The sequence below is a fragment of the Oncorhynchus kisutch genome, linkage group LG16 (genome assembly GCF_002021735.2).
Source record: "Oncorhynchus kisutch isolate 150728-3 linkage group LG16, Okis_V2, whole genome shotgun sequence".
Lineage (NCBI taxonomy): Eukaryota > Metazoa > Chordata > Actinopteri > Salmoniformes > Salmonidae > Oncorhynchus > Oncorhynchus kisutch.
Window position 1 is genome coordinate 16901097 of NC_034189.2, and position 144179 is coordinate 17045275.

At 45.3% G+C, this 144179-nt stretch overlaps 5 protein-coding genes across 10 annotated transcripts in view; 2 read left to right on the forward strand and 3 right to left on the reverse strand.

Moving 5' to 3' along the window:
* The window catches only part of si:dkeyp-67a8.4 (uncharacterized PE-PGRS family protein PE_PGRS54), a 15356-nt gene extending 14643 nt beyond the window's left edge, over nucleotides 1-713 (forward strand). The window contains exon 2 of the mRNA XM_031791882.1: nucleotides 1-713. This exon is cut by the window's left edge and continues 2881 nt beyond it. The gene's annotated coding sequence lies outside the window, so the exon portion shown is untranslated.
* A 4422-nt stretch (nucleotides 714-5135) lies between these two features.
* LOC109876720 (alpha-actinin-3) lies at nucleotides 5136-75136 on the reverse strand. Its single transcript, XM_031791883.1, has 22 exons — nucleotides 75002-75136; nucleotides 44555-44669; nucleotides 42289-42408; nucleotides 42005-42091; nucleotides 40616-40703; nucleotides 40282-40360; nucleotides 17834-17915; nucleotides 17080-17165; nucleotides 16736-16828; nucleotides 16259-16489; nucleotides 15569-15716; nucleotides 15217-15367; nucleotides 14472-14580; nucleotides 12971-13111; nucleotides 12284-12466; nucleotides 11473-11607; nucleotides 10650-10829; nucleotides 9852-9998; nucleotides 9479-9544; nucleotides 7787-7945; nucleotides 7573-7649; nucleotides 5136-6974 (listed from the first exon to the last, which is right to left on the reverse strand). Exons 1-22 carry the CDS (start codon nucleotides 75134-75136, stop codon nucleotides 6893-6895), a joined length of 2694 nt encoding a protein of 897 aa, XP_031647743.1. The 3' UTR covers nucleotides 5136-6892.
* Nucleotides 75137-77416: 2280 nt separating this feature from the next.
* Nucleotides 77417-97488, reverse strand: rbm14b (RNA binding motif protein 14b). 6 transcript variants are annotated; one of them, XR_004203364.1, is made up of 9 exons: nucleotides 97280-97487; nucleotides 88448-88598; nucleotides 87889-88093; nucleotides 86490-86617; nucleotides 84947-85932; nucleotides 84387-84449; nucleotides 83774-83845; nucleotides 81010-83536; nucleotides 77417-80196 (listed from the first exon to the last, which is right to left on the reverse strand). XR_004203364.1 is itself a non-coding variant. In XM_031791884.1 (9 exons), the coding sequence occupies exons 2-9, from the start codon at nucleotides 88589-88591 to the stop codon at nucleotides 80157-80159; spliced, it is 1905 nt and encodes a 634-aa protein (XP_031647744.1). In that variant the 5' UTR covers nucleotides 88592-88598; nucleotides 97280-97487; the 3' UTR covers nucleotides 77418-80156. The 6 variants fall into 6 exon arrangements, 5 of the variants coding, with proteins under 5 accessions (XP_020359670.1, XP_020359671.1, XP_031647745.1 ...); XM_031791884.1 differs by having other exon boundaries at nucleotides 77418-80196; nucleotides 83270-83536; XM_020504081.2 differs by having other exon boundaries at nucleotides 77417-83536; nucleotides 97280-97488.
* A 5-nt stretch (nucleotides 97489-97493) lies between these two features.
* On the reverse strand, nucleotides 97494-105546 carry ccs (copper chaperone for superoxide dismutase). The gene is made up of 8 exons (XM_020504084.2): nucleotides 105399-105546; nucleotides 101251-101323; nucleotides 100631-100768; nucleotides 100075-100249; nucleotides 99715-99775; nucleotides 99246-99323; nucleotides 98956-99059; nucleotides 97494-98803 (listed from the first exon to the last, which is right to left on the reverse strand). Exons 1-8 carry the CDS (start codon nucleotides 105522-105524, stop codon nucleotides 98644-98646), a joined length of 915 nt encoding a protein of 304 aa, XP_020359673.1. The 5' UTR covers nucleotides 105525-105546; the 3' UTR covers nucleotides 97494-98643.
* A 12058-nt stretch (nucleotides 105547-117604) lies between these two features.
* LOC109906216 (galactose-3-O-sulfotransferase 3-like) overlaps nucleotides 117605-144179 on the forward strand; it is a 50970-nt gene continuing 24395 nt past the window's right edge. Inside the window, exon 1 of the mRNA XM_031791886.1 lies at nucleotides 117605-117980. The gene's annotated coding sequence lies outside the window, so the exon portion shown is untranslated. The remainder of the gene's footprint in view (nucleotides 117981-144179) is intronic.

A 144179-nucleotide genomic window follows, 5' to 3' on the forward strand; every position in this document is an offset into this window, starting at 1 on the left:
GTTTAGGCAAGAAATGTGATTGGTTGAGTTCAAACAAGCAATTCCAATCATCCTGCTATAAGAGCAGATCTGCCTCAAGGGCAGAAAATGAATGTGATTGTTTAAGTTTAGGCACAAGGAACCCACGTGTTACCCCCATCACCCACCACCAACCCATCACCCACCACCACCCTCCCCCACCCCCATCACCCACCACCAACCCATTTCCCACCACCAACCTTGCCTGGTGCAGTCGTGTAAAGTACCTAAGTAAAACATACTCTAAAGTACTACTCTGATGGAAATGATAATGTTTGTGATTTTCTAATAACCAATTTCTGTGTTATATTTGTGCTTTTTCTATAAACCCATTTCTGTGTTCATGCAAGTGACTGATTGAACGAATCCTCACTATCAGTATCTGCAATTTGGCAGTACGCCCAGAAACTTGTTTAGAGAAATGGATGTATCAGTTTCAAGGCCTCGGCTCAGAGAGAAGAAGCCTCGTGAGGTATTGGTCTGTCACATGCATGACCCAGTATTTGTCGTCACATGAATGAAGCAAACATTCATTCTAAATGGTGAATAAACTAAATCATGCCAATAGAACGTGCCAGTATCTAAGGGAAGTAACGGGACTGCCCCGTTTGAGCTCACTTCAGACCAGTACTTTACGCATCTTAGTTTGACTGTGACCTCTCCAGCTTGCTAACCATAAACAATGTTTCATTTCAGAATGACTTTGAGTGTCCCTGTGTAAGATCTTCCACAGCACAACTGAAGTAGTTTGGGGGGTGGGGGGGGGGTATCTGTACTCTACATTACTATTTATATTTTGGACAACTTTTACTTTTTACTTCACTACATTCCTAAAGAAAAGTATGTACTTTTTACTCCATACATTTTCGCTGACACCCAAAAACACTTTTGAATGCCTATCAGGATAGGAAAGGTAGCAAATATTTTATTTCAATGTTTTACAGAATTACAATAGCAAATGTTTGATTGCTATTTTCAAATGATTAAAATATTTAATTTCAATGTAAATGATGTAATGAGTAGAATGAAAAATAACACACAGAAAATGGCACCCAAAATTACTACATGTATTTTGGAGTTGTAGAGAGATGACCAGATTTTGGCAATCTATACATACTGCTGCACACAAAATAATAGCTGTACAGTTTCATATGAACCTGTGTCTCTATCTTCTTAATGCCCAGCAGGACTTTGTTATTTATCCAGACAGAGAAAATGTGTTTATGACTATCACATACTTTGCTAAGAAATGTATTCTCCTACTGTGGGCATCTAATTCTTCTCCTACATTTAAAATGTGGATTGACCAGATTGTTGACTTTCTCCCTCTTGAAAAGCCTACTTATGACCTCCACAAGAGACAGCCCAGGTTTGATAGACTCTGGTTTCCACTACTCAACTATATTTCAAATTGGACACAGTGAATGGGCTGATTAGGGAAATGAGTGTATATACATGTTGTGTAAGGTGCTGTAAAAAATGATGCTTTGCTCATTATCTCAGCTAAAGCTGGAAATACACTACCGGTCAAAGGTTTCAGAACACCTTCTCATTCAAGGGTTTTTCTTTATTTGTACTATTTTCTACATTGTAGAATAATAGTGAAGACATCAAAACTATGAAATAACATATGGAATCATGTAGTAACCAAAAAATATATATTTAATATTTAACACTTTGCCTTGATGACAGCTTTGCACACTCTTGGAATTCTCTCAACCAGCTTCACCTGGAATGCTTTCCCAACCGTCTTGAAGGAGTTCCCACATATGCTGAGCACTTGGTGGCGGCTTTTCCTTCTCTCTGTGGTCCGACTCATCCCGAACCATTTCAATTTGGTTGAGGTCGGAGGATTGTGGAGGCCAGGTCATCTGATGCATCACTCTCCTTCTTGTTCAAAAAATAATAATTCACATCAATCTACACACAAAGCGAAAACTGTTTTTTTAGAAATGTTTTCATATTTATTGAAAATAAAAAACAAATACCTTATTTACTTAAGTATTCAGACCCTTTGCTATGAGACTCGAAATTGAGCTCAGATCCATCCTGTTTTCATTGATCATCCTTGAGAAGTTTCTACAACTACAAAGGAATTGTCCGTAAAGTTCCGAGGCAGGATTGTGTCAAGGCACAGGGGAAGGGTACTAAACCATTTCTGCAGCATCGAAGGTCCTCAAGAGTACAGTGGACTCCATCATATTTTAATGGAAGAAGTTTGGCACCATCAAGACTTTTCCTTTAGCTGGCCGCCCGGACAAACTGAACAATTAGGGGAGAAGGGGCTTGGTCAGGGAGGTGACCAATAACCTGATGGTCACTCTGACAGAGCTCCAGAGTTCCTCTGCGGAGATGGGACAACCTTCCAGAAGGACAACCATCTCTGCAGTACTCCACCAATCATGCCAGATGGAAACCTCTCCTCAGTAAAAAGCACATGACAGCCTGCTTGGATTTGGCAAAAGGCTGCTAAAGGACTCTCAGACCATGAGAAACAAGGTTCTCTGGTCTGATGAAACCAAGATTGAACCCTGAATGTCAAGTGTCACGTCTGGAGGAAACCTGGCACCATCCCTACGGTGAAGCATGGCGGTGGCAGCATCATGCTATGGGGATGTTTTTCAGCGGCAGGGACTGGGAGACTAGTCAAGATTGAGGGAAAGATGAATGGAGCAAAGTACAGAGAGAGATCCTTGATGAAAACCTGCTCCAGAGCGCTCTGGACCTCAGACTGGAGCCAAGGTTCACCTTCCAACAGAACAATGACAAAAAGAACACAACCAAGACAACGCAGGAGTGGCTTCGGGACAAGTCTCTGAATGTCCTTGAGTGGCGTAGCCAGAGCCCGGACTTGAACCCGATCGAACATCTCTGGAGAGACCTGAAAATAGCTGTGCAGCAACGGTCCCCACCCAAACTGACAGAGCTTGAGATGATCTGCAGAGAAGAATGGGAGAAACTCCCCAAATACAGGTGTGCCAATCTTTTTTGCAACAAGGCACTAAAGTAATAATGCAAAAAGAATGTGCCAAAGCAATTCACTTTTGTCCTGAATACAAAGTGTTATGTTGGGGGCAAATCCAGTACTGAGTACCACTGTCCATATTTGCAAGCATTGTGTTAGCTGCATTATGTTGTGGGTATGCTTGTAATCATTCAGCACTGGGAAGTTTTTCAGGATAAAAATAAACAGAGTAGAGCTAAGCACAGGCAAGAAAGAGGAAAACCTGGTTCTGTCTGCTTTCCAACAGACACTTGGAGACAAATTCCCCTTTTAGCAGGACAGTAACCTAAAACATGTTGCCAAATATATACTGGAGTTGCTTTCCAAGACGACATTGAATGTTTCCTAGTGGCCTAGTTACAGTTTTGACTTAAATCAGCTTCATAATCTATGGCAAGACATAATAATGGCTGTCTATCAATGATCAACAACCAACTTGACAGAGCTTGAAAAATGTAAAAATAATAATAATGCAAAAAGGCAGCTGAAAGAATCACGGCTGTAATCACGCTTAGAGACTTACCCTGAAAGAATCACGACTGTAATCACGCTTAGAGACTTACCCTGAAAGAATCACGACTGTAATCACGCTTAGAGACTTACCCTGAAAGAATCACGACTGTAATCACGCTTAGAGACTTACCCTGAAAGAATCACGGCTGTAATCACGCTTAGAGACTTACCCTGAAAGAATCACGGCTGTAATCACGCTTAGAGACTTACCCTGAAAGAATCACGACTGTAATCACGCTTAGAGACTTACCCTGAAAGAATCACGGCTGTAATCACGCTTAGAGACTTACCCTGAAAGAATCACGGCTGTAATCACGCTTAGAGACTTACCCTGAAAGAATCACGGCTGTAATCACGCTTAGAGACTTACCCTGAAAGAATCACGACTGTAATCACGCTTAGAGACTTACCCTGAAAGAATCACGGCTGTAATCACTCTGAGAGACTTACCCTGAAAGAATCACGACTGTAATCACGCTTAGAGACTTACCCTGAAAGAATCACGGCTGTAATCACGCTTAGAGACTTACCCTGAAAGAATCACGACTGTAATCACGCTTAGAGACTTACCCTGAAAGAATCACGACTGTAACCACGCTTAGAGACTTACCCTGAAAGAATCACGACTGTAATCACGCTTAGAGACTTACCCTGAAAGAATCACGACTGTAACCACGCTTAGAGACTTACCCTGAAAGAATCACGGCTGTAATCACGCTTAGAGACTTACCCTGAAAGAATCACGGCTGTAATCACGCTTAGAGACTTACCCTGAAAGAATCACGGCTGTAATCACGCTTAGAGACTTACCCTGAAAGAATCACGGCTGTAATCACGCTTAGAGACTTACCCTGAAAGAATCACGGCTGTAACCACGCTTAGAGACTTACCCTGAAAGAATCACGGCTGTAATCACGCTTAGAGACTTACCCTGAAAGAATCACGGCTGTAATCACGCTTAGAGACTTACCCTGAAAGAATCACGGCTGTAATCACGCTTAGAGACTTACCCTGAAAGAATCACGGCTGTAATCACGCTTAGAGACTTACCCTGAAAGAATCACGGCTGTAATCACTCTGAGAGACTTACCCTGAAAGAATCACAGCTGTAATCACTCTTAGAGACTTACCCTGAAAGAATCACAGCTGTAATCACTCTTAGAGACTTACCCTGAAAGAATCACAGCTGTAATCACTCTTAGAGACTTTCTAACATGTATTGACTCAGGAGGTTGAACACTTACCTAATCAAGATATATTATTGACTTGTTTTACAAATGTTACATTTTTTTCTCCCACTTTGACAATACAGAGAATTATGTGTAGGTCATTAACAAAAATATGACAATTATATCAATTTGAATACTTTCTGAAAGCACTATAAATCTTACTAATCTTACAGTCACATTACAGTGTTTACATTCATATAATTATTACAGTTCTTGTATTTATTTTTAATGAATTATTTACTAATTATTTAATGTCCAGAAACTATCCTGGAAATTGGTTGTACTTGTGAACAGTTGCAACTGGTCTAACGTCAACAGTATGGCCACTCCTTTTATGGTGAACAATGGGAAATAAAAACACAACACAAAACTTCACATAGTAATATAGTTTCCCTTTTTCAAATTTATTCCAAGGTGTGTGTCTTTAACTTTGAAATGGATGGTGTGGAAGCAAGCTCTTGGACTGGGTGGTAGAACAGAATAAAGTGAGGAGGAGAGGAGGGGCATAATAGAGAAGACAGATGAGGAAAATAAAGAATTCATACACATGGGAGTTACAGATGCTGTCTCTGTCCCAAATGACACCCTCTTCCCTCCGTAGTAAATTTGGTTACTTTGGATCAGGTCAAAAGTAGTGCACTACATAGGGAATAGGGTGCCATTTTGGACGAAGTCTGGGGCCTAACTATGGTTCACCATATCTCTTTACCTGATGTCCTGTCTCCCGCCCTCTCTCTCTCTTGCGCTCTGTCTCGTTCTCGCTCTCTCTCATTCTCGCTCTCTCTCTCTATTCAACACCTCTCCGTCTTTCTCTCCTCTCAAAACACACAGCAAACAGACAACCGCAATCCGAAGGGAGTGATGATAGAGGGTGACAGAGGAGAGAGGTGACGTCCTGTCCTTCAAACAAAATGAGCTTTCCTGTCTGCAGGGTGACGGGTGACCAGTGGTTGACTAACTCTTATCCACAATGCATTACTCAGGTTGCTCTCTCTTGTTGGGCCTATTGGGGGGGTGGGGGGGTTCATCAGATCTACTGCATTAATTTAGGGTGCGTCCAAAATAATCCCTAAAATCACAGGCTAAATTTGACAACTAATGTTAACATAACATTAATGGTTGACAACAGGTACTACGGTCTGTCTTTGTCTGTCTGAGTTGAAGGTGAGCTTGAGACTGCATGGCTTTCTTACACATAATATAACTCAACATGTATATCTTGGATAGTTGGGATTCCTACTTAATGACAACGTTATGAAAACGTTGGCACAACGTTACAAGTTTCTATGGAAAGGGAGGGGCATGTCTTCTGGGATAAGGGGTGCTATAAAGAAGTTGGGGTGTAAGGGGGGATTCAACCAATCAGATTGGACAGCATTTCCACTACAGTATAAACACAATATGCATCTGCAACAATACATAACCAACCAATCTTCTTCCACATTTTTGTAAGCCATTTTACCAAAACATATTTTAATATTCTGAGAGGAGGACAGGTGTAAATTCTTAGAAAAAAAGGTGATATCTGGAACCTAAAAGGGTTATTCAGCTGTCCCTATAGGAGAGCCCTTTGAAGAACCCTTTTTAGTTCCAGGTAGAACCCTTTTGGAACCCTTTTTCCTAAGAGTGTAGGGCCAGGGGCTGTGCTCCAATACTCTGCTACTGTTCAACCATTTTAGTATTTTTCTTTATTTCTGTTCTTTCTTTGTGATCTCTCTGTCCTGCTGATCATATTAAAGATTCATGTGAAGCAGATTATCGTGTGACTGCAGGTTGTTCTGGCTCATCAGGCACTTGGTGCAGTACAGATGACAGTATGAATGAGAGAGGGATGACAGTTAAACAGTAAGATATCCAGACAGACCTAAACAGGACATGGTGAGTCTCTGAGTTTTGATTTGAGTAAAGCCTCCCACCGTCTCTTCCTCTCTGGGAAGTGTGGACAACATGGAGGAAGGTTTAAAATGAGGGAAACTTCAGATGACTGAGAGGAGGAGGATAGAGGGAGGACAAGTAAGGGGAAAGAGGAGGAGAGGAAAAGGGAGAGGAGGGAAACAAGTCGCTCTCTCCATACAGGAGAGGGGGAAGATAAAGGGAGGAGAAAAGGAAGAGGAGGAGGAGAGGGGGTTTACAAGTCGCTCTCTCCGTAGAGAGCGCTGGAGAAGGAGATGTAGTCGAGGGCTCCGGCTGGGCCGTCAGCTCCAATGTACCTGGTAATAGATATACATTACATTACTAGAGAGGTCTAATGTACCTGGTTATAGAGATACATTATATTCCTAGAGAGATCTAATGTACCTGGTCATAGAGATACATTATATTTCTAGAGGTCTAATGTACCTGGTTAAAGAGATACATTATATTACTAGAGAGGTCTAATGTACCTGGTCATAGAGATACATTATATTACTAGAGAGGTCTAATGTACCTGGTCATAGAGATACATTATATTACTAGAGAGGTCTAATGTACCTGGTCATAGAGATACATTATATTACTAGAGAGGTCTAATGTACCTGGTCATAGAGATACATTATATTACTAGAGAGGTCTAATGTACCTGGTCATAGAGATACATTATATTACTAGAGAGGTCTAATGTACCTGGTCATAGAGATACATTATATTACTAGAGAGGTCTAATGTACCTGGTCATAGAGATACATTATATTACTAGAGAGGTCTAATGTACCTGGTCATAGAGATACATTATATTACTAGAGTGGCCTACGTCATAGCTGATTATGTTTTACGTTATGTTGCTAGGATGCCAATGTCCATTCTAGTGTTGTATGTAATTCTGTGTACCTGGTCATGCGGCTGATGCAGTACTCTGCCTGCTCTGGGGGCAGCTCCCTGCGTAGCTCATCAACCGTGATGTAGGACTGGAAGAGAAGAGGCATATATTTATTTCATTTATTCCATTTGTATGTATTTATTTCATTTTACCAGGTTGTCCCACAGAAGTGCAAAGACCTCTTTCTCAAGGGAGACCTGGCCACATTACAATGTTCTAGGTCACCTTGTCTGAGGCCAGGATCTTGAAAGAGGCCATGACCTGATCGGCTGTGTCTGTCTCGGCTGTCTCGCGGGTCATGAAGTCGATAAAGGCCTGGAAGGTGACCACTCCAGTGTTGTTGGAATCCACCAGCGTCATGATGCGGGCAAACTCCACCTCACCCTATTGGACAGGACAACACATTAGAGTAAATTAGAACACCTCACCCAATTGGACAACACCTTAGAGTAGAGTAGAAAACGTTATTATCATTAAAGCTGCATTATGTGACTTCTTGAGCGACCTGACCAAATTCACATAGAAATGTGAGTTATAGATCTCATTCTCATTGAATGCAAGTCTAAGAAGTGGCAGGTCTGTTCTATGTGCACCTTTTCTATGCTTCACGTTCTTAAGTTTAGTTTTTGCAACTTTTACTTTCGGTTTGGTACACCAGTTTCAAACAGCTGCAAATACAATAGTGTACGTTATTGAGAACATATTTCACAGCAGTTTATATGGTACAATGATTCTCTACACCTGCTTGTTTTGTCACATAAACTGAAATTAGGTGTTAGGAATTAGAATGGCGGAGCGATTTCTGCATATTGCACCTTTAAATAGTTATTAATTAAAGCATTACAAATATACAAAGGTCAATCAATATACAGCAAACACCACCTCACCCTACTGGTCTACTATCTCACCCTACTGGTCAACTATCTCACCCTACTGGTCTACTATCTCACCCTACTGGTCAACTATCTCACCCTACTGGTCTACTATCTCACCCTACTGGTCTACTATCTCACCCTACTGGTCTACTATCTCACCCTACTGGTCTACTATCTCACCCTACTGGTCTACTATCTCACCCTACTGGTCTACTATCTCACCCTACTGGTCTACTATCTCACCCTACTGGTCAACTATCTCACCCTACTGGTCTACTATCTCACCCTACTGGTCAACTATCTCACCCTACTGGTCTACTATCTCACCCTACTGGTCAACTATCTCACCCTACTGGTCTACTATCTCACCCTACTGGTCAACTATCTCACCCTACTGGTCTACTATCTCACCCTACTGGTCTACTATCTCACCCTACTGGTCTACTATCTCACCCTACTGGTCTACTATCTCACCCTACTGGTCTACTATCTCACCCTACTGGTCTACTATCTCACCCTACTGGTCTACTATCTCACCCTACTGGTCTACTATCTCACCCTACTGGTCTACTATCTCACCCTACTGGTCTACTATCTCACCCTACAGGTCTACTATCTCACCCTACTGGTCTACTATCTCACCCTACTGGTCTACTATCTCACCCTACTGGTCTACTATCTCACCCTACTGGTCAACAAGTTAGAATACATTACATCTTCATATCATGGTTGAGGAGAACATGTTTTGGAACATGTCTTGAATGGAAACTAATGTCATTTTATACTATAGCTGTATATAACCAGATAGACGAAGTCATTTCATAAAAAGGGAGCACAGGTGGCTGGTGGCATCTAAATTGGGGAGGACAGGCTCATAATAATGGCTGGAGCAGAATAAATGGAATGGTATAAAACATATCAAACATACCATTCCATTGACTCCGTTCCAGCCATTATTATGAGCTGTCCTCCCCTCACCAGCCTCCTGTGAAAGGGACCGTTGTATGTGAGGCTACTTCCTGTTGGTAGCTAGGCTACTCACCAGATCGTAACCCATGGAGATGAGACAGGCACGGAAGTCGTCTGGGTCCATCATGCCGTTTCTCTTCTGAGAGAGACAGAACCCAACCATCAGTGTTTATGATTGGACACGATGACCAACGTAATGATCCATTATGTGAACGCTACACGCTAGTGACACAGTAACACTCTGTGAGGAGGAGCCACAATGATGGCAAGAAGCCACTGAATATTCCAACATTCACACTTCAAACAACCACATTTCACAGACATTGCAAGTAAAAACCTCTTAAAATGGCCGCGGTCTGCAAAATCAGAGCCAGGACGAGAGAAAAGACACATGTGAGGTCGAGAAAAGCAAGTCCAAGAACATAAAACTGTTTTAGTTTCATTACCCTGTCGAAGTGGTTGAAGGAGGCACGGAACTCGTTGAGCTGCTCCTGGCTGATGCCCTTGGCGTCGCGGGTCAAGATCTGGTTCTCCACCTCGTTGATGGTGCGGGCGATGGTGGTCAGGAGCTGCTCCCAGCCCACACGGATATGCTGCCGAGGTGAGGGGGGTGAGGGAGGAAGAGAGGGAGAGAAGAAGATGAAGGGAGATGAAGGGGTTGGATAGTTGGTAAGCATCATAGGTCTACCAAGTTGGGGGTTAGTATGTGAGTGTCTGGGATGGTTGTAACATCTAGACTAAAGTAGCACAGGTGTCTATATTCATATGCATAGGGACCTTCTCCAGAGTAGTTTATATTGTGTCAAATATTTATGTTACTTGGGTTAGGTTCCTTTACATCAGGGCTCTCCAACCCTGTTCCTGGAAAGCTGCTGTCCAGTAGGTTTTCACTTCAACCTTAATCTAGTGCATCTGATTTGAATAATTAGCTACTTGATACACTGAATCAAGTTATAACTGGGTTTGGAGCGGAAACCTAAAGGCCGGGAGCTCTCCAGGAATAATTCAGGAAGTATACAATACTTGATACGACTTCCATGATGTATTTGGTTGTGTTGTGTAGTTGTGTGTTGTGTAGTTGGTTGTGTTGTGTAGTTGTCTAGTTGTGTGATGTGTAGTTGTGTGTTGTGTAGTTGGTTGTGTTGTGTAGTTGTCTAGTTGTGTGTTGTGTAGTTGTGTGTTGTATAGTTGGTTGTGTTGTGTAGTTGTCTAGTTGTGTGTTGTGTAGTTATGTGTTCTGGTACCTCCATGGTGTAGTTGGTGTGCTTGTTATCGAAGATGAGGGACTCCTGGCTGAGCTGGTGGTCTCCCTCCAGCTTGTCAATGTTACACTTGTAGTTGATAATGTTTTGTTCATACTGCTTCAGGCTGTTCATCTGTTCCTCTAGAGACCCAGCAATGTCCACAGACACATGACCAATCTCCTGTAGAGGGAGAGGGGAAGGAGGAGAGGAGAGAGGGGAAGGAGGAGAGGAGAGAGGGGAAGGAGGAGAGGGGAGAGGGGAAGGAGGAGAGGAGAGAGGGGAAGGAGGAGAGGGGAGAGGGGAAGGAGGAGAGGAGAGAGGGGAAGGAGGAGAGGGGAGAGGGGAAGGAGGAGAGGGGAGAGGGGAAGGAGGAGAGGAGAGAGGGGAAGGAGCAGAGGAGAGAGGGGAAGGAGGAGAGGGGAGAGGGGAAGGAGGAGAGGGGAGAGAGGAAGGAGGAGAGGAGAGAGGGGAAGGAGGAGAGGGGAGAGGGGAAGGAGGAGAGGGGAAGGAGGAGAGGAGAGAGGGGAAGGAGGAGAGGGGAGAGGGGAAGGAGGAGAGGGGAGAGGGGAAGGAGGAGAGGAGAGAGGGGAGGGGAGGGGGATGAGGGAAGGAAGAGAAGAGAAAGGGGATGAGGTAGAGGGGGAAAGAAAGGAGAGAGTAACATGATGAGTGTTGAAGGTTTTGTGGTTGAGGTTTACAGTATGCAATAATACAACACAACTTTATTCACTTCTTTAGTGAAATTAGCTCAGTGTCCATTAATGGCACATTTTGGAGGTGAACCCCTGCGTGTTTGGGGTTCGGGTTCTAGCTGTACTTGTACCTCCATCTTAGTCTGGATCCAGGGTCCGATAATGTTGGCCTGGGCAGCGAACTGGCGCCTCAGCCTCTCGTTGGCCTGCTGTCTGGCTACCTCCTCCTGCAGCATCTGGTCCCTGAGAGGAACAAGGTGCTTCACCTATGGAGGGAGACAGGGACATTGGTCATCAAAACACTGGTAGAAATGAAATCGTGTTACTCTGTTACTCTAGAGACTAACCCTTTGCCATGAAGCAACTTATATCTTCAATCTGGAGTGCACAGACCTAGCTAGGGAAAAATACATAATTCTCTTTTGGCTTCTCAGTGTGTTTTAGTCACAGCCTTAGTGTAGGGGTTCACTCCTGACAGATTAATACTACTACTACTACTACTACTACTACCACTACTACTATTGTTACTACTACAACAATACCACTACTACTACTACTACTATTGCTACTACTACAACAATAACACTACTACTACTACTACTTCTACTACTATACTACCACTATTACTACCACCACCACCACCACCACCACCACTACTACTACTACTACTACTACTACTACTACTACTACTACTACTACTACTACTACTACTACTATATAATACCACTACTACTACTACTTCTGCTACTACTACTACTAATACCCCTACTGCTATTACTACTACTACAACAGTAACACTACTATGACTACTACTACTACTACTATTATTAATACCACCACCACCAGCACTACTACTACTGCTACTATTATACTACTACAATAGCACTACTACTACTATACTACTACAATAGTACTACTATACTACAGTAGTGTTGTACTCACGGTCTCCCACTTGTTGGTGATATCCTGGGGTGAGAGGTTGGTGTAGGGGTTGACTCCTGACAGCTTGATGCCGTAGGTCTGAGCGATCTTTACGATCTCACTCTGGATGCCCATGGTGGCCATGCGCTCCTTATCAGCCTCTGGCAGGGTGGCCTTGAACTGGTCATGGGCTGTGATCAGAGACTGGAGAGGAGAGGGGGATGAGAGGAAGAGAGGAGGAGAAAAGGAGTGAGAATGGAGGGATACAGTGGGAAGTAGTGATAGAGAGAGAGAGGAGAGTCCATCACACCGTTAATGTTACAGTACGTATTGTAGGCACACACACACGCACACGCAGACACACACACAGACACACACACACACACGCAGACACACACACAGACACACACACAGACACACACACACACACACGCAGACACACACACAGACACAGACACACGCAGACACACACACAGACACAGACACACACACACGCAGACACACACACAGACACAGACACACACATGCAGACACACACACACACACACACACACACACACACACGCAGACACACACACAGACACAGACACACACACACACACACGCAGACACACACACAGACACACACACACGCAGACACACACACAGACACACACACACGCAGACACAGACACAGACACACACACACACACACACACACACACATACATGGATCTCCTCGGTGCTGTGGACGATGAACATGTCCTGCAGATCCTCCATGGCTCCATCCATCCAGTTGTTAAAGGGCGCCGCCCTCTTGGCGAACTCCAGGTACAGCTGGTCGATGGTCTCCCACAGTTTCTCCACACGCTGAGAAACACATAATATTACTCCTACTATAACTCCAGGTTTCTCCACATGCTGGGAAACACACATAATATTACTACTACTCCTACTATAACTCCAGGTTTCTCCACGCGCTGGGAAACACACATAATGTTACTACTACTACTACTTTAAGTCCAGGTTTCTCCACGCGCTGGGAAACACACATAATATTACTACTACTACTACTACTTTAAGTCCAGGTTTCTCCACGCGCTGGGAAACACACATAATATTACTACTACTCCTACTATAACTCCAGGTTTCTCCACGCGCTGGGAAACACACATAATATTACTACTACTACTATTACTTTAAGTCCAGGTTTCTCCACGCGCTGGGAAACACACATAATGTTACTACTACTACTACTTTAAGTCCAGGTTTCTCCACGCGCTGGGAAAGACCAGGACAAGATTTAACATCAGTACACAGTATGAAGCCATCACTACTACTACAACTGCTGCTACTACTCGTAACTTGACTAAGTAGTCCCAGTAATACATGTAATAGCTTGACATGACCCCCACTAGTTGTTACCACTAGTTGTTACCACTAGTTGTTACCACTAGTTGTTATCACTAGTTGTTACCACTAGTTGTTATCACTAGTTGTTATCACTAGTTGCTCTCACTAGTTTTTACCACTAGTTGCTCTCACTAGTTGTTACCACTAGTTGTTATCACTAGTTGTTACCACTAGTTGTTATCACTAGTTGTTACCACTAGTTGTTACCACTAGTTGTTATCACTAGTTGTTATCACTAGTTGTTACCACTAGTTGTTATCACTAGTTGTTATCACTAGTTGTTACCACTAGTTGTTACCACTAGTTGTTATCAGAAGGGCCACATGGTCAGAAAAACTCTTGGCTCATGGTGGCTCAATTGGTTGAGGGTTCAATTCCTGCTGGGATCACATTCTCCAACTAAAAGTGTATGTACCTTCTGTTTGGTAAGTTGCTTTTGATAAGAGTGTCTGCTAAGTGGCATAATCAATATGACTATAGTGTGTAGTGCAGAGAACATCCTGTAGCCTCTTCTGGGTGAGGGTACCCAGGTTGTCCCACTGTGTGTGTGTGTGGGGTGTGTGAGTGAATGTGTGTGTGTGTGTGTGTGTGTACCTCCATAGAGTCTCTTCTCTTCTGGGTGAGGGTACCCAGGTTGTCCCACTGTGTGTGTGTGTGTGGGGTGTGTGAGTGAATGTGTGTGTGTGTGTGTGTGTGTGTGTGTGTGTGTGTGTGTGTGTGTGTGTGTGTGTGTGGGGGGGGGGGGGGGTGTGTAAGTGAATGAGTGTGTGTGTGTGTGTGTGTGTGTGTGTGTGTGTGTGTGTGTGTGTGTGTGTACCTCCAGAGAGTCTCTTCTCTTCTGGGTGAGGGTACCCAAGTTGTCCCACTGGTCACAGATGCCCTGGCAGCGAGTGTTCACTGAGGACGCATCATGGTAGTCCAGCTCACTGGGAGAGGAACACACTGATCACTGATCACATCATGGTAGTCCAGCTCACTGGGAGAGGAACACACTGATCACTATCACATCATGGTAGTCCAGCTCACTGGGAGAGGAACACACTGATCACTATCACATCATGGTAGTTCATCTCACTGGGAGAGGAACACACTGATCACTATCACATCATGGTAGTCCAGCTCACTGGGAGAGGAACATTGTGATCACTATCACATCATGGTAGTCCAGCTCAATGGGTGAGGAACACTCTGATCACTATCACATCATGGTAGTCCAGCTCACTGGGAGAGGAACATTCTGATCACTATCACATCATGGTAGTCCAGCTCACTGGGAGAGGAACACTCTGATCACTATCACATCATGGTAGTCCAGCTCACTGGGAGAGGAACACTCTGATCACTATCACATCATGGTAGTCCAGCTCACTGGGAGAGGAACACACTGATCACTATCACATCATGGTAGTCCAGCTCACTGGGAGAGGAACATTCTGATCACTATCACATCTTCTATTACACACTTCTATCCCTTTTTCTTTAACTTTACTACGTTTATCACTTCTTCCTCCTCCGTTCTTCCACACCTCCCTCACATCATCCCTCCCTCCTCCCCTCCTTACTTGAGCTCCTGTGCGATAGCAGCGATCTGCTCCACTCTGTCCTGGTGGGCGGCCAGGTCAGACTCAAAGGCCTCGTGTTTCCTCATCAGAGCCCTGATCTCCATCAGAGAGGCCGACTCATAGTCCTTCATGGACAGCAGCTCCTCTTTACCTGGACACACACATGGACACGGACGTACACACACACACACACACACACACACACACACACAGTTTATACTCCATCACAGAGGCCGACGCAGTTGTTCTCCCCTTCTCTCTTTCTCTCTCTATTTCCCCATATAGCTCCCTCCCTCTCTCCATCTCTCTACCCCTCCTCTCCCTCTCTCTCTCTCCCTCTCTCTGTTATTACCTGAGGTCCAGGACTGGTGCAGGGAACACTTCTGTTTGAACTTCTCAGCCAGGTGGTCCAGTCTCTCCAGACGTCTGATCTCAGTAAGAAGCCACTCCTCATATCCCTTCTCCACCTGCTCCAGACCCTTCCAGGCATTGGCTATGTCCTGGGGGAGGAGAGGAGAGGAGAGGAGAGGAGAGGAGAGGAGAGGAGAGGAGAGGAGAGGAGAGGAGAGGAGAGGAGAGGAGAGGAGAGGAGAGGAGAGGAGAGGAGAGGAGAGGAGAGGAGAGGAGAGGAGAGGAGAGGAGAGGTAGAACATGGGTGGTTAGTTGGCTGATAAGGCGTCATAACTAATGTCCACTTTGTATTGATATTGTATTTATATTCAAGTTTAAGTTTTTTCCGATATCCACATGTGAGTCAAATACATACAAATAAATACATACATAACAAAACATTTAAGTTCAAATCAATGCAATTCATGTCAATATGTACATTTACGGGACTTGTTTTGTTGATGGATTTGCATAGGTAGGGCATGGTCAAATCCTTATCTCTCTTAGTCCTGGCCTGTGGAATGAAGAGCGGCTCTACCATACGTGGTTGACCACCACTGTAGATTAGCTGTGGTGTTCTGAGTAACCTGGGCTGAATGTGACGGTGCCAGGGCTACAGTGCCACGTGGACGTGATGTGTGCCGTCACCTACCGAGACCATCTTTCCCTCGGAGGGCATGAAGGCGGGCCGGTTGCTCAGCCTCAGCTTGGTCTGCAGGGTGTTGAAGTTGATCTCCAGCTGACACTTCTCCTGGACGCGGGGCGGCTTGTGGACGCGGCGGTAGTCCCTGAAGTCCTCCAGCTTCTGCTGCATGGCTCTCATGTGATGCTCCGCCGTGCGGTTCTCCAGCCACGGGATGGTTTTGCGGATCCACTCCAGCAGCTAGGGAGAGGTCAGAGGTCAAAGAAGAGTTGGTCAGTTGGTTGGTTGAGTATTTACTTCAGATCACCTAGTTCATACAGGTTGTGCAGCTCATATATAACACTTTTAACACAACATATATTTTGGATGTGTTTTTCTGCAGTGTGAACTAGGCCTTTGAGAGGTTACATCTCATACTGTTTATCATAAGAAGGTGCATAGCGATGCCTCTCTGGATGGGCTTTGGAAAGTAACATTAACTCTCACCTCACTGGCCAGCTTCTCATACTCCTCCATGAGTTTCTCATTCTCCTGGTTCACAGCCAGCACTTTACAGATCCTGTTAGCTGCTGTCTCAGCCTGAGACAGAGAGAGATAGAGATAGAGAGAGATATAGAGAGAGGGAGAGGGAGAGAGAGAGAGAGAGAGAGAGAGAGAGAGAGAGAGAGAGAGAGAGAGAGAGAGAGAGAGAGAGAGAGAGTAATGGGGGTGGGAGACCGTGACAAGTTTAGCCAGTCAGTAGTGGATCTTAGATCTTGCTGAATAAAATGTAGATGCTGTTACTTGTTTCTCCTATGGGACCAGCAGAGACAGTGGAAGGTGTGAGTTACCTGCTCAGCACCAGCGAAGGCGTGGTAGAAGCAGGACACGTAGGTCATGATGGCCTTCTCATCAGGCTTGGGGGTGTTCACAATGTCTGAGGGGTGACAGACAGGAAGAGCTCAGAGACATGAAATTAACTAAGACAATGCAACTCCAGCGAAATCACTGGGGAGCAGAGGAGGCTGGTGAAGGGAGGACAGCTCATAATAATGGCTGGAATGGACTTAATGGAATGGTTTCAAATCAAATCAAATTTTATTTTTCACATGCGCCGAATACCGTGAAATGCTTACTTACAAACCCTTAACCAACAATGCAGTTCAAGAAATAGAGTTAAAATATTTACTAAATTAACTAAAGTAAAACATGTAATAAAATGTAACACAATGAAATAACAATACCGAGGCTATATACAGGGGGTACCGGTACCGAGTCAATGTGCGGGGGTACAGGTTAGTCGAGGTAATTTGTACATGTAGGTAGGGGTAAAGTGACTATGCATAGATAATAAACAGAGAGTAGCAACAGTGTAAAAACTGGGATGTCAATGTAAATACTCTGGGTGACATGGAAACCAGGTGTTTGATGTGTTTGAGACCATTCCATTAATTCCGTTCCAGCCATTACTGTGAGCCTGTCCTCCCCAGTTAAAGTGCCACTAGCCACCACTGCTGCAGAGAGTCGGCAGAGACGAATGCTAGGGTTGAACATTTCCTGAAACATTCCCAAAATTCCCTGGTTTGACAGAAAAAATGTACTCACCCTCAGCATCAAGCATCTTGGGGATGTCCAGGTACTTCTCAGCCACCTCGAAGGCAGTGTTGAGGTTACCAATGGGGTCATCCTGTTAGGGACAGACACACAGACAGAGAGAGAGGTTTACACATAGAGAGAAAGATATAGGTCAGGGGTTGTTGGTTTAATTCCCACTGGGGCCACCCATACAAAACATATGGACATGCATGAAAGCGCCCGCTAAATGGCATATATTATATATATATATGACTTATAGATCATAAGAGTTCTACAGAAAACAAGATAAAGGGTAATAGATGTATAGAGAAATGATAGAAAATAGTAAGAGGCTATGACTGGTGTTAACCCTAGTGGACTCTAAGAGGAGAAGGGACTGGTGTTGACCCTAGTGGACTCTAAGAGGAGAAGGGACTGGTGTTGACCCTAGTGGACTCTAAGAGGAGAAGAGACTGGTGTTGACCCTAGTGGACTCTAAGAGGAGAAGGGACTGGTGTTGACCCTAGTGGACTCTAAGAGGGAAGGGACTGGTGTTAACCCTAGTGGACTCTAAGAGGAGAAGGGACTGGTGTTGACCCTAGTGGACTCTAAGAGGGAAGGGACTGGTGTTGACCCTAGTGGACTCTAAGAGGAGAAGGGACTGGTGTTAACCCTTGTGGACTCTAAGAGGAGAAGGGACTGGTGTTGACCCTAGTGGACTCTAAGAGGAGAAGGGACTGGTGTTGACCCTAGTGGACTCTAAGAGGAGAAGGGACTGGTGTTGACCCTAGTGGACTCTAAGAGGAAAAGGGACTGGTGTTGACCCTAGTGGACTCTAAGAGGAGAAGGGACTGGTGTTGACCCTAGTGGACTCTAAGAGGGAAGGGACTGGTGTTGACTCTAGTGGACTCTAAGAGGGGACGGGACTGGTTTTGACCCTAGTGGACTCTAATAGGGACTGGTGTTGACCCTAGTGGACTCGAAGAGGGGAAGGGACTGGTGTTGACCCTAGTGGACTCTAATAGGGACTGGTGTTGACCCTAGTGGACTCTAAGAGGGGAAGGGACTGGTGTTGACCCTAGTGGACTCTAAGAGGGACTGGTGTTGACCCTAGTGGACTCTAAGAGGGAAGGGACTGGTGTTGACCCTAGTGGACTCTAAGAGGGACTGATGTTGACCCTAGTGGACTCTAAGAGGGAAGGGACTGGTGTTGACCCTAGTGGACTCTAAGAGGGAATGGACTGGTGTTGACCCTAGTGGACTCTAAGAGGGAAGGGACTGGTGTTGACCCTAGTGGACTCTAATAGGGACTGGTTTTGACCCTAGTGGACTCTAATAGGGACTGGTGTTGACCCTAGTGGACTCTAAGAGAGGAAGGGACTGGTGTTGACCCTAGTGGACTCTAAGAGGGGAAGGGACTGGTGTTGAACCTAGTGGACTCTAAGAGGAGAAGGGACTGGTGTTGACCCTAGTGGACTCTAAGAGGGAAGGGACTGGTGTTGACTCTAGTGGACTCTAAGAGGGGACGGGACTGGTTTTGACCCTAGTGGACTCTAATAGGGACTGGTGTTGACCCTAGTGGACTCGAAGAGGGGAAGGGACTGGTGTTGACCCTAGTGGACTCTAATAGGGACTGGTGTTGACCCTAGTGGACTCTAAGAGGGGAAGGGACTGGTGTTGACCCTAGTGGACTCTAAGAGGGACTGGTGTTGACCCTAGTGGACTCTAAGAGGGAAGGGACTGGTGTTAACCCTAGTGGACTCTAAGAGGAGAAGGGACTGGTGTTGACCCTAGTGGACTCTAAGAGGGAAGGGACTGGTGTTGACCCTAGTGGACTCTAAGAGGAGAAGGGACTGGTGTTAACCCTTGTGGACTCTAAGAGGAGAAGGGACTGGTGTTGACCCTAGTGGACTCTAAGAGGAGAAGGGACTGGTGTTGACCCTAGTGGACTCTAAGAGGAGAAGGGACTGGTGTTGACCCTAGTGGACTCTAAGAGGAAAAGGGACTGGTGTTGACCCTAGTGGACTCTAAGAGGAGAAGGGACTGGTGTTGACCCTAGTGGACTCTAAGAGGGAAGGGACTGGTGTTGACTCTAGTGGACTCTAAGAGGGACTGGTGTTGACCCTAGTGGACTCTAAGAGGGAAGGGACTGGTGTTGACCCTAGTGGACTCTAAGAGGGACTGATGTTGACCCTAGTGGACTCTAAGAGGGAAGGGACTGGTGTTGACCCTAGTGGACTCTAAGAGGGAATGGACTGGTGTTGACCCTAGTGGACTCTAAGAGGGGAAGGGACTGGTGTTGAACCTAGTGGACTCTAATAGGGACTGGTGTTGACCCTAGTGGACTCTAAGAGGGAAGGGACTGGTGTTGACCTGAGTGGACTCTAAGAGGAGAAGGGACTGGTGTTGACCCTAGTGGACTCTAAGAGGGAAGGGACTGGTGTTGACCCTAGTGGACTCTAAGAGGGAAGGGACTGGTGTTGACCCTAGTGGACTCTAATAGGGACTGGTTTTGACCCTAGTGGACTCTAATAGGGACTGGTGTTGACCCTAGTGGACTCTAAGAGGGGAAGGGACTGGTGTTGACCCTAGTGGACTCTAAGAGGGGAAGGGACTGGTGTTGAACCTAGTGGACTCTAATAGGGACTGGTGTTGACCCTAGTGGACTCTAAGAGGGAAGGGACTGGTGTTGAACCTAGTGGACTCTAAGAGGGAAGGGACTGGTGTTGACCTGAGTGGACTCTAAGAGGAGAAGGGACTGGTGTTGACCCTAGTGGACTCTAAGAGGGAAGGGACTGGTGTTGACTCTAGTGGACTCTAAGAGGGAAGGGACTGGTGTTGACCCTAGTGGACTCTAAGAGGAGAAGGGACTGGTGTTGACCCTAGTGGACTCTAATAGGGACTGGTTTTGACCCTAGTGGACTCTAATAGGGACTGATGGTGACCCTAGTGGACTCTAAGAGGGAATGGACTGGTGTTGACCCTAGTGGACTCTAATAGGGACTGGTTTTGACCCTAGTGGACTCTAATAGGGACTGATGTTGACCCTAGTGGACTCTAAGAAGGGGAGGGACTGGTGTTGACCCTAGTGGACTCTAAGAGGGAATGGACTGGTGTTGACCCTGGTGGACTCTAAGAGGGAAGGGACTGGTGTTGACCCTAGTGGACTCTAAGAGGGAAGGGACTGGTGTTGAACCTAGTGGACTCTAAGAGGGAAGGGACTGGTGTTGACCTGAGTGGACTCTAAGAGGAGAAGGGACTGGTGTTGACCCTAGTGGACTCTAAGAGGGAAGGGACTGGTGTTGACCCTAGTGGACTCTAAGAGGGAAGGGACTGGTGTTGACTCTAGTGGACTCTAAGAGGGAAGGGACTGGTGTTGACCCTAGTGGACTCTAAGAGGAGAAGGGACTGGTGTTGACCCTAGTGGACTCTAATAGGGACTGGTTTTGACCCTAGTGGACTCTAATAGGGACTGATGTTGACCCTAGTGGACTCTAAGAGGGGAAGGGACTGGTGTTGACCCTAGTGGACTCTAAGAGGGACTGGTGTTGACCCTAGTGGACTCTAAGAGGGAAGGGACTGGTGTTGACCCTAGTGGACTCTAAGAGGGACTGATGTTGACCCTAGTGGACTCTAAGAGGGAAGGGACTGGTGTTGACCCTAGTGGACTCTAAGAGGGAATGGACTGGTGTTGACCCTAGTGGACTCTAAGAGGGAAGGGACTGGTGTTGACCCTAGTGGACTCTAATAGGGACTGGTTTTGACCCTAGTGGACTCTAATAGGGACTGGTGTTGACCCTAGTGGACTCTAAGAGAGGAAGGGACTGGTGTTGACCCTAGTGGACTCTAAGAGGGGAAGGGACTGGTGTTGAACCTAGTGGACTCTAATAGGGACTGGTGTTGACCCTAGTGGACTCTAAGAGGGAAGGGACTGGTGTTGAACCTAGTGGACTCTAAGAGGGAAGGGACTGGTGTTGACCTGAGTGGACTCTAAGAGGAGAAGGGACTGGTGTTGACCCTAGTGGACTCTAAGAGGGAAGGGACTGGTGTTGACTCTAGTGGACTCTAAGAGGGAAGGGACTGGTGTTGACCCTAGTGGACTCTAAGAGGAGAAGGGACTGGTGTTGACCCTAGTGGACTCTAATAGGGACTGGTTTTGACCCTAGTGGACTCTAATAGGGACTGATGGTGACCCTAGTGGACTCTAAGAGGGAATGGACTGGTGTTGACCCTAGTGGACTCTAAGAGGGAAGGGACTGGTGTTGACCCTAGTGGACTCTAATAGGGACTGGTTTTGACCCTAGTGGACTCTAAGAGGGAAGGGACTGGTGTTGACCCTAGTGGACTCTAAGAGGGAAGGGACTGGTGTTGAACCTAGTGGACTCTAAGAGGGAAGGGACTGGTGTTGACCTGAGTGGACTCTAAGAGGAGAAGGGACTGGTGTTGACCCTAGTGGACTCTAAGAGGGAAGGGACTGGTGTTGACCCTAGTGGACTCTAAGAGGGAAGGGACTGGTGTTGACTCTAGTGGACTCTAAGAGGGAAGGGACTGGTGTTGACCCTAGTGGACTCTAAGAGGGAAGGGACTGGTGTTGAACCTAGTGGACTCTAAGAGGGAAGGGACTGGTGTTGACCTGAGTGGACTCTAAGAGGAGAAGGGACTGGTGTTGACCCTAGTGGACTCTAAGAGGGAAGGGACTGGTGTTGACCCTAGTGGACTCTAAGAGGGAAGGGACTGGTGTTGACTCTAGTGGACTCTAAGAGGGAAGGGACTGGTGTTGACCCTAGTGGACTCTAAGAGGAGAAGGGACTGGTGTTGACCCTAGTGGACTCTAATAGGGACTGGTTTTGACCCTAGTGGACTCTAATAGGGACTGATGTTGACCCTAGTGGACTCTAAGAGGGGAAGGGACTGGTGTTGACCCTAGTGGACTCTAAGAGGGACTGGTGTTGACCCTAGTGGACTCTAAGAGGGAAGGGACTGGTGTTGACCCTAGTGGACTCTAAGAGGGACTGATGTTGACCCTAGTGGACTCTAAGAGGGAAGGGACTGGTGTTGACCCTAGTGGACTCTAAGAGGGAATGGACTGGTGTTGACCCTAGTGGACTCTAAGAGGGAAGGGACTGGTGTTGACCCTAGTGGACTCTAATAGGGACTGGTTTTGACCCTAGTGGACTCTAATAGGGACTGGTGTTGACCCTAGTGGACTCTAAGAGAGGAAGGGACTGGTGTTGACCCTAGTGGACTCTAAGAGGGGAAGGGACTGGTGTTGAACCTAGTGGACTCTAATAGGGACTGGTGTTGACCCTAGTGGACTCTAAGAGGGAAGGGACTGGTGTTGAACCTAGTGGACTCTAAGAGGGAAGGGACTGGTGTTGACCTGAGTGGACTCTAAGAGGAGAAGGGACTGGTGTTGACCCTAGTGGACTCTAAGAGGGAAGGGACTGGTGTTGACTCTAGTGGACTCTAAGAGGGAAGGGACTGGTGTTGACCCTAGTGGACTCTAAGAGGAGAAGGGACTGGTGTTGACCCTAGTGGACTTTAATAGGGACTGGTTTTGACCCTAGTGGACTCTAATAGGGACTGATGGTGACCCTAGTGGACTCTAAGAGGGAATGGACTGGTGTTGACCCTAGTGGACTCTAAGAGGGAAGGGACTGGTGTTGACCCTAGTGGACTCTAATAGGGACTGGTTTTGACCCTAGTGGACTCTAATAGGGACTGATGTTGACCCTAGTGGACTCTAAGAAGGGGAGGGACTGGTGTTGACCCTAGTGGACTCTAAGAGGGAATGGACTGGTGTTGACCCTAGTGGACTCTAAGAGGGAAGGGACTGGTGTTGACCCTAGTGGACTCTAAGAGGGAAGGGACTGGTGTTGAACCTAGTGGACTCTAAGAGGGAAGGGACTGGTGTTGACCTGAGTGGACTCTAAGAGGAGAAGGGACTGGTGTTGACCCTAGTGGACTCTAAGAGGGAAGGGACTGGTGTTGACCCTAGTGGACTCTAAGAGGGAAGGGACTGGTGTTGACTCTAGTGGACTCTAAGAGGGAAGGGACTGGTGTTGACCCTAGTGGACTCTAAGAGGAGAAGGGACTGGTGTTGACCCTAGTGGACTCTAATAGGGACTGGTTTTGACCCTAGTGGACTCTAATAGGGACTGATGTTGACCCTAGTGGACTCTAAGAGGGAATGGACTGGTGTTGACCCTAGTGGACTCTAAGAGGGAAGTGACTGGTGTTGACCCTAGTGGACTCTAATAGGGACTGATGTTGACCCTAGTGGACTCTAAGAGGGAATGGACTGGTGTTGACCCTAGTGGACTCTAAGAGGGAAGGGACTGGTGTTGACCCTAGTGGACTCTAATAGGGACTGGTTTTGACCCTAGTGGACTCTAATAGGGACTGATGTTGACCCTAGTGGACTCTAAGAAGGGGAGGGACTGGTGTTGACCCTAGTGGACTCTAAGAGGGAATGGACTGGTGTTGACCCTAGTGGACTCTAAGAGTGAAGGGACTGGTGTTGATCCTAGTGGACTCTAAGAGGGAAGGGACTGGTGTTGAACCTAGTGGACTCTAAGAGGGAAGGGACTGGTGTTGACCTGAGTGGACTCTAAGAGGAGAAGGGACTGGTGTTGACCCTAGTGGACTCTAAGAGGGAAGGGACTGGTGTTGACCCTAGTGGACTCTAAGAGGGAAGGGACTGGTGTTGACCCTAGTGGACTCTAAGAGGAGAAGGGACTGGTGTTGACCCTAGTGGACTCTAATAGGGACTGGTTTTGACCCTAGTGGACTCTAAGAGGGGACGGGACTGGTTTTGACCCTAGTGGACTCTAATAGGGACTGGTGTTGACCCTAGTGGACTCTAAGAGGGGAAGGGACTGGTGTTGACCCTAGTGGACTCTAAGAGGGACTGGTGTTGACCCTAGTGGACTCTAAGAGGGAAGGGACTGGTGTTGACCCTAGTGGACTCTAAGAGGGACTGATGTTGACCCTAGTGGACTCTAAGAGGGAAGGGACTGGTGTTGACCCTAGTGGACTCTAAGAGGGAATGGACTGGTGTTGACCCTAGTGGACTCTAAGAGGGAAGGGACTGGTGTTGACCCTAGTGGACTCTAATAGGGACTGGATTTGACCCTAGTGGACTCTAATAGGGACTGGTGTTGACCCTAGTGGACTCTAAGAGGGGAAGGGACTGGTGTTGACCCTAGTGGACTCTAAGAGGGGAAGGGACTGGTGTTGAACCTAGTGGACTCTAATAGGGACTGGTGTTGACCCTAGTGGACTGTAAGAGGGAAGGGACTGGTGTTGAACCTAGTGGACTCTAAGAGGGAAGGGACTGGTGTTGACCTGAGTGGACTCTAAGAGGAGAAGGGACTGGTGTTGACCCTAGTGGACTCTAAGAGGGAAGGGACTGGTGTTGACCCTAGTGGACTCTAAGAGGGAAGGGACTGGTGTTGACTCTAGTGGACTCTAAGAGGGAAGGGACTGGTGTTGACCCTAGTGGACTCTAAGAGGAGAAGGGACTGGTGTTGACCCTAGTGGACTCTAATAGGGACTGGTTTTGACCCTAGTGGACTCTAATAGGGACTGATGTTGACCCTAGTGGACTCTAAGAGGGAATGGACTGGTGTTGACCCTAGTGGACTCTAAGAGGGAAGGGACTGGTGTTGACCCTAGTGGACTCTAATAGGGACTGGTTTTGACCCTAGTGGACTCTAATAGGGACTGATGTTGACCCTAGTGGACTCTAAGAAGGGGAGGGACTGGTGTTGACCCTAGTGGACTCTAAGAGGGAATGGACTGGTGTTGACCCTAGTGGACTCTAAGAGGGAAGGGACTGGTGTTGACCCTAGTGGACTCTAAGAGGGAAGGGACTGGTGTTGAACCTAGTGGACTCTAAGAGGGAAGGGACTGGTGTTGACTCTAGTGGACTCTAAGAGGGAAGGGACTGGTGTTGACCCTAGTGGACTCTAAGAGGAGAAGGGACTGGTGTTGACCCTAGTGGACTCTAATAGGGACTGGTTTTGACCCTAGTGGACTCTAATAGGGACTGATGTTGACCCTAGTGGACTCTAAGAGGGAAGGGACTGGTGTTGACCCTAGTGGACTCTAATAGGGACTGGTTTTGACCCTAGTGGACTCTAATAGGGACTGATGTTGACCCTAGTGGACTCTAAGAAGGGGAGGGACTGGTGTTGGCCCTAGTGGACTCTAAGAGGGAATGGACTGGTGTTGACCCTAGTGGACTCTAAGAGGGAAGGGACTGGTGTTGACCTGAGTGGACTCTAAGAGGAGAAGGGACTGGTGTTGACCCTAGTGGACTCTAAGAGGGAAGGGACTGGTGTTGACCCTAGTGGACTCTAAGAGGGAAGGGACTGGTGTTGACTCTAGTGGACTCTAAGAGGGAAGGGACTGGTGTTGACCCTAGTGGACTCTAAGAGGAGAAGGGACTGGTGTTGACCCTAGTGGACTCTAATAGGGACTGGTTTTGACCCTAGTGGACTCTAATAGGGACTGATGTTGACCCTAGTGGACTCTAAGAGGGAATGGACTGGTGTTGACCCTAGTGGACTCTAAGAGGGAAGGGACTGGTGTTGAACCTAGTGGACTCTAAGAGGGAAGGGACTGGTGTTGACCTGAGTGGACTCTAAGAGGAGAATGGACTGGTGTTGACCCTAGTGGACTCTAAGAGGGAAGGGACTGGTGTTGACCCTAGTGGACTCTAATAGGGACTGGTTTTGACCCTAGTGGACTCTAATAGGGACTGATGTTGACCCTAGTGGACTCTAAGAAGGGGAGGGACTGGTGTTGACCCTAGTGGACTCTAAGAGGGAATGGACTGGTGTTGACCCTAGTGGACTCTAAGAGGGAAGGGACTGGTGTTGACCCTAGTGGACTCTAAGAGGGAAGGGACTGGTGTTGAACCTAGTGGACTCTAAGAGGGAAGGGACTGGTGTTGACTCTAGTGGACTCTAAGAGGGAAGGGACTGGTGTTGACCCTAGTGGACTCTAAGAGGAGAAGGGACTGGTGTTGACCCTAGTGGACTCTAATAGGGACTGGTTTTGACCCTAGTGGACTCTAATAGGGACTGATGTTGACCCTAGTGGACTCTAAGAGGGAAGGGACTGGTGTTGACCCTAGTGGACTCTAATAGGGACTGGTTTTGACCCTAGTGGACTCTAATAGGGACTGATGTTGACCCTAGTGGACTCTAAGAAGGGGAGGGACTGGTGTTGGCCCTAGTGGACTCTAAGAGGGAATGGACTGGTGTTGACCCTAGTGGACTCTAAGAGGGAAGGGACTGGTGTTGACCTGAGTGGACTCTAAGAGGAGAAGGGACTGGTGTTGACCCTAGTGGACTCTAAGAGGGAAGGGACTGGTGTTGACCCTAGTGGACTCTAAGAGGGAAGGGACTGGTGTTGACTCTAGTGGACTCTAAGAGGGAAGGGACTGGTGTTGACCCTAGTGGACTCTAAGAGGAGAAGGGACTGGTGTTGACCCTAGTGGACTCTAATAGGGACTGGTTTTGACCCTAGTGGACTCTAATAGGGACTGATGTTGACCCTAGTGGACTCTAAGAGGGAATGGACTGGTGTTGACCCTAGTGGACTCTAAGAGGGAAGGGACTGGTGTTGAACCTAGTGGACTCTAAGAGGGAGGGACTGGTGTTGACCTGAGTGGACTCTAAGAGGAGAAGGGACTGGTGTTGACCCTAGTGGACTCTAAGAGGGAAGGGACTGGTGTTGACCCTAGTGGACTCTAAGAGGGAAGGGACTGGTGTTGACTCTAGTGGACTCTAAGAGGGAAGGGACTGGTGTTGACCCTAGTGGACTCTAAGAGGAGAAGGGACTGGTGTTGACCCTAGTGGACTCTAATAGGGACTGGTTTTGACCCTAGTGGACTCTAATAGGGACTGATGTTGACCCTAGTGGACTCTAAGAGGGAATGGACTGGTGTTGACCCTAGTGGACTCTAAGAGGGAAGGGACTGGTGTTGACCCTAGTGGACTCTAATAGGGACTGATGTTGACCCTAGTGGACTCTAAGAGGGAATGGACTGGTGTTGACCCTAGTGGACTCTAAGAGGGAAGGGACTGGTGTTGACCCTAGTGGACTCTAATAGGGACTGGTTTTGACCATAGTGGACTCTAATAGGGACTGATGTTGACCCTAGTGGACTCTAAGAAGGGGAGGGACTGGTGTTGACCCTAGTGGACTCTAAGAGGGAATGGACTGGTGTTGACCCTAGTGGACTCTAAGAGGGAAGGGACTGGTGTTGAACCTAGTGGACTCTAAGAGGGAAGGGAATGGTGTTGACCTGAGTGGACTCTAAGAGGAGAAGGGACTGGTGTTGACCCTAGTGGACTCTAAGAGGGAAGGGACTGGTGTTGACCCTAGTGGACTCTAAGAGGGAAGGGACTGGTGTTGACTCTAGTGGACTCTAAGAGGGAAGGGACTGGTGTTGACCCTAGTGGACTCTAAGAGGAGAAGGGACTGGTGTTGACCCTAGTGGACTCTAATAGGGACTGGTTTTGACCCTAGTGGACTCTAAGAGGGGACGGGACTGGTTTTGACCCTAGTGGACTCTAATAGGGACTGGTGTTGACCCTAGTGGACTCTAAGAGGGGAAGGGACTGGTGTTGACCCTAGTGGACTCTAAGAGGGACTGGTGTTGACCCTAGTGGACTCTAAGAGGGAAGGGACTGGTGTTGACCCTAGTGGACTCTAAGAGGGACTGATGTTGACCCTAGTGGACTCTAAGAGGGAAGGGACTGGTGTTGACCCTAGTGGACTCTAAGAGGGAATGGACTGGTGTTGACCCTAGTGGACTCTAAGAGGGAAGGGACTGGTGTTGACCCTAGTGGACTCTAATAGGGACTGGATTTGACCCTAGTGGACTCTAATAGGGACTGGTGTTGACCCTAGTGGACTCTAAGAGGGGAAGGGACTGGTGTTGACCCTAGTGGACTCTAAGAGGGAAGGGACTGGTGTTGAACCTAGTGGACTCTAATAGGGACTGGTGTTGACCCTAGTGGACTCTAAGAGGGAAGGGACTGGTGTTGAACCTAGTGGACTCTAAGAGGGAAGGGACTGGTGTTGACCTGAGTGGACTCTAAGAGGAGAAGGGACTGGTGTTGACCCTAGTGGACTCTAAGAGGGAAGGGACTGGTGTTGACCCTAGTGGACTCTAAGAGGGAAGGGACTGGTGTTGACTCTAGTGGACTCTAAGAGGGAAGGGACTGGTGTTGACCCTAGTGGACTCTAAGAGGAGAAGGGACTGGTGTTGACCCTAGTGGACTCTAATAGGGACTGGTTTTGACCCTAGTGGACTCTAATAGGGCGTGATGTTGACCCTAGTGGACTCTAAGAGGGAATGGACTGGTGTTGACCCTAGTGGACTCTAAGAGGGAAGGGACTGGTGTTGACCCTAGTGGACTCTAATAGGGACTGGTTTTGACCCTAGTGGACTCTAATAGGGACTGATGTTGACCCTAGTGGACTCTAAGAAGGGGAGGGACTGGTGTTGACCCTAGTGGACTCTAAGAGGGAATGGACTGGTGTTGACCCTAGTGGACTCTAAGAGGGAAGGGACTGGTGTTGACCCTAGTGGACTCTAAGAGGGAAGGGACTGGTGTTGAACCTAGTGGACTCTAAGAGGGAAGGGACTGGTGTTGACCTGAGTGGACTCTAAGAGGAGAAGGGACTGGTGTTGACCCCTAGTGGACTCTAAGAGGGAAGGGACTGGTGTTGACCTTAGTGGACTCTAAGAGGGAAGGGACTGGTGTTGACTCTAGTGGACTCTAAGAGGGAAGGGACTGGTGTTGACCCTAGTGGACTCTAAGAGGAGAAGGGACTGGTGTTGACCCTAGTGGACTCTAATAGGGACTGGTTTTGACCCTAGTGGACTCTAATAGGGACTGATGTTGACCCTAGTGGACTCTAAGAGGGAATGGACTGGTGTTGACCCTAGTGGACTCTAAGAGGGAAGGGACTGGTGTTGACCCTAGTGGACTCTAAGAGGGGAAGGGACTGGTGTTGACCCTAGTGGACTCTAAGAGGGGAAGGGACTGGTGTTGAACCTAGTGGACTCTAATAGGGACTGGTGTTGACCCTAGTGGACTCTAAGAGGGAAGGGACTGGTGTTGAACCTAGTGGACTCTAAGAGGGAAGGGACTGGTGTTGACCTGAGTGGACTCTAAGAGGAGAAGGGACTGGTGTTGACCCTAGTGGACTCTAAGAGGGAAGGGACTGGTGTTGACCCTAGTGGACTCTAAGAGGGAAGGGACTGGTGTTGACTCTAGTGGACTCTAAGAGGGAAGGGACTGGTGTTGACCTGAGTGGACTCTAAGAGGAGAAGGGACTGGTGTTGACCCTAGTGGACTCTAAGAGGGAAGGGACTGGTGTTGACCCTAGTGGACTCTAAGAGGGAAGGGACTGGTGTTGACTCTAGTGGACTCTAAGAGGGGAAGGGACTGGTGTTGACCCTAGTGGACTCTAAGAGGGGAAGGGACTGGTGTTGACCCTAGTGGACTCTAAGAGGGAAGGGACTGGTGTTGACCCTAGTGGACTCTAAGAGGAGAAGGGACTGGTGTTGACCCTAGTGGACTCTAATAGGGACTGGTTTTGACCCTAGTGGACTCTAATAGGGACTGATGTTGACCCTAGTGGACTCTAAGAGGGAATGGACTGGTGTTGACCCTAGTGGACTCTAAGAGGGAAGGGACTGGTGTTGACCCTAGTGGACTCTAAGAGGGGAAGGGACTGGTGTTGACCCTAGTGGACTCTAAGAGGGGAAGGGACTGGTGTTGAACCTAGTGGACTCTAATAGGGACTGGTGTTGACCCTAGTGGACTCTAAGAGGGAAGGGACTGGTGTTGAACCTAGTGGACTCTAAGAGGGAAGGGACTGGTGTTGACCTGAGTGGACTCTAAGAGGAGAAGGGACTGGTGTTGACCCTAGTGGACTCTAAGAGGGAAGGGACTGGTGTTGACCCTAGTGGACTCTAAGAGGGAAGGGACTGGTGTTGACTCTAGTGGACTCTAAGAGGGAAGGGACTGGTGTTGACCCTAGTGGACTCTAAGAGGAGAAGGGACTGGTGTTGACCCTAGTGGACTCTAATAGGGACTGGTTTTGACCCTAGTGGACTCTAATAGGGACTGATGTTGACCCTAGTGGACTCTAAGAGGGAATGGACTGGTGTTGACCCTAGTGGACTCTAAGAGGGAAGGGACTGGTGTTGACCCTAGTGGACTCTAATAGGGACTGGTTTTGACCCTAGTGGACTCTAATAGGGACTGATGTTGACCCTAGTGGACTCTAAGAAGGGGAGGGACTGGTGTTGACCCTAGTGGACTCTAAGAGGGAATGGACTGGTGTTGACCCTAGTGGACTCTAAGAGGGAAGGGACTGGTGTTGACCCTAGTGGACTCTAATAGGGACTGGTTTTGACCCTAGTGGACTCTAATAGGGACTGGTGTTGACCCTAGTGGACTCTAAGAGGGGAAGGGACTGGTGTTGACCCTAGTGGACTCTAAGAGGGGAAGGGACTGGTGTTGAACCTAGTGGACTCTAATAGGGACTGGTGTTGACCCTAGTGGACTCTAAGAGGGAAGGGACTGGTGTTGAACCTAGTGGACTCTAAGAGGGAAGGGACTGGTGTTGACCTGAGTGGACTCTAAGAGGAGAAGGGACTGGTGTTGACCCTAGTGGACTCTAAGAGGGAAGGGACTGGTGTTGACTCTAGTGGACTCTAAGAGGGAAGGGACTGGTGTTGACCCTAGTGGACTCTAAGAGGAGAAGGGACTGGTGTTGACCCTAGTGGACTCTAATAGGGACTGGTTTTGACCCTAGTGGACTCTAATAGGGACTGATGGTGACCCTAGTGGACTCTAAGAGGGAATGGACTTGTGTTGACCCTAGTGGACTCTAAGAGGGAAGGGACTGGTGTTGACCCTAGTGGACTCTAATAGGGACTGGTTTTGACCCTAGTGGACTCTAATAGGGACTGATGTTGACCCTAGTGGACTCTAAGAAGGGGAGGGACTGGTGTTGACCCTAGTGGACTCTAAGAGGGAATGGACTGTTGTTGACCCTAGTGGACTCTAAGAGGGAAGGGACTGGTGTTGACCCTAGTGGACTCTAAGAGGGAAGGGACTGGTGTTGAACCTAGTGGACTCTAAGAGGGAAGGGACTGGTGTTGACCTGAGTGGACTCTAAGAGGAGAAGGGACTGGTGTTGACCCTAGTGGACTCTAAGAGGGAAGGGACTGGTGTTGACCCTAGTGGACTCTAAGAGGGAAGGGACTGGTGTTGACTCTAGTGGACTCTAAGAGGGAAGGGACTGGTGTTGACCCTAGTGGACTCTAAGAGGAGAAGGGACTGGTGTTGACCCTAGTGGACTCTAATAGGGACTGGTTTTGACCCTAGTGGACTCTAATAGGGACTGATGTTGACCCTAGTGGACTCTAAGAGGGAATGGACTGGTGTTGACCCTAGTGGACTCTAAGAGGGAAGGGACTGGTGTTGACCCTAGTGGACTCTAATAGGGACTGATGTTGACCCTAGTGGACTCTAAGAGGGAAGGGACTGGTGTTGAACCTAGTGGACTCTAAGAGGGAAGGGAATGGTGTTGACCTGAGTGGACTCTAAGAGGAGAAGGGACTGGTGTTGACCCTAGTGGACTCTAAGAGGGAAGGGACTGGTGTTGACCCTAGTGGACTCTAAGAGGGAAGGGACTGGTGTTGACTCTAGTGGACTCTAAGAGGGAAGGGACTGGTGTTGACCCTAGTGGACTCTAAGAGGAGAAGGGACTGGTGTTGACCCTAGTGGACTCTAATAGGGACTGGTTTTGACCCTAGTGGACTCTAAGAGGGGACGGGACTGGTTTTGACCCTAGTGGACTCTAATAGGGACTGGTGTTGACCCTAGTGGACTCTAAGAGGGGAAGGGACTGGTGTTGACCCTAGTGGACTCTAAGAGGGACTGGTGTTGACCCTAGTGGACTCTAAGAGGGAAGGGACTGGTGTTGACCCTAGTGGACTCTAAGAGGGACTGATGTTGACCCTAGTGGACTCTAAGAGGGAAGGGACTGGTGTTGACCCTAGTGGACTCTAAGAGGGAATGGACTGGTGTTGACCCTAGTGGACTCTAAGAGGGAAGGGACTGGTGTTGACCCTAGTGGACTCTAATAGGGACTGGATTTGACCCTAGTGGACTCTAATAGGGACTGGTGTTGACCCTAGTGGACTCTAAGAGGGGAAGGGACTGGTGTTGACCCTAGTGGACTCTAAGAGGGGAAGGGACTGGTGTTGAACCTAGTGGACTCTAATAGGGACTGGTGTTGACCCTAGTGGACTCTAAGAGGGAAGGGACTGGTGTTGAACCTAGTGGACTCTAAGAGGGAAGGGACTGGTGTTGACCTGAGTGGACTCTAAGAGGAGAAGGGACTGGTGTTGACCCTAGTGGACTCTAAGAGGGAAGGGACTGGTGTTGACCCTAGTGGACTCTAAGAGGGAAGGGACTGGTGTTGACTCTAGTGGACTCTAAGAGGGAAGGGACTGGTGTTGACCCTAGTGGACTCTAAGAGGAGAAGGGACTGGTGTTGACCCTAGTGGACTCTAATAGGGACTGGTTTTGACCCTAGTGGACTCTAATAGGGCGTGATGTTGACCCTAGTGGACTCTAAGAGGGAATGGACTGGTGTTGACCCTAGTGGACTCTAAGAGGGAAGGGACTGGTGTTGACCCTAGTGGACTCTAATAGGGACTGGTTTTGACCCTAGTGGACTCTAATAGGGACTGATGTTGACCCTAGTGGACTCTAAGAAGGGGAGGGACTGGTGTTGACCCTAGTGGACTCTAAGAGGGAATGGACTGGTGTTGACCCTAGTGGACTCTAAGAGGGAAGGGACTGGTGTTGACCCTAGTGGACTCTAAGAGGGAAGGGACTGGTGTTGAACCTAGTGGACTCTAAGAGGGAAGGGACTGGTGTTGACCTGAGTGGACTCTAAGAGGAGAAGGGACTGGTGTTGACCCTAGTGGACTCTAAGAGGGAAGGGACTGGTGTTGACCCTAGTGGACTCTAAGAGGGAAGGGACTGGTGTTGACTCTAGTGGACTCTAAGAGGGAAGGGACTGGTGTTGACCCTAGTGGACTCTAAGAGGAGAAGGGACTGGTGTTGACCCTAGTGGACTCTAATAGGGACTGGTTTTGACCCTAGTGGACTCTAATAGGGACTGATGTTGACCCTAGTGGACTCTAAGAGGGAATGGACTGGTGTTGACCCTAGTGGACTCTAAGAGGGAAGGGACTGGTGTTGACCCTAGTGGACTCTAAGAGGGGAAGGGACTGGTGTTGACCCTAGTGGACTCTAAGAGGGGAAGGGACTGGTGTTGAACCTAGTGGACTCTAATAGGGACTGGTGTTGACCCTAGTGGACTCTAAGAGGGAAGGGACTGGTGTTGAACCTAGTGGACTCTAAGAGGGAAGGGACTGGTGTTGACCTGAGTGGACTCTAAGAGGAGAAGGGACTGGTGTTGACCCTAGTGGACTCTAAGAGGGAAGGGACTGGTGTTGACCCTAGTGGACTCTAAGAGGGAAGGGACTGGTGTTGACTCTAGTGGACTCTAAGAGGGAAGGGACTGGTGTTGACCTGAGTGGACTCTAAGAGGAGAAGGGACTGGTGTTGACCCTAGTGGACTCTAAGAGGGAAGGGACTGGTGTTGACCCTAGTGGACTCTAAGAGGGAAGGGACTGGTGTTGACTCTAGTGGACTCTAAGAGGGGAAGGGACTGGTGTTGACCCTAGTGGACTCTAAGAGGGGAAGGGACTGGTGTTGAACCTAGTGGACTCTAATAGGGACTGGTGTTGACCCTAGTGGACTCTAAGAGGGAAGGGACTGGTGTTGAACCTAGTGGACTCTAAGAGGGAAGGGACTGGTGTTGACCTGAGTGGACTCTAAGAGGAGAAGGGACTGGTGTTGACCCTAGTGGACTCTAAGAGGGAAGGGACTGGTGTTGACCCTAGTGGACTCTAAGAGGGAAGGGACTGGTGTTGACTCTAGTGGACTCTAAGAGGGAAGGGACTGGTGTTGACCCTAGTGGACTCTAAGAGGAGAAGGGACTGGTGTTGACCCTAGTGGACTCTAATAGGGACTGGTTTTGACCCTAGTGGACTCTAATAGGGCGTGATGTTGACCCTAGTGGACTCTAAGAGGGAATGGACTGGTGTTGACCCTAGTGGACTCTAAGAGGGAAGGGACTGGTGTTGACCCCTAGTGGACTCTAATAGGGACTGGTTTTGACCCTAGTGGACTCTAATAGGGACTGATGTTGACCCTAGTGGACTCTAAGAAGGGGAGGGACTGGTGTTGACCCTAGTGGACTCTAAGAGGGAATGGACTGGTGTTGACCCTAGTGGACTCTAAGAGGGAAGGGACTGGTGTTGACCCTAGTGGACTCTAAGAGGGAAGGGACTGGTGTTGAACCTAGTGGACTCTAAGAGGGAAGGGACTGGTGTTGACCTGAGTGGACTCTAAGAGGAGAAGGGACTGGTGTTGACCCTAGTGGACTCTAAGAGGGAAGGGACTGGTGTTGACCCTAGTGGACTCTAAGAGGGAAGGGACTGGTGTTGACTCTAGTGGACTCTAAGAGGGAAGGGACTGGTGTTGACCCTAGTGGACTCTAAGAGGAGAAGGGACTGGTGTTGACCCTAGTGGACTCTAATAGGGACTGGTTTTGACCCTAGTGGACTCTAATAGGGACTGATGTTGACCCTAGTGGACTCTAAGAGGGAATGGACTGGTGTTGACCCTAGTGGACTCTAAGAGGGAAGGGACTGGTGTTGACCCTAGTGGACTCTAATAGGGACTGGTTTTGACCCTAGTGGACTCTAATAGGGACTGATGTTGACCCTAGTGGACTCTAAGAAGGGGAGGGACTGGTGTTGACCCTAGTGGACTCTAAGAGGGAATGGACTGGTGTTGACCCTAGTGGACTCTAAGAGGGAAGGGACTGGTGTTGACCCTAGTGGACTCTAATAGGGACTGGTTTTGACCCTAGTGGACTCTAATAGGGACTGGTGTTGACCCTAGTGGACTCTAAGAGGGGAAGGGACTGGTGTTGACCCTAGTGGACTCTAAGAGGGGAAGGGACTGGTGTTGAACCTAGTGGACTCTAATAGGGACTGGTGTTGACCCTAGTGGACTCTAAGAGGGAAGGGACTGGTGTTGAACCTAGTGGACTCTAAGAGGGAAGGGACTGGTGTTGACCTGAGTGGACTCTAAGAGGAGAAGGGACTGGTGTTGACCCTAGTGGACTCTAAGAGGGAAGGGACTGGTGTTGACTCTAGTGGACTCTAAGAGGGAAGGGACTGGTGTTGACCCTAGTGGACTCTAAGAGGAGAAGGGACTGGTGTTGACCCTAGTGGACTCTAATAGGGACTGGTTTTGACCCTAGTGGACTCTAATAGGGACTGATGGTGACCCTAGTGGACTCTAAGAGGGAATGGACTTGTGTTGACCCTAGTGGACTCTAAGAGGGAAGGGACTGGTGTTGACCCTAGTGGACTCTAATAGGGACTGGTTTTGACCCTAGTGGACTCTAAGAAGGGGAGGGACTGGTGTTGACCCTAGTGGACTCTAAGAGGGAATGGACTGTTGTTGACCCTAGTGGACTCTAAGAGGGAAGGGACTGGTGTTGACCCTAGTGGACTCTAAGAGGGAAGGGACTGGTGTTGAACCTAGTGGACTCTAAGAGGGAAGGGACTGGTGTTGACCTGAGTGGACTCTAATAGGGACTGATGTTGACCCTAGTGGACTCTAAGAGGGAATGGACTGGTGTTGACCCTAGTGGACTCTAAGAGGGAAGGGACTGGTGTTGACCCTAGTGGACTCTAATAGGGACTGATGTTGACCCTAGTGGACTCTAAGAGGGAATGGACTGGTGTTGACCCTAGTGGACTCTAAGAGGGAAGGGACTGGTGTTGACCCTAGTGGACTCTAATAGGGACTGGTTTTGACCCTAGTGGACTCTAATAGGGACTGATGTTGACCCTAGTGGACTCTAAGAAGGGGAGGGACTGGTGTTGACCCTAGTGGACTCTAAGAGGGAATGGACTGGTGTTGACCCTAGTGGACTCTAAGAGTGAAGGGACTGGTGTTGACCCTAGTGGACTCTAAGAGGGAAGGGACTGGTGTTGAACCTAGTGGACTCTAAGAGGGAAGGGACTGGTGTTGACCTGAGTGGACTCTAAGAGGAGAAGGGACTGGTGTTGACCCTAGTGGACTCTAAGAGGGAAGGGACTGGTGTTGACCCTAGTGGACTCTAAGAGGGAAGGGACTGGTGTTGACTCTAGTGGACTCTAAGAGGAGAAGGGACTGGTGTTGACCCTAGTGGACTCTAATAGGGACTGGTTTTGACCCTAGTGGACTCTAAGAGGGAAGGGACTGGTGTTGACCCTAGTGGACTCTAAGAGGGACTGGTGTTGACCCTAGTGGACTCTAAGAGGGGAAGGGACTGGTGTTGACCCTAGTGGACTCTAAGAGGGACTGGTTTAGACCCTAGTGGACTCTAAGAGGGGACGGGACTGGTTTTGACCCTAGTGGACTCTAATAGGGACTGGTGTTGACCCTAGTGGACTCTAAGAGGGGAAGGGACTGGTGTTGACCCTAGTGGACTCTAAGAGGGACTGGTGTTGACCCTAGTGGACTCTAAGAGGGAAGGGACTGGTGTTGACCCTAGTGGACTCTAAGAGGGACTGATGTTGACCCTAGTGGACTCTAAGAGGGAAGGGACTGGTGTTGACCCTAGTGGACTCTAAGAGGGAAGGGACTGGTGTTGACCCTAGTGGACTCTAATAGGGACTGGTTTTGACCCTAGTGGACTCTAATAGGGACTGGTGTTGACCCTAGTGGACTCTAAGAGGGGAAGGGACTGGTGTTGACCCTAGTGGACTCTAAGAGGGGAAGGGACTGGTGTTGAACCTAGTGGACTCTAATAGGGACTGGTGTTGACCCTAGTGGACTCTAAGAGGGAAGGGACTGGTGTTGAACCTAGTGGACTCTAAGAGGGAAGGGACTGGTGTTGACCTGAGTGGACTCTAAGAGGAGAAGGGACTGGTGTTTACCCTAGTGGACTCTAAGAGGGAAGGGACTGGTGTTGACTCTAGTGGACTCTAAGAGGGAAGGGACTGGTGTTGACCCTAGTGGACTCTAAGAGGAGAAGGGACTGGTGTTGACCCTAGTGGACTCTAAGAGGGAAGGGACTGGTGTTGACTCTAGTGGACTCTAAGAGGGAAGGGACTGGTGTTGACCCTAGTGGACTCTAAGAGGAGAAGGGACTGGTGTTGACCCTAGTGGACTCTAAGAGGGAAGGGACTGGTGTTGACTCTAGTGGACTCTAAGAGGGAAGGGACTGGTGTTGACCCTAGTGGACTCTAAGAGGAGAAGGGACTGGTGTTGACCCTAGTGGACTCTAATAGGGACTGGTTTTGACCCTAGTGGACTCTAATAGGGACTGGTGTTGACCCTAGTGGACTCTAAGAGGGGAAGGGACTGGTGTTGACCCTAGTGGACTCTAAGAGGGACTGGTGTTGACCCTAGTGGACTCTAAGAGGGAAGGGACTGGTGTTGACCCTAGTGGACTCTAAGAGGGACTGATGTTGACCCTAGTGGACTCTAAGAGGGAAGGGACTGGTGTTGACCCTAGTGGACTCTAAGAGGGAATGGACTGGTGTTGACCCTAGTGGACTCTAAGAGGGAAGGGACTGGTGTTGACCCTAGTGGACTCTAATAGGGACTGGTTTTGACCCTAGTGGACTCTAATAGGGACTGGTGTTGACCCTAGTGGACTCTAAGAGGGGAAGGGACTGGTGTTGACCCTAGTGGACTCTAAGAGGGGAAGGGACTGGTGTTGAACCTAGTGGACTCTAATAGGGACTGGTGTTGACCCTAGTGGACTCTAAGAGGGAAGGGACTGGTGTTGAACCTAGTGGACTCTAAGAGGGAAGGGACTGGTGTTGACCTGAGTGGACTCTAAGAGGAGAAGGGACTGGTGTTTACCCTAGTGGACTCTAAGAGGGAAGGGACTGGTGTTGACCCTAGTGGACTCTAAGAGGGAAGGGACTGGTGTTGACTCTAGTGGACTCTAAGAGGGAAGGGACTGGTGTTGACCCTAGTGGACTCTAAGAGGAGAAGGGACTGGTGTTGACCCTAGTGGACTCTAATAGGGACTGGTTTTGACCCTAGTGGACTCTAATAGGGACTGATGTTGACCCTAGTGGACTCTAAGAGGGAATGGACTGGTGTTGACCCTAGTGGACTCTAAGAGGGAAGGGACTGGTGTTGACCCTAGTGGACTCTAATAGGGACTGGTTTTGACCCTAGTGGACTCTAATAGGGACTGATGTTGACCCTAGTGGACTCTAAGAAGGGGAGGGACTGGTGTTGACCCTAGTGGACTCTAAGAGGGAATGGACTGGTGTTGACCCTAGTGGACTCTAAGAGGGAAGGGACTGGTGTTGACCCTAGTGGACTCTAAGAGGGAAGGGACTGGTGTTGAACCTAGTGGACTCTAAGAGGGAAGGGACTGGTGTTGACCTGAGTGGACTCTAAGAGGAGAAGGGACTGGTGTTGACCCTAGTGGACTCTAAGAGGGAAGGGACTGGTGTTGACCCTAGTGGACTCTAAGAGGGAAGGGACTGGTGTTGACTCTAGTGGACTCTAAGAGGGAAGGGACTGGTGTTGACCCTAGTGGACTCTAAGAGGAGAAGGGACTGGTGTTGACCCTAGTGGACTCTAATAGGGACTGGTTTTGACCCTAGTGGACTCTAATAGGGACTGATGTTGACCCTAGTGGACTCTAAGAGGGAATGGACTGGTGTTGACCCTAGTGGACTCTAAGAGGGAAGGGACTGGTGTTGACCCTAGTGGACTCTAATAGGGACTGGTTTTGACCCTAGTGGACTCTAATAGGGACTGATGTTGACCCTAGTGGACTCTAAGAGGGGAAGGGACTGGTGTTGACCCTAGTGGACTCTAAGAAGGGGAGGGACTGGTGTTGACCCTAGTGGACTCTAAGAGGGAATGGACTGGTGTTGACCCTAGTGGACTCTAAGAGGGAAGGGACTGGTGTTGACCCTAGTGGACTCTAATAGGGACTGGTTTTGACCCTAGTGGACTCTAAGAGGGAAGGGACTGGTGTTGACCCTAGTGGACTCTAATAGGGACTGGTTTTGACCCTAGTGGACTCTAAGAGGGAAGGGACTGGTGTTGGCCCTAGTGGACTCTAAGAGGGAATGGACTGGTGTTGACCCTAGTGGACTCTAAGAGGGAAGGGACTGGTGTTGACCCTAGTGGACTCTAATAGGGACTGGTTTTGACCCTAGTGGACTCTAATAGGGACTGATGTTGACCCTAGTGGACTCTAAGAGGGGAGGGGACTGGTCTTGACCCTAGTGGACTCTAAGAAGGGGAGGGGGGCACCTTTTTCAGTTTGGAGTAGTCAATGAGGTCAGGTCTGTGTCTGTGGATCAGGGCACACAGTGCCAGGCCATCTTTCCAACTGAATCAGTCACCCAATGGAGGAGAGGAGAGGAGGTGAGGAGGACCCAAAGGGAGGGAGGGAAGAAGGAGGGATGAGGAGAAAATATATAATGGAGAGAGAGATGAGAGGAGAACAATGAGCAAGAGGAGAAGACAGAATACAAGAGAGGAGAGGAAAAGCATTAGGACAAGGAAAACGTTGGAGGTCAAGTTTAAAGCAAGTGAAAGATCAAAGTAAGACAGAGATGACCACAGGGTGGCGCCCAGTGCTTGCCTGATGTGGAAGTTCTGCACGTTAACGTTCCTGTAGGGGGCAGTCTTCCTCTGGCACCATAGAAGAAGACCCTCTTTAGCAGAGGTCTCTGCATGGGGGGAGAAAGAGGAGAGACAGGGGGAGGCAGGGGGTGAGAGTGTTATCCTAAAGGAGGAGGCTAAATATGTTCCAGTAACCCTGTGCTGTGAAGGTGTTGAGCTTAGTGACCTGTGTGTGTTTGTGTGCGCGTGTGTGTGTGTGTGTGTGTGTGTGTGTGTGTGTGTGTGTGTGTGTGTGTGTGTGTGTGTGTGTGTGTGTGTGTGTGTGTGTGTGCGTGTGTGCGTGTGTGTGTGTGTGGAGCATTTACAAAGTGTGTATGTAGCTGAGGCTTGAGTAATATTTGAGTAATATGAATGTGTTAACAGTGTGTATTAGACTGAGAGTAGGCTATACAGTAGCCAAGTGGTTCTGCTATAGGAGTCATGTTATTTAGAGTGTGCCACATGTACAAAGTGTCTACACCGTGAGCCTATGACACCTTTATGAATGTGTGTGTAATTCATGTGTTGATATGTTAGTGGCAGGCATATGTATAATGTTGTATAGTGCATGGATAAAGAGTGGACAGAACACACGTTGGGTTATTTTGAACCCAGCCAGTTGGGTTACTGAGCTATGATCCACCGGGTCAGATTTAAAAAAAACTGGAGGTGTGGCTTAGTAGGGGCGTGTCTTTCAGATAGTTATTTTTGACCACCCATTAGAGTAAATGTCATTCCGGTTCATCTGTTCTGTTGTATTGCCAACATATGTTGAAAGCCATAATCTGAAAACCATGTCCCTACTAAACCACACCTCCAGTCTTCTGATTTGACCCGGTGGATTATAGTTCAATAACCCAACATTAACAACCCATCTTGAAGAAAGCAACAACTGACTTGGTCAAAATAACCGAACGTGTGTTCTGTCCAATATTTACCCAAATTGTGTTGCTTTTAACCCAGCATTTTTAAAGTGTGTATAGTCACAATGTTAATGAATAGAGTATGAAAAGACAGTGCTACTGTGAGTCTGATAGCTGTGTAAGTCTATGTAGACTTAGTGTACGTACTGTTCAACTGTGTTTACGTTCAGTATGTGCACTGGTTTGGAGTTAGTGTTTATGAGTTTATGGCGGGTGGAACTGAGGGGAAATGTTTGGTAACAAAGTCGCAAAAATGTATTTTTTAAGATGAATTGAACGACCATGTTCCAGATCCAAGAGTAACCTTTTTCCAAGTCCACGCCTGCATATACACACACACACACACACACACACGCCGACCCATACACACACACACGCCGACTCATCCACACACACACACACACACACACACGCCGACCCATCCACACACATACACACACACTGACCTTCCACGGAGATGTCCTGTATGGCGAAGCGCAGGATGATGGTCCAGATCATTCCCAGAGTCATCTTCGTGTTACCGTCGACGATCTCTGCAAGTCAATCACAGAGCCCCGTCAGAAACCATGGCAACATGGAGCACTGGCCAAAACTCAGTCTATGCTGGCCTACTGTTCAGTTGTCTCTCAGATATAATACCTCACTCTATCCTTTAACAAGTATATAAACTCCTTTAGTAAATGGGACTCTAGAACCACAAATAAAGGATAAATCAAAAATGAAGTGTCACCCTCAGCTCCGATGGACACCAGCTTGACTCCCTTGCTGCAGATGAAGTCCAGGGCTTTGTTCACGTTGGCGATCTTGTGGAAACGCATCTTGCCTTTGTCAGGTTTGGGCAGTCTCTCACCTGTATACAATTTTAAAAAATGCTTTAACTTCTTGAATATAGGGGGCGCTCTTTTAATTTATGGATAAAAAAACGTGCCCGTTTTAAGCGCAATATTTTGTCACGAAAAGATGCTCGACTATGCATATAATTGGCAGCTTTGGAAAGAAAACACTCTAAGGTTTCCAAAACTGCAAAGATATTATCTGTGAGTGCCACAGAACTCATGCTACAGGCGAAACCAAGATGAAACTTCAACCAGGAAATGGGCAGAATTTTTGAGCTCTGTTTTCCATTGTCTCCTTATATGGCTGTGAATGCGCCGGGAATGAGCCTGCCCTTTCTATCGTTTCTCCAAGGTGTCTGCAGCATTGTGACATATTTGTAGGCATATCATTGGAAGATTGGCCATAAGAGACTACATTTACCAGGGGTCCGCCCGGTGTCCTTTGTCTAAATTGGTGCGTAATCTACAAGCTGCACGCAGTCATCCAGTGATTGAGAGGAGAGAGGAGGCTTTCAACGAACGATATATCATGAAGAGATATGTGAAAAACACCTTGAGGATTGATTCTAAACAACGTTTACCATGTTTCAGTCGATATTATGGAGTTAATTTGGAAAAAAGTTCGGCGTTTTGAAGACTGAATTTTCGGGGTTTTTTGGTAGCCAAACGTGAAGCACCAAACGGAGCAATTTCTCCTAAACAAATAATCTTTCAGGAAAAACTGAGCATTTGCTATCTAACTGAGAGTCTCCTCATTGAAAACATCTGAAGTTCTTCAAAGGTAATGATTTTATTTGAATGATTTTCTGGTTTTTGTGAAAATGTTGCCTGCTAATGCTAACGCTAAATGCTACGCTAGCTGCTTGTTTTGCTATGGTTGAGAAGCATATTTTGAAAATCTAAGATGACAGTGTTGTTAACAAAAGGCTAAGCTTGAGAGCTAGCATATTCATTTAATTTCATTTGCGATTTTCATGAATAGTTAACGTTGTGTTATGCTAATGAGCTGCGGGGATAATTACACTCCTGGATACAGGTTTTTTTTCATAGCTAAACGTGACGCACCAAACGGAGCGATTTCTCCTAAACAAATAATCTTTCAGGAAAAACTGAGCATTTGCTATCTAACTGAGAGTCTCCTCATTGAAAACATCTGAAGTTCTTCAAAGGTAATGATTTTATTTGAATGATTTTCTGGTTTTTGTGAAAATGTTGCCTGCTAATGCTAACGCTAAATGCTACGCTAGCTGCTTGTTTTGCTATGGTTGAGAAGCATATTTTGAAAATCTAAGATGACAGTGTTGTTAACAAAAGGCTAAGCTTGAGAGCTAGCATATTCATTTAATTTCATTTGCGATTTTCATGAATAGTTAACGTTGTGTTATGCTAATGAGCTGCGGGGATAATTACACTCCTGGATACAGGTTTTTTTTCATAGCTAAACGTGACGCACCAAACGGAGCGATTTCTCCTAAACAAATAATCTTTCAGGAAAAACTGAGCATTTGCTATCTAACTGAGAGTCTCCTCATTGAAAACATCTGAAGTTCTTCAAAGGTAATGATTTTATTTGAATGATTTTCTGGTTTTTGTGAAAATGTTGCCTGCTAATGCTAACACTAAATGCTACGCTAGCTGCGCTAGCTGTTACACAAATGCTTGTTTTGCTATGGTTGAGAAGCATATTTTGAAAATCTGAGATGACAGTGTTGTTAACAAAAGGCTAAGCTTGAGAGCTAGCATATTAATTTCATTTCATTTGCGATTTTCATGAATAGTTAACGTTGCGTTATGGTAATGAGCTTGAGGCTGTATTCACGATCCCGGATCCGGGATGGCTCGACGCAAGAAGTTAAACTTCTCTTTGCAACACAAAATGATTGGTGAAGTATTACTCAATTAAGAGAGGACTGTGCCATTCTCCATTCATTTCTGCTGTATTTGACCTGATACCATCTTAAAGTGACTCAACGGTGGCTTAGCAGTGACTTACAGTGACTTTAAGTGGCTTAAGAGTGACTTAAGAGTGACTCCACTCCACTGTGACTTAAATAACTTGCCAGAGACTTAATAGTGACTTAAATGACTTAACAGTGATATAATGTGACTTTTTAGAGTAACTTTGCAGTGACTTTGCAGTGACTTAAGAGTCAGACCCACCTGAGATGACCTCCAGCAGCAGCATGAGCTTGAGGCCATTCCTGAAGTCATCCTCTATGTTCTCGATCTGTGTCCCTGCCTTCCTCAAGTGGGAGTTACACCAAGCTGTGAAAGTCTGGGAGTGAGGGAGGGAGTGAGGGAGGGAGTGAGGGAGGGAGGGAGGGAGTGAGGGAGGGAGGGAGTGAGGGAGGGAGGGAGGGAGGGAGGGAGGGAGGGAGGGAGGGAGGGAGGGAGGGAGGGAGGGAGGGAGGGAGGGAGGGAGGGAAGATAGGGAGGGAAGATAGGGAGAGAAAGAGATAAAAAGAGAGAGGGAGACAAAAAAGGGATTAATTAACATTCTCTCTCTAACAAACAGACAGAGACTAAGCCTCACTGACAATGCCCGATAGCACCAACAGACCCCAACTTGAACCCTGTCCCACACTGATAAACAACCCCTTAATAAACATAAAGCAACAAATACTCTAATCTAAAGTGAAGCCTTAAGCACTCCCTTCAAAAGACTGGTCAGTGTTTTCTTTCCCCAGCCTCTCTGACAGGTCAGAATGATTGGCAAAACCCGAAGTGTCCCATCACATCTATAACCTTGTTACAGCATTACTGTGCTGCTCTGTGTCTGTATCTGTGGTAATAAAACAATGGGGAGGAGTGTCTATTTATGTAAGATCTTCTCTTATGGCATAATGCTCTCTTAGTATCTCTATGCCCAAAATGTGTGAGCTGTTGGTTATAAAAGTGGGCATAAGACAAAATATGCATATATTTATGGCTGCGGTCTACTGCTCCCCAAGTCGCTTCGGCAGAGGCTGTTGGTATTATTTCTGATTATTTAAAACCCTTTCTGCTATCTGAACTGGCTGTGTTGGGAGATCTAAATCTTGATTGGCTTACGCCTCAGATCAGTTTAACAATATCTGTCTTGAGTTCAACTCAGCTGATGACGAAACCCACCCGGGTGAATGTAAAAAACGTAGCAAAGTCGTCATAGATTGACCCTATCTTAACTAACCGTCCCCATAAGTATTTGGCTAGTGGTGATTTTGCAAATGATATCAGGGACCACTGTCCTATTGCTTGAATTAGAGATACCAAATAGAAAAACTCTGACCCCTCGTATAGTTGTGAAGAGAAATGTAAAAATGCATTCCTTCATGAATTATATTGTTCAGAGCTTTGTTCTACTAGCTGCACACCAGACCCTGTTTGGGCACTTCCATTTTTATCAGCCATTTCCACCTCTCTGGCTGATAAACATGCCCCTTTCAAGCAACTCAGGGTCAAAAACGGAACTAATCCATGGTATTCTCCTGTACTCTCAGACCTCTATTTGATAAGAAATCAAGCCTGGGCCAAGGCTAGAACAACTGTCTCGTTAGCTGATTGGCAGGTATTTAAGCAATTGAGAAATAGGCGCAACGCATCGGTTAAACAGGCCAAATCAAAGTACTTCCTTAGCCCTATGGCAGACTCTGTTAGTGATCCCTCTAAATTCTGGAAAACCGTTAATTCACCAAGGCGGGGTTATTCCTCTACTTCCCTGCCTAAGCAAGTCGTTTTAGACTCATGCATCATTACTGAAAAAGTTACGATTTGTGATGCTTTTACATTTTATCTCAGCAGGTTTCCTAATTGAAAGAAATGGTGCTCATACTGGTCTTGACCATTCAGTTGACTGTTCATCCCACACACCGCCTCCCGTTGCCTCGGATGATCAGTCAACCTCACGTGACTTGGGCAATGTTATTAAGGGGTTTTAATTCACAGAAACTAAAGTTCTTGCAGTTTTTGTGCTACCACTCCATAAGGACGGGGATGGTCGTGATCTTGATAATTACCGAACAATTTCCAGGCTACCCTGTCTTGCGAAAATCCTAGAATCATTGGTCAACAAACAGCTATGTTATTTTCTATCTGTAAATGGTATTCTTAATGTTAATCAATCCAGATTCAGACCTAAACATACCACTACGGCTACCATGCTTGTTGTAAATGATATTGCAAATGCCTTAGATGATAGAAAGGATTGTGCTGCCATGTTTGTAGACTTGTCAAAAGCTTCTGATACTGTAGACCGTGTTATTCTGCTGAATAAGCTGTCCTCCATAGGGTTGGGTACTGATGCTTTCAGATGGTTTCATATTTATCTTAATGACACAACTCATGCCATTGAGGTAGATGGGTCAAACCTGAGTTCCTTGAGTTACGTAAAGGGGTGCCCCAAGGTTCCATACTCGGCCCACTACTGTTTACAATCTATATAAATAACATTGGTAATGCTGTAAAAAAAAGTTATATTCATTTATATGCAGATGATACAGTGTTGTATTCCATTACCCCATCTGTTGGCCAAGCATTTTCACATTTGATTTTCAACCACTGTTGAATCTAAAGTTGCTGTTGGATCTAAAGTTGCTGTTGGATCTAAAGTTAGCACTAAAAGCAAACAAAACAAAATGCATGTTTTTTTCTAGGTCCCATAACTCAGTTGTAAATGAATTTGTAATGACTAGTTTGAACAGTACATAAATTGAGCGGGTTCCTTCCTATAAATATCTTGGTATCTGGCTTTATGAAAAACTGTCATTTAATGTCACTGAGCTGGTGACGAAGTTGAAGTTCAATGTTGCATGAGTGTAAGTTTGTGTATTGTACTGTATATTGTATGTGTTGGATGTATTTATGTAGGGCTCACCCTCGTCTCAGTATGACTTTCCTGTCAAAATAATACATCTTATAAATAATAATATACACAGTGACACTGATGCCACTAATATACTGGGCTAGAACACCCGTCCTGACCTCAGATAGTCATTCTGCCTTGACAGCTTTGATAGATTAAATCATTGACGGATTGATCTGAACGTCAGTCCGCGTTGAGGGGGCAGAAAGAAAGAAAACCAGCAGCATCGGAACGACCAACTATAGAGGAGTGTGTGGGAGAGAGAGAAAGAGAGAAAACCAGCAGCATCGGAACGACCAACTACAGAGGAGTGTGTGGGAGAGAGAGAAAGAGAGAAAAAAAGATTCCATTAATCAGTAATGAAGCACGATGTGTGGTTTGAGACAGAACACAAAGGCAGCGTTCTCCATTAATGCAGTGTGTGTGTGTGTGTGTGTGTGTGTGTGTGTGTGTGTGTGTGTGTGTGTGTGTGTGTGTGTGTGTGTGTGTGTGTGTGTGTGTGTGTGTGTGTGTGTGTGTGTGGTGGGGGGGGGGGGGGGGGGCAGAGAGAGCCATTTAGCATGACAGAAAGGGAGAGAAGAGGAAGAAAGAGACATTCAGAAAGACAGAGAGAGAGACAGAGAGAGAAGAGGTAGAAAGAGACATTCAGAAAGACAGAGAGAGAGAGTGAGAGAGAGAGCGAGACAGGGAGAGCGAGAGGGAGACCATGCTTGCCAGGAGGCAAAGGCAGAACAGACGTCGTCGTCCCGCCCCCCCCCCCCCTAGTCTCTACAGACCAAAACTGACACGACCCTCCTCACATCTACGCATTACCAAATTTAGACAGGCTCCACATACAGACCACACAGCCTGCTAGTCTAGATAGACCACTAGACCAGAGTCTGCTGGAGAACAGGGGAGGAGAGGGAGGTAGGGAGGGAGGGGTAAAGGGAAGAAAGGGGAGGAGAGGGAGGTAGGGAGGGAGGGGTAAAGGGAAGAAAGGGAAGAAAGGGGAGGAGAGGGAGGGAGGGAGGGAGGGAGGGAGGGAGGGAGGGAGGGAGGGAGGGAGGGAGGGAGGGGTAAAGGGAAGAAAGGGAAGAAAGGGGAGGAGAGGGAGGGAGGGAGGGAGGGAGGGAGGGAGGGAGGGAGGGAGGGAGGGAGGGAGGGAGGGAGGGAGGGAGGGAGGGAGGGAGGGAGGGAGGGAGGGAGGGAGGGAGGGAGGGAGGGAGGGGTAAAGGGAAGAAAGGGAAGAAAGGGGAGGAGAGGGAGGGAGGGAGGGAGAGAGGGAGAGAGGGAGGGAGGGAGGGAGGGAGGGAGGGAGGGAGGGAGGGAGGGAGGGAGGGAGGGAGGGAGGGAGGGAGGGAGGGAGGGAGGGAGGGAGGGAGGGGGGAGGGTAAAGGGAAGAAAGGGGAGGGGAGGTTAAAGGGAAGAGGAGGGGTTGAAGGAGGGGGGGAAAGTGGGGAAGAGAGGAGAGGGAGGCTAAATCGGGTAGCTATGGACACCAGTAGGGACAGCTGAGAAGGCAGGATTCCTAAGGTTGAAAGAGGGAGAGAAGGAGAGAGAGTAAATTACGACATAATGAGTGATGTCAAAACAAACTTGGTTTTTGGTGAACTCAGTTCAACATTTTTCATACGCTCTCATCCAGAGTGATATACCTTTCTTCATACTGGTCCCCGTGGGTATCAAACCCACAACCCTGGCGATGCAAGCATGATCTACCCAGTGAGCCACACAGGACATTCAGATGCATGTTTTTTAAGGATTCACAGAAATGGTGTGACAACAAAATAACACATTGAATTTAAACGGGAGACATTGGGATATCCTGCCTCTCAAATATCGGAAATCGTTAGAAAGATGCCCGACTTAAATCAAGTGAAGGCCTATTAAGAACAATTGAGTACAAAACGCTATTAATTGGACTGAAGAGGTTATACAGCAGAGACCATGGTTACACCAATATCCATTCTAACCCATTACCTCAACTCTTAACATTGACTGGAGATGTCTGTAGTCAACTAGAGTGCTATGACTATGAAGTCCCCCCTCTTATCCTCTATTTCCCCCTTCTCCCCCTTCTGTTATGTTGTGTCTCCCCTATTCCTCTCCCCCTTCTCCTGTCCCACTGACTCCCGCTCTCCTCTGTCCCAATGTCTCCCCCTCTCCTCTGTCCCACCTCCTCCCTCCCTCTCTTTTGACTCCTCTCTTCTCCCTGTCCCCCCACCCCCTTTTCCCTCATCTCCACTTGTTGAACTGCCCCTGAACACACACACGCACCTACACACACACAGTCATCCTGCTAAATGCCTGTCATTACTAAAGGAGGGGGGCAGAGGAGTAGGGGTGCCTTATGACCCTCAGCACAGCTGGGAGGACAAACACACACACCTCTCCTCCCATCCTAGACGTAGCCCCTGACACCACCTGTCCGTCAAGAATGTGATGCAACCACTCTAAGAGCCAATTTATGTTTGATCCCAAAATGTGGTCGGAGGCTCCGCTCCGCACCGGATCACTGTGGGCCTCCCAAACGCTGTAGTAAACACAGTCTGTGGGAGCGAGTGCAGTAGGTCTAATACATTATCACAGCACATTGGCTATATGCCTGGCTTGCCAATACTGTTCTTCTCAGACCATATTTTATTTCAGAACTTGAGCTTTGTGTTGGAGGAAATTATAATTGAAATGATTAATTATGTATACATTTATTTAAGAACCATTTATTTTAATACTATTATGTTATGGTATGAAATGAAATGTATGGCTTCTTGGTTAAGCTGTTACTGAAAATGTAAGTAAAACGAATTAATTGTCTGTACCTTGCGGGTTTACGGGAGGGGGATGGCATATATCTTTTCAGACAGATAAGAATGTTTGTTTGATGTTCCATTAGTGGAGAAAAGTATATCTTTTAGACAGATTGGAATGTTTGTTTTATGAGGGGAGTAGAAGACAATTTCCAGACCTGAAGACACTGCGCTATTGTGTGGATCGGAGAGGGTGTGAGAAACTGATGACGTCATTTTATGTTCTCTCCTTAAAATGTAATGTTCTTTGTATTTTGAGTCAGTACTCTTTTGAATTAAACGCTGTTACCTGACTTTTAAGACTGGTCTCGATCTATTTCATGCATAAATGATAAATTTACAACTTATTATGAAATAGAGAGAGTGCGAATTTGGTTTTGGCTACAAAACATATAGGAATTTAGAATTCCTCTAACAATTGGTCCTTTCGATCCCGGATCTAAATATCCCTCCCTGTTATCTGGAGGTAGTACGCTGAAAATCCTGCACGGACGGGAGGCACCCGTTTACAAAAAAAAAGTCCTGGCCTCCGAATTGAGGTTAAAATTCAGGCCTGCGTATTACCACAGAAAATCAGGGAGGGTGAATAGATACAACGAACAGTGCTTTTCCCAGTCGGCAGCCGGTATAGTAGCCTTTATTCTCGAATTTGGGAGGGATTATTTAGGATATTTATTGATTAAAATGTTATGAAGGAGTTGAATTTGATCAATAATAGGTGCTTGAATATTCTGAACAAATAAAATGTGTTTCTACCTTGGGTTTTAACCAAAATCGATAGGAAGGAAGCAGGTCTGAAATTGACCTGTGGTAAGGTGCGCTACCATAAATAAACTAGAGCTTAATAAATCCTGGTTTTGCAAGCCAGAAGGTTATTAAGGAGAGATATAGTACGCATTGGAGAATTAGGACGCTTGTTCCGTACAAATAGGATAGCCATTAATTCAAAAGACATACATAAATAAAGATAAATTAGGCTTGGTGAGAAGGCAGGGTAATTCTAGGCGAACAGAATAATTGAACCTGTACAATGCTGAAAGAAATTAATATCAAAGGATAAAGTGATTTAGTCTAGAGTAGTGAGATATGAGACATTAACGGTGAAAGTCCCAAAAATAATAGCCCATGGGTGAAATGTGATGTCCGATCAAAAGTCTTCTATAGACGTGGTTCACAGGAGAGGTTAACTTAGTCTAGAGTAGTGAGATATGAGACATTAACTTTGAAAGTCCCAAAAGAATATCCTATGGGTGAAATGTGATGTCCGATCAAAAGTCTTCTATGGACGCGGTTCACAGGAAGGAAAATACATACTGATTATTTTTAAAGTGACACACACATAGTCAGACAGAGAAGGACTAAAAGTAACTAAGTAACGGTAAATTGCAAATTCGTAGAACCACACGCACATAGAATTTAAAATTAAATATAGTAAGGCATAGATAAGTGATTAAATACCATAGCTACTAGTAACAGTAAGGATTAAGAATGGGTGGAAATGCCTCAAAAGAAGCCCCGGAACTAATGGGAGACGAGCGTTATATGGAACAGAAAGACAAGAGAAACATCGATTTCGGTCTAAGATGGAGAAAGAAATACGATTTTGATGGCCGTCTAAATGTAGAAAAGCTGGAATCCCTTATAAAACAGATACATAAGGAATGTGGTAATAATGTGAAAAAGCAGAATAAACAGGGGTTATACACAGCCGGAGTTTGGCTTTCGGAAGCAAAAAAGAGAATTGGACGCGCAGGAAAAAAGGTTAAATCTAACAAGACTCGAGAGGCGCTGCCCTCCGCTCCCGCAGATGAAAAAGTTAACCAATTGGGTGGGCGTGAGGGTAACAAACTATATCTTCCTCGATTATACCAACAATACCGAGATAATCCAGTCGACGAAATAGTGGTTATAAGAATACGGCTGCAAGAGCTACCTGCGAAATTACCACCCAAGTATGTGGATCCCGCTGAAGCCGAGGGAGGTATAATGGAGTTAGAGAAGGGAATAAAGTCGAGAAAAATGGATAAGGTGAGTCAAAAGAAAAATACAAGATGTTTTAATTGTAACGAAATTGGACATTTCGCCCGGGAGTGTAACACTCCCTGCAAAAGTCGTCAACAAGGTTGTAATTTAACTGAGGGGAAGGTCAGAGGCGACAATGAGAAAAAGAAAAAGAAGGGTCAGATACAAAGGGAGCGAGATTAATGAGAATCCTAACTGAGGGAAAACTTTGGCCGTTTAAATTAGTGCTATTTTCTGTTGTTCAGATGCCGGAGTAACAAATACAGAAAACTGTAAATTGGGTCTATTTGCGGAGAATCTCAGTTCCATAGCATGGGTGGTATAGTGGTGAGCATAGCGGTCTTACAACCTGCAGTCCAGGGTTCGGTTCCCAGCTGAGGCGTAAAATAAAAATATATATTAATATTTTTATATATCTGAGTTTTTGGTTGTAATTAAACTAATTGTTTTGCAGAGAAAGCTATAGTCACTAGTATTGGTATAAGATATAAACTGGACGTTTTAAATAGTTTGTTTGGTTCAAATTGAAATAAGAACGAAGCGAATTTTGATGCAAGACGATGTCTGTTCTGTTGGGAATAATATATTGGGAATAGAGTCGTAATTAAAATGCTAAATCAAATGAATTCTGAATAATAACGGGGAAACCATTACGATAGATTTGTGCCCATCGAAATGTTCTTATAAAATTTGCGAATTGTGAGGTTTAGAGATATTGGTTGGGATGGTAAATTATAATTCAGGATTTGAACAGATGTGATAAATTAGGTTTGGTTAATCGAACAACAATTATTTACAATTCATTGAAAGTCGTTACGGATTGAGCCAAGGTTGAGCGCTTGTTGATGACATCACTCGCGAGGCACTTTTGTCGCCACGGACTGGGGGTAACGGAGAAAATGGTTTGTGTCTTTTAGAAGGAAAATGCTTGCATTATTGTTGAGTCACTTTTCAGAAGTTGATAAAAATGTCGAAATACATTTTTAAAAGGAGTATGTAAGTCGTCAGGAAAGATGCTAAAAACTAGCAGCTGATTCGCTAGGTGGGTATCATTGATTTGTGGCATTTATCTGGACTGTAATTAGGCCATGAGAAAGGGAGATTGAATGTCTGAATCGTAAAACATCGTGATAATGGATTCTGATGGTTATTGATTCCTGGTTTGATTGTTTATGTAACACCAGTGAATTTGAGCACTGTTTCCATTATGTGGAACAATGTTAGGGTATTAATGTTGAAAAGCAACCTCTATAGTAAAACATAATTGCATATGTTTTGGGAAACTAGCTAGGTTGAATTTGGTTATTTGAGCTTTTCCCCTGATACATAAACATCTGTAACAGGGGCAAGTTGTTCTTTCTTGAGGAACTAACAGATGTGAACGTGAGTCTCTGAGTAATTTTGCCATCTGAAGCATTATGAGTAGTGAGTTTTCGTATAGTTTGTTTTTAGCTGATAAAAGTGGTTTAGTAAATTTCTTACACTGAGAAATGTACGACATTTGCGGCAGAGGGGAAAAAGTAATACAATAATGTTATCGGGTTAATTGTATCTAAGGGTAGCATGTTCATTTAAGTAAACATATACATTGACGTTGTTTAAAACTTATGATTAATGATTTGAGTTAAAGGGGAATCATCATTAGGTTTAGTTTATGGTTCACTTTTGAGTTTCTGAATCGAATTAGCATAGTGAATGCTAGTTAGGAGTGTTGTGTTCTTCTGGGAAAATTGATGTTTAGGTGTCTCAATTTTAGATGTTTCCTGGGATTATAATCTTGGGGAGAATGAGGCCATAAACGACCAAATTAAAACAGGTCTGCAAGTATATACACATAAAACCATTGTTAGGACTATTTGTTTTAGTGCAAAGGTATTTTAAAGAGGCACACTCACATATGGAACTTTATGAGTTTTTAGTTTATGAGTTTTAATTATACAAGTAAATTTTTTGATTTTATGACCTATTGATCTTATCGTGACTGTCTTCTGAGGTCTGATCAGCCTCAGGGGAGAGTCATTTGTATAATGAATGTGGTCATATTGAGTTACTAGTTTTAAGGTAAATTCCTTATAATGGCGTTTTGGTTGGGGGGTTTGGAATTATTGTTTGAATCACTGAAGAGAAAGTGGTTCAGGATTCTGTTTTACAACATTAGCTGTAAAGCTTTTGAATGGGCTATTAATGATTTGGTATTGTAACAGAGAAAAAGTCATATTTATCATTGAGAATAAATAGGGGAAGATAAGATACATTGAGGTTTGGATAGGAGATAGATTAAGCCAATAGGGCAGGGAATTACATAGGAAAATAAGTTACAGTTTTTAGGGGTGATAAATTACTGTAGATAAGGTATTCCACACTTTGCAACACATATTAAATTCATGTTATTGTCAGATAGAATACTGAGGGTCCCTGAAGGAAAGGGCTTGTTAGTGTAGGAAGGATTTTGATATGGTTAGCATTTATTAGACTTTGTTTGATTATTATAAGTTTTTAAATAGTATTCAATTTAACAGGAATATAGGACATCTGTGATGATTTAGGATCATTGTAAGTATTAAGATAGATTGATTAAGGAAATGTAAGGACTTTAGAGAAAAGCCACTCATAGACATGTTTTTTCCAAAATCAATGACTTTAGATAAAGTCAAACAGTTAGAAGCTTAGTGGTATTTGAGAGATATGAGAGAAATGGGTTACGTTTTAAATTGGTAAATATATATATTTAAGAAAATATATAAGTAGCACAGATAGTTCTTAAAGTAGATAAGAAACTTGACAGAGTATTGTTACAGGATTGACATGAATGGACACCCAAGGGAGAATTGGACATGTGGAAAATTAAAAGGGGCTCCTACATGATGATGTCAGACATTAGGATAATTTACTAATCTTACCTAAGTCATTGTTTAAGAGTAGGCAAGGTTGTTACCTGGGCAGAGCCAGGTAACAAAGGGGGGATGGGTAAATTGTGTTCTAGGATAGGATGTGACCTACGGGATAATTAACTAATAAAAAAAATATAAAAATATTAGCTAATAATCAGATAGAACAAATGAGAAACTGTTTGTTAACCAAGCCTGTATGTCCAGGATTTTATGCATTACAGGTGAACTACAGGTGAAGTCACTCAATCCAGTCCCAGAGGCTTGTTGGGGGGACCATACCAAGGACTCCTGGTGACAGCTAGCTGAAAGAGTTACCCGGATTCATATCACACTGCGGGAGGGTAAGACACGCTGACACTGTCGAACAATAACAGAGTTCGAGAGGAGAACTGGAATTAACAGAATTCTGGGGGCCATCTCTCGAATGAAAAATACCTTACCTGTCCTTTCCTCACTGTTGTTGTTCATAGAAGTGAAGATGTGTCTGACTCTTGCTAAGTGATGTGTTCTCGGGGAGAGGGTGGGGCTTCACATGGAAGCTGTTCGTCTGAGCTGTCATATCGTGGGTGACATATTCCTGATACACCACATCCTCCTTGAGTATGTGGTGGTAATTTGACCCATGGTTTAGACGATGAGGATTTTGTTCCAAAATAAGCATAAGAGATCCCTAGATCTGGGTAGACAGGAAGTTAGAGTAGAGGTTGGGAAGGATCTCTCAATGGAGTTTTATGTAGACCAAAATGGAGTCTCTAACTACATGGCAGTCTAGGACTCTGAGCCATTATGGCATATATCGGTGCAGGTTCCCATATTGATCGTGGACACAGGTCATAGCTCATTTTGGAGAGAGAGCGCTATATGAATCCACTCGCCCAGTATGGAAGAAGGTAGAGTAGAGTGAAGATGAGAGTTTTTGATTGTAATCAGGAGAGAGGGATGTATTGCATAAGATACGCTTAACCCTTTAAATAGAAATTAAGGAGGATCTAGGGTTGTGGTATGGATATGACCAGGTCTTGGTCGACACCCTGGTACGGTTCTGGGTAGAGGAGTTTAGGCCGGTATGGTAAAGCTGTTCACGAAAGCAGGAATGCCAGATAATGACAGTTGTATTGATTTGCAATATTTAAATCCCCAGGTTCCTCCCTTTACAGTGACTGGAGGAGATTATTACCGTTTGGCCCGGTATAGTACTCTTGGGAAATGATTTCAGGGTGAGGTTTTACCAACAGATTGGACAGGATTATGCTCCATTGTAATGCCTTTGACACTCATTCAACACCAAGACATGAAGTATAGCCAAAAGGGAGAAAAGAGCTATTCCATCCGGGTCTCTTATTGACTAAGTACACATTGATAACATTGGGGTTCCAAGGGGGGTGCCAGATGAGTCAAAGCAAGAAATCAGATCCTAGCAGGATTAGAGTTAAGCATTTCTGGGGGGTCTACTCTCAATAAGAACGTGGACTGGATTAATTATATTTATGATAATCAACAGCGCTTTAACAAGTATACCAGAGATGCTATTAAAGGTTTTGCAGAACAGACTGAAGCAACCAGCTGGATGGCTTGGCAGAATAGAATTGCAGAATAGAATTGCATTAGATATGTTAATGGCGGAAAAGGGAGAAGTGTGCGTGATTATCAGGACCATGTTTGTGTTTACATCCCAAATAACACAGCTCCGGACGAATCAGTGCCCGAAGCACGGGTTGGCAGAAAACTCTGGGGAGGATACTTCTCTGACTGATGGGGTTAATACGTTTGGAAAATGGAAAAATGTTATGATCACTGTGTTATGGGCTACATTCACCTGTGTGACTGTTTTAGTTTTAGGGGGCCTTATTTCCAGGACTCTGGGATTAATCTATGACAATAGATGGTGCGGTATGGGCCGATTCCAGGTTCTGAACCGTGGAGGACTGAATGTATGACTACAGAATAAGTGGACGAATCTGGATCTTTTATTTGTGGGGAATTTATATTTGATGAGACCATTTTTGATGTTTAGGGAGGCTAGGTTGTATCCCATCTCAATATTAGACTGTTTTTTAATAAAGATTGTAACGAAAATCCTGATAAGAAGAGTTATGATTCTGATGTAGGTAAAAACAGTTGGAGTTAAGGTTAGATTTGATTAATGATGGGTGAAGAGTCTGATAAACCTTCATAATAAGGTTAATTATAAGTCTATTCGTATGATAAATCTGATAAACCTTTATAATAAGGTTAGTTATAAGTTTGTTCATATTTTTGTTTTTTATGTTTGATAAAATTAGATGTAGATTTGAATGTATAATATTTAATCAAAGGGAGGATTGTTGGAGGAAATTATAGTTGAAATGATTAATTATGTATACATTTATTTAAGAACCATTTATTTTAATACTATTATGTTATGGTATGAAATGAAATGTATGGCTTCTTGGTTAAGCTGTTACTGAAAATGTAAGTAAAACAAATTAATTGTCTGTACCTTGCGGGTTTAAGGGAGGGGGATGGCATATATCTTTTCAAATAGATAAGAATGTTTGTTTGATGTTCCATTAGTGGAGAAAAGTATATATTTTAGACAGATTGGAATGTTTGTTTTATGAGGGGAGTAGAAGACCATTTCCAGACCTGAAGACACCGCGCTATTGTGTGGATCGGAGAGGGTGTGAGAAACTGATGACGTCATTTTATGTTCTCTCCTTAAAATGTAATGTTCTTTGTATTTTGAGTCAGTACTCTCTTGAATTAAACGCTGTTACCTGACTTTTAAGACTGGTCTCGATCTATTTCATGCATAAATGATAAATTTACAACTTATTATGAAATAGAGAGAGTGCGAATTTGGTTTTGGCTACAAAACATATAGGAATTTAGAATTCCTCTAACACTTTGATAACAAAATAAAAAGCCTTTTTTATTTTACTTGACTGATGGTACTTGCATCAGATGGTCATGGTGCTTTCAAGACAACTGGGGGGGGTCCAAATCATAATATATCAGTGATCCAGAGCTCAAGAAGGATTTCCGACTTGGAATTCCGATTTAGTCCAAACCAAATTAGCCCTGATTATAGCTGTTAGTCCAAACCAATCTAACCCTGATTATAGCTGTCAGCCCAAACCAAACGAACCCTGATTATAGCTGTCAGTCAAAACCAACCAAACCCTGATCCACCTGGTTGCTAATGCTAACATCCCATTCCAGATTCCATATATGCTGTTTATATCCTCTTACTAATAACAGGACAGAACTATTCCTGTATCAGCTCAACTCAACAACAGGGTAAAAATAGTCTGGCAACAATGTCTGCACACACCTGTGTGTGTGTGTGTGTGTGTGTGTGTGTGTGTGTGTGTGTGTGTGTGTGTGTGTGTGTGTGTGTGTGTCTGTCTCTGTAATGTGTAATGTGCTACCCCACCTATTCAATAGGGGTGTGGTGTCATGTCCCACCTGTTCTATAGTAATGTGCTGTCCTGTCCTGTCCTGTCCCACCTGTTCTATAGTAATGTGCTGTCCTGTCCCACCTGTTCTATAGTAATGTGCTGTCCTGTCCCACCTGTTCTATTGTAATGTGCTGTCCTGTCCTGTCCTACCTGTTCTATAGTAATGTGCTGTCCTGTCCAACCTGTTCTGTAGTAATGTGCTGTCCTGTCCTACCTGTTCTATAGTAATGTGCTGTCCTGTCCTACCTGTTCTATAGTAATGTGCTGTCCTGTCCTACCTGTTCTATAGTAATGTGCTGTCCTGTCCCACCTGTTCTATAGTAATGTGCTGTCCTGTCCCACCTGTTCTATTGTAATGTGCTGTCCTGTCCTGTCCTACCTGTTCTATAGTAATGTGCTGTCCTGTCCAACCTGTTCTGTAGTAATGTGCTGTCCTGTCCTACCTGTTCTATAGTAATGTGCTGTCCTGTCCTACCTGTTCTATAGTAATGTGCTGTCCTGTCCAACCTGTTCTGTAGTAATGTCCTGTCCTGTCCTACCTGTTCTATAGTAATGTGCTGTCCTGTCCAACCTGTTCTGTAGTAATGTGCTGTCCTGTCCTACCTGTTCTATAGTAATGTGCTGACCTGTCCTGTCCTACCTGTTCTATAGTAATGTGCTGACCTGTCCTGTCCTACCTGTTCTATAGTAATGTGCTGTCCTGTCCCACCTGTTCTATAGTAATGTACTGTCCTGTCCCACCTGTTCTATAGTAATGTACTGTCCTGTCCCACCTGTTCTATAGTAATGTACTGTCCTGTCCCACCTGTTCTATAGTAATGTACTGTCCTGTCCCACCTGTTCTATAGTAATGTACTGTCCTGTCCCACCTGTTCTATAGTGATGTGCTGTCCTGTCCCACGTGTACTATAGTAATGTGCTGTCCTGTCCCACCTGTTCTATAGTAATGTGCTGTCCTGTCCCAACTGTTCTATAGTAATGTGCTGTCCTGTCCCACCTGTTCTATAGTAGTGTGCTGTCCTGTCCCACCTGTTCTATAGTAATGTGCTGTCCTGTCCCACCTGTTCTATACTAATGTGCTGTCCTGTCCTGTCCCACCTGTTCTATAGTATTGTCCTGTCCTGTCCCACCTGTTCTATAGTATTGTCCTGTCCTGTCCCACCTGTTCTATAGTAATGTACTGTCCTGTCCCACCTGTTCTATAGTAATGTGCTGTACTGTCCTGTCCCACATGTTCTATAGTAATGTGCTGTCCTGTCCCACCTGTTCTATAGTGATGTGCTGTCCTGTCCCACCTGTTCTATTGTAATGTACTGTCCTGTCCCACCTGTTCTATAGTAAAGTACTGTCCTGTCCCACCTGTTCTATAGTAATGTGCTGTCCTGTCCTGTCCCACCTGTTCTATTGTAATGTGCTGTCCTGTCCCACCTGTTATATTGTAATGTGCTGTCCTGTCACACCTGTTCTATACTAATGTGCTGTCCTGTCCCATCTGTTATATTGTAATGTGCTGTCCTGTCCCACCTGTTATATTGTAATGTGCTGTCCTGTCCCATCTGTTATATTGTAATGTGCTGTCCTGTCCCATCTGTTATATTGTAATGTGCTGTCCTGTCCCATCTGTTATATTGTAATGTGCTGTCCTGTCCCACCTGTTATATTGTAATGTGCTGTCCTGTCCCACCTGTTATATTGTAATGTGCTGTCCTGTCACACCTGTTCTATACTAATGTGCTGTCCTGTCCCACCTGTTATATTGTAATGTGCTGTCCTGTCCCACCTGTTATATTGTAATGTGCTGTCCTGTCACACCTGTTCTATACTAATGTGCTGTCCTGTCCCATCTGTTATATTGTAATGTGCTGTCCTGTCACACCTGTTCTATACTAATGTGCTGTCCTGTCCCACCTGTTCTATTGTAATGTGCTGTCCTGTCCTGTCCCAGCTGTTCTATAGTAATGTCCTGTCCTGTCCTACCTGTTCTATACTAATGTGCTGGCCTGTCCCACCTGTTCTATACTAATGTGCTGTCCTGTCCCACCTGTTCTATACTAATGTGCTGTCCTGTCCCATCTGTTCTATAGTAATGTGCTGTCCTGTCCCATCTGTTCTATTGTAATGTACTGTCCTGTCCCACCTGTTCTATTGTAATGTGCTGTCCTGTCCTGTCCCACCTGTTCTATAGTAATGTCCTGTCCTGTCCTACCTGTTCTATACTAATGTGCTGTCCTGTCCCACCTGTTCTATACTAATGTGCTGTCCTGTCCCACCTGTTCTATTCTAATGTGCTGTCCTGTCCCACCTGTTCTGTAGTAATGTGCTGTCCTGTCCCACCTGTTCTATAGTAATGTGCTGTCCTGTCCCACCTGTTCTATAGTACTGTACTGTCCTGTCCCACGTGTTCTATAGTAATGTGCTGTCCTGTCCCACCTGTTCCATTGTAATGTGCTGTCCTGTCCCCCCTGTCCTATAGTAATGTGCTGTCCTGTCCCACGTGTACTATAGTAATGTGCTGTCCTGTCCCACCTGTTCTATAGTAATGTGCTGTCCTGTCCTGTCCCACCTGTTCTATAGTAGTGTGCTGTCCTGTCCCACCTGTTCTATAGTAATGTGCTGTCCTGTCCCACCTGTTCTATACTAATGTGCTGTCCTGTCCTGTCCCACCTGTTCTATAGTATTGTCCTGTCCTGTCCCACCTGTTCTATAGTATTGTCCTGTCCTGTCCCACCTGTTCTATAGTAATGTGCTGTCCTGTCCCACCTGTTCTATAGTAATGTCATGTCCTGTCCCACCTGTTCTATAGTATTGTCCTGTCCTGTCCCACCTGTTCTATAGTATTGTCCTGTCCTGTCCCACCTGTTCTATAGTAATGTGCTGTCCTGTCCCACCTGTTCTATAGTAATGTGCTTTCCTGTCCCACCTGTTCTATAGTAATGTGCTGTCCTGTCCCACCTGTTCTATTGTAATGTGCTGTCATGTCCCACGTGTACTATAGTAATGTGCTGTCCTGTCCCACCTGTTCTATAGTAATGTCCTGTCCTGTCCCACCTGTTCTATAGTAATGTACTGTCCTGTCCCACCTGTTCTATACTAATGTGCTGTCCTGTCCTGTCCCACCTGTTCTATAGTATTGTCCTGTCCTGTCCCACCTGTTCTATAGTAATGTCCTGTCCTGTCCCACCTGTTCTATAGTATTGTCCTGTCCTGTCCCACCTGTTCTATAGTATTGTCCTGTCCTGTCCCACCTGTTCTATAGTAATGTCCTGTCCTGTCCCACCTGTTCTATAGTATTGTCCTGTCCTGTCCCACCTGTTCTATAGTATTGTCCTGTCCTGTCCCACCTGTTCTATAGTATTGTCCTGTCCTGTCCCACCTGTTCTATAGTAATGTGCTGTCCTGTCCCACCTGTTCTAAAGTAATGTGCTGTCCTGTCCCACCTGTTCTATAGTAATGTGCTGTCCTGTCCTGTCTCACCTGTTCTATTGTAATGTGCTGTCCTGTCCCACGTGTACTATAGTAATGTCCTGTCCTGTCCCACCTGTTCTATAGTAATGTGCTGTCCTGTCCCACCTGTTCTATACTAATGTGCTGTCCTGTCCTGTCCCACCTGTTCTATAGTATTGTCCTGTCCTGTCCCACCTGTTCTATAGTAATGTCCTGTCCTGTCCCACCTGTTCTATAGTATTGTCCTGTCCTGTCCCACCTGTTCTATAGTAATGTGCTGTCCTGTCCCACCTGTTCTATAGTAATGTCCTGTCCTGTCCCACCTGTTCTATAGTATTGTCCTGTCCTGTCCCACCTGTTCTATAGTAATGTGCTGTCCTGCCCCACCTGTTCTATTGTAATGTGCTGTCCTGTCCTGTCCCACCTGTTCTATAGTAATGTCCTGTCCCACCTGTTCTATAGTAATGTACTGTCCTGTCCCACCTGTTCTATAGTAATGTCCTGTCCTGCCCCACCTGTTCTATAGTAATGTGCTGTCCTGTCCTACCTGTTCTATAGTAATGTCCTGTCCTGTCCCACCTGTTCTATAGTAATGTGCTGTCCTGTCCTACCTGTTCTATTTTAATGTGCTGTCCTGTCCCACCTGTTCTATAGTAATGTGCTGTCCTGTCCTGTCCTACCTGTTCTATTGTAATGTGCTGTCCTGTCCTACCTGTTCTATAGTAATGTACTGTCCTGTCCCACCTGTTCTATACTAATGTGCTGTCCTGTCCTGTCCCACCTGTTCTATAGCATTGTCCTGTCCTGTCCCACCTGTTCTATAGTAATGTCCTGTCCTGCCCCACATGTTCTATAGTAATGTGCTGTCCTGTCCCACGTGTACTATAGTAATGTCCTGTCCTGTCCCACCTGTTCTATAGTGATGTGCTGTCCTGTCCCACCTGTTCTATAGTTATGTGCTGTCCTGTCCCACCTGTTCTATAGTAAAGTGCTGTCCTGTCCTGTCCCACCTGTTCTATAGTAATGTGCTGTCCTGTCCCACCTGTTCTATAGTAATGTGCTGTCCTGTCCCACCTGTTCTATAGTAATGTGCTGTCCTGTCCCACCTGTTCTATTGTAATGTGCTGTCCTTTCCTACCTGTTCTATTGTAATGTGCTGTCCTTTCCTACCTGTTCTATTGTAATGTGCTGTCCTTTCCTACCTGTTCTATGGTAATGTGCTGTCCTTTCCTACCTGTTCTATTGTAATGTGCTGTCCTTTCCTACCTCTTCTATTGTAATGTGCTGTCCTTTCCTACCTGTTCTATTGTAATGTGCTGTCCTTTCCTACCTGTTCTATGGTAATGTGCTGTCCTTTCCTACCTGTTCTATTGTAATGTGCTGTCCTTTCCTACCTGTTCTATTGTAATGTGCTGTCCTTTCCTTCCTGTTCTATTGTAATGTGCTGTCCTTCCTACCTGTTCTATTGTAATGTGCTGTCCTTTCCTACCTGTTCTATGGTAATGTGCTGTCCTTTCCTACCTGTTCTATGGTAATGTGCTGTCCTGCCCCACCTGTTCTATAGTAATGTGCTGTCCTGTCCTACCTGTTCTATAGTAATGTACTGTCCTGTCCCACCTGTTCTATAGTAATGTGCTGTCCTGTCCTACCTGTTCTATAGTAATGTACTGTCCTGTCCCACCTGTTCTATAGTAATGTGCTGTCCTGTCCTGTCCTACCTGTTCTATTGTAATGTGCTGTCCTGTCCTACCTGTTCTATAGTAATGTACTGTCCTGTCCCACCTGTTCTATAGTAATGTACTGTCCTGTCCAACCTGTTCTATAGTAATGTACTGTCCTGTCCTGTCCCACCTGTTCTATACTAATGTGCTGTCCTGTCCTGTCCCATCTGTTCTATAGTAATGTGCTGTCCTGTCCCACCTGTTCTATAGTAATGTACTGTCCTGTCCCACCTGTTCTATAGTAATGTACTGTCCTGTCCTACCTGTTCTATAGTAATGTGCTGTCCTGTCCTGTCCCACCTGTTCTATACTAATGTGCTGTCCTGTCCTGTCCCACCTGTTCTATAGCATTGTCCTGTCCTGTCCCACCTGTTCTATAGTAATGTCCTGTCCTGCCCCACATGTTCTATAGTAATGTGCTGTCCTGTCCCACGTGTACTATAGTAATGTCCTGTCCTGTCCCACCTGTTCTATAGTGATGTGCTGTCCTGTCCCACCTGATCTATAGTTATGTGCTGTCCTGTCCCACCTGTTCTATAGTAAAGTGCTGTCCTGTCCTGTCCCACCTGTTCTATAGTAATGTGCTGTCCTGTCCCACCTGTTCTATAGTAATGTGCTGTCCTGTCCCACCTGTTCTATAGTAATGTGCTGTCCTGTCCCACCTGTTCTATAGTAATGTCCTGTCCTGTCCCACCTGTTCTATTGTAATGTGCTGTCCTTTCCTACCTGTTCTATGGTAATGTGCTTTCCTGTCCCACCTGTTCTATAGTAATGTGCTGTCCTGTCCCACCTGTTCTATAGTAATGTACTGTCCTGTCCCACCTGTTCTATAGTAATGTGCTGTCCTGTCCCACCTGTTCTATAGTAATGTGCTGTCCTTTCCTACCTGTTCTATTGTAATGTGCTGTCCTTTCCTACCTGTTCTATGGTACTGTGCTGTCCTTTCCTACCTGTTCTATGGTAATGTGCTGTCCTTTCCTACCTGTTCTATGGTCATGTGCTGTCCTTTCCTACCTGTTCTATGGTAATGTGCTGTCCTTTCCTGCCTGTTCTATTGTAATGTGCTGTCCTTTCCTACCTGTTCTATTGTAATGTGCTGTCCTTTCCTACCTGTTCTATTGTAATGTGCTGTCCTTTCCTACCTGTTCTATTGTAATGTGCTGTCCTTTCCTACCTGTTCTATTGTAATGTGCTGTCCTTTCCTACCTGTTCTATGGTAATGTGCTGTCCTTTCCTACCTGTTCTATTGTAATGTGCTGTCCTTTCCTACCTGTTCTATTGTAATGTGCTGTCCTTTCCTACCTGTTCTATTGTAATGTGCTGTCCTTTCCTACCTGTTCTATTGTAATGTGCTGTCCTTTCCTACCTGTTCTATTGTAATGTGCTGTCCTTTCCTACCTGTTCTATTGTAATGTGCTGTCCTTTCCTACCTGTTCTATGGTAATGTGCTGTCCTTTCCTACCTGTTCTATTGTAATGTGCTGTCCTTTCCTACCTGTTCTATTGTAATGTGCTGTCCTTTCCTACCTGTTCTATTGTAATGTGCTGTCCTGTCCTACCTGTTCTATTGTAATGTGCTGTCCTTTCCTACCTGTTCTATTGTAATGTGCTGTCCTTTCCTACCTGTTCTATTGTAATGTGCTGTCCTTTCCTACCTGTTCTATTGTAATGTGCTGTCCTTTCCTACCTGTTCTATTGTAATGTGCTGTCCTTTCCTACCTGTTCTATGGTAATGTGCTGTCCTTTCCTACCTGTTCTATGGTAATGTGCTGTCCTTTCCTACCTGTTCTATGGTAATGTGCTGTCCTTTCCTACCTGTTCTATGGTAATGTGCTGTCCTGTCCTACCTGTTCTATGGTAATGTGCTGGACTTGACACAGGCTGCTTATGGTGTGTTTATAAGGTCAACATCCTCACACTTGGCTCACACACAGGCACGGACGCACACACACCTTTACTATGGGGTCACAAACTCCACAGGAACACTCAACTATGCAAAATACAGTGTGTTTCTAATCCTCAGGCACGGCTACCCTGATGAGGTCTGATGCTGTGGAGAAAAACAGAAGCAGCCTTTATCATTAGAAATAGAGAAGCCAGCCAGACAGCCAGACAGCCAGCCAGCCAGACAGACAGACAGACAGACACACATACAGACACACACACACACACACACACACACACAAACATACATACATACATTCATACAGACATACAGACATACACATACACACACGCATACACATTAACACACATTAACACACACAGACACACACACACACATTTACGCAGACTGGAGAGCAGCCACCGTCTGTTTGATGCTAACAATTGTTAGAGGAGTCTGAGAAACGTGTGGCCTGCAAACATTCACACAGTGAAAAGGCACCAGTTCCCCTTTGGCCGCAGTGCATTGCTCCTCTCCCAAACACACAGGTGGGGGGACAATAAGAGAGAGAGAACAACCACTGTATGTACTCACACACACACACACTTACACATGTTCACAATGCAATGCTATACGCCCCCACGGTGACCCCACCTGACCCCTAGTACATCCTAATACGCCACTGAAGCTCAACCTGTAAAGTGTAATTTTATAGACATTTTGCCTTTATAGCAGTCAGATTATTAATAGTATTTTGACCAAGTAAGATCTGTACATTTTGTAAAAACTCAACTCCTGATCCAGTCTTCTTCATCACTGCTTGCACTCTAAATAAATAGGACCTGTTGTGGCACCTGATCTACAGACTCCGTCTCAACTGTTGCTGCTCTACACCAACTAAGTAAGATGCTGACTATCTTGACAGAGTGACTATAGCCATACAGTAACGTTTTAGGTTTAGTTTTTTGACAGCTGACAGAAAGAGTTGTCAATACTTATATTACCACTTGTCAGTGGTTACTTGTAATGTATGTATGTGAAATGTCTATTTTTGATTGAGTTTCCTTATACAGTATAAGAAGGGAGGGGAGGGGAGGGGGGCTAGGCCATACAACAGGTGTGACAGCACCCCCCTCCCCACATCGCTCCATCCCCTCATGAGGGTTTGAAATATCCCTGAGGCCTGAACTTGGTTGCCTGAGGCCTGAACTTGGTTGCCGCCCCGCCAGGACTCTTTGCGACGATGATATAAGAGTAGAACTGAGATCCCTAGTCCCCCTGCTCAACCCACCCCACCTTTCAACCTCAAATTCCAGCAATTCCACTACCCACGAATCCCAAACAACCATTACCTCAAACACAACGGGACAAGAACGGGACAAGAATAACACACATTATCAAATTTTAAAATAGATCTTCAAAATAGATTTAAATTCTAAAGATGTTCAATGGTGCTGTATATCAGGAAATACATTTCGATTTTTGAAGCCAGTTCCCAAAAAATGAGGAATCGTTTAGATTCTCTAGACCTTTTACCAGTGCCGCTTCTTCAAGTCACCAGATTTTCAGATTCCTACAGGGCCCGGCTCTGGTCAAAGGTATGCACTATTAAGGGAATAGGGCCTCTGGAGGCCAGCATCCTAAACCCCAGGCCTAAAATTTCTACATTTGGAGGATCAGGGGCTTTGGCTTGCCTTCGCTGGCATGCTGAATTAGCAGCATGGAGCCCTCCTCGTCAAAGCCCCCCCTCACACTCTCACATCTGATTGAATTTTTTTTTTACCAGGTAGGTTGACTGAGTGAGAACATGTTCTCATTGAAACCAACAACCGTGCAGGGACAGAGATGGAAGGAAACAGAGATAGACCTCTAGCTACAACATCATCAGGATGAAGAGTGCTGCACTTTGTCTTTAACTCTGATCCGCAAACAATTATTAGACAGGAAATCTGAAATGGACAAAATGCTACAGGTTTAAAATGTGATTTTGTGTTCATGTGTTGCTTATTTATGAGGCCGTGTGTGTGTGTGTGTGTGTGTGTGTGTGTGTGTGTGTGTGTGTGTGTGTGTGTGTGTGTGTGTGTGTGTGTTGTGTTGTGTTGTGTTGTGTGTGTGTGTGTGTGTGTGTGTGTGTGTGTGTGTGTGTGTAAGAGAGAGAGGGGGGGGGGGGCTTTGCAAGGACAGTAGTGAGGGGAGGTTCATTAATGTGCCGTGGGCTCTGTGATTAATGATTGCAGAGGGGATAAATTGCTTAAATAGGGGAGTAGGATTTACAGCTGAGCGCCTGTCTTATATGAGGAGGGGAGCGAGGGGGGGGGGTTCTAATTTCAGCAGGCGTGTCTCCTGTCAATAGGGCTAAACTGCTAGGACCTGTCTAGGATCAGTTCATCCAGGGTAAATGCTAGCCTTGACCATTAGGAAGTAAACACAATACTGATCTTAGATCAGATCATGACCTTCCTTTTGTCTTTTACTTCCTGATGTCATGGGCCCCAATGTCCTGAGTTGTAACTTGTGACCAATGACAAATCTCTCATAAACTACAGCATATCACTGGAACAATACTCAGGCACTGGTTACTGTGACAACACCCAATCACAGCTCTTGTAACTGCCAGACTGAGGATTACCATGTTGTCAAATGTGAATAATACCAAACTCAATCTAAGATATACACTTTCAGTGTGAATATTACAGCCTGGATTTGAACCAGGGTGTCTGTAGTGACGCCTCTTGCACTGAGATGTAGTGCCTTAGACTGCTGTGTCACTCGGAGCCCTGAGTAATTACAATATTCCAATTGTTAGAGATTGAACAGGATCTTAAGCACTTACAAATTCATAACATATTGTATGAATTGGAATCCGTAACATACTATACCATACAAATATTTTTTTGCAGGATGCAACATATCAAATGAAATGGATGACATTGTACACAATAGTGCACAATTTTCAAGGGACCCGTTTTGGCTCGTGAATGCTACTTTCAAAAGTTAAACAAAAGTCTGAAGATATACAAAACCTCTTTAAAGGGAGGTATGACTATAGGTGTCAGTGTAAGTGTTGTCGCTGAGTCACAATCACCAAACTCCTCTGAGCTAGCAGTTCTATTTTGTTATGACCTCATAAAACAGGATTCTGATATCAGATTATATACACACGCAGAAAGGTTTTTACTGCTGAAAGTGGCGATGAGGTTTCACACACACACACAGACACACACAGAGAGAGTGTGATACACAGTACACACACAGACACACAGACACACACACACACAGAGAGAGAGAGCGATACACAGTACACACACAGACACACAGACACACACACACAGAGAGAGAGCGATACACAGTACACACACGCACTCCTCAGCCCTCACACACACACACAGACACACACACACACAGACACACACAGACACAGACACACGCACGCACACAAACACACACAGACACACACACACAGACACACACAGACACACACACACACAGAGAGCGATACACAGTACACACACACACTCCTCAGCCCTCACACACACACACACACACACACGCACGCACACAAACACACACAGACACACACACACAGACACACACAGACACACACACACAGAGAGAGCGATACACAGTACACACACACTCCTCAGCCCTTCCTGCTCCCTCCCAGGACTCCTAGCTCCACTAAGGTAGTTTATAGAAGCCTCCCTACATGGACACAGCTTCTGGAATAGCAACTGCCATCTGATCTCACTACAAGCTCTCTATCTATCTCTCTCTCACCTCGCCTATACACACACTCTCTGTTCGGTTGGCCAGTTCAGTTATGTCTTGCACTCACTTGCAGTGCGGGCAGTGTCAGACGGACAACTTATATCAGTGAACAACACATTCTCAAGCAAGTACCATTGAACTCTGGTCCCACATCTGTTTGCGCTGCCTTTAGTCCAGTGGTCGAAACACTCATTGTCAAATACTCAACATCATTTCCTGACTCTCATAGACACATAGACACCCTAATCTCATTCAGTCTATCCTATCTATCCTATCTCCCCTAGTCTATCCTATCTATCCTATCTCCCCTAGTCTATCCTATCTATCCTATCTCCCCTAGTCTATCCTATCTATCCTATCTCCCCTAGTCTATCCTATCGGCTACATTCTGTATTTGCCTCTTTTTTGCACTAACTCTCTTTCACTGACTAATAACATGCACACATATGCATACAGACGCCACACACACACGTTCACACTGAATTCAATAAATACAAAATCTCACCCATCTACACACAATACCCCATAATGACAAAGTGAAAACATGTTTTAATAAATGTTGGCAAATTTGTTGAAAATGAAATACAGAAATATCTCATTTACGTAAGTATTCAATACATGCTAGAATCACTTTAGCAGCGAATACGGCTGCGAGCCTTTATAAACTCAGCAACAAAAGAAACGTCCCTTTTTCAGGACCCTGTCTTTCAAAGATAATTCGTAAAAATCTAAATAACTTCACAGATCTTCATTGCAAAGGGTTTAATCACTGTTTCCCATGCTTGTTCATTGAACCATAAACAATTAATGAATATGCACCTGTTAAGACACTAACAACTTACAGATGGTAGGCAATTAAGGTCACCGTTATGAAAACTTTGGAGACTAAAGAGGCCTTTCTTCTGACTCTGAAAAACACCAAAAGAAATATGCCCAGGGTCCCTGCTCATCTGCGTGAACATGCCTTAGGCATGCTGCAAGGAGGCATGAGGACTGCAGATATGGGCAGGGCAGTAAATTGCAATGTCCGTACTGTGAGACGCCTAAGACAGCACTACAGGGAGACAGGACGGACATCTGATCGTCCTCGCAGTGGCAGACCATGAGTAACAACCCCTGCACAGGATCGGTACATCCGAACATCACACCTGCGGGACAGGTACAGGGTGGCAACAACAACTGCCCGAGTTACACCAGGAACACACAATCCCTCCATCAGTGCTCAGACTGTCTGCAATAGGCTGAGAGAGGCTGGACTGAGGGCTTGTAGGCCTGTTGTAAGGCAGGTCCTCACCAGACATCACCAGCAATAACGTCACCTATGGGCACAAACCCACCGTCGCTGGACCAGACAGGACTGGCAAAAAGTGTTCTTTACTGACGAGTCGCGGTTTTGTCTCACCAGGGGTGATGGTCGGATTCACGTTTATCGTCGAAGGAATGAGCGTTACACCGAGGCCTGTACTCTGGAGCGGGATCGATTTGGAAGTGGAGAATCTGTCATGGTCTGGGGCGGTGTGTCACAGCATCATCGGGCTGAGCTTGTTGTCATTGCAGGCAATCTCAACGCATATAGCCATGTTATTTTCTACTCACTATATATAGCCATGTTATTTTCTACTCACTACATATAGCCATGTTATGTTTTACTCGTTATTATTATTCGTTATTCACTTTGCCAATATTCCAATTTTGATCTTTAACTTATCTTTAACTCTGCATTGTTGGAAAAGGACCCGTAAGTAAGCATTTCACTGTTAGTCTACACCTGTTGTCCACAAAGCATGTGACAAATAACATTTTATTTGATTTCAATTGATATCTACTTCTCGACCAACACACACACAGACACACACAGACACACACACACCATCAAAGCCTACTTCCTTGGGCTCCCTGAGCAGCTTACAGGCCTTACAGAAAGACAGTAGCCACAACAACAACAACCAGTGATCGTTTTCTTGATGGATCAATATCTACTACTCAAAGATAAGCTCTCAAGTGTCCACGCCAAGCCTATGAACACTGACTGAGGTTGCAAACATAGTGCACTACAGGCCCATAGGGCTCTGAAACTGAATCTGGTCAAAAGTAGTGCACTATATAGGGAAAGGGTGCCATTTGGGACACAGGCTATGAGAGTGATCCTCTTCCTACGGGAATAAGTCCAATGCGGAGTGGTTCACATTACATAGGCCCCTATAAAATCAGTTTCATTTTTAGCCTGATTCCATTTAGTTTTTCCCCAATTAATTTTTCTCCGTTTGTGTTTCCAGCTTTCCGTTTTCCCCAGTTTTTTCAGGTTTTCACTGTCAAAATCACACTTAAAAAAAAGAAAAACAACTCAATTGGATGTTCTCAGTCCACAACAATGCTTAAACTGCATCAGGAGACCAATTTTGAGGTCTGGGATAAATGTTTTTATTACATTTTTTGGGATGTAGTTACCCTTTAATGGGAGTGCCCACCAGCAAGAGAGTGTTGTTTGGTTAGCGATGTTTCTGGATGCTCATATGATTGCAGAGTTTGCAAAACAAACGGCCACTGGATTGATGCAAATAATCATGATATCATTCTGCCAGGTACACATAAGCTACTTTGTAGTTAACATTTAATTGAGCGCAGATTTTATAGAGCTCTAATTGCATACTCTGGGTTTTCAGCTACTAACTGGCTAGCTAGCTGAATAACTGCTTGGCATCTCAGTAGCTCATCCTAACACTATGCGAACCTATATATAACCTATTACATATAACGGCAGCAGCCTCAGCCTCACATTCTGGGTTTCTTAGAAGAGGAAGGTGTAAGCTTACCATCCACAGGGGAATGGCCTCCCTGATCATATTAACTTGACGTCTGTTGTTTCTGAGTGTGAAACTGTGAATAGTCCACATCCTGTCATCACTGTGGTGATGAGGGCCCTCCTTGGCCAACTTAACACTCTGTGGTGTAAATGTAAGTTCATTTTTGTTTCGTTAGGGAGTAAGTTGTAAGTGTTTATCAGGCTAATATGTGTTTCAACTTAAACTTAAACTTAAACTTAAAGTGTTGCGTTATATAATATAGTCTGTAAACTGCGTCTATTTTATGTTTTGCCTTGGGGCTTGAGTGGCGCAGTGGTCTAAGGCACTGCATTGCAGTGCTGGAGGTGTCACTATAGACCCTGGTTTGTTCCCAGGCTGTGTCACAACCGGCCGTGATCTGGAGTCCTATAGGGCGGCGCACAATTGGCCCAGCAACGTCCGGGTTAGGGGAGGGTTTAGACGGGTAGGCTGTCATTGTAAATACGAATTTCTTCTTAACCGACTTGCCTAGTGAAATAAAGGTTAACAAATATGCTTAATAACGTTATAGTAACCTTTTTTAATTGCATCAGTTACACAGAACTTTAAATACAGTAGAAACGTACAATACACTATTCCTTCTTATGCTTACGGCACTTTCACATAAAAGTATTCGATCAAATCATACAAAATAGCTCCCTAGCTCTCTATTTGCAGAAAAGAATGGCTGTGACAGAGGTAAAGCCAGAGAGGACAGGGTATGTGAAAAGAAATCGTTTCCACCTTCCTCTCATCCATCATCCTTTCATTCTGAAATGCTTAGGCGGCCAACGCTCAGATACAATATATCACACCACTGTAACATGCTAATGACACTAGTGGCTTGTAAACTTAGTGACAAAAAACTTTGCCTTGAGACCTGAAGACTTGAGTTAGCGCCTCGTGTTAGGCTATTACCTAGGCTTTAGCTCAACGGCTAACACAGTCTTGCGGCACTGGTTCGAACCTTGGTCAATCGCACTACTTCACCACTTAGGACCAAGTGAAATATCAAAATCCGACCCATGAAGGTTATATAGATAAATATACACCCAATGTCAAAATGTACAAGTCACCGGCAGTGGCAATAAACTAAAATGAGTGTGTCGTCCATTTCTGAAGCCGTATCATGTTCAACAGAGTCACAGTGTGTTGACAAACACTTTATTACTGAGCCTGTCTGCAGCCAAGGGTTTTTCCACTGAAATCTGGAGCATGGGGTTAGAACAGGTGCCCAGAGACTCTTTCAGATCCATTTCACCACGGAATGATGCAGCTTTCTATATTTATTACATCAGCTTCTTGAGCTGTTCCTTAAAGTGTGTGTGTGTGTGTGTGGGGGGTGTGTGTGTGGGGGTAAGCGGGGGTGAGTGTGTGTGTGTATTCTTGTGTGGGTGTGTGTGCGTGTGTGCGCGGCTGACAGGCACATATCGACTTACGCTCTATGAAGATAAACAGCTACACAACAACTTGTTGAGAAACAGAGAAGGTGTGAGAAAGACTGTTGGAGAGGGAACTGTCCAGGAGGTAGAAGAGAGAGAGAGAGAGAGAAAGAGGGGGAGAGGAAGAAGAAGGGAGTAGAAAAGAGAGCGAGAGATGGGGGAGGAACAGAAAGTGTTCAGGAGTATTTTTAGGACATGTTTATTCGTGGGCCTGAAACGAACCGTTGGTGTACTTCTATACGAGCCCCGTCTCTCCTCTCCTCCATTCCTCCTCTCCTCCAGAGTGGCCATCTGTTGACGTCTCTCACCCTTAAGGCCCTGTGAGCTCCTGTACAGTCACTGTGTGAAGGAAACTGTCCCATCATAGTGAGACAGGGGAGTTCCATAGACTCAAACTAAGAAATAGAATATAGAATGACTGACTTCTATGGACTCAATACCTCAAATGACTCCATACATTACCTAATGAATGCTTGTATGCATATACACAGCGATTTTTTTTATTCTGGTAAATTAATGGTAATTGAGTATACATAGGCCTAACCACAGGCCAAAGCTATGGGTGCCCAAATATAGAAATGTAAGCCTATGACAGCTTAGCTGACAAACGGTCATGTATGGCCAGTAGAAGTTTGGTCATATGCTCAATGAATTCCCTATTGTAGTATGGTTGTCCCCATCCAAGTTTAGGCCAGACCATAGAGCATATGCAGGCGAGGCAGACGTCATCGCTAACTGTCACATCAGACCATTTGACTTTTAGGTTTGACAGCTAAAGCTCATTAAGTGCACCTGTCAACCTCTTCGGGGAGTAGGGCAAGGCCAACTGATCGCTAAGACAACGGGTGGGCCCAGGTCCCTTCACAACTCTCTACTCTAGGCTACACGACACTTCCTCAAGCACAGACTAATAATGGACACTCTCCCTTAGATAGACAACTTGTAGTTTTGAGAGATAGGGTTTAAAAAGCATTCCGTTTCTAATATATCAACGTATTTCTCTGTGTATAGGCCTGCTTTTATTGTGTAGGTCTAACTATTGACTGGTAGGCAGAAACATAGCTTAGGATTTCTGTAATTGGTCAAGTTGTGCCTATAGTGCATGGTGACCTGTTGGAAAAGTCGTGCGTAAAAGTCCCTATTTGTTGTATTGGTAAGCTTAAATATATAAGTGCCTCTGGCAGGTAAATAAGTGAAAGTCAACAAATACTGCTCTGCTCATAGCTTCCAGAACTGAGAGGGGCAGGTCCGTGCTCCAACTCCTTAGCTCAGCAGCCAAGACGCAACCACCCACTCTCTCTCTCCGTCGTTTATGCTGTTTCATTTGACAACTTTAATAACTTTTAAAGGGGCTTTAGTAGCCTACGTGACATCCATTTGGTTCTGCCCGTGGGTACTTGTTGAACTCATAAAACACGCGCAACGAGTGGGCTAGACTCAAGCCAGACACACAAGCGCCCGTAACGCACAACGGCCGCTCCAGCCAACACTCAACCGCCACAGTCACTTCACTCACCCACCGCCCGATCCCAAAGGGGGCCTACCTTTCGCTGCTGTTTCTCCCAGGCGGGGTCCAGCAGTAGGTCCCTGTCCCACTCATCCTCTGGCGTCATGTACTGGTGCTCCTCGTTCATCATATAAGAGGTGGTGTATTGCGCTTGGGTTTCGACAGCCATCATCACGCCTTGTTGGGGTTTCTAGTACCCCCTTCTGATTATGTAGAAAATAAACGAGAAGGAACCCTCCTTGGGCTTGAAGACTCGCTGTCTGTCAGGTGTGCTGGTCAGGCGAAAGAAGAGAGGCAGAGGCAGAGTACAGACTGCGGCGGAGGTGCAGCTCCCACTACCAGAAGCTCTGCTTGGCGGGTGCTTCTTTCCAAAAGTAGCACACGTGATCGCACCCCAAAAAGTGAGATACCGGGCGCACAGGTATCGGATTCACCCTAAAAAGGTGCAATGGGCGGGGTTGTGGTTGGGGAGTTGACCTATCCTGGGGCAGGGAGGACTGAGCGGGATGGAGACGTCAATCGCTTACTGACATAATTTATAAGCAAAAGCTTGTGGAGTGCACCTGTTGCTTCTGGTAGGCACCACTATCCGGGATCCTTGGTACATCTGTCCCCTACACCCTAAGCTTAACCTCTACCCTTACCATAACCTTAAAGCGAAATAACACCACTTTTCAACCTCATATTCATCATCTCCAGCACCACCCCAACATCAACATACACTACATGATCAGAAGTATGTGGACACCTGCTCCTTGAACATCTAATTCTAAAATCATGGGCATTAATATGGAGTTTGTCCCCCCATTGCTGCTATAACAGCCTCTACTCTTCTGGGAAGGCTTTCCACTAGATGTTGGCACATTGCTGCGGGAACTTGCTTCCATTCAGCCACAAGAGCATTAGTGAGGTCGGGCATTGATGTTGGGTGATTTGGCCTTGCTCACTGTCGGCGTTCTAATCCATCCCAAAGGTGTTCGATGGGGTTGAGGTCAGGGCTCTGTGCAGGTCAGTCAAGTTCTTCCACACCGATCTCAACAAACCATTTCTGTATGGACCTCGCTTTGTGCACTGGGGCATTGTCATGCTGAAACAGGAAAGGGCCTTCCCCAAACTGTTGCCACAAAGTTGGAAGCACAGAATTGTCTCGAATGTCATTGTATGTGTAGTGTGTAGTGTTAACATTTCTCTTCACTGGAACTGAAGGGCCTAGTCTGAAATATGAAAAACAGCACCAGACCATTATTCCTCCTCCACCAAACTTTACCGTTGGCACTATGCATTGGGGCAGGTAGCGTTTACCTGGCATCCGCCAAACCCAGATTTGTCAGTCAAACTGCCAGATGGTGAAGCATGATTCATCACTCCAGAGAACGTGTTTCCACTGCTCCAGAGTCCAACAGCGGTGAGCTTTACACCACTCCAGCTGATGCTTGGCATTGCGCCTAGTGATCTTAGGCTTGTGTGCTCAGCCATGGAAACCCCTTTCATGAAGCTCCCGACGAACAGTTCTTGTGCTGACGTTGCTTCCAGAGGCAGTTTGGAACTCAGTGTGTGTTGCAACCAAGGACAGACCATTTTTACACGCTACGCGCTTCAGCATTCAGCAGTCCCATTCTGTGAGCTTGTGTGGCCTACCACTTCGCGGATATATGTGTATGTGAACATTTTGCATTTCTATGTTTTGTAGTAAAAAAGATACAAAAGTATTTCCAATGTCATCAACCAATTAGTGGACAATAAGGAGTCAATTAATAATTACTGCCTACTCATAATTGTTTAAAATCACGATGCATACTGATGACTTAAATTCTTCCTCTATACATTTTTAATACAAAACATAGAAATGCGCCATTTTCACATAACGTTGATGTTGGAGTGGTGCTCAAAAATTGTGAAATGTCCCTTTAATCGTTTTAAATTTCAACTGCAGTGAACTGACTTCTGAGTTGGGACATCCCAAGGATACCGTTTAGACTTTTGCTGTCTCTCAGGCTCCATACCCCTCACACTGACTCCAATGATAAATACAGACCTCCGACAACTTAAATGTCTGTACAGCTACATCTTCTCCTGAAGATACAGATGTGTCATTATAAATCATACAGACACAGTGTATCTTAAGATGTAGAAAGATATCATTTTGAATCGAGCGAACTGACTTAGGCTTGTTGGAATAGGCTTAATTGCATCCATTTCCAAACCTGTCCTCGGGGACCCCCAGCCGTGCTATGTATTTTCCATGTATACATTCCATATGAATGTCAGAAGGCTAAACAGCATAATACTACAGTCAAACAAAGTGATTTAGGCCTACAGTATAACATATATCTCAAATGTTTTATCACAAAAAAATATAATTAAATGGCACATGTCACTGCTTATTAAAAAAGTGGCTACACGTTGTTGGCTAAAAGCTTTTTAAATTAGCCTTATTGTGATTATTAAAGAGAGAATAAAACATGACGTTTATTTCAAAAACTCATTTATTTGGGAATGCCATGCAGACGGTACAGTGCCTCAAGACATAAGCAAGGCAAGGAGAAAGGGAGTATACATTATAGTCAATTGGGGTTATTCATTAGTCATACATTATGGGAAACATTTTCATGGTGCAAAAATCCTTTAAAACTCATCATCTGGAAGTGTGATTTAATTGGACACTTATTCAGCAATGTGCGTTATAAAAAGGCCACTGTTCATGCCTTGCTTAGTATAGTAAACTAGTTTATGCACATTGAAGAACAATGTCAAATTAAAATCACACTGCCAGATTATAATGTGTTTTAGGGTTTTTCTTTTGACAGATGTGAACAATTTTGCACCGTGGAAATGTCCCCCTTCATCTCCGTCAAGCATGCTGATTCTTTGTTTTAGTTTTTCCTATAAATGTGCTTAAAGTAATACATGACTCAACATCGATCCATTGGAAAACATCGCCAGAACAATCCAGGTTGGTGTACAAAGATGCTCTTTCTCCCTAAAAATGTCTCCTCCAACACCAAGAGAAATGAAAGGCCTCAGAGTAAGATCATAGGTATTAGATAACAATACGAGCTAGCACTACATCAAGCTGCCTTTATACTGTAAGTCTATATATAGCTTCTTCCCTAACCACATGTAATCACACACCATTACACTGTAACTACACTTGACTGGGCCCAGATTCTCAATTAAGTCAACTTAGTTACAGCATAGTTACAAGTAAGTTCTTGATTGTGAGAATATAATATTTGATGTGACTAGGTAGCCTTTAGGCAACAACGTTATTAAGTGTGAACGACAGTAGACTTGGGTGTCGACCCAGGGCGCAAAACTGTGGCCCAATTCCAATTCTGTCCCCTCCCTTTGAAATGTGCACTCGTTCACTCCGTGAGGATTTAAAACCATGGGATTGGTATTGGAGACATGGTATACTTTGAGTGTGTGTCTATGTGTAAGGCAGCATTGATGGCTTCCCTGTCCTGTGCTGTGAAGAGAGAGGGAGCAGCCATGAGGTTGTCAGTCAGTGTGAGACAATAGGGAGCAGACCAGGAGAACTTCTTGGCTGGCTACATTTACTCAAACACCAGAGAATCAGACTCCACACATCCAGGTCAGAGTCAGAGGTGACTGTGTGGGAAAGAGCATCACATCCTGATCATGGAGATCAAAGAATCAGTTGTATTTTGGTGAACCTTACGGGGGGATTTGTATAGATTACCCCCCAAAACGCATTAAAAACCATCTGGTGCAGTGGTAGACTACTCAGTTTATTTTGTGCAGCACCAGTGTTTATGACTTTCGTGTAGGGCCCCCCATGGTCAGGATAGAAGAGTTAGGGAACAGGGATGGATCAGAGCTGGAGATCCCTACATTACCAACTCTACTTCCTTCCATCCATCCATCCTTTCCTTAACTTCATCCATAAGACAGAGGTGGAGACTCTCGTCTCTGCCCCCCACCGGCAACGCACTACTCAGCTGTTCAGACCACATGCCGGACACCTCAGATGAGTGGGTGTGTATGTATTCAATCATCTCAACAGGAGGAGATTCAGAGATACGCATTGAAACCCACAGGTACAGCGGGTTGGTGTAGGGACAGCAGCTACCTCGAGGAGAGAAATAGTCCCCATACCAAAGAAGTCCTATAGGAGTCCTGAGATTACAGTGAATCTGCAGGTAGTTGGGCCCTTACTGGGCCGGTCTGTCTTATAGGACGTTTTTGATAGGGCGAGAGGGCCATAGGGAACTCGCTGTTAAAAAACCTATTCCAAATGTTATCCTCCAGAGCAAGGTCACTTTATCGGATTTAATTAGATAAGTTTGACTTGAGTCATTCAACTGCAAGGAGGTGGTGAATAGTGATTAAACTCCCATACACAGCCATGGCAAACCCAGCATCACAGTTTTAGCAAAGCAAAAAAACTCTCGCCCTACAAAGTCTCTGATGAGTTTATACTCTGTCCAGCCGTGTGACCCCACTAGGCCACCATACACGGTGTCCATTGTCATTCACTAGGTCTCTATGGTTACAGCCATAGCCAGGGGTGGGTGTGGCCAGTCGGGGGCTGCTGATCCACAGAGCCCAGCCTAGATCCAAGATGGCGGCAGGCGGCGGCGGCAGCAAGCTGTGTACGGCGGACAGGCGCAGAGGGGGATGGGTTGGGGGGAGGGGCGGCGAATACGGCGGTGTAGGAGTCACTAGCGGGGGCGGGGGATCCACATGTACCAAGCCTCAAAACACCAACGACATCACACACACACACACTCTCTCAGACACGGAGATTCAGTGACACACTCACTCACTTTAAACTACACACACGGTCTCTGGCTCTCAAACATGTAGTCACAGTCAGTCACACACACACAGTCTCTCTCAGACACACATCAGCACGACAGAGAGAGACTGACAGCCCAGTCACTGTAGGTGCTGCATGGTGAGAGACAGGACAAGTCACTGGAAGTCTGGTAGAAGACATCACAGCGTGAGCAGTGACCCCCAAAAGAAGCCCCCCGGGCAATGTCAACGCAGGTGAGAGGGGAGCTACAGAGGGGGGGTGGGGGTGGTGATGGCGGACGAGGAGGGGGGAGGGGTGTTTCGGTCAAGGCACAGTCAGAGAGGGGGACAGTGCTGTTTCATTACCTTGGTGGAGAAGATTGAGTTCCCACTTCCCATTTGCCTGCGCGACGTTTATTGTCTTCCCCCTCTCACCTCACACCTGCTGGGTGGTGTCTGGGCGGCCGGTACCTATTTCAGTTGGAATAGTAGGTCAGTATGTACGGGGCTTTGGACAGAGAGCAGAGTGACATGCACATCCAACACAGCAGAGACAGACACATGGTGTTGGTGGTGATGTTGTTGGGTAGGAGCAGACACACAGCACCCCCCCCCCCCCCCCCCCCCCCCCCCCCCCCCGTCATTCTATCTGTGTGCCTCTCCCCAGGTCTCTGATGTTTGTGTTTGTCCACCCATTGTTAAAACAAGGAGTCATCTGCAAGCAAGTATTGCGCGCCACTCTACTCAACAGTGAATCTGCAATTAAAATGGCATGAAATCGACACTAGTTTGGCACGAAGTGGAAATCAAAAAGATCAGAGGTGACGGAAGCTGTTTTCAGACATGAGCGCATGGTAACAGCATGGTAACAGCATGGTAGATGCCTTGTTGATGTACCTGCGAGGGGTTATGTCCCAGGTCTCTTTCCTCCTGAAGTATACACTTGTTCATTAGCAGAGACATGGCCTAGAACCCTCAAACTCAACTCTGGATGTCAAAGCCTGATTTAGACCTGGGACACCAGGCGGGTGCAATTAATGATCAGGTAGAATAGAACACAAGCAGGATCCGGACCTCGTAGGGTCAGAGTTGAATACATCTGGCCTAGGAGTTGGCACCATAAAAACATCCTAATTTCCTCTCGCAACAGTAAAGGGATGTGAACAAGTGCACAGTTGAGGAGAAAATATATATTATTGGCACCCAGTGTCTGTCTGACTGCGCTATAGGCCTAGAGTTTGGGTGAGGCTGGAGAGAGGAGCGCTGACCCCAGACCAGACTTACCCCATCCACGAGGCAGACTAAGGGGTTGCTACTCCTCCTTGTCTCTGCCACCCTGGTCCCCAGTCATATGTGTCTGGTCATTACAACAAGGAAGGAGAGATGGGAAGGAGTAAAAAAGACGGAAAAAGACGGAAAAACAAGAACGGGAGAAACATCCGAAACGCGTTTTTTTCTTTTCCTCACAGTAGTCAGAAACATTCTTTATTGTTTAAATGCTGGGTATGTGTAGTATACATATTAAAAAGCATGCCTTTTATCTTTTTGTTAAAAAAAAAAGAAATATTTTAAATAGTTCTAAAAATACGGTCAGAAACAAGGCAAGCAACAAGCATAACAAGAAAGGGTGGGTTTTTTTCCTGATCGTCGAGATCCCACAGATGAAACTCGGTGTGTGTGTGTGTGTGTATGTGAGACAGAGAGATTATATGCAAGATAAAATAGTAAATCACTAAAATCACAGGGAGAAGAGGAAGGACACAGCGGGGTACGGGGGTAGTGAGTCGTCTTACAGCGGGGTGCAAGGATACGTCGGAACAGGGAGACTGAAAGATACTGCTCCATCTCTCATCACCATATCATCGGTGTGAACGTTACCGCACCACATTACCCCTGTCCCCTCCATCGCAGATTAAAAAGACTGACATGTAAAGGGGGGAAAAAAGCCCTTTAAAAAGGAGATCTTCCCTCCGCTATACGCACTTCACACAAAGCTTAGGCACACCGCTAAAGGGAAATTCCCACCCAAAAACAATAGGTTGGTGTTTGTTTCATTAGTCCGCTGTTGACATAGTCCCAAAATGTTTTGCTTGTCAGCAATCGAGATATGTAACTTTCAAAACGCCGCATCATATGATGCTAAATGGATCATACAGGGATGACCTGTATTTTGAAAGTTACACTTCGTTGAAAATGGATTCATGAAACAAACACCAAAATATAGTTTTTGGGTGGAGTTTTCCTTTAAACCTCATTGACACTCATGATTCTCTAGCAAGTCTAAAAAGTTAACTTACTTATAAATCCATAAAATAATTCATACTTGATCTGAGGGGTTAGAATGTACTCTTCATCGACCCGACAACCACTTACATTACAAAAAAACTCAACTAAAATATTTCATACTTTAAAAGGCCTCTCAAGATGCACTGATGCAGTAAGACTCTAGTAGTACAGTACATAGAAAACCTTGTCCCTAAAACGTGTCATTTTTCTCCAAACTATTGACCAGGGATGGGGTCAATTCCATTTTAAATTAAGCTGATTTGATTGAAATGGACCCCCAAGCCTGCAACTGACACTGGCTGATATGGATAGAAGGCAGACCATTCATATTCTAACCAGCTAACCTCAGTGCTCTCATTGTCAGAGGTAGGTATAGAGAGACTGAATGTTAAACCCTCTACTGTTCCCGTGGTGATCCCGGCATCTCATTTGGTTTACCCAGGCTAAGGTATAGACAGAGTAAATAAGGGCAGAAATGCAGCAGTGTCTTTCAGTGTTGGGGTTACAGCGGTGTGAGGGAAGGAGGGGGTTGGAGAGGTAGAGGGTAGTTTCATATAGTACAGTGTGCCTATGTTCCTCGAATCTCCCCGGGGTGAGCTCATGAGGGAACAAGGCAGCACGTGTGGGAGTGTGTGTATTACATCGTAACAACAGAAAGCCAACATCACTCTCCCATTCCCACACACACACTCGCACCACAGTCCCGACACGTACAAGACACACAGACCCCTCCAACCCTGGAGCTACGCAACACACCACAGCGCAGACAGTACAAGAATCAGTTGTGATATTTTTGACCTCATCTCTATGTTGAAGGCATTGACTGTCTGCTACTGGCACCTGTCTACCATTGAGAGAGTCAATAGCTAAACATTGTGTGGTGGTAAGATGACAGAATGTCTCCCCTTCTTTAACTGCACTGTTAGTGTGGTACCAGGACCAAGTTGGGGTTGGGTTTTTACTGTAGTCAAAGGACAACTCATAAACTCCAAACACACTCTCACACACACAAATCCCCACCGCCACAGTACACACACATATACCCACACACACAGATATACACAGACACACACAGCCGCTGAGAGTGAGGAGGGGTACGAGGGTGGTATAGAGTGGTAGGCGGGGGGGGGAAACAAAGGAGGGGTACGAGGGAGGTGACTATCTGAAGGGGGGCTCAGGCGTGTGAAGGGAGAGTTCGGGGGCTCGGCGGAGGACGGCCTCCTTGCGGTTCGGTGGCGGCGGCAGCGGCGGCTCATACACTCTGGGCGCTGCCACCATGGCGGCGGCCACGGCGGAGGCGGGCACCACTGGCCTGAGGGCGGCGTCCAGCGCCGTGACGTGGGCCGGTTGGCCGTGGTGGTGGGCGTGGCCCGCCATGGCGTGGGCAGGGATGGCAGCCATGGCGTGGTGGTTGGGAGGCGGGTAGGCGTACTGGAGCTGTTGGAGTTGCTGGTACTGTTGGAGTTGCTGGTACTGCTGGAGTTGCTGGTACTGCTGGTACTGCTGGTAGTACTCTGCATAGTACCTGGGGGAGAGAGGGAATGAGAAGGAGAGAAGGGGGAGGGAGAAGGAGAAATCGAGTGAGATGGGAAGAGCGAGAGAAAAAAGGGTAGGGAGACAGACAGACAAGAGGGTTTGGGATTATCTACTAGGGATTGTATATTACAGTCTTTTACACACAAAAATTGGGGTAAAAATTGGGGTAAGTGAGTGGGGGTACAGAGAGCCTTTCGGGGGGCGGTAGGTAGGGTAGGTAGCATACTGTAGCTGCTGGAGCTGCTGGTGCTGTTGGTGCTGCTGGTGGTAGTACTCAGCATACTGTTGATACTGCTCTCTAAGATACACACGGAGGGAGGGGGAAAAAATAGAGCGATTTAGATCATCTACCAGTAGGGAATTGTAGTCTTTTAACACCAAGGCATTGACTAGTTGGAAACTGTAGTCTTTTTACACAAACAGCCTTTCAGAAAGAGCATTTTTAGATCATCTACTAGGGAATTGTAGTCTTTGCACACAAAAAACAGGCTTTCAGGAAATGTACATGGGGTTAAGAGTCTGATGGCATTGAAAGATAATGTCTTGAGCAATTCAGTTCCAGGAAGTATGTCCACTACCACTCCTGAAGTCTGAACATCAGACAGAGGGTCACGTAGTGAAAAGGAGGAGAGGGTGTAGTGCATTGGGGAGGGTCAGAGAGGATTCAATACGGTTAAGTGCTCCTAAAAACTATTGCGGCGAACCCTAACCTCCACTGAAGTCAAAGTTTCACTTAGCCTTGCACTGACGCAAATGGAAGACTAAGTCGAAATTGGACTTAAAGTGGACTTTCTTGACTTAAAGAAGTTTTGACTGGAAATTAGGATTCTCCTAATTACTGTAAGTGCTGGAGCTGCTGGTACTGTTGGTGGTTGTATTCAGCGTACTGTTGGCACTGCTCTCTAAGATCCACACGGAGGGAGGAAGGGAGGGAGAAAGGGAGGGGAACAGATAGAGCATTTAGATCATCTACCAGTAGGGAATTGTAGTCTTTTCACACAAACAGGCTTTCAGAAAATGTACAAGGGGTCAAGCAAGTCTTTGATGGAAATTAAGGATAATGTACTGAGCAATTCAGTTCCTATAAGTATGTCCACTACCACTCCTGAAGTCTGAACACTGAGGAAGGTTTGTAGTGAGACAGGGTAATGTAGTGAGAAGATAGTGTGTAGGGTGTAGTGCATTGGGGAGGGTAGAAGAGGCTTCAATAAAGAGATTAGGGTTAAGGGCTCCTAAAAGCATTGGGGCGAATACTAACTTCTACTTTAGTCCAGTACTGATGATGTCAATGGGAGACTAAGTCAAAATTGGACTTTCTTAACTTGTAATTAGCTGTAAAGTTAACTAAATCATGAAGGGTCAAAGAGAGTTGGATAAGAAGAGAAGGAAGTGGTAGTACCTAGCCATGGGGTCCTCTCCAGCCTCCGCTGCTTCCTCTGCAGCTCGCCCGGCGGGGGTGGGGAGCAACGGCCGGCGCTGCTTGGGGGCTCTCTGGTAGATGAAGGGCTTCATGACGGGATCGGGCAGCAGGGACCCCGCAGAGCGCCTCAGGGGACTCCGGTCCCGCTCTCCAGACTTTGCCGCTTGTGCCGCAGCCACTGCCGCCGCGTTCTGCTGCTCGGCCAGAACCTGCTGTCCCTGGGCGAAGTAGTGCTGAACCCTCGCCGCTTCAAAGATGGCCGCCGACGGGTCCGCCGATGCGCTCATGGCGGCACCCATCCCCAAGTGGCCGTAGGCATGCTGGGCGCCCCCATAGAGTGCCGGCGCCATGGCGTAGGCCTGGTTGACTGCCGCGGCGGCCGCAGGCATCTCTACGCCAGGTGCAGCCAGGTAGATGGCCCCCGGGTGGTGGTGGTTAGCCATGGCATGCGCGTAAACTGGTGTGGAGTAGGCGGCGGCAGCGGATGCTGCAGCGGGGCTGGCGGCAATCTGACTGAGCTGACCGTAGAGAGCGGCGTGGCTGGGGTTCATGGAGCTGGCGTACACCTGCGTGGCGCCCGCCTGCGTCAACGCTGCCGCCTGATTGGCTGCCTGGACCCCATAGAGCTGATTGGCCACGTTAGCGCCGTAGACCTGCGTCGCCAGGGCACCATACACTGCCTGGTTGACGGGGTTTCCTTCCGCCCGCGTGCCGGTGGTGAGGCCCGTCAACGCCGCGTAGGTGGGGTCAAAGGTCGAGGTGTTGTAGACAGAGTTGTGGACGCTTTGCTGGACCTGGAGGGGCAGGCCGGCGGCGGCGGCGGCAGCTGCAGCTAACACAGCCGCCTGGCTCTGGTACTGTTCCAGAGAGGACTTCCCTACAGGGCACTCCCCGGCATAGTGGCCCTGCTTCCCACAGCTCACACAGGGGATCTTCCCCGTCGGGGTCTGCTTGGAGGGCTGCACCTGTATGGAGACGGACACCATCTGTTAGCGAGCTTCAGGAACTGTCTTTACTAAGAGACAACCAGATCTAGCCTACAACTCAGAGCATTATAGGAACTGTGGTGGTTCTCAAACCTCTCCTCGGGGACCCCCAGACATTTCGCAATTTTGTTGCAGTCCTAAACTAACTCACCTAGTCAAGGGCTTGATGATTAGTTGACAAGTGGAATCAGGTGTCCTAGCTGTGGAATAATTCAAATACATGGAATGGCTGGGGATCTGCGAGGAGAGGTTTGAGAACCACTGCGGTTGTACACCATGCTAAACCTTCAGGAACGCCTTCACCATCATAGAACTGGATATACAAGGCAGGGCAGTATGGGTAATGTAGTACACAAAAATAGAATCACTAGAACAGGCATCACCCCTCAGACCACAGCAATTTGGCTGCACCTTCATGGGTACACTCAAAATGGTCACCGATCCTCATTTAACAATGCCAATTGACTTGAATGGAGGAGTGGGGGAGTGCCAGTCAAGGGATTCTATCTCCATGTCAGTGCATCGTGCTACAGCACCTTGGAGAGCTCCACGGAGAGCGGGCGTCCTTTGAAGGAGGTGCCGTGGAGGGCCTCGATGGCCTGAAGAGCCTCCTCCTTGTTCTCCATGTGCACGAAGGCGTAGCCTGCAGAAGAGGAGAGCCTGGCTGTCATTGAGCACAGGGACACCAGTTAGAACCACACCGGGCATGCCACACACACACATCTTACCACTCTATACACACACGTTTCTTCCTGCTCTATACACACACACATCTTACCACTCTATACACACACGTTTCTTCCTGCTCTATACACACACGTTTCTTCCTGCTCTATACACACACACATCTTACCACTCTATACACACACGTTTCTTCCTGCTCTATACACACACACACGTTTCTTCCTGCTCTATACACACACACACATCTTACCACTCTATACACACACGTTTCTTCCTGCTCTATACACACACGTTTCTTCCTGCTCTATACACACACACATCTTACCACTCTATACACACACGTTTCTTCCTGCTCTATACACACACACATCTTACCACTCTATACACACACGTTTCTTCCTGCTCTATACAACTACACACAAACATTACCTGATTGTCAAGTTGCACAATGAAAAAGCCCCAAACAACTTAGAAAACCTTGGATCTTTACACTTTCAACTACCCATCACCGGTATGCAGTGCAATGACATAGGTGACGGTACTCATTTTGGGTGCTGGTACCCGTCATATATGAAAGCCAATGGCCTGTTCTATAAGAGGTGCAGCACTTCAGAGGTAGAGTATTAGGTGTCTGTACTCCGTACTAGACGACACCGGCCGGCCTACTTCAAGCACTTGTACGCCATAATGTACTGTAAGCTCCACGGTGAGATTCCCTCTTGGTACAGATCTAGGATCAGTTTCCCTTCCCCCAAACCTAACCGTTAAAACACACACATATGCTTTATTGTGACATTCACCAGATTGGTGGAGTGAAATGTGTTGTTTTACAGGGTCAGCCAAATTAGTGTTAAGTGCCTTGCTCAAGGACACAGACTCTTCACCTTGTCGGCTTGAGTATATACGAACCAACGACCTTTCGGTTACGGGCCCAACGGTCTGACCACTAGGCTAGCTGCCGCCCTAGTAGTGGGGGAAATGCAAACTGACCCAAGATCAACATCTAGTGTCAACTTCACCCTTCGCCATACTGAGCAATCTCTCCCTTCACCCTCATGAGTACCATTATAATAACGTTATTATTTTGGTGGGTGCTTATATTTGTCCTATTTCACACGTGTGCAAGTGTGTATTACATACATGTGTGAAGTGGAAATGTGTTCATTGCATATCCCAAATCCCCCTGAGACACCCTCGTAGGGATACTCCCTTCTCGTGGAGTACCCCTCAATGAGAAGGGGCGTGGCTCACCTTTGACTTTGTCGCACTCCAGCACTTTACCAAAGGTCTGGAAGAGCTCCTGGAGGTCCTCGGTGGTGCACATGCCTGACAGGTTCCCCACAAACACCTTGGTGGAGTGGAGCGGTCTGCCCCGGGACTCCTCCACCACCAGGTTCCTCCCCCGGAACTCCCTGCCGTTCAGCTCCCTGATGGCCCGCTCCGCAGCACCCTCACCCTGGGAGTAGATTTGATTAGAAAACAAAGTAAATGTAAAAATAATAAGACATTCATTTAGATTAGGAGACTTTAAAGTGAGGAAAACTCAATGAGGAAATACATTTTGTACCATATCAACTCAATGTAGCCTATGTACACACAAAAACAATCACCATTTAAAAATGACAAACACACAGTTCTGTAGTGCACTCGCCGCCGGGGATTTAAAACAATAGGATCGGTTGGTGTAAACATTGGCTGGAAGGCATTTAGATCATTGTTATATCCATGACGAAGAGTGTGCAAGTGTACACTTTAGAAGAACTGAAGAGAATTGGGACTTAGTCCTCCCTATGGGATATCTATAGCCTACCTGTAGGTGTACGAAGGCGAACTGTCGGAGAACGCTGCAACTGACCACCTGGCCGTACGCCTCAAAGATGGCCGATAGCTCCTCCTGGGTGGTATCTAGAGCCAGGTTGCCCACGAAGAGCTTCACCGTGTTGCTCTTGTCCATAGTGGAGCTGTGGTGGGACATGCACAGATACGGGCAGACAGACAGATAGATACAGGCAGACAGGGGACACAAGGGAGAGAGAGAGAGACAAGTGAACATACTGTAAAAGACTAAACATTCTGAACTTGCCCTTGTCCACAATGCTGGAAACACCAAAAGCCAAACAGTCCAAGAGACACCCATAAGGGAGAAAGCAAGAGCTGACAAAATGAATGACGAGACCACAGGGGAAAAGGAAGTATGTGTCAGGAAAATATTTGACAATTGACCACCATGCAGAATAACAACATGGAAGACACCATAGAGTTCTAATATGTAATTATATGGAAGACACCATAGAGTTCTAATATGTAATTATATGGAAGACATGGAGTTATAATATGGAAGTATATGGAAGACACCATAGAGTTCTAATATGTAATTATATGGAAGACATGGAGTTCTAATATGTAATTATATGGAAGACACCATAGAGTTCTAATATGTAATTATATGGAAGACACCATAGAGTTCTAATATGTAATTATATGGAAGACATGGAGTTCTAATATGTAATTATATGGAAGACACCATAGAGTTCTAATATGTAATTATATGGAAGACATGGAATTCTAATATGTAATTATATGGAAGACACCATAGAGTTCTAATATGTAATTATATGGAAGACACCATAGAGTTCTAATATGTAATTATATGGAAGACATGGAGTTCTAATATGTAATTATATGGAAGACACCATAGAGTTCTAATATGTAATTATATGGAAGACATGGAGTTCTAATATGTAATTATATGGAAGACACCATAGAGTTCTAATATGTAATTATATGGAAGACATGGAGTTCTAATATGTAATTATATGGAAGACATGGAGTTCTAATATGTAATTATATGGAAGACACCATAGAGTTCTAATATGTAATTATATGGAAGACATGGAGTTCTAATATGTAATTATATGGAAGACACCATAGAGTTCTAATATGTAATTATATGGAAGACATGGAGTTCTAATATGTAATTATATGGAAGACACCATAGAGTTCTAATATATAATTATATGGAAGACACCATAGAGTTCTAATATGTAATTATATGGAAGACACCATAGAGTTCTAATATGTAATAATATGGAAGACACCATAGAGTTCTAATATGTAATTATATGGAAAACATGGAGTTCTAATATGTAATTATATGGAAGACACCATAGAGTTCTAATATGTAATTATATGGAAGACATGGAATTCTAATATGTAATTATATGGAAGACACCATAGAGTTCTAATATGTAATTATATGGAAGACACCATAGAGTTCTAATATGTAATTATATGGAAGACACCATAGAGTTCTAATATGTAATTATATGGAAGACACCATAGAGTTCTAATATGTAATTATATGGAAGACACCATAGAGTTCTAATATGTAATTATATGGAAGACACCATAGAGTTCTAATATGTAATTATATGGAAGACACCATAGAGTTCTAATATGTAATTATATGGAAGACATGGAGTTCTAATATGTAATTATATGGAAGACACCATAGAGTTCTAATATGTAATTATATGGAAGACACCATAGAGTTCTAATATGTAATTATATGGAAGACACCATAGAGTTCTAATATGTAATTATATGGAAGACACCATAGAGTTCTAATATGTAATTATATGGAAGACACCATAGAGTTCTAATATGTAATTATATGGAAGACATGGCGTTCTAATATGTAATTATATGGAAGACACCATAGAGTTCTAATATGTAATTATATGGAAGACATGGAGTTCTAATATGTAATTATATGGAAGACACCATAGAGTTCTAATATGTAATTATATGGAAGACACCATAGATTTCTAATATGTAATTATATGGAAGACACCATAGAGTTCTAATATGTAATTATATGGAAGACATGGAGCTCTAATATGTAATTATATGGAAGACACCATAGATTTCTAATATGTAATTATATGGAAGACACCATAGATTTCTAATATGTAATTATATGGAAGACACCATGGAGTTCTAATATGTAATTATATGGAAGACACCATAGTTCTAATATATAATTATATGGAAAACATGGAGTTCTAATATGTAATTATATGGAAGACACCATTGACACTTGGTTATGTAGCCTTACTAGCCTATTCTATTATCATGCAACATGTTGAACTCTGACCTTACTTCTTTCAGGTCAAGAAGCACTAGGCTACCCTGCAGGTTTATCACAACAGTTTAGGGCCAGTTGCTATGCTAGCTGTAAATCGAAAAGCACAAAAATGTACTTTTCTGTGCCAAGCACATGTATAGAATACTGGAAATGCTCTACATGGTAGCCTTTCCGCTGAGATCAGATCAATTTTCAAGTTGTATTTGTCGTATATACACATGGTAAACGAAAAGCTTATATTTCCATCACTAAACCGACTTCAGTTGAGGCATCACTGGAGCAGGGAAACTATTTATTTCTAATGGCGCACGAGAGAAGAAAAAAAATTCAATAAAAAAAATTTAAACGATGAACTGGACGACATATACAACGATATAGCACAGGGTGCCTACATCCGTTCGAAGACCAAATGGATTGAGAAAGGTGGAAAAAACACATCTTATTTCATTCATTTGGAGAAAAGTAGGCAGACTAGGAATAGTATTTGATCCATTTATGTAAACAACACTATATCTGATGATCTTGAAGTGATTAATAAGGAAATACACTCTTTCTAGAGTACACTGTATCAATCTCATCTTTCGGAAGGCGACTTGGATTCCTTTTTTGATTCTGTTAATAACTCTGTTAACCCTATAGAAGAAAAGTTTAAGGAACTCTGTGATTCCGATATAGGTATTACTGAGTTGGACCAAGCCATTAAACAAATTCCTATAGGTAAATCCCCTGGACCGAATGTCCTGACAGCTGAATTCTATTGAGATTTTTGGCCTGATATTAGAGAGTTATTGCTTTCTTACCTCCTTTGAGACGGGGACAAATAGTTCTAATACCCAAACCAAAGAAGGACAATTGGAGAACAATCATGTTGTTGGTAACTGACTATAAGTTACTAGCCCATGTCTATGCCAATAGGCTGAAAAAAGCCCTTGGTGATATACAGTTGAAGTCAGAAGTTTTACATACACCTTAGCCAAATACATTTAAACTCAGCTTTTCAAATTCCAGACATTTAATCCTAGTAAAAATACCCTGTCTTAGGTCAGTTAGGATCACCACTTTTTTTAAGAATGTGAAATGTCAGAGAATGATTTATTTCAGCTTTTATTTCTTTCATCACATTCCCAGTGTGTCAGAAGTTTACATACACTAAATTAGTATTTGGTAGCATTGCCTTTAAATTGTTTAACTTGGGTCAAATCTTTTGGGAAGCTTTCCACAAGCTTCCAACAATAAGTTGGGTGAATTTTGGCCCATTAATCCTGACATAGCTGGTGTAACTGAATCAGATTTGTTGGCCTCCTTGCTCGCACACGCTTTTTCAGTTCTGCCCACAAGTTTTCTATAGGATTGAGGTCAGGGCTTTGTGATGGCCACTCTAATACCTTGACTTTGTTTATCTTAAACCATTTTGCCTCAACTTTGGATGTCTGCTTGGGGTCATTGTCCATTTGGAAGACCCATTTGCGACCAAGCTTTAACTTTCTGACTAATGTCTTGAGATGTTGCTTCAATATATCCACCTACTTTTCTTTCCTCATGATGCCATCTATTTTGTGAAGTGCACCAGTCTCTCCTGCAGCAAAGCACCCCCACAACATGATGCTGCCACCCCCGTGCTTCACGGTTGGGATGGTGTTCTTCGGGTTGCAAGCCTCCCCCTTTTCCCTCCAAACATAACGATGGTCATTATGGCCAAACAATTCTCAGACATTTCTCCAAAAAGTACAATCCCCAAGTGCAATCCCATTTGTCCCCATGTGCAGTTGCAAAGCGTAGTCTCGCTTTTTTATGGCGGTTTTGGAGCAGTTGCTTCTTCCTTGCTGAGCGGCCTTTCTACTTATGTCGATATAGGACTCGTTTTACTGTGGAAATAGATACTTTTGTACCTGTTTCCTCCAGCATCTTCACAAGGTCCTTTGCTGTTGTTCTGGGATTAATTTGCACTTTTCGCACAAAAGTACATTCATCAAAGTACATCCCTCCCGGGTGGCGCAGTGGTTAAGGGCGCTGTACTGCAGCGCCAGCTGTGCCACCAGAGACCCTGGGTTCGCGCCCAGGCTCTGTCGTAACCGGTCCCGACCGGGAGGTCCGTGGGGCGACGCACAATTGGCCTAGCGAGGGTTTGGCCGGTAGGGAAATCGGGCTGGGCGCAGTGTGCGCTAACCAAGGTTGCCAGGTGCACTCTGTTTCCTCCGACACATTGGTGCGGCTGGCTTCCGGGTTGGATGGTGCTGTGTTAAGAAGCAGTGCGGCTTGGTTGGGTTGTGTATCGGAGGACGCATGACTTTCAACCTTCGTCTCTCCCGAGCCCGTACGGGAGTTGTAGCGATGAGACAAGATAGTAGCTACTAAAACAATTGGATACCACGAAATTGGGGAGGAAAAGGGGTAAAAATTCAAAAATAATAATATATATTTTTCTAAAGTACGTTCATCATCTTGAGGAGACAGAACGCGTCTCCTTCTTGAGCGATATGACGGCTGCGTCATTTGTACAGGCGTTTGGAAATTGCTCCCAAGGATGAACCAGACTTGTGGAGGTCTACAATTGTATTTCTGGAGGTCTTGACTGATTTCTTTAGATTTTCCCATAATGTCAAGCAAAATAGGCACTGAGTTTGAAGGTAGGCCTTGAAATACATCCACAGGTACACCTCCAATTAGCCTATCAGAAGCTTTTAAAGCCATGACATCATTTTCGGAAATGTTCCAAGCTGTTTAAAGACAGAGTCAACTTAATGTATGTAAACTTCTGACCCACTGGAATTGTGATACAGTGAATTATAAGTGAAATAATCTGTCTTGTAAACAATTGTTGGAAAAATGACTTGTGTCATGCACAAAGTAGATGTCCTAACCGACTTGCCAAAACTATAGTTTGTTAACAAGAAATTTGTGGAGTGGTTGAAAAAGGAGTTTTAATGACTCCAACCTGAGTGTCTGTAAACTTCCGTATTTTTAGTTAAGATACATTTCAGTCAATTTGCAGATGATACTGCCCTTTTCCTAAATTAAACTGTTGAAATTACATCTGTCTAATCCTACCTCTATGTGGTATCATATCCCTAACAGTCTGTTTAATACACTCGAACTTGAATTCCAAAATAAATGTGAATTACCTGTGAAATTGTCTAAGTTACACCAGAAAAAAATAAAAACTGGAAAAGGATATTGAAGAACAATTTCCCCTCCATAAAACAGTGATTTGAATAATAGGAATAGGAAATCCACTTATTAAGAACACTGTTATATTATGAGGTTGTTTCCACTTTACCAAGTTTACAAATTAATGACTTGAACTTTAAATTAATGACTTGAAATTAAATAAGTGGATACGATTGGCAGTTAATTAAGTATTTTTTGTGATTATAATTCAATATATTGCTATGGAAGTGACCAACCCAAGCTATGGTCAAAAGCCATGACCTTTTACTTTAATTGTCCAGTTATCCCAACATTTAAAGAAACTAATTTTAAAATATTTTCTCACATCTACCCTGTTAATTACTTATTGCACAAAATGTTACATTTTGACAAAAAAAATGCTGCTCTGATTCAGAATCTTTAGAACATGTATTTTTTTCATGCCGCCATTCTAGTAAACTATGGATTGAAATTCATGGATGGTTGTGTATATAGTCTCCAAAATGACCTTTGATGACATTAAACGGCATTATGCTTATCCTTGTAAATTCCGATCATAAATATTTTATTAACATTGCTATTCTCTTGGTCAAATATTATATTCACAAAATGTAAATAGGGTGGGAAATTTCCATTTTATTTTTATTGAACTTTTACAATTTTACAAATCCCTCAAACTTGTGAAACTTAAAAAGTAGGAAAAAAATATTAGAAGTCATGTCTCTGGATGTTTGTTAATGTCTCATTACCTTGTCACATCTAAAATGTCCTGAAGTATTATTTATTTTTATGGTCCCTTGGTGTTTTATTGTTTGATTTCATTCACAGGAATGTCCATGTATTGATGTGTAAAATTGTTATTGTTGAAATAAAAATAAAACAATTTGCGGGGGAAATGTATTGGTGCGGGTGGTAGGTTTTTGGTCTACTTCTAAATTGCACCGCGGCCGCTATGGCATTTCTAAAATGATATATTTTTCACTGTGACCTGCTTACTGTGTATGTGAATGAATGGTGGAGAGGGGGAGGGCCGGAGGGGTGTGTGTGTGTTGAGGTCGCTGGTTGAAGAGAGTGCTGCAGCAGAGGCAGCTGAGTCACCGCGACAGAGTAGCACGCGCGCACTTCGTGATAACTTTTGACCAGTTGTATGTAGGCTATTTAGAATCCTCATTATGGAGACACCCTTTAAAAAAATAAAAATAAACATTTTAAGGTGCTAGAACTGATACAATGGCGACCACGCATTGGAAAAAGACGTAATGCGCACTAGCGCTCTTTAGATAAATTCGCTCAGAGGTGGCCTAAAGTAAACTGCATTCTGATGTAGACTTTTCTTATGGATAACAGTGTCAAGCGAAGGGTTTAACGCATGCTCAGTTCAAGGGTCTGCAGGACTGCGCGAGTGGAAATGGTTATGTAGCTTGTGTAATGGAAAAAGTCCACAATGAAAATTCCATTAATTGTAGAGAATGATTGGCTGCATTTGCATCTATTGACCATCAAGTAGGCTATTAACTTCTATAACTTATGTCATCTACCATTTAAAATCATGTCACATGTGCCGAATAAAACAGGTGTAGACCTTACCGTGAAATGCTTACATACAAGCCCTTAACCAACAATGCAGTTCAAGTAGAGTTTAAAAAATTATATATATATATATATATATATATATATATATATTGAAATGACGATGTCACTGGAGTCATTTCAAATGAATTTGTGCCACTTGTGAAGCCTACCCTGAGCTGGCAACCAGATGTAATAAATTGCCTAGAATTCAGTTTGTTGTTGGAGCCTTGTGATCATGGTCACAGCTCTATTGTAAATGTATCATTCTCCACATTTAATGTCAGTTTCATTGTGGATTTTTACCTGAAATTAGATTTTGGCATATCAGGGGCTATAGGCTACCTGCATCTAGCTCAGCAAACCACAGCAAAGTTTAATTGCAATTATAACCTCTGATTTGTGTCAGTAGCCTATGAAATAACAAGTCAATCTTGCAAATAGGCCATTTAGAACGGTTTGTAGTCTTAACATCTGGCACATAATAACGGCACAATTGCCAGAAAATAACATAACATTTAAAACAAGGACATTCATCCAAGTGTTTCTTGCAGAGATTTCGAATTCCTCTGTCCAACTTTCATCACTCAAACTCTCCTGTCTAATGTATCTATAGTTATGCACATGCTGCAAACTGGATTTTATGGATTATAAACTGGCTGGTTTGAGCCCCGAATCCTGATTGGTTGAAAGCCATGGTATATCAGATGTGTGTCAGGGGAATGACAAAAACATACTTTTTACTGTTCTAACTAAGCTGGTAACCAGTTTATAATAGCAATAAGGCACCTCAGGGGTTTGTGGTATATGGCCAATATACCACGGCTTAAAAGCTATGTCCTAAGAACAGCCCTTAGCTGTGGTATATTGGGCAAATACCACACATTGCTCAATCATAGCAGCCAAAACAAGTTAAATGACGTCCACTTATGGAAAATTATCTGGAGAGTTTAATAAGGGTGGTTTATCTTTTCTCTTGCGACAGTCTTAAACTGGCAAGAATTATCATTTTGATGAGAAACCGGATTTAGCTTATTAGCCTACGCTGTTAAAAAATACGTCGATATTCCTTCTTAATTCGCTCAATAAGGTTATGGAAAAGGGGTTTTGGGTAAATGTGGCAACTCCTCCCTTGCTACTGAAAAAAAAATTGGGCTAGTTGTCAGGCCTTGTGGGCGGGTTTTCAGAGGTCACTGGGCTACAAATTTTAGCTTCACCTGGCAACCCTGCCATTGGGAATCTCCCGATGGATGTTACAGATATGTATCAAAAACGTGGTTCGGGTTTACACGACTTTCCAATTCGCTGCTAAGACTGAGAAAACAGTTGATAGCCTACACATGTTTTCTTTAAAATTACCCATATGGACTGGAGAGGATGCTTAGGTTTTGGTTGGTGTGACCGAAACTGAACAAACCTCGCGGCGAAAATGTGAGACTATTTGCCTAAGTAGCTGGAAATGGGGTTTCGATGCCATTGTTGTGTTATCATTAATCCAATCTACAAAAACAGTACACGAACTGTATCGGATGAGTGGTGGACATATAACAAAACAATGTTACATTGGAAATATTAGTCACAGCATTTTTCCGCACTGGAACGGATACATTGCACGATAGCGAAAATGTCTTCAATGGAACGACAATACGCTTTCCTGTTTCGTGTCATTGGTTCTTCCGCTGACGATTAAACCTAATATTTCTACGAATCGTTACTTATTGTTCATCTTTAGTAAATAAATTGAATAAAAGAGGTACATAAATCTACCATCTTACTTACCTAAGCAGTGCAGTGTTTCAAAATGGTAGCGCCTGCTTCCGTTTTTTTAGAAGGCTTCACCAATGGGGAAGTCAGGGGGTTGGGGGGCTGCCACACCAGAATGCTGATTCTTCACAATCGCCGTATTACATTTTCTAACAGATAGGCTATTATAAAAAATGGCTTTACAGCATGCTTCGATATAACAAAAGTCAGTCATTCATCAATTCATAGACCGGTTTCACCATAGTCCAAAGGGCAACTTTTATTGTAAATTTAATTTCACTGAGAAAAGTTGATGAATAACTTTCCTGAACTTGAGAAAGATAAACAAAATCACTTACAACACTAGCTACAAAGATTTTGATATAATAATGATTCAAGTCATGGAAACTGCTCAATTTTAATCATTTAGCAGATGCTTGTATCCAGAATGACCCACAGGAGCAACTAGGGTCAAGCGCCCCACTCAAGGGCACATCAGACTCTTCACTTAGTCAGCTTGTGGACCCGAACCATCAACCCCTCAGTTAGTGGTCCAACACAGTGGTCCAACACTCAGCTACCTGCTGCCCTAAAGTATTTAATCGCTTCTCGAATCCCCCAAACTCATTGGAGAAGATCTGAGGTGATCTTCACCTCCAATGCGACTGGAGAAGGTAGAGAGAGGATGCAAGGAATCGAGGAAAGACCGGAGATTCACCCTAGTAGAATGGCATTCTACCACCAGGTAATTGAACCACTAAAACAGTCACCATCTCAAGTCAATCCAATCAACACCCACAGTTTTAAAACACAATGACACAATGAGCACATCCAGAGATCAAGAGAGATATTTAGACACTAAAGCGGTTGAGATACGTATGAAATTGTAATCAAACAGAATTACAACATTGACTGCTTAACAGTATAAAACTGTTAACTTAGTCGACAAAAACAGAATAGTCAACATGGGATATTTGGGCTTGGAATCCTGATCTTGCCTATATGGGAGATCACTAAGTATCTAGACACCTATATCATATTATTGTGCTGTCGTTTTTCTTTAGACTTATGACAGATTTCGATCTCAAAAGAATTCTATATGGCAATTCAATAATTACAGCTGAATAGACAATAATTTGGTTTCGGTTTCTCCTCTTCTTTTCTCCTACCCTCCCTTGCTCTCAGTGCAACTTCAGTCAGTGTGACATCAGCGACAGCCAGTGAGGTAGGCCGTTCATGGGTGTATTCAGTGATACGAAACGTTCTGAACGTTGCAGATAGAAATATAATTAATAGCGCTGACAGGATTCCGTGTTCCAGCTGACACACATATCCATTCTACACAATACATGTATTTTTTTATGTTCTGTAACGTCACATCCTCCTGAACAGACCCCAGGTCACAGGTGAGCAGCAGGTGTCTCTGTAGTGGTCTTGCGGCGACCCGTCCCGGCCAGTGGTCTGTCCCTCTCCTCCCAGAGAGTAACCCCGTCACACGCACAGATCTGCTTGGCGTTCTGGAACAGGCCAGCGGCGCGAGCGATGATCCCACAGGCCAGCCTGTACCCAACGAGCAATAGATAGAGAAAGAGGGGGGATAGAGAGTGAGAGAAAAGAAAGAAACAAATAGAAAAGATCAGTTTTAATTCAACTTTGACCTACAGTAAGTCCATCCAAACGCTACCCACGTCTCTCTTCTACCATGAGCTCACCTCTGGCCGGAGTTCCCAGTTAGTTTGGAGAGGGGGTGAGCCCCCCTTCCCAGGTCATCCTCCCCAGCATCCACCACCAGAGACCGACCAATCACGTCCCACACCTGCAGGAAGTGACAGAGGGGTAGGAGTGGCTACTGTCAATGGTTGGTACCGCTGACCAGTGTGCTGTGCTCAGTATTCAATTGTGTATACCAAGCTGGTATAACACCATGTACTCAATGCCTCTACTGTAATTAATACCTACCTATGTAAATACATAGGCTTAGACCAAAAGGGGTGTGTGTTACCTTCAGCTCAGGGTCCTCTAGTCTGAATGAGGCTCGACCGTCTGGTCCGGCCACAATATTCCCCAGATCACCTACATGCTAAAAGAACACATTTAACTGAATATCACAACCAATACCATGAATATCACAACTATTACTTATGTAAATAAGGTATTTCTATTTGTTATTTTTTATACATTTGCTACATTTTCTAAAAACCAGTTTTCACTTTGTCATTATGGGGTATTGTGTGTAGATTGAGATGTTTTATTTGTTTAATATATTTAAAAATAATTCTGTAACATAACAAAATGTGAAAAAATGAAAGGGGTCTGAATACTTTCGAATGAATTGTATATCGTCTCTGAGACAGTAAAAAGGTACTTCCTGAAAGCATAACATCTCAGAAAGAATGTACCCCAGTTTCACAAGGAACTAAACAGAACTATACAGTATAGCCCTACACTAGAAGAAGGCAAGGAAACTGTACCCTGTCTGGGTCCTGCGGGGCACCATGTTGTCTCCCATAGGGGTTATAGTGTTCTCCACAGCTGTACAAACACACAGGCAAAGAAACATGAGTCATCTACTCCCATGATCCTCTGGGGCAAGCAGGTGCAACTGTGACCTTATGGGCTACAGTGCAATCAAAGCGACTGATCTATTCAAGGGTTATTTTAAAATTGACTGAGGAAACTCTGAAGGCTGTAGAAAATTGTGGGCAAAACAATGCATACAGTACAATGTTGTTGTTTTTTTACATATTAAAAATACCTCTGCAGTAATAATGAATATGATTTGCATTTGGGTTGATAATATATCATGTTTCGCACACACACAAAAAGATCACCTCTGGCAGTCCTGTGTGAGGTCTCCCAACGTGTGGACGTGGAGTCCGTGGGTGCCAGGTTCCAGACCATCAATGGTCCCGTCAATCAGACAGCGCTCCTCAGACAGCTGGAGGAACCTCACCACCCCCTGGACAGGACCAGTACCGCCCATCATGGCCACCGCTGCACCCAGGTCTGATACACAGACACAAACATTGCATATAGAGTACACACACTCCCAGTAGAGTACACATACAGATGCTGCATAAATACACTTGTGACAACATCCATGCCAAAACAGTTTTTATCCATCTAGAGTCCTCTATCTAACTATGGGCCGTGGCCACATTGGGATTTTGTGTCTGAGTATTTCAGATGGAGCCAATGCTTTTGCAATGGGAGTTTTGCCGGTTGAATGACAACGGAGATTATTGTCCAACCCCCCAAAAAAATCACATATTCAACGCATCTGAAAAAAAAGTTGAGATGAGTTGTACTTTTTGACAGACAAAAGTGGACAATGATGTACATCATATACAATTGAATCCGTGTTCATGCATCTCAGTGTGCCCATACCTAATTCTGTTCCTCCGATGCCCTTTAGTACTGCCCTGCGCCCAGTGCTCTCTATGAGATCCTGCACCTCATGGGACGTCAGAGCAGACTCCACCAGAACCTCCTCCTTCCCCACATCTATCTTCACCGACTGCACTCCTGCACACAGAATAAAGGGGAGGAGAGAGGGATGTAGAGAGATGGAATGAATGAGGAGGACAAAGCAGAAAAAAAGGATGAAACACAAGAGAGAGAAAGAAGAGATGAGTAGAAAACACGGGACAAATGAGTAAAATAAAAGAGATATGTCACTGACAAATACTGCTGCCATGTGTTTTAAATGCTTTAGATGGCTTTAGGTTGGTACATATATTGGAATGCATGGAGGGGCCCAGGGGTTTCATTCCAGTGTTCCAATTGTTCACCAAAAGCAAGAGCGGCCCCTGTATCAGCCTACTGAATGGCAATACAATAACAATAGCTAAGTAAACAACATTCATAATTTGTTCTAATGTGTTACTATTGATATTAGGAGCAATACACAACTAAGTTAACGAGTATTCTGTTGTGCAAAAGTGTAGTGACTAGCCTACTAAATTAATAACTCATTTGAGTGCTGGAATGGAAAGGTAAAAATGTACCTGGTTTTCCTTCCAGTGCAGCTCTGACTTTCTCTGCACAACTGTCACATGTCATCTGTACTGCAAACTCCAGCTGTGCGTAATAGATAAATAATGAGCATTTAACTACCTAGCTAGGTCCTCAAAGTACAGTCAGTATAGCTATCAATCTCTGGATGTAAATGATGCTTTGATATAGCAAAATTGGGATGTTGGCTTGGAAGTTTCGGGAACATACGTTTTTGGTTTCCCATAGGTTCTGGAAACAAAGCCATACATTTCCTGACCGGTAAAATTGAATGTTTTTTAAACATTCTGGGAACAGAAATGGAACTTTTAAGTCACAGGGAGGTTCTGGGAACATTTTTTAAACGTTCTGGGAACAGAAGTGGAGCTTTTAGGACGCAGGGAGGTCATGATTCCCCAAGTTTTCCTGGAAGGTTTTATTAATGTTCTAAGAACAGAAATGATTGGTTATTTGAAGGTAATGTTCTGAGAACATGTTTCAATAAGACTTTTAGTAATAGTGCTGGCTTAGATTGGGATAACTGTTTTGAACTTTAAGCACAAATAGGACACATGTTAATTTGCTTAGACACAGTGTCTATGATATTTGAACCTATGATCTTCTGTTTTCTATCCATGGAATTAGTCCACTGACCCACCAGGATGGAGCTAGCATGCCATGTTGTTTTTACTCATACAAAGCTGTTCATTTTAGTTTATTCAATCAGACCCCATGTGCTGGCTATTGTTACTTTAGTTACTCAACAATGTTGCGTTCAACATCAATTGTTGATGAAACAATAGTTACCAGGCACGATTTGTATTTATTATGGCTCCCCATTAGTGGCTGCCACTCTTCCTGGGGTCCAGCAAAAACAAGGCAGTTATACAAAAGAAATTACAATATTCACAGCCGATTTCACAAAACATTAGGTGTGTGCCCTCAGGCCCCTACTCTACTACCACATATCTACAAAACAAAATCCATGTGTACGTGTGTGTTTGTGTGTATTAGAGGTCGACCGATTAATCGGAATGGCAGATTTCAAGTTTTCATAACAATCGGAAATTTTGGACACCGTTTTTTTTTTTTTACACCTTTATTTAACCTTTATTTAACTAGGCAAGTCAGTTAAGAACACATTCTTATTTTCAATGACTGCCTAGGAACAGTGGGTTAACTGCCTGTTCAGGGGCAGAACGACCGATTTGTACCGTGTCAGCTCTGGGGTTTGAACTTGCAACCTTCCGGTTAACTAGTCCAACGCTCTAACCACCTGCCTCTCATTGCACTCCACGAGGAGCCTGCCTGTTACGCGAAAGCAGTAGAAGCCAAGGTAAGTTGCTAGCTAGCATTAAACTTATCTTATAAAAAAATCTATCAATCATAATCACTAGTTAACTACACTTTGTTGATGATATTACTAGTTTATCTAGCGTTGCATATAATCGATGCAGCGCTGGGGGATGATTTAACAAAAGCGCATTTGCAAAAAAAGCACAATCGTTGCACGACTGTACCTAACCATAAACATCAATGCCTTTCTTAAAATCAATACACAGAAGTATATATTTTTAAACCTGCATATTTAGCTAAAAGAAATCCAGGTTAGCAGGCAATATTAACCAGGTGAAATTGTGTCACTTCTCTTGCGTTCATTGCACGCAGAGTCAGGGTATATGCAACAGTTTGGGAAGCCTGGCTCATTGCGAACTAATTTGCCAGAATTTTACATAATTATAACATAACATTGAAGGTTGTACAATGTAACAGGAATATTTAGACGTAGGGATACCACACATTAGATAAAATACCGAACGGTTCCGTATTTCACAGAAATACTAAACGTTTTGTTTTCGAAATGATCGTTTCTGGATTCTACCATATTAATGACCAATGGCTCGTATGTGTGTTATTATGTTAGACTTAATTCTATGATTTGATATTTGATAGAGCAGTCTGACTGAGCAATGGTAGGCAGCAGCAGGCTCGTAAGCATTCATTCAAACAGCACTTTCGTGCGTTTTGCCAGCAGCTCTTCACTGTGCTTCATACATTGCGCTGTTTATGACTTCAAGCCCATCAACTTCCGAGATTAGGCTGGTGTAACCGATGTGAAATGGCTAGCAAGTTAGCGGGGTGCGCGCTAATAGCGTTTCAAACACCACTCTCTGAGACTTGGAGTAGTTGTTCCCCTTGCTCTGCATGGGTAACGTTGCTTCGAGGGTGGCTGTTGTCGTTGTGGTCCTGGTTCGAGCACAGGGAGGAGCGAGGAGAGGGACGGAAGCTACACTGTTACACTGGCAATACTAAAGTGCCTATAAGAACATCCAATAGTCAAAGGTATATGAAATACAAATGGTATAGAGAGAAATAGTCCTATAAATACTACATTAACTACTACCTAAAACCTCAACTTGGAATATTGAAGTCTCATGTTAAAAGGAACCACCAACTTTCATATGTTCTCATGTTCTGAGCAAGGAACTTAAACATTAGATTTTTTACATGGCACATATTGCACTTTTACTTTCTTCTCCAACACTTTGTTTTTGCATTATTTAAAACAAATTGAACATGTTTCATTATTTATTTGAGGCTAAATAGATTTTTATTGATGTATTATATTAAGTTACAATAAGTGTTCATTCAGTATTGTTGTAATTGTCATTATTACCAATAAATAAATAAAAACTAAAAAAAAAAACATTTTTAAATTCTTATTTTAATTTGGCCGATTAATCGGTATCGGCTTTTTTTTGGGTCCTCCAATAATCGGTAGTCGACCTCTAGTGTGTATATAAAGTGCGCACGTTGTGCGTTTGTATGCATGTGTCAATGTTTGTGTTGCTTCACAGTCCCTGCTGTTCCATAAGGTGTATTTTTATCTGTTCAAAAAAAATATATATATATATATATATATATATATATATATATATATATATATATATATATATATATATATATATATATATATATATATATATATATATATTATTGCTTGCATCAGTTTCTTGATGTGGAATAGAGTTCCATGTAGTCATGGCTGTATTTAGTACTGTGCGCCTCCCATAGTCTGCTCTGGACTTGAGGACTGATGAGACCTCTGGCGGTATGGCTTGTGGGGTATGCATGGGTGTCTGAGCTGTGTGCCAGTAGTTCAAACAGACAGCTCAGTAGATTCAACACCTCTCACAAATACAAGTAGTGATGAAGTCAATCTCTCCTCCACTTTGAGCCAGGAGAGATTGACATGCATATTATTAAATGTAGATTTAAGGGCCAGCCATGCAGCCCTGTTTTGAGTTAATTGCAACTTTCCTAAATCCCTGTGGCACCTGACCACACGACTAAATAGTAGTCCAGGTGGGGTGGGTAGAATTGGTGGAATGTTCCAACGGGAATCTGTTCCAAAGACATCATAAGGTACAAGGATGCCAACAGACAACGCATACAAAGTGGCATGATCAATTCACAGAGTTAACTAGCTGACGAATAGTCATCAACTCACCACGTAGCTTATTATTAATGTTTGTCCACAGGCTACCAGAGTGAGGACAGACATTTTTCGGAATTAACGTGGTGAGTGAAAAACGTAAATAAATTGCTCACTCCCTACCCGGTATCTTAATCTGCCGCTATACAACTTTGTATGCGTTGTTTGTTGGCAAACTTATTTACGAAGTTTTTCGAAGATTATTTACGAAGATTCCTGTTGGAACGTTCCACAAATTATACTCACCCGTCGTCTACATGCGACAACTAGGGCCTATAGGAACTGCCTTGTTGATAATGCTGTTAAGGCAGAGCAACGCTTTATTATGCGTCAATATACTTTGACCATGACAGTTTACAATCCAGGGTTACTCCAAGCAGTTTAGTCACTTCAACTTGCTCAATTTCTACATGATTCATTGCAAGATTTAGTTGAGGTTTAGTGAATGATTTGTCCCAAATAAAATTATTTTAATGACGATACATTTTAATACTAATGATTGATAGCTAGCTACTGTATTACAGTCAATATCCGGTTGTTGTGTAAGCAGTCTTACTAAATAAGCGCTTGTTAACGTTCAGTATTGACACGCAGTGTTTTCAATAAGACAAAGAAAGCAACATGCACAACTTGTCGTTTCAAGAAAGAATATTAACAGGTTCAAACCTTCGTAGTTCTGTCTGTATCCATTTTTGTGCAGCACGCCGTTGTCTGACCTATGATAACAGAATTTACTAGGAAACGTCTTACTTTCCCCCAAACAGGCACTAACCGGGAGAAGGTAGCCGCCATCTTTATGAGGTCGGTAAAACTGTATTTAGACCGTCATCGCCACCTATTGTCAATTGTCAGTCACTGAGTAGATTTGGTGTTCACTTTTTACGAAAGAACGGGACAACTTCAAGTAAATGTATGAGAGGGGAGTTGACTCACTGAAAATGGGGATCTATCGCAAATGGCACCCTATTCCCTATATACTGTAAATATAGTGCAATAATTCATATTTTAAAAGCCTTTCTGTCTACATCAGATGTTTACATTTACATTTTGATTATTTATCAGATAGATGCTCATGTCAAGAGTTCATTCAACTAAGGTAGGTAAGAAGATTGCTGATTTCAAGGTTTTACTGCTAACCTACACAGCATTACATGGGCTTGTTCCTACCTATCTCTCTGATTTGGTCCTGCCGTACATACCTGCACGTACGCTACGGTCACAAGACGCAGGCCTCCTAATTGTCCCTACAATTTCTAAGCAAACAGCTGGAGGCAGGGCTTTCTCCTATAGAGCTGAATTTTTATGGAATGGTCTGCCTACCCATGTGAGAGACACAAACTCGGTCTCAACCTTTAAGTCTTTACTGAAGACTCATCTCTTCAGTGGGTCATATGATTGAATGTAGTCTGGCCCAGGAGTGTGAAGGTGAACGGAAAGGCTCTGGAGCAATGAACCGCCCTTGCTGTCTCTGCCTGGCCAGTTCCCCTCTTTCCACTGGGATTCTCTGCCCCTAACCCTATTACAGGGGCTGAGTCACTGGCTTACTGGTGCTCTTTCATGTCCCTAGGAGGGGTGCGTCACTTGAGTGGGTTGAGTCACTGATGTGATCTTCCTGTCTGCGTCCCCCCCTTGGGTTGTGCCGTGGCGGAGATCTTTGTGGGCTATACTCGGCCTTGTCTCAGGATGGTAAGTTGGTGGTTGAAGATATCCCTCTAGTGGTGTGGGGGCTGTGCTTTGGCAAAGTGGGTGGGGTTATATCCTTCCTGTTTGGCCCTGTCCGGGGGTATCATTGGATGGGGCCACAGTGTCTCCTGACCCCTCCTGTCTCAGCCTCCAGTATTTATGCTGCAGTAGTTTATGTGTCGGGGGGGCTATGGTCAGTTTGTTATACCTGGAGTACTTCTCCTGTCTTATCCGGTGTCCTGTGTGAATTTAAGTATGCTCTCTCTAATTCTTTCTTTCTTTCTCTCTCTCGGAGGACCTGAGCCCTAGGACCATGCCTCAGGACTACCTGGCATGATGACTCCTTGCTGTCCCCAGTCCACCTGGCTGTGCTGCTGCTCCAGTTTCAACTGTTCTGCCTGTGAATATTATTTTTTGACCATGCTGGTCATTTATGAACAATTGAACATCTTGGCCATGTTCTGTTATAATCTCCACCCGGCACAGCCAGAAGAGGACTGGCCACCCCTCATAGCCTGGTTCCTCTCTAGGTTTCTTCCTAGGTTTTGGCCTTTCTAGGGAGTTTTTCCTAGCCACCGTGCTTCTACACCTGCATTGCTTGATGTTTGGGGTTTTAGGCTGGGTTTCTGTACAGCACTTTGAGATATCAGCTGATGTACGAAGGGCTATATAAATACATTTGATTTGATTTGAAGACAACCCCATCACAGTCATTTCAAGTAAAAACTTTCCTTAATAAAGGAGCTATATCAGCTAAATCTGTGCTAGTTTTTTTGTAGGGTTGCTACGGATTCAACTAATGTTTAACCAATGTTATGTTGAAATGATATGACATTCTCTCTCTATGGACATGTATGCTAGCCTACAAAGCTCTCCCTCGCCATCCATTTGGTAAATCCGACCACAACTCTATCCTCATGATTCCTGTTTACAAACAAAAATTAAAGCAAGGAAGCTATAAAAAAAAAAGTCAGATGAAGCAGATGCTAAACTACAGGACTGTTTTGCTATCACAGACTGGAACATGTTCCGGGATTCTTACGATGACATTGAGGAATACACCACATCAGTCACTGGCTTTATCGATAAGTGCATTGAGGACGTCGTCCCCACAGTGACTGTACGTACATACCCCAACCAGAAGCCATGGATTACAGGCAACATTCACACTGAGCTAAAGGGTAGAGCTGCCGGTTTCAAGGTGCGGGAATCTACAAGAAATCCTTTACAAGACTTTACAAGAAATCCTGCTATGCCCTGCGACGAACCATCAAACAGGCGTCAATACAGGGCTAAGATTGAATCATACTACACCGGCTCCGACGCTAGTCGGTTGTGGCAGGGCTTGCAAACTATTACAGACTACAAAGGGAAGCACAGCCGCACGCTGCCTAGTGACACGAGCCTACCAGATGAGCTAAATCACTTCTATGCTCGCTTCGAGGCAAGCAACACTGAGGCATGCATGAGAGCATCAGCTGTTCCGGACGACTGTATGATCACGCTCTCCGTAGCCGACGTGAGTAAGACCTTTAAACGGGTCAACATTCACAAGGCTGCGGGGCTAGATGGATTACCAGGACGTGTGCTCCGGGCATGTGCTGACCAACTGGCAGGTGTCTTCACTGACATTTTCAACATGTCCCTGACTGAGTCTGTAATACCAACATGCTTCAAGCAGACCACCATAGTCCCTGTGCCCAAGAACACAAAGGCAACCTGCCTAAATGACTACAGACCCGTGGCACTCACATCCGTAGCCATGAAGTGCTTTGAAAGGCTGGTAATGGCTCACATCAACACCATTATCCCAGAAACCCTAGACCCACTCCAATTTGCATAACGCCCAAACAGATCCACAGATGATGCAATCTCTATTGCACTCCACACTGCCCTTTCCCACCTGGACAAAAGGAACACCTATGTGAGAATGCTATTCATTGACTACAGCTCAGCGTTCAACACCATAATACCCTCAAAGCTCATCACTAAGCTAAGGAACCTGGGACTAAACACCTCCCTCTGCAACTGGATCCTGGACTTCCTGACGGGCCGACCCAGGTGGTGAGGGTAGGTAGCAACACATCTGCCACCCTGATCCTCAACACTGGAGCTCCCCAGGGGTGCGTGCTCAGTCCCCTCCTGTACTCCCTGTTCACCCACAACTGCATGGACAGGCACGACTCCAACACCATCATTAAGTTTGCTGACGACACAACAGTGGTAGGCCTGATCACCGACAACAACAAGACAGCCTATAGGGAGGAGGTCAGAGACCTGGCCGGGTGGTGCCAGAATAACAACCTATCCCTCAACGTAACCAAGACTAAGGAGATGACTGTGGACTGCAGTAAAAGGAGCACCGAGCACATCCCCATTCTCATCGACGGGGCTGTAGTGGAGCAGGTTGAGAGCTTCAAATTCCTTGGTGTCCACATCAACAACAAACTAGAATGGTCCAAACACACCAAGACAGTCGTGAAGAGGGCACGACAAAGCCTATTCCCACGCAGGAAACTAAAAAGATTTGGCATGGGTCCTGAGATCCTCAAAAGGTTCTACAGCTGCAACATTGAGAGCATCCTGACCGGGTGCATCACTGCCTGGTACGGCAACTGCTCGCCCTCCGACCGCAAGGCACTTCAGAGGGTAGGTAGTGCGTACGGCCCAGTACATCACTGGGGCTCAGCTGCCTGCCATCCAGGACCTCTACACCAGGTGGTGTCAAAGGAAGGTCCTAAAAATTGTCAAAGACCCCAGCCACCCCAGTCATAGACTGTTCTCTACTACCGCATGGCAAGTGGTACCGGAGTGCCAAGTCTAGGACAAAAAGGCTTCTCAACAGTTTTTACCCCCAAGCCATAAGACTCCTGAACAGGTAACCAAATGGTTACCCGGACTATTTGCATTGTGTGCCCCCCCCCCTCAACCCCTCTTTCACGCTGCTGCTACTCTCTGTTATCTTATATGCATAGTCACTTTAACTATACATTCATGTACATACTACCTCAATTGGCCCGACCAACCAGTGCTCCCGCACATTGGCTAACCGGGCTATCTGCATTATGTCCCACCCACCAACCCCTCTTTTTACGTTACCGCTACTCTCTGTTCATCATATATGCATAGTCACTTTAAACATACCCACATGTACATACTACCTCAATCAGTCTGACTAACCGGTGTCTGTATATAGCCTTGCTACTCTTATTTTCAAATGTCTTTTTTACTGTTGTTTTATTTCTTTACTTACCTACACACACACACACACACACACACACACACACACACACACACACATACTTTTTTTCTCTGCACTATTGGTTAGAGCCTGTAAGTAAGCATTTCATTGTTGTATTCGCGGCGCACGTGACAAATAAACTTTGATTTGATTTGAAATGTTTGTCAAAACGTTTCTGTAAAACCCAGATAGTTATAAACTGGTTAAATCAACCACACACCATTTCAACAATAAAAAAATCCAATTTGATGACGTTGAATCAACGTGGAAATCTGATTGGATTTGAAAAAAAATCATAATCATAAACGTACATTTTGTGAATTTTCACCCAACTTTGAACCAAAATCCAATGACATGGTGAAATGTTTTGTTGATTTCAGGTTCAATACAGGTTAGTTGACAACTCAATTAAATGTAAATCAAAACTAGATGTTGAACTGACATCTGTGCCCAGTGGGAAGTAGATAATCTCACAGAAGCGTCAGAGGGGAGTGGGTTTGATGTAGTGTATGTTTGTGTGTGTGTGTGTATTTGTGTGCATGTGTGGCTGTGTGTGTATGTATTCATGAGGTTGGGTGACAGGGATATCCATTGGTATGAAAAAGGTGATAAAGTTCCGGCCAAGAAACAGTGATTGTTCTTCACTATACTTGGTATTGTAGACCTGTCCTCAGCCAGCTGTCTACTCAACTCCAAGCACCATACAGATCTTGATTTGATCTCTCTTTTGTTGTTGTGAATTGTCCAGCACAGCAGGAAATGCAAACTTGTAGTGTATTTGAGTTTTAAAAAGACTTCTAAAGTTTGTGATTTGCACTTAGAAATGTCAGACTTCATTTGCCTTAACGAAAAATGTATCAACCCCTACAAAAATGTCCATTAGTTGTAATCCCCATAATAATTCACATTCCCAGTTGCTGCAGGATTATTTTCCTGCTGTAGCAAACTGGCTCAAATGACGATCCTACATCTGTACGTACACTAGGTTAAATGCTCCAACACTAATGCTATATTAATGACACACATGATACCAATACACTCTCTTCTTAAAGGGAAACAGAGCACTCAGAATACCCCTTTTAATATATAGCCTGCATACCAAATAGTACCCTGTTCCCTATATAGTGCACTACTTTTGACAGGGCCCATGGGGCACTACAAGGGGATTTGGTGCCATTTGGGACACAGTCATATCCTCCTTTCCTTGTCGGCTCATCTGTTTTGACCTTTGACCCGTTCTTGGTTAATGGCCAATTCTGTGTGTGTGTGTACATGTGTCACTTTAACGGGCAACTCTGGCACTCCCTCAGCTCTTCCTGGTGAACTGCTCCAGTTGCTGACTGGGCAAACACACACACACATACATACAAACACACACAGACACACACAGACACATGTACCCACATCAACAGACTTTGATATCATGCCGTGGATGAGGATGGACCCTCTGTAGTGCAACCAGATAGGGAAATAATGAAAGAGCAGCTTTACCATATAAAAGATGAAGGGAGCGCAAAAGGCCTTAACATGTAAATGCAATCATCACAGAAGACTAAGCAACCCCTCCACACACATAAACACACGCACACACACTACACCCCAACCGCTAGCTCAATGCATGTACACACACCAACAGAGCACCGTTAATTTGTTCAGTACTCAGCCAGGCCCTCCACCTCTCCCCAGGACTGAGCTGAGCTCTCTGAGTAAAGGTGGCTCTTGAGAGAGAGAGAGAGAGAGAGAGGGAGAGAGAGAGAGAGAGAGAGAGAGAGAGAGAGAGAGAGAGAGAGAGAGAGAGAGAGAGAGAGAGAGAGAGAGAGGGAGAAAGGGAGAGATAGAGAGAGAAAGGGAGAGAGAGAGAGAAAGGGAGAGAGAGAGGAAGAAGGAGGGGGAGAGGGAGAGATTAACCCCATACAGAATTAGTGATCATAGCCTGGCAATTGAAACCGGGGGGTCAGGAGAGATCAAAGGTGAAGAACACTTTCTAATCACCTGCCTCAAATATATATTCATTAGATTCCTTCTTTCCCAAATTCTAAATAAAAAGTTCTATATTCACTGAACAATCAAACAAAGATACACTTTGTATACTTTTGGGGGAGAGTTGGCAGCACAGTAAATCACAGATTACCACAAGCCAAGGGAGGAAACACAATGTGTACTATTTTCTCCATGTATAAGTAATTGACAATAAAAGTACCATTAGTCTTTAAAAAGTATAATATCTACCATTCTTATTGCTGTCGCTGTTGTTTTCATAATTTGATATGTATCACTTGACCTTGTCATTCATGTCTGTAAAGCATATTGAATTTGAGAGAGCGAGAAAGAGAGAGATACTGGCCTGGTTATACGGGAGGGGGAGAGAGAGACTGGCCTGGTTGTACGAGAGGGGGAGAGAGAGACTGGCCTGGTTGTACGAGAGGGGGAGAGAGAAACTGGCCTGGTTGTACAAGAGGGGGAGAGAGAGACTGGCCTGGTTGTATGAGAGGGGGAGAGAGAGACTGGCCTGGTTGTACGAGAGGGGGAGAGAGAGACTGGCCTGGTTGTACGAGAGTGGGAGAGAGAGACTGGCCTGGTTGTACGAGAGGGGGAGAGAGAGACTGGCCTGGTTGTACGAGAGGGGGAGAGAGAGACTGGCCTGGTTGTACGGGAGGGGGAGAGAGAGACTGGCCTGGCTGTACGAGAGGGGGAGAGAGAGACTGGCCTGGTTGTACGGGACACCTGATCCTGGAGCAGTTGGATTTCTCCTCGCACACAGACACAGACACACACAGACACACACAGACACACATAGACACACACAGAGTCACACACAGAGTCACTCTCTCTCTCTCTCTCTCTCTCTCTCTCTCTCTCTCTCTCTGGAGTTGAAACCCAAGCAGCACTAGATTCGCCCTGGCCGTACCACAGGGGCAGTGGAGTGGGGGATGGGGAGGAGGGGAGGGGAGAGGGAGGGGAGGTGAAGGAGGAGGGGAGGTGGGGGAGGAGGGGAGGTGGAGGACGAGGAGGGGTGGAGGAGGAGGGGAGGTGGTGGAGGAGGGGAGGTAGGGGAGGAGGAGAGGTAGGGGAGGAGGAGGAGGGATGGTGGGGGAGGAGGAGGAGAAGTGGAGGTGGAGGAGAGGAGGGGAGGTGGAAGAGGGGAAATGGGGGATAAGGAGGAGGGGAGGTGGAGGAGGGGAAGTGGGGGATAAGGAGGAGGGGAGGTGGGGGAGGAGTTCTACCTGGAACCAAAAAGGGTCATCTCGTGAGGACAGCCGAAAAAGAGTGTAGGAGGCTTATCTCTCTTAGATGGTGTGTGTGTGTGTGTGTGTGTGTGTGTGTGTGTGTGTGTGTGTGTGTGTGTGTGTGTGTGTGTGTGTGTGTGTGTGTGTGTGTGTGTGTGTGTGTGTGTGTGTGTGTGTGTGTGTGTGTGTGTGTGTGTGCATGCTTGCGTAAGGTGAATTATTCAACTCTTCCATGTTGGAAAATAAGAGGGCTTTTAGTGGCAGAGGGTCCCCTCAGAGGTCACAACAATGTCACAGGCAGCACCAAAGACACACACATACACACACACACACTGTCATTTCTTCACACTTCACATGGCAAACATATAAACATCTTATTTGAATGTGGTTCTATACGTTGTTTCATATTCCGTAAAGAACACGGACAATGAAGGTGCAATGATGAAGTAATGACATAAGTATTACACACTAATGGGTTCATGCATGATTCATATGAACCAGATGTACATGAGGTTCTATAGACCATTGTTTCTCTCATGATAAAATGTATCTGTATTGCACACCAAGGTTACTTACTTATATTGTTGTCTAAAATGTTAATTTGTCATTATTATTTCATTATAGGAGGACAATCTTTTTCATAACTGAAACTCATCAGATTGAATGTTGGCATCCAATTTCTACAGCTATTGTGGAAAGTGAATTTATGGCAAGTGTGCTTGACCAACAAACAAAAGCTATTGACAAACAGACAGATATCCCAGTGTAAAATCCATAACTTTGAATAATGAAAAGCGTGACAACATTGAATCAGATGTAGGCCTATGCGGCCTATTAATAATCATGAATCATCTTTTTTTTTTTAAGCACAATTGTTGCAATCAAATAAACTAATACATTCTACGAAACTATAAAACATTTTTGTTTTTTAAAATGCACATAGAAATGTCCAATATTGTTGACCTACCAGCATTCATTGACTACGTCCCAAATAGCACCATGTTCCCTATTTACAAAACTACTTTTAACCAGGGCTTTGGTCAAGAGTAGTGTACTATAGTAGTGTACTATATATAGGGAATAGCGTACCATATTGGACACAGCATTGTGAAGACAGTGGGATGTGTTCATGACAAGCGGAGGAACATGAACTTCATGGATCAACAAATGGTTCGATAATGAGACAAGACAGTGTTGTTTAATGAGGCGTTGTCTCCCTCTATTGTCCAAGCAACTGTCTCTCTAGTCTATCCTGACCATATGGACACTGCAATATGGCGCCATGGGCCATCCATACACAACCCATCATCAAATCATAATAATATTCTAATTTAGGCCTATTGAGAGACTGAAGTTATGGGTGCACTAAAAATCATAATATTTAGTTTTCTAATAGGGCCAATATCTCATGTATCACTGAGTCAATCAGCAGCATCAGCGGCATCCCAGTCAACAACAAACGTTCCCTCAACTTTAGAGAACCTTCCCTTAAGAGTCTCATTAGGTCATTAAGTAACATTTTCATAGAAATGCTCCTGTGATGTGCCAGGAATGTTTCCAAGAGACCCGTACCTTAATGTCAAATAGAACTCACCCAGAACAGGGTTACCATGTTCTCAGAACTTTAGATATTAATGGTCGAGACACGTTTCATGGGAACATTGCAAAAACATTCATGTGTCCAGTTTTCTGTGGGTTAGGACAATGTTCCCTGAACGTCCCACCGAATATACACAGAACATGGTTGCCATGTTCTCAGAACATAAGATATTAAGGTCCTGGACACATTTCATGGGAACATTGCAGGAACATTTCTGTTTATCAGTTGTCAGGGCATCATCTGATGGTCCCAAATTAATGTTCTCCCCTAAAACAAGTGTTTCATTACACATCACGCCTTGTAACTGTTGCCAAACCAATCAAGGCCCTTATTGGTGAACCACTGATCCATTGATACTTACAAAGTGCTTTTTACATACAGTGTTTTCAACTTTGACACACTTCGATGTAGATGACTACATTGAGCATGTTAATTTATGCAGTAATTATTATTCAACATGTCCTCATCTGGGATTTGCACTTACAACCTCTTGGTTCACGGTACTCTGATCTCCCGGCGATGCCACCATGTCCGTGTCAGGTGTTGGTTAATCTGACTAGTCTCATCATTGATTCGATTTACTAATTTCAGCAATTTAAATGTTATAGTTGTCTAATATTGGTGGGGGCATGTTAACCTGTTTTATTGATACTCCTGAATCACTATTATCTATAAAATAGGTTTTCTTGAGTGTACTTTTAACACAGCTGAGATTTACTCCAAAGTGCATTCACCCTGTTGCTTACACCTATCCAGTTGTTTCATCTACATAAGCGCTTAGGAAGGAGGGGTTAGGGTTTCTTCTGGATAGGACCTAACTATACTGGCCCAATAAGCACATGACCTGTAGCAGGGATCATCAACTAGATTCAGCCGCAGGCCAATTTTTTCTTGAACGGATGGTCAGAGGGCAGGAACATAATTACTAGTAATTTGTAGACTGCAAATTGACCGCAAGAAGCCCAAACAGATATAATATTTGACTAAAACATAATCATTTCAAACCGTGGGAATACTTTGGAACAGATTTTCTAAATTAAAATCACTTGGAGCTGATATAATGGTGTTTTGACAGTCCTTTATGTCCTTGGTTCAAGACCCACCAGGGAGGTCTCCCTACTCTCAAACTCTTAGCAATATACAGTACCAGTCAATAGTTTGGACACACCTACTCATTTGTAGAATGTATTATTTCATAAATTTTTGATGTCTACAATATTATTCTACAATGTAGTGAAATAGTAAAAAATAAAGAAAACCCTTGAATGAGCCGATGTGTCCAAACTTTTGGCTGGTACTCTATGTTAAAGTCATTATTTGGCAACAGTCATAACACACCTATCTGATCTAATTAAAATGAGTTTGTCAATGACACATGTTTGTTCTACAAGGTATATGCGGTGGAGATTTTAAAAAGAGGATAGTTCTCTTTGAGATGCTCAGCTACAGTGCATTCTGAAAGTATTCACACCCCTTGACCTTTTCCACATTTTGTTACGTTACAGCCTTATTCTAATGATAATCAATGGAAACAGGATGTACTTAAGCTCAATTTCGAGTCTCATAGTAAATGGTTTGAATACTTGTGTAAATAAGGTATTTCTGTTTTTTGGTTTTAATATATTTGCAAAAAAATCTAAAAACCAGATTTCACTTCGTGATTATGGGGTATTGTGTGTAGATTGATGAGGAATTAGCTTAATTTCATACATTTCAGAATAAGGCTGTAACGTAACACAATGTGGAATAAGTCAAGGGGTCTGAATACTTTCCGAATGCAATGTATATAGAATAAATAAATACTTATAATTTGCATGGAAAGTGGACATTTAGTCAAGGGGAAAATCCTACAGATTCCCATCTTTCAATGTGAATTAATTAGATCAGAGAGGTATGATGTAACTGTTGCCAAATAATGACGTTAACATATTTTGGTGAGATTGGGATAGTAGGGGGATTTAACTTGATAGGTGTAAGGATGTAATCAATAGGGTGAATGCACTTTGAAATAAATCTCAGCTCTGTTAAAAGTACACTCAAGAAAGTATTTTATTGATCATAGAGATTCAGGAGTATCAGTAAAACAGGTTAACATGCCTCACCAACATCAGACAACTATACTGAAAGCCCTTCAATAGCTGAAGTAAGTTCATCAAAAGAGGCTGTGAGTTGAAATCCCAGGTGAGGACTGTTGAATATTGACAACTGTAGAAATGAACATGGACATTGTAATTATGTATGTCAAATGGTGTCAAATATGTAAGTTAAAAGCACTGTGTGGGAGTATCCCCAACCTTGACAACAGACAAAGAGCTATGAATGGATCAGAGGTTCACCAATCAGGGCCTTGATTGGTTTGGCAACAGTAACAAGGTGTGATGTGTAATTCGATTTTTTTTTTTAGGGGGGAGACATTTATTTGATTCCATCAGGTGACATCCTGACAACTGATAAACATAAATGTTCCTGCAACGTTCCCATGAAACTTGTCTAGAACATGAATATCTTATATTCTGAGAACATGGCAACCATGTTCTGTGTATGTTTGGTGGGACATACACAGGAATATTCTCCTAACCCACAGAAAACTGGACACATGAATGTTCCATAAAACACATCCAGAACATTAATGTAGTATATTCTGAAAGCATTGCAAACATTTATTTATTTATATTTCACCTTTATATAACCAGGTAGTCTAGTTGAGAACAAGTTCTCATTTACAACTGCGACCTGGCCAAGATAAAGCAAAGCAGTTCGACACATACAACAACACAGTGTTACACATGGAATAAACAAACATACAGTCAATAATACAGTAGAAAAAGTCTATATACATGTTCTAGATAAGTTGTTTGACATTAAGGAAATGTTCTCCTAACTTTAACAACAAATCCCGCTAAAAAGGTTCTCCGAAGGTTTTTGCTAACAGATAGAATATTGCCCTAACAAACAAATACACTGGACACTCAAACGTTAACGGAATATTACGGGTAACATTACAACAACGTTCTCTCTCCCTAGAATTGTTAGCTAGGATCCCCGTGTGTGTGCGTATGTGTGTGTGTGAGTGCGCTAGCTTAGTTCATTCCGCCACCACGACTGGGGGACCGGAGAGCGCGTGCGCGCATTCAGTTTGGCTATTGAAGAAAATCGGTCTCGAAAGAACTGACTGTCTCGATCGTGCACGAGGGATCTCAAAGCATTGATGAAAGACAGCGGCGGAGCAGCGCAAGCAGCGACTTGCCGACTGCGACAGCGGGACAGAGCGGCAATTAAATGTAAAACGACCGATTTCACAGCGTTTTCGTAGTCCTTACAGCCCTGTTCCTATCATGAATGAATAGATGACGAAGAGGAACCAGGGAAAGGAAGAGTGGAGGTTCGCTTCTCTCATCACGCGGTGCCGGTGAAAGAGGGGTAACATTGGTCAAAAACGTAAAAAGAGAATAACCGCACCATTATCAGTCGCGTCTGTCTGTCGTGAGATGACAAAGGTGGGTGATAAAGAAAATGTGTCTTTTTGTTTATCTGTAAGAGCACCAGTTTTATTTTAAACCGCGTTTATCGCTATTTCATCCATTTTTATGGGGGGGATGTGTATATGGGTATTTCTGCTGGCATTTCCCCCGGTAGACTAGTCTAAATCAGAATACATTCTTGTCTTGTTTCATTGTTTTCCAACGTCACCGCCACTGGTGAACCCCCTGCCCCCGGTTTTAAGTCTTTAAATGCTTGGCGCTGCGGTGTTGTCAGTCACAATGATGAACAGGCAACGACGTTACCGTAGGCTGTTGTGACACTGACAAGATACATCGTGCATGTGTCATTTCAACCCGTCAGTTGTTCGCTCGCCGGTTCTCATGTCATCATTATCATTATTATTGAGTGTGAATTAATTATCCCAATTCCCAATATTGACAGTTGGGTCTGAGTGCCGTGCTCATATTCTCCCGGTCTTGTCCTGTCCGGTCTATAGACCGCGGACGGTAGGCTACTTTTGCGAAAATGTCCAGCAATCGCTTCAAGGAAACTCACAAATCAATAGATTATGATGCTTTTTCTGTCATGATAATCTATCTGAGAGCTGTATGATTGATAATTATAGCCTCTCCATTATATTAAATTAAATTGGTTTAAAACTCTCCCCACGTAAGCCTAATTCATTTTCATGAAAGGAGTTTATCATTTCAGAACATGAGATGGAGAGAGGCAATGGAGAGAGAAATTATGAAGATATGATAAGACATAAAAGAGGTCAAATATAAGAAATATATTTTAAATGCATATGATTAAATGCAAACTTTTAAAAAATCAATAGTAATGTCCTTATCATATAGCCAAGCTATTTGAATTCGTTTCCTATGGGTTTATTTACAGTGGACCTGGTATTTGGCCAGGCATTCTACCACAGACAACTTGTTCTCACGCTATTAGCTGTCAGGTTAACAGAAGTGTGATTGTGCTGAATGTTCTCATGTAATTCATTCACTGTCAGATTCGATGTAGTTTGGACGGCAGGACGTTGTTGTAATGTTACCCGTAATATTCCGTTAACGTTTGAGTGTCCAGTGTAAAATTGTTGTTTAGAATTCCCGAGCCGATTGGCAGAAACTTATTTCGATGTTCCCTTGAGAATTGTAAATTCTGTAAATTGCTCTGGGTAGGAGCGTAAAATGTGACACGAGTGAGGAATATGCCATGTGATGTAGCATACCCCCCCCCCCCCCCCCCCCTTCAATCAAAATTATTTTAATTGAACGTTTCTGTGTGTGTGCATATGCAGATCCACCACTGTGTATTCAACTGAGGACCAATCAAGTGTATCGAGACCGTTGCACCACATTATAGCATTAACCTCTAAGCCCAATTCATAAAGACTTGTAGCTCATTAACTCATTCAGATGTATGACATACACATCACTCTGAATGCTATAGTATCAAGATGCAGAATCATAGGTCATGCACAAGCAAGTGTTGTAGTGTGTTGGCTTTGTCTTCCCGACTGTGGAAACACAATACAGAACAATGAATGTGTGCTCTTGAAGTGACAATGCAGGCTTATGGATAACAGTGATAACAGCCGCCACACACACACTTCCACACGCACAGTTACACACTTTCTCTCTCCCTCCCCCTCTTTCTCTTGCTTTTACTGTCTCTCTCTCTCTCTCCCCATCTCTCTCTCTCTCTCTCTCTCTCTCTCTCTCTCTCTCTCTCTCTACGTGTCCCTCTCAATTCAATTCTCCCCCCCTCTCTCTCCCATCCTACCCCTTTCTCTGTCCCTGTTCCCATCTCCTCTCTCCCTGTTCCCATCTCATCTCTCTCTCTCTGACCCCCCTTCCTCTCGCTCCTCCCTCTCCCTCTCCCACCTCTCACTTTCTCTCCCCCTCTCTCCCCCCCCTCTCTCCTTCTTTCTCCCTCTCCTTCTTTCTCCCTCTCCTTCTTTTTCCCTCTCGCTCTTCTTTGCTGTCCCCCTGTTTCTCTCTCCCTTTCTCTTGTTCCCTGTACCCTCCTCTCTCTCCCTTTCTCTTGTTCCCTGTACCCTCCTCTCTCGCTCTCCTCCCTTTCTCTTGTTCCCTGTACCCTCCTCTCTCGCTCTCCCTCTCTCATGTTCCCTGTACCCTCCTCTCTCTCCTTTCTCTTATTCCCTGTACCCTCCTCTCTCTCTCTCTCTCTCTCTCTCTCTCTCTCTCTCTCTCTCTCTCTCTCTCTCTCTCTCTTCTCTTGTTCCTGTACCCTCCGCTCTCTCTCTCTCTCTCTCCTTTCTCTTGTTCCCTGTACCCTCCTCTCTCTCCCTTTCTCTTGTTCCATGTACCCTCCTCTCTCGCTCTCTCCCTTTCTCTTGTCCCTGTACCTCCTCTCTCGCTCTCTCTCTTTCTCTTGTTCCCTGTACTCTCTCTCTCTTTCTCTTGTTCCCTGTACTCTCCTCTCCCTCTCTCCCTTTCTCTTGTTCCTGTACCCTCCTCTCTCTCTCTCTCTCTCTCTCTCTCTTCCCCTTTCTCTTGTTCCCCTGTCCCTCCTCTCTCTCTCTCTCTCTCTCTTCTCTCTCTCTCTCTCTCTCTCTCTCTCTCTCTCTCTCTCTCTCTCTCTCTCTCTCTCTCTCTCTCTCTCTCTCTCTCTCTCTCTTTCTCTGTTCCCTGTACCCTCCTCTCCCTCTCTCCCTTTCTCTTGTTCCCTGTACCCTCCTCTCTCTCTCTCTCTCTCTCTCTTCCCTCTCTCTCTCTCTCTCTCTCCTCTCTCTCTCCTTCTCTCTTCTCTCTCTCTCTCTTCTCTTGTTCCCTGGTACCCTCCTCTCCCTCTCTCTCTTTCTCTTGTTCCCTGTACCTCCTCTCCCTCTCTCCCTTTCTCTTGTTCCCGTCTGTACCCTCCCTCTCTCTCTCTCTCTCTCTCTCTCTCTCTCTCTCTCTCTCTCTCTCTCTCTCTCTCTCTCTCTCTCTCTCTCTCTCTCTCTCTCTTTGTCTTGTTCCCTGTACCCTCCTCTCCCTCTCTCCCTTTCTCTCTGTTCCCTGTACCCTCCTCTCCCTCTCTCCCTTTCTCTTGTTCCCTGTACCCCTCCTCTCCCTCCTCCCCTTTCTCTTGTTCCCTGTACCCTCCTCTCTCTTTCTCTCCCTTTCTCTTGTTCCCTGTACCCTCCCTCTCTCCCTTTCTCTTGTTCCCTGTACCCTCCTCTCTCTCTTTCTCTTGTTCCCTGTACTCTCTCTCTCTCTCTCTCTCCCTTTCTCTTGTTCCCTGTACCCTCCTCTCTCTCTCTCTCTCTTTCTCTTGTTCCCTGCACCCCCCTCTCCCTCTCTCCCTTTCTCTTGTTCCCTGTACCCTCCTCTCTCTCTCTCTCTCTCTCTCTCTCTCTCTCTCTCTCTCTCTCTCTCTCTCTCTCTCTCTCTCTCTCTTTGTCTTGTTCCCTGTACCCTCCTCTCCCTCTCTCCCTTTCTCTTGTTCCCTGTACCCTCCTCTCCCTCTCTCCCTTTCTCTTGTTCCCTGTACCCTCCTCTCCCTCTCTCCCTTTCTCTTGTTCCCTGTACCCTCCTCTCTCTCTTTCTCTCCCTTTCTCTTGTTCCCTGTACCCTCCCTCTCTCCCTTTCTCTTGTTCCCTGTACCCTCCTCTCTCTCTTTCTCTTGTTCCCTGTACTCTCTCTCTCTCTCTCTCTCCCTTTCTCTTGTTCCCTGTACTCTCTCTCTCTCTCTCTCTCTCTCTCTTTCTCTTGTTCCCTGTACCCCCCTCTCCCTCTCTCCCTTTCTCTTGTTCCCTGTACCCTCCTCTCTCTCTCTCTCTCTCTCTCTCTCTCTTGTTCCCTGTACCCTCTTCTCCCTCTCTCCCTTTCTCTTGTTCCCTGTACCCTCCTCTCCCTCTCTCCTTTTCTCTTGTTCCCTGTACCCTCCTCTCTCGCTCTCTCCCTTTCTCTTGTTCCCTGTACCCTCCTCTCTCGCTCACTCCCTTTCTCTTGTTCCCTGTACCCTCCTCTCCCTCTCTCCCTTTCTCTTGTTCCCTGTACCCTCCTCTCTCTCTCTCTCTAGCTCTCTGTGTCCCTCTCTCTCTACAGCTCTCTTCTCTCCCCCACCCTCTCACCCCTCTCTTATTCTCTATCTCTCTCCCCCCCCTTTCTCTCTCTCTCTCTGCCTTTCTCCCTCTCTCTCAATTCAATTCAATTCAAGGACTTAATTGGCATGGGAAACATATGTTAACATCTCCCCCCTCTATTCATCTCTCTCCCCCTCCCCTCTCTCTCTCTCTCTCTCTCTCTCTCTCTCTCTCTCTCTCTCTCTCTCTCTCTCTCTCTCTCTCTCTCTCTCACTCTCTCTCTCTCTCCCCCTCCCCTCTCCCTCTCTCTGCTCAGTGGGAAAGTTAATATGATAAAGTGTGTTTACTCCATCGATCCAGATAACCTTTTACACAGTGGCTTAGACCGCTGGTGTCAGGGGACATATTACTCAGATGTATGTCTAGATTCTGTAGGCTCTATCTGTAGCCTGATCCCAGATCTATATATGCTTTAGCCAACTTTCTTGGCTGTTGTTATCATGCCGTACATAGCAACGACTAAAGCAGTGGTTTTCAAACCTCTCCTCTGGGACCCCCAGATGATTCACCCGATTCACATAGTCAAAGGCTTGATGATTAGTTGACAGGTTGAATCAGGTGTGCTAGCTGTGGAAGTTAAAATACATGGAAAGGCTGGGGGGCCCCAAGGAGAGGTTTGAGAACACCCTGGGCTAAAGCACTTACAGATCTGGGACCAGGCTGCATAGCTCCTCATACCACTACCTCATCCCGCTCTGTAGTTGTGTGGTGTGTAGATGTGTGGTGTGTAGATGTGTAGATGTGTGGTGTGTAGTTGTACGATGTGTAGTTGTGTGGTGTGTAGTTGTATGGTGTGTAGATGTGTGGTGTGTAGTTGTATGGTGTGTAGTTGTGTGGTGTGTAGTTGTACGATGTGTAGTTGTGTGGTGTGTAGTTGTATGGTGTGTAGATGTGTAGATGTGTGGTGTGTAGTTGTGTGGTGTGTAGTTGTGTGGTGTGTAGTTGTGTGGTGTGTAGATGTGTAGTTGTATGGTGTGTAGATGTGTGGTGTGTAGTTGTATGGTGTGTAGTTGTACGGTGTGTAGTTGTGTGATGTGTGGTGTGTAGTTGTATGGTGTGTAGATGTATGGTGTGTAGTTGTACGGTGTGTAGATGTATGGTGTGTAGTTGTACGGTGTGTAGTTGTGTAGTTGTGTAGTTGTGTAGTTGTGTGGTGTGTAGATGTGTAGATGTGTGGTGTGTAGTTGTATGGTGTGTAGATGTGTGGTGTGTAGTTGTACGGTGTGTAGATGTGTGGTGTGTAGTTGTATGATGTGTGGTGTGTAGTTGTATGGTGTGTAGTTGTGTGGTGGCTGGTGGGCTCAGTGAAGACTGGCATTTAAGAAGGAGCGTGAGCCTGATTACAGACCTTGTGATTAAATATTTACTTGCAGCATCTCAGCAGCCGCAGAGGGGTGTGTGTGTGTGTGTAAGAGAGAGTGGGGAGTGTGCGTGTGTGTGTTAGTGTTATATGAGAGATAAAAACAATGTGGTAATGGGGAGTTAGCTACTACAGTTAGGGTCCAGGAGTTTTCCCTGACCGTATCGATGGGCTATCCTCTCCTATGTTACCATCTAGCGAAGCGAGCATTCTGCATAGTGCCCACTGTCAGTCTGACAACGTGGCCTAACAGCTAGAGAAACAGATGGGCAGGGTTTGCAGAGCCGAGTGGGAGCCAGAGGTTGGGCGTGTGTCCAGTGGGCCCGGGCTGCCCTTGGTGGTGCAAAAACATCATTTTCATCTCTTTGTAGATGTACAGTACAACATCCCCATCCATGGGGACCTGGATTTAAACAGACCGTCAGGGATTACTGTTTAAAAAGCCCTGTATCTGGCTGACCTCTATGCCGACTGGGGACTGGGCACAGAGACACACACACACACATGCATGCAAGCACGCACACAAACACTCACACAACAAACACACACACACACACACACAAGGGGTGGGGCTGAAATAACGGGATGGGTGTGGTTGGCTTTGTATAGCAGGTGTGGATATGGATATTATTTGCCCTCAATTCCTTGTCCTTCTTTTGAGCAGCTGTTGCTGAATGACCTCAAGGGATTTTCAGGCCAAATCGAATCTGATCCATCAACATGTTACCAAAAACGTTGAAACTCATAAGCAAAGGTCGTGTTCGAACATGCAAGAATAAAGCAACAAGTTTTGAAGCAGACAATTGTTATTGATCAAGTTTAATCCTGCTTTGTGCCTTCTAAAGATGTCTTTGTCCTGATTGGCTGTCTGTGGTTGTCACTTTGGAGCGTGGTTGTCATAGTGAAGGTCTGGGGTAGGGGCCTACACTACAGAAGTGGCTGGGGTCCTGGGTGAAGTTTCCCTATAGGCACAGATCTAGGATCAGCTTCCCAATACCACAGTCCTAACCTTAACCAGTAGTAGGTGAAACTTCACCCTACACCAAAGCTGTGACTGGCAGAGTGGGCGTGGCTGTTAGAGTTGCTCTCCAGCTCCACCGCTATCGTTCTAATGAACCTGAGGAAAGAGGAAGGCAACACAACACACTCCGTCACACGGAGAGATCATCAAACAAACACGCCCCCTGCCGAACGGCTCCCACATGCATAGGTTCAGTTTGGTCCTAGCAGAACTTAGCTAGGCGAAGCGAACATCTGTGCTCGTATATTCGCACTAAAGAGCTTCGCTTGAAAAATGAAAAAACAGCAACAATATTACTGTTGTTTGTGGGTCTTGAGCCACAGTAGCAACAACATATCACTTAATCAAAAATATATCAATCAAGAAATGAATTATTTTTGACGTTTTTGCAGAGGACATCCTAGTCGTGCAATTTTACATCCAGCTAAAATGTTTGGTGTATTACCTGTCAAGTGAAAGAATGTGCATGAAAACTAAAAGTAACCGTAGAAATTAGGGCCTCTCTGCTGCTGCACTCTCTCCTCTCTCTCGTTGAATGACAGCAAACACTTCATTGAAGAATCCCGTCCATACTTCCCACCCCTACTGTTGACCAATCACCGACGAAGGGACGTAGACTTCGGCTCCCCAATTTCGACTTGCCTCAAGAAAAAATGTTGTGTGCTCGAACAGCCGGAAAAAAACCCAGCCGAACACTAAAATGAACAAAAACATATACAGTTGAAGTCAGAAGTTTACATACACTTCGGTTGGAGTCATTAAAACTCATTTTTCAACCACTCCACAAATTTCTTGTTAACAAACTATAGTTTTGGCAAGTCAGTTAGGACATCTACTTTGTGCTTGACACAACTAATTTTCCCAACAATTGTTTACAGACAGATTATTTCACTTATAATTCACTGTAACACAATTCCAGTGGGTCAGAAGTGTACATACACTAAGTTGACTTTGCCTTTAAACAGCTTGGAAAATTCCAGAAAATAATGTCATGGCGTTAGAAACTTCTGATAGGCTAATTGACATCATTTGAGTCAATTGGAGGTGTACCTGTGGATGTATTTCAAGGTCTACCTTCAAACTCAGTGCCTCTTTGCTTGGCATCATGGGAAAATCAAAAGAAATCAGTCAAGACATCAGAAAAGAAATTGTAGACCTCCACAAGTCTGGTTCATCCTTGGGAGCAATTTCCAAATGCCTGAAGGTACCGCGTTCATCTGTACAAACAATAGTACGCAAGTATAAACACCATGGGACCACGCAGCTGTCATACCGCTCAGGAAGAAGATGCGTTCTGTCTCCTAGAGATGAATGTACTTTGGTGCGAAAAGTGCAAATCAATCCCAGAACAACAGCAAAGAACCGTGTGAAGATGCTGGAGGAAACAGGTACAAAGGTATCTATATCCACAGTAAAACAAGTCCTATATCGACATAACCTGAAAGGCTGCTCAGCAAGAAAGATGCCACTACTCCAAAACTACCATAAAAAGCCAGACTATGGTTTGCAACTGCACATGGGGACAAAGATTTTACTTTTTGGAGAAATGTCCTCTGGTCTGATAAAACAAAAATAGAACTGTTTGGCCATAATGACCATCTTTATTTTTGGAGGAAAAATGGGGAGGCTTACAAGCCGAGGAACACCATCCCAACCATGAAGCACGGGGGTGGCAGCATCATGTTGTGGGGGTGCTTTGTTGCAGGAGGGACTGGTGCACTTCACAAAATAGATGGCATCATGAGGAAAGGAAAATTATGTGGATATATTGAAGCAACATCTCAAGACATCTGTCAGGAAGTTAAAGCTTGGTCGCAAATGGGTCTTCCAAATGGACAATGACCCCAAGCATACTTCCAAAGTTGTGTCAAAATGGCTTAAGGACAACAAAGTCAAGGTATTAGAGTGTCCATCACAAAGCCCTGACCTCAATCCTATAGAAAAATTGTGGGCAGAACTGAAAAAGCGTGTGCGAGCAAGGAGGCGTATAATCCTGACTCAGTTACACCAGCTCTGTCAGGAGGAATGGGCCAAAATTCACCCAACTTATTGTGGGAAGCTTGTGGAAGGCTACCTGAAACATTTGACCCAAGTTAAGCAATTTAAAGGCAATGCTACCAAATACTAATTGAATGTATGTAAACTTCTGACCCACTGGGAATGTGATGAAAGAAATAAAAGCTGAAATAAGTGATTCTCTCTACTATTATTCTGACATTTCACATTCTTTAAAAAATATGGTGATCCTAACTGACCTAAGACAGGGAATTCTTTATAGGATTAAATGTTAGGAATTGTGAAAATTGAGTTTAAATGTATTTGGCTAAGGTGTGTGTATGTATGTATGACCACTTCCGACTTCAACTGTATTATTTTGTCATAATATATGTGCAAACTGTTTAGACTGGGATGCATTTGGCAGGCTTTAGCCCAGCACACAATGATGATGTAACTGAACAGCACCAGTGGCAATAAGCCATCTGGGCTCACTCTAGAATTTTCATCGGGCCATGACATTTCGAGCCCAGTCTGACCCAAGTCCTGTGAGCTGAAGCCATTACTCAGGCTCAGTCTGACATCACAGAAAATGAAATGTGCCCGAACCCGAAATAAATCCAGATTTCTACCTACCAGTATATTGATTTTATCTTGTTGATTTGAACTTTTAACTTGTGTTGAGAACAATGCAGTAGAGGCAAGCAGCAGCGGAGTGAGGGGACAAAGAAACATCCGTTGGGCCTAGAAAAAGCGCAGAGAGAGGAAATGTGACCTTAGTTATGATCAACTGTTGGAATAAAGGAGATTAATGCAATTTAAGGCATGTACACTAGCTCATCTTCATAATCAATGTCCGATTTTTGTTTGGATATTTGGTAACAACTAGGCTGGGAAAATGTTTGCTAAATTGAGGTGAGTGCTCATCTTCACTCTAATTTGAGCATATATTAATAAACAGAACATTTTGCTAGCATGTTATGTACTTCTCCGCAGTAGTCTGTTCTACTCCCTAACAAAAGCCTGTGACTTGTCTGATAATCAGTCAATGTGATTTCGTTTCACTAAATCTCTTTCTGTATATTTGGTTCATTGATCGCTCACTGGGCGAGTGGAGGTGGTAGCTCATTTGTTTGCTCATCTATCACTTTTCAGAAACATTTAGCATGCTATAATGTAGCCTAAATCAAATGTATTATTTTGCTCAACTCACATAGCAGCCTTAAATAATCTATTCTCCATTGAGCTGTGAGAAAGCGTCATGTCTTAACGTAACTCTTCCTACTTCTATATAATCAATCAATCATTCATTCATGTCATTACACAGCATGAGTCATTCATGTCTTTAAATCATTTGAAATGAAATAACAAATGGAGCCTTGTGTAATGAACACGAGGGGAGACAGTGTGCTGGTTTCATGCGAAGGGCGCAGCAGGTGTTTATTGTAAAGGACCACAGGAGGAGGCAGGTAGCTGGGTCCAGGGGCAGGCAGAAGGTCATACACAGGAGGAGGCAGGTAGCTGGGTCCAGGGGCAGGCAGAAGGTCATACACAGGGGGTCCAAAAGGCAACAGTACAGGCAGGGAGAAGGCTAGTAACGTCGTCCGGGAGATCAGGCAATAGGTAGAGAACAGGAAATCCGATGGGCTAAAGTACAGGCAGGGAATAAGCAAAAGGCATCGTTAGTGAGTCAGGCAAAAACTATCATTCACGGGAGGCGTAAATCACCGGGAAAAACCCAGCACTCTGAAAGACATGTCCCAAAACAAATAATACCTCACAGTGATGGGGTGCAAAGAACTGAACTAAATAGTGTGGGATAATGACATACAGGCATGTGAACAGGTGATTAGAATTCAGGTGATTGGGATCTGGAGAGTGAGCTGCGTTCAGGGGATCTAGGTATTTGAGAGTGTGAGCTGGAAAGTGAGCTGCGTTCAGGATATCTACGTGTTTGAGGGTGTGAGTTGGACGCAGACGTTACACCTTGAATAATGAAGCAATAAATAAATAATGAGATTTTTTGAATATTTGAATAATCACTCAAAAGCCCAGTGTTTTAAATGTATGTTTGATTAGAAAAACATTTTAATCAGTTATGGGTCTGCTTTTGATAGATTACAAGGTCAAGGCGCATTAGCAGGGCAGTCATAGGGTGCATTTTGTTCGGATGTATCAGTGTTAACAGACGGCATTAAAATATGGTCTTCTTCTTTACTGAGATGCGCTGCCTGTCATGGTCTTGTGGATCATCATTCTCCTGAAGTGCACTCCAGCCTATTCCTATCAAAAATTGAAACATTTCAATCAAGTTTCTCTGGCCCAGCCAAGATTGGAAACCTGGTGTGTCACCAGCTGCTGTGGCTGAGAGAGAGCCATCCATAGTAGGCTAAAAGGTGCACGGACACACACCGTTTTCTTTCTTTCTTAAGCCAGTTAGACAACCCGGAAACCCACCGGGCACTCTGAATAATGCTGTGAGTTGCCGTGAATTCATTCTGGACTTGGGGACTGTGAAGAGACCCTGGTATGTCATGTCTTGTGGGTTGTATATGGGTGTCTGAAGAGACCCCTGGTATGTCATGCCTTGTGGGTTGTGTATGGGTGTCTGAAGAGACCCCTGGTATGTCATGCCTTGTGGGTTGTGTATGGGTGTCTGAAGAGACCCCTGGTATGTCATGCCTTGTGGGTTGTATATGGGTGTCTGAAGAGACCCATGGTATGTCATGCCTTGTGGGTTGTGTATGGGTGTCTGAAGAGACCCCTGGTATGTCATGTCTTGTGGGTTGTGTATGGGTGTCTGAAGAGACCCCTGGTATGTCATGTCTTGTGGGTTGTGTATGGGTGTCTGAAGAGACCCCTGGTATGTCATGTCTTGTGGGTTGTGTATGGGTGTCTGAAGAGACCCCTGGTATGTCATGTCTTGTGGGTTGTGTATGGGTGTCTGAAGAGACCCCTGGTATGTCATGCCTTGTGGGTTGTGTATGGGTGTCTGAAGAGACCCCTGGTATGTCATGCCTTGTGGGTTGTATATGGGTGTCTGAAGAGACCCATGGTATGTCATGCCTTGTGGGTTGTGTATGGGTGTCTGAAGAGACCCCTGGTATGTCATGTCTTGTGGGTTGTGTATGGGTGTCTGAAGAGACCCCTGGTATGTCATGTCTTGTGGGTTGTGTATGGGTGTCTGAAGAGACCCCTGGTATGTCATGTCTTGTGGGTTGTGTATGGGTGTCTGAAGAGACCCCTGGTATGTCATGTCTTGTGGGTTGTGTATGGGTGTCTGAAGAGACCCCTGGTATGTCATGTCTTGTGGGTTGTGTATGGGTGTCTGAAGAGACCCCTGGTATGTCATGTCTTGTGGGTTGTGTATGGGTGTCTGAAGAGACCCCTGGTATGTCATGTCTTGTGGGTTGTGTATGGGTGTCTGAAGAGACCCCTGGTATGTCATGTCTTGTGGGTTGTGTATGGGTGTCTGAAGAGACCCCTGGTATGTCATGTCTTGTGGGTTGTGTATGGGTGTCTGAAGAGACCCCTGGTATGTCATGTCTTGTGGGTTGTGTATGGGTGTCTGAAGAGACCCCTGGTATGTCATGTCTTGTGGGTTGTGTATGGGTGTCTGAAGAGACCCCTGGTATGTCATGTCTTGTGGGTTGTGTATGGGTGTCTGAAGAGACCCCTGGTATGTCATGTCTTGTGGGTTGTGTATGGGTGTCTGAAGAGACCCCTGGTATGTCATGTCTTGTGGGTTGTGTATGGGTGTCTGAATGTTATTTGATTATGCAGACAATCTGGAATTTTCATCACATTAATAGTTCTCATAAAAACTGGAAGAGAGGCAGTTAATCTCTCGTCAACCCTCAACCAGGAAAGACTGACATGCATGTTGTTGATGTTAGTTCTGTGTGTGCAGTTCAGGGCAAGGTGTGCTGCTCTGCTTTGAGACAGCTGCAGCTTTGCTAGGTCTTTCTTTGCTGCACCTGACCTTAGTACCAGACAGTAATCAAGATGGGACAAGATCAGAGCCTGAACAACTAGTACGGTTGACATTTGTGTCACAAACGGAGAACAATATTTTTTTTATAACAGACATACATAAGACCGGGCCGGGCCGCCGGACACCGTCGGGTTCAGGCTGATAATGAGAACTCTAGCTGACACAGGCCTACAAGAACAAACTGGATTGGCCTCCCAGTTATAGTGTCCAGTATCAGGACCGATTCTGTGGAAAGCCCCATAGGATATCCACAGGTGTGTACACAGATGTCATAATAGACAACTAGACCTTTCAATGCATAATAAAATACAGTAGGATGTTTCAAACAACTCTTTTCTTATTCAAACAAATCCTTACTAGCAGCAGCAGCCAAATACATGATTTTTTAAATGTTTTTCAACACAACATACAATGCTCAAACGGAGTAGATAATTTGCGATGAAAACAGATTCAACTTCAGTGTTTAAAAATACTGATGAATAAAAACAGATAAAACATTGATAAAATAATAGTGTAAAGGTGTAAAGGTCGTTCCCCTTGAGGGGCATGACTGACTGGTGGGGGTCAGTCATACCGTTAACGTAATAAATGATTATCTTCCAACTGACCCGGCTCGGTGGGGAGCATTGTGTAAGTGTGAGAGAGAGAGTGGTGCAGAGCGACTCTCCCCTAGGGTGTCTGGAGGATTAATTAGTCTCTCCTCAGACGGAGGGTCTCTGTTTGTTTTGTGGGGAAAAATATATAAATTCTGTGCATACATTTTGTGAAGAAGATTAATTCTCTGCTCTTTCTATAACACCTGCACCCCTTCCGCCTACACCTCCTCCTCCTGGTTGGTGTAGAGGAGAAAGAGGACCTCCACCTCCTCCTCCTGGTTGGTGTAGAGGAGAAAGAGGACCTACACCTCCTCCTCCTGGTTGGTGTAGAGGAGAAAGAGGACGTCCACCTCCTCCTCCTGGTTGGTGTAGAAGAGAAAGAGGACCTACACCTCCTCCTCCTGGTTGGTGTAGAGGAGAAAGAGGACCTACACCGCCTCCTGGTTGGTGTAGAGGAGAAAGAGGGCCTCCACCTCCTCCTGGTTGGTGTAGAGGAGAAAGAGGACCTCCTCCTTCTGGTTGGTGTAGAGGAGAAAGAGGACCTCCACCTTCTCCTCCTGGTTTGTGTAGAGGAGAAAGAGGCCCACCACCTCCTCCTCCTGGTTGGTGTAGAGGAGAAAGAGGACCTCCACCTCTTCCTCCTGGTTGGTGTAGAGGAGAAAGAGGACCTCCACCTCCTCCTCCTGGTTGGTGTAGAGGAGAAAGAGGATCTACACCTCCTCCTCCTGGTTGGTGTAGAGGAGAAAGAGGACCTCCTCCTCCTGGTTGGTGTAGAGGAGAAAGAGGACCGCCTCCTCCTGGTTGGTGTAGAGGAGAAAGAGGACCACCACCTCCTCCTCCTGGTTGGTGTAAAGAGGAGAAAGAGGACCTCCACCTCCTCCTCCTGGTTGGTGTAGAGGAGAAAGAGGACCACCACCACCTCCTCTTGGTTGGTGTAGAGGAGAAAGAGGACCTCCACCTCCTCCTCCTGGTTGGTGTAGAGGAGGAAGAGGACCTACACCTCCTCCTCCTGGTTGGTGTAGAGGAGAAAGAGGACCTCCAACTCCTCCTCCTGGTTGGTGTAGAGGAGAAAGAGGACCCCCAACACCTCCTGCTGGTTGGTGTAGAGGAGAAAGAGGACCTCCTCCTCCTGGTTGGTGTAGAGGAGAAAGAGGACCACCACATCCTCATCCTGGTTGGTGTAGAGGAGAAAGAGGACTTCCACCTCCTCTTCCTGGTTGGTGTAGAGGAGAAAGAGGACCTCCACCTCCTCCTCCTGATTGGTGTAGAGGAGAAAGAGGTCCCCGTCTCCTCCTCCTGGTTGGTGTAGAGGAGAAAGAGGATCTACACCTCCTCCTCCTGGTTGGTGTAGAGGAGAAAGAGGACCTCCACCTCCTCCTCCTGGTTGGTGTAGAGGAGAAAGAGGACCTCCACCACCTCCTCCTGGTTAGTGTAGAGGAGAAAGAGGACCACCACATCCTCCTCCTGGTTGGTGTAGAGGAGAAAGAGGACCTACACCTCCTCCTCCTGGTTGGTGTAGAGGAGAAGTTAGAGGATCTACACCTCCTCCTCCTGGTTGGTGTAGAGGAGAAAGAGGACGTCCACCTCCTCCTCCTGGTTGGTGTAGAGGAGAAAGAGGACCTACACCTCCTCCTCCTGGTTGGTGTAGAGGAGAAAGAGGACCTACACCTCCTCCTCCTGGTTGGTGTAGAGGAGAAAGAGGACCTACACCTCCTCCTCCTGGTTGGTGTAGAGGAGAAAGAGGACCTACACCTCCTCCTCCTGGTTGGTGTAGAGGAGAAAGAGGACCTACACCTCCTCCTGGTTGGTGTAGAGGAGAAAGAGGGCCTCCTACTTCTGGTTGGTGTAGAGGAGAAAGAGGACCTCCACCTCCTCCTCCTGGATGGTGTAGAGGAGAAAGAGGACCTCCTCTTTCTGGTTGGTGTAGAGGAGAAAGAGGACCTCCACCTCCTCCTCCTGGTTGGTGTAGAGGAGAAAGAGGACCTACACCACCTCCTCCTTGTTGGTGTAGAGGAGAAAGAGGACCTCCACCTCTTCCTGGTTGGTGTAGAGGAGAAAGAGGGCCTCCATCTCCTCCTGGTTGAGGTAGAGGAGAAAGAGGACCTCCTCCTTCTGGTTGGTGTAGAGGAGAAAGAGGACCTCCTCCTCATGGTTTGTGTATAGGAGAAAGAGGACCACCACCTCCTCCTCCTGGTTGGTGTAGAGGTGAAAGAGGACCTCCACCTCTTCCTCCTGGTTGGTGTAGAGGAGAAAGAGGACCTCCACCTCCACCTCCTGGTTGGTGTAGAGGAGAAAGAGGACCTCCTCCTTCTGGTTGGTGTAGAGGAGAAAGAGGACCTCCACCTCCTGGTTGGTGTAGAGGAGAAAGAGGACCTCCTCCTCCTGGTTGGTGTAGAGGAGAAAGAGGACCTCCTCCTCCTGGTTGGTGTAGAGGAGAAAGAGGACCACCACCTCCTCCTCCTGGTTGGTGTAGAGGAGAAAGAGGACCTCCTCCTCCTGGTTGGTGTAGAGGAGAAAGAGGACCTCCTCCTCCTGGTTGGTGTAGAGGAGAAAGAGGACCACCACCTCCTCCTCCTGGTTGGTGTAGAGGAGAAAGAGGCCCTCCACCTCTTCCTCCTGGTTGGTGTAGAGGAGAAAGAGGACCTGCACCTCCTCCTCCTGGTTGGTGTAGAGGAGAAAGAGGACCTACACCTCCTCCTCCTGGTTGGTGTAGAGGAGAAAGAGGACCTCCTCCTTCTGGTTGGTGTAGAGGAGAAAGAGGACCTCCTCCTCCTGGTTGGTGTAGAGGAGAAAGAGGACCTCCTCCTCCTGGTTGGTGTAGAGAAGAAAGAGGACCTCCTCCTCCTGGTTGGTGTAGAGGAGAAAGAGGACCACCACCTCCTCCTCCTGGTTGGTGTAAAGAGGAGAAAGAGGACCTCCACCTCCTCCTGGTTGGTGTAGAGGAGAAAGAGGACCTACACCTCCTCCTCCTGGTTGGTGTAGAGGAGAAAGAGGACCTACACCTCCTCCTCCTGGTTGGTGTAGAGGAGAAAGAGGCCCTACACCTCCTCCTCCTGGTTGGTGTAGAGGAGAAAGAGGACCTACACCTCCTCCTCCTGGTTGGTGTAGAGGAGAAAGAGGACCTACACCTCCTCCTGGTTGGTGTAGAGGAGAAAGAGGACCTCCTACTTCTGGTTGGTGTAGAGGAGAAAGAGGACCTCCACCTCCTCCTCCTGGATGGTGTAGAGGAGAAAGAGGACCTCCTCTTTCTGGTTGGTGTAGAGGAGAAAGAGGTCCTCCACCTCCTCCTCATGGTTGGTGTAGAGGAGAAAGAGGACCTACACCTCCTCCTCCTTGTTGGTGTAGAGGAGAAAGAGGACCTCCACCTCCTCTTCCTGGTTGGTGTAGAGGAGAAAGAGGGCCTCCACCTCCTCCTGGTTGAGGTAGAGGAGAAAGAGGACCTCCTCCTTCTGGTTGGTGTAGAGGAGAAAGAGGACCTCCTCCTCATGGTTTGTGTATAGGAGAAAGAGGACCACCACCTCCTCCTCCTGGTTGGTGTAGAGGAGAAAGAGGACCTCCACCTCTTCCTCCTGGTTGGTGTAGAGGAGAAAGAGGACCTCCAACTCCTCCTCCTGGTTGGTGTAGAGGAGAAAGAGGACCTCCACCTCTTCCTCCTGGTTGGTGTAGAGGAGAAAGAGGACCTCCAACTCCTCCTCCTGGTTGGTGTAGAGGAGAAAGAGGACCTCCACCTCCTCCTCCTGGTTGGTGTAGAGGAGAAAGAGTACCTCCACCTCCTCCTCCTGGTTGGTGTAGAGGAGAAAGAGGACCTCCACCTCCTCCTCCTGGTTGGTGTAGAGGAGAAAGAGGACCTCCTCCTCATGGTTTGTGTATAGGAGAAAGAGGACCACCACCTCCTCCTCCTGGTTGGTGTAGAGGAGAAAGAGGACCTCCACCTCTTCCTCCTGGTTGGTGTAGAGGAGAAAGAGGACCTCCACCTCTTCCTCCTGGTTGGTGTAGAGGAGAAAGAGGATCTACACCGCCTCCTCCTGGTTGGTGTAGAGGAGAAAGAGGACCTCCTCCTTCTGGTTGGTGTAGAGGAGAAAGAGGACCTCCTCCTCCTGGTTGGTGTAGAGGAGAAAGAGGACCTCCTCCTCCTGGTTGGTGTAGAGGAGAAAGAGGACAACCACCTCCTCCTCCTGGTTGGTGTAGAGGAGAAAGAGGACTTCCACCTCCTCCTCCTGGTTGGTGTAGAGGAGAAAGAGGACCTACACCACCTCCTCTTGGTTGGTGTAGAGGAAAAAGAGGACCTACACCTCCTCCTCCTGGTTGGTGTAGAGGAGAAAGAGGACCTCCACCTCCTCCTCCTGGTTGGTGTAGAGGAGAAAGAGGACCTCCAACTCCTCCTCCTGGTTGGTGTAGAGGAGAAAGAGGACCTACACCTCCTCCTCCTGGTTGGTGTAGAGGAGAAAGAGGACCTACACCTCCTCCTCCTGGTTGGTGTAGAGTAGAAAGAGGACCTACACCTCCTCCTCCTGGTTGGTGTAGAGGAGAAAGAGGACCTCCACCTCCTCCTCCTGGTTGGTGTAGAGGAGAAAGTGTACCTCCACCTCCTCCTCCTGGTTGGTGTAGAGGAGAAAGAGGACCTCCACCTCCTCCTCCTGGTTGGTGTAGAGGAGAAAGAGGACCTCCTCCTCCTGGCTGGTGTAGAGGAGAAAGAGGACCTCCTCCTCCTGGCTGGTGTAGAGGAGAAAGAGGACCTCCTCATCCTGGCTGGTGTACAGGAGAAGTTAGAGGACCAGAGTATTTAGCGCCTGGCCAGCCACCAGAGTTAGAGGAAGCTCGAGTGGCGTGTGGAATCTGATTACCGTCTTTAAAGCTCTTCGCCACAGCAGCGAGAGATCACATTTACTGCTGTCTGCCTGCCTGCAGCCCTCCCTCCCTCTCTCACTCTGCCCCCCCCCACTCTTTTTGCTTCCCTCCCTCTCTCCATCACCATCCCATTTTCTCTTCTCTCTCCTTTTCTCCTTTTTATTTGTTTCTCTCCGGGTTCGCTCTCTCTGCCCCCCCCCTCTATTTTTATTTCCTCACCACTCTCATTATCACCATCTCTGTCTCTCTCCTTTCCTTCTTCTTGAACACCACATCTCTGTCAGAGGCTATGTGCCATCTGCTCTGGCATTTTTTGAATTAGGACAACTTGTGGGAACAGCACATTTATTGTTACGTCACAATTAATAATTCAACCAACCCCACTGGCAGACTCACAGGCACTAGCCTGAGCCCAGATCAGTTTTTACTGTTTTGCCATAGCCTTGGCACTCATTGTCACGCAAGACAGCACAAACAGATCCAGGATCAGGCTACACTCACATGTCTATGAGGTGTTACAGTTGAATAAATGGTGTACATCCTACAGAGGAAAATAACTTCAGACAAGTGGAGCTGTACATAGCTGACTCTCACAGGAATAAGTACCAAGGAAATTACCCCCTTCATCATCATCATCATCATCACCAGTTTGACCTATGACCTTTGTGGCATGTGTGTGTGTGTGCTGTGTGTGTCTTCGGATCAACTGGTGTTATTTGTTTCCAATTCAGGTAATTATGTTCTTAGATCCTTAGAGCTGGTTCAATAAGGAGTCTCTGTCAATATGATACATGGGAGATGCTTACTTTGAAAATAATTGCATCTGGACTTGACAGAGTTTTCTTTACATGGCATTTAATCATTCAAATGTAGTTTCAATGTGTGATTTTGGTAACATATTGATCCAGCCTTCTGTTTCCATATTAGACATCATTAAACGTTATGGTAAAGTTGCAACCCTAGCAAACTTCATATTAATAGTATGAGTATATATATATAGTGACTTGCAAAAGTATTCATCCCCCTTGGCATTTTTCCTATTTTTCATCCTAAACACAGTGTTCTGGGCTGAGAGACACCAAGCTCTTTCATCCTAAACACAGTGTTCTGGGCTGAGAGAAACCAAGCTCTTTCATCCTAAACACAGTGTTCTGGGCTGAGAGACACCAAGCTCTTTCATCCTAAACACAGTGTTCTGGGCTGAGAGACACCAAGCTCTTTCATCCTAAACACAGTGTTCTGGGCTGAGAGAAACCAAGCTCTTTCATCCTAAACACAGTGTTCTGGGCTGAGAGACACCAAGCTCTTTCATCCTAAACACAGTGTTCTGGGCTGAGAGACACCAAGCTCTTTCATCCTAAACACAGTGTTCTGGGCTGAGAGACACCAAGCTCTTTCATCCTAAACACAGTGTTCTGGGCTGAGAGACACCAAGCTCTTTCATCCTAAACACAGTGTTCTGGGCTGAGAGAAACCAAGCTCTTTCATCCAAAACACAGTGTTCTGGGCTGAGAGACACCAAGCTCTTTCATCCTAAACACAGTGTTCTGGGCTGAGAGACACCAAGCTCTTTCATCCTAAACACAGTGTTCTGGGCTGAGAGACACCAAGCTCTTTCATCCTAAACACAGCGTTCTGGGCTGAGAGACACCAAGCTCTTTCATCCTAAACACAGTGTTCTGGGCTGAGAGAAACCAAGCTCTTTCATCCTGAACACAGTGTTCTGGGCTGAGAGACACCAAGCTCTTTCATCCTAAACACAGTGTTCTGGGCTGAGAGAAACCAAGCTCTTTCATCCAAAACACAGTGTTCTGGGCTGAGAGAAACCAAGCTCTTTCATCCTAAACACAGTGTTCTGGGCTGAGAGACACCAAGCTCTTTCATCCTAAACACAGTGTTCTGGGCTGAGAGAAACCAAGCTCTTTCATCCTAAACACAGTGTTCTGGGCTGAGAGACACCAAGCTCTTTCATCCTAAACACAGTGTTCTGGGCTGAGAGACACCAAGCTCTTTCATCCTAAACACAGTGTTCTGGGCTGAGAGAAACCAAGCTCTTTCATCCTAAACACAGTGTTCTGGGCTGAGAGACACCAAGCTCTTTCATCCTAAACACAGTGTTCTGGGCTGAGAGACACCAAGCTCTTTCATCCTAAACACAGTGTTCTGGGCTGAGAGACACCAAGCTCTTTCATCCTAAACACAGTGTTCTGGGCTGAGAGACACCAAGCTCTTTCATCCTAAACACAGTGTTCTGGGCTGAGAGAAACCAAGCTCTTTCATCCAAAACACAGTGTTCTGGGCTGAGAGACACCAAGCTCTTTCATCCTAAACACAGTGTTCTGGGCTGAGAGACACCAAGCTCTTTCATCCTAAACACAGTGTTCTGGGCTGAGAGACACCAAGCTCTTTCATCCTAAACACAGTGTTCTGGGCTGAGAGAAACCAAGCTCTTTCATCCTAAACACAGTGTTCTGGGCTGAGAGAAACCAAGCTCTTTCATCCTAAACACAGTGTTCTGGGCTGAGAGACACCAAGCTATTTCATCCTAAACACAGTGTTCTGGGCTGAGAGACACCAAGCTCTTTCATCCTAAACACAGTGTTCTGGGCTGAGAGAAACCAAGCTCTTTCATCCAAAACACAGTGTTCTGGGCTGAGAGACACCAAGCTCTTTCATCCTAAACACAGTGTTCTGGGCTGAGAGAAACCAAGCTCTTTCATCCTAAACACAGTGTTCTGGGCTGAGAGAAACCAAGCTCTTTCATCCTAAACACAGTGTTCTGGGCTGAGAGACACCAAGCTCTTTCATCCTAAACACAGTGTTCTGGGCTGAGAGACACCAAGCTCTTTCATCCTAAACACAGTGTTCTGGGCTGAGAGACACCAAGCTCTTTCATCCTAAACACAGTGTTCTGGGCTGAGAGAAACCAAGCTCTTTCATCCTAAACACAGTGTTCTGGGCTGAGAGAAACCAAGCTCTTTCATCCTAAACACAGTGTTCTGGGCTGAGAGACACCAAGCTCTTTCATCCTAAACACAGTGTTCTGGGCTGAGAGACACCAAGCTCTTTCATCCTAAACACAGTGTTCTGGGCTGAGAGAAACCAAGCTCTTTCATCCAAAACACAGTGTTCTTGGCTGAGAGACACCAAGCTCTTTCATCCTAAACACAGTGTTCTGGGCTGAGAGACACCAAGCTCTTTCATCCTAAACACAGTGTTCTGGGCTGAGAGAAACCAAGCTCTTTCATCCTAAACACAGTGTTCTGGGCTGAGAGACACCAAGCTCTTTCATCCTAAACACAGTGTTCTGGGCTGAGAGACACCAAGCTCTTTCATCCTAAACAGTGTTCTGGGCTGAGAGAAACCAAGCTCTTTCATCCTAAACAGTGTTCTGGGCTGAGAGACACCAAGCTCTTTCATCCTAAACACAGTGTTCTTGGCTGAGAGACACCAAGCTCTTTCATCCTAAACACAGTGTTCTTGGCTGAGAGACACCAAGCTCTTTCATCCTAAACACAGTGTTCTGGGCTGAGAGAAACCAAGCTCTTTCATCCTAAACAGTGTTCTGGGCTGAGAGACACCAAGCTCTTTCATCCTAAACACAGTGTTCTGGGCTGAGAGACACCAAGCTCTTTCATCCTAAACACAGTGTTCTGGGCTGAGAGAAACCAAGCTCTTTCATCCTAAACAGTGTTCTGGGCTGAGAGACACCAAGCTCTTTCATCCTAAACACAGTGTTCTTGGCTGAGAGACACCAAGCTCTTTCATCCTAAACACAGTGTTCTGGGCTGAGAGAAACCAAGCTCTTTCATCCTAAACACAGTGTTCTGGGCTGAGAGAAACCAAGCTCTTTCATCCTAAACACAGTGTTCTGGGCTGAGAGACACCAAGCTATTTCATCCTAAACACAGTGTTCTGGGCTGAGAGACACCAAGCTCTTTCATCCTAAACACAGTGTTCTGGGCTGAGAGAAACCAAGCTCTTTCATCCAAAACACAGTGTTCTGGGCTGAGAGACACCAAGCTCTTTCATCCTAAACACAGTGTTCTGGGCTGAGAGAAACCAAGCTCTTTCATCCTAAACACAGTGTTCTGGGCTGAGAGAAACCAAGCTCTTTCATCCTAAACACAGTGTTCTGGGCTGAGAGACACCAAGCTCTTTCATCCTAAACACAGTGTTCTGGGCTGAGAGACACCAAGCTCTTTCATCCTAAACACAGTGTTCTGGGCTGAGAGACACCAAGCTCTTTCATCCTAAACACAGTGTTCTGGGCTGAGAGAAACCAAGCTCTTTCATCCTAAACACAGTGTTCTGGGCTGAGAGAAACCAAGCTCTTTCATCCTAAACACAGTGTTCTGGGCTGAGAGACACCAAGCTCTTTCATCCTAAACACAGTGTTCTGGGCTGAGAGACACCAAGCTCTTTCATCCTAAACACAGTGTTCTGGGCTGAGAGAAACCAAGCTCTTTCATCCAAAACACAGTGTTCTTGGCTGAGAGACACCAAGCTCTTTCATCCTAAACACAGTGTTCTGGGCTGAGAGACACCAAGCTCTTTCATCCTAAACACAGTGTTCTGGGCTGAGAGAAACCAAGCTCTTTCATCCTAAACACAGTGTTCTGGGCTGAGAGACACCAAGCTCTTTCATCCTAAACACAGTGTTCTGGGCTGAGAGAAACCAAGCTCTTTCATCCTAAACAGTGTTCTGGGCTGAGAGACACCAAGCTCTTTCATCCTAAACACAGTGTTCTTGGCTGAGAGACACCAAGCTCTTTCATCCTAAACACAGTGTTCTTGGCTGAGAGACACCAAGCTCTTTCATCCTAAACACAGTGTTCTGGGCTGAGAGAAACCAAGCTCTTTCATCCTAAACAGTGTTCTGGGCTGAGAGACACCAAGCTCTTTCATCCTAAACACAGTGTTCTGGGCTGAGAGACACCAAGCTCTTTCATCCTAAACACAGTGTTCTGGGCTGAGAGAAACCAAGCTCTTTCATCCTAAACAGTGTTCTGGGCTGAGAGACACCAAGCTCTTTCATCCTAAACACAGTGTTCTTGGCTGAGAGACACCAAGCTCTTTCATCCTAAACACAGTGTTCTGGGCTGAGAGAAACCAAGCTCTTTCATCCTAAACACAGTGTTCTGGGCTGAGAGAAACCAAGCTCTTTCATCCTAAACACAGTGTTCTGGGCTGAGAGACACCAAGCTCTTTCATCCTAAACACAGTGTTCTGGGCTGAGAGACACCAAGCTCTTTCATCCTAAACACAGTGTTCTGGGCTGAGAGACACCAAGCTCTTTCATCCTAAACAGTGTTCTGGGCTGAGAGAAACCAAGCTCTTTCATCCTAAACAGTGTTCTGGGCTGAGAGACACCAAGCTCTTTCATCCTAAACACAGTGTTCTTGGCTGAGAGACACCAAGCTCTTTCATCCTAAACACAGTGTTCTTGGCTGAGAGACACCAAGCTCTTTCATCCTAAACACAGTGTTCTGGGCTGAGAGAAACCAAGCTCTTTCATCCTAAACAGTGTTCTGGGCTGAGAGACACCAAGCTCTTTCATCCTAAACACAGTGTTCTGGGCTGAGAGACACCAAGCTCTTTCATCCTAAACACAGTGTTCTGGGCTGAGAGAAACCAAGCTCTTTCATCCTAAACAGTGTTCTGGGCTGAGAGACACCAAGCTCTTTCATCCTAAACACAGTGTTCTTGGCTGAGAGACACCAAGCTCTTTCATCCTAAACACAGTGTTCTTGCCTGAGAGACACCAAGCTCTTTCATCCTAAACACAGTGTTCTGGGCTGAGAGACACCAAGCTCTTTCATCCTAAACACAGTGTTCTGGGCTGAGAGACACCAAGCTTTTTCATCCTAAACACAGTGTTCTGGGCTGAGAGACACCAAGCTCTAGCTGCCCAGGCTGTGGTCCAATGTATCAACCACGTCAGACGTATTTCAACCACACACCCTGCGATCACTGGTAAGTGCTGTTGTGCTTAAAGGCAGGGTTAGGGTGTGTGTGTGTGTGTGTGTGTGTGTGTGTGTGTGTGTGTGTGTGTGTGTGTGTGTGTGTGTGTGTGTGTGTGTGTGTGTGTGTGTGTGTGTGTGTGTGTGTGTGTGTGTGTGTGTGTGTGTGTGTGGAGAGAGGGCAATGTGAAGAGCTTGATAATGTGGTTTTATAACAGAATACTGTTTTCAATTATCTCGCTAAATTAGACGCAGGTTGGCACAACAGCATCGTGATAACTGACTGTGCTTGGCAGTATACAGCATTGTGGTAAATGACTGTGCTTGGCAGTATACAGAATTGTGGTAAATGACTGTGCTTGGCAGTATACAGCATTGTGGTAATTGACTGTGCTTGGCAGTATACAGCATTGTGGTAAATGACTGTGCTTGGCAGTATACAGCATTGTGGTAAATGACTGTGCTTGGCAGTATACAGCATTGTGGTAACTGACTGTGCTTGGCAGTATACAGCATTGTGGTAAATGACTGTGCTTGGCAGTATACAGCATTGTGGTAACTGACTGTGCTTGGCAGTATACAGCATTGTGGTAACTGACTGTGCTTGGCAGTATACAGCATTGTGGTAACTGACTGTGCTTGGCAGTATAAAGCATTGTGGTAACTGACTGTGCTTGGCAGTATACAGCATTGTGGTAACTGACTGTGCTTGGTAGTGTGACAGCATTGTGGTAACTGACTCTGCTTGGCAGTATACAGCATTGTGGTAAATGACTGTGCTTGGCAGTATACAGCATTGTGGTAAATGACTGTGCTTGGCAGTATACAGCATTGTGGTAACTGACTGTGCTTGGCAGTATACAGCATTGTGGTAACTGACTGTGCTTGGCAGTATACAGCATTGTGGTAACTGACTGTGCTTGGTAGCGCGACAGCATCGTGATAACTGACTGTGCTTGGTAGCGCAACAGCATCGTGGTAACTGACTGTGCTTGGCAGCGCTTGTGTGAAAGTGTTTCAAGTTTGTTTCAGAGAAGAGGGACCTGAAAATTAAACTCATTTTGCGATGAAGATGAGTATTATTGAAATGATTGTGCTTGGCAGTATACAGCATCGTGGTAACTGACTGTGCTTGGCAGTGCGACAGCATCATGGTAAATGACTGTGCTTGGTAGTGCGATAGCATCGTGGTATCTGACTGTGCTTGGCAGTGCGACAGCATCGTGGTAACTGACTGTGCTTCGCAGTGCGAGAGGATCGTGGTAACTTGGCAGTGTGACAACATCGTAGTAACTGACTGTTCTTGGCAGTGCGACAGCATCATGGTATCTGACTGTGCTTGGTAGTGCGACAGCATCGTGGTATCTGACTGTGCTTGGTTGTGCGACAGCATCGTGGTAGTGGTATCTGACTGTGCTTGGTAGTGCGACAGCATCGTGGTATCTGACTGTGCTTGGTAGTGTGACAGCATCGTGGTAAATGTCTGTGCTTGGTAGTGCGACAGCATTGTGGTAACTGACTGTGCTTGGTAGTGCGACAGCATCGTGGTATCTGACTGTGCTTGGTAGTGTGACAGCATCGTGGTAAATGTCTGTGCTTGGTAGTGCGACAGCATCGTGGTAACTGACTGTGCTTGGTAGTGCGACAGCATCGTGGTAACTGACTGTGCTTGGTAGTGCGACAGCATCGTGGTATCTGACTGTGCTTGGTAGTGCGACAGCATCGTGGTAACTGACTGTGCTTGGTAGTGCGACAGCATCGTGGTAACTGACTGTGCTTGGTATTGCGACAGCATCGTGGTAACTGACTGTGCTTGGTAGTGCGACAGCATCGTGGTAACTGACTGTGCTTGGTAGCACGACAGCAGCATCGTGGTAACTGACTGTGCTTGGTAGTGTGACAGCATCGTGGTATCTGACTGTGCTTGGTAGTGCGACAGCATCGTGGTAACTGACTGTGCTTGGTAGTGCGACAGCATCGTGGTAACTGACTGTGCTTGGTATTGCGACAGCATCGTGGTAACTGACTGTGCTTGGTAGTGCGACAGCATCGTGGTAACTGACTGTGCTTGGTAGCACGACAGCATCATGGTAACTGACTGTGCTTGGTAGTGCGAGAGGATCGTGGTAACTTGGTAGTGCGACAGCATCGTGGTAACTGACTGTGCTTGGTAGTGCGACAGCATCATGGTAACTGACTGTGCTTGGTAGCACAACAGCATCGTGGCAACTGACTGTGCTTGGTAGCACGACAGCATCGTGGTAACTGACTGTGCTTGGTAGTGCGACAGCATCATGGTAACTGACTGTGCTTGGTAGTGCGACAGCATCGTGGTATCTG

Bases quoted from the DNA above. Each gene is read 5' to 3' on its own strand.
- LOC109876720 (XM_031791883.1), bottom strand. From the start codon at position 75,136: ATGATGGCTGTCGAAACCCAAGCGCAATACACCACCTCTTATATGATG. The intron at 13,112-14,471 runs GTACACACACAC...TGTGTTTCTCAG, and splicing joins AGAGAAGAGACTCTCTGGAG to CGTGTGGAGAAACTGTGGGA. The intron at 12,467-12,970 runs GTATGTGTGTGT...TCTCCTCTCCAG, and splicing joins ACAGCACCGAGGAGATCCAT to TCTCTGATCACAGCCCATGA.
- rbm14b (XM_020504081.2), bottom strand. From the start codon at position 88,591: ATGGACAAGAGCAACACGGTGAAGCTCTTCGTGGGCAACCTGGCTCTA. The intron at 85,933-86,489 runs GTGCTGTAGCAC...GTCTCCATACAG, and splicing joins TCTCCGTGGAGCTCTCCAAG to GTGCAGCCCTCCAAGCAGAC. The intron at 84,450-84,946 runs GTACTACCACTT...TGTGGATCTTAG, and splicing joins GGAGAGGACCCCATGGCTAG to AGAGCAGTGCCAACAGTACG.
- ccs (XM_020504084.2), bottom strand. From the start codon at position 105,524: ATGGCGGCTACCTTCTCCCGGTTAGTGCCTGTTTGGGGGAAAGTAAGA. The intron at 100,250-100,630 runs GTATGGGCACAC...TCTGTGTATCAG, and splicing joins CATCGGAGGAACAGAATTAG to ACCTGGGTGCAGCGGTGGCC. The intron at 99,324-99,714 runs GTACAGTTTCCT...GTGTTCTTTTAG, and splicing joins CCCCGCAGGACCCAGACAGG to CATGTAGGTGATCTGGGGAA.